This window comes from Antechinus flavipes, chromosome 1 (genome assembly GCF_016432865.1).
Source record: "Antechinus flavipes isolate AdamAnt ecotype Samford, QLD, Australia chromosome 1, AdamAnt_v2, whole genome shotgun sequence".
In the NCBI taxonomy this organism is placed as follows: Eukaryota; Metazoa; Chordata; class Mammalia; order Dasyuromorphia; family Dasyuridae; genus Antechinus; species Antechinus flavipes.
In genome coordinates, this window is record NC_067398.1 from 115,512,052 (window position 1) to 115,656,230 (window position 144,179).

At 37.0% G+C, this 144,179-nt stretch overlaps 1 protein-coding gene across 1 annotated transcript; it reads left to right on the forward strand.

Annotated features, from left to right (window-relative positions):
- Window positions 1-42,514: 42,514 nt before the first annotated feature.
- On the forward strand, window positions 42,515-95,384 carry IL4R (interleukin 4 receptor). The gene is made up of 10 exons (XM_051988265.1): window positions 42,515-42,680; window positions 67,990-68,093; window positions 71,724-71,865; window positions 77,472-77,644; window positions 78,899-79,053; window positions 86,163-86,328; window positions 87,491-87,590; window positions 89,019-89,097; window positions 91,355-91,404; window positions 91,904-95,384. Exons 2-10 carry the CDS (start codon window positions 68,024-68,026, stop codon window positions 93,750-93,752), a joined length of 2,784 nt encoding a protein of 927 aa, XP_051844225.1. The 5' UTR covers window positions 42,515-42,680; window positions 67,990-68,023; the 3' UTR covers window positions 93,753-95,384.
- Window positions 95,385-144,179: the final 48,795 nt, after the last annotated feature.

Sequence of the window (144,179 nt, forward strand, 5' to 3'; positions counted from 1 at the left end):
TATTCACTATTTTTGATGGTTTTCTATGTAACTGAAATTAGATGGAAGAGTCAAGTCCATCTTTGGTTACCTTCCCCTGTTTAGACATGATGGCCAGAGAAGTGTCTTGACCTTAAAGCTTTTGTCCCTAGACCAAGAATATTTTTGTGAACAAAAAGATATAATTCTGGTGTGGTATCCCTTTCTCAATAGAGAAATGAGCGAAATAACTGAAGAAAATAACATTTAAAAAGACATAATTTTACCAAATGGAAAAAGGATGCAAAACTTGACTGATGAAATTAACTCCTTAAAAAGCAGAACAGACCATATGGAAAAAGGAAAAAAATACAATGAATAAAATAATTCCTTTTAAAATTAGAATTGGGCAAGTGGAAACTAATGATTTCATGAGACATAAAGAAACAATAAAACAAAGTAAAAAAAATGAAAAAATACAAAATATCTCATTGGAAAAATGACTGATCTGGAAAATAGATAAAAGAAGATTAATTTAAGAATTATTAGTCTATAAGACAACTAAAGAAGACCCCAGGGCCTGAGGTTTGGCCAGAGTAAAGCACAAACACTTCCAGGCCAATTCCACTAAATCAATAAACAACAATCAGATCAGCTGTGTTGGAAGGCAGCCTCAACCTCAGGACAGTGTGGGAGTCAGTTGAGTAAGAGAAGATTGAAGGATCTTTCACTCTCAGGGGATGCCAAGCACTGCTGTGCTGACATGACATGATTGGGGATGGGGGACAGAAGAAGAGAGTGGAGAGGGGAAGTGAGGGAGAATAAGATGGTAGCACACACCTGATAAGTGCAGTAACCCGGGACAGGACCCTCCTGGCTGTGGGCATTTGCAGACCAACAGAGTCTCTGTTTTCAGTTCCAGGGCAAAGAGGACAGCTAAAGTTTGTGGCCATCAGGACTGCAGGGAGTAAGACTGTTTGCAGGATAGCATGGCTGAGGTGGAGGGCTAGCCATGGCTCAGGGGTAGTAAGGAGGGTCCAAGACGGGGCCTTAGGATAGAGCTCAGAAAATAACAGCAAGAAGAATCTCAGGCTTAAGGCATCATTGTCCAGACCTTAGGACTGCAAGCTGATTATAATAATAAGCTGCTGGAAATGATATAAATAAAAATAAAAAGGAGAAAGAACCAACCACAGATAACTAGCATGCTGATAAAGGTCTAGGTTCATAAAAGAAGATCGTGGAGTAGTTTAAAAACTTTTATAGTCTCAGATAAAGATCTCATTTCTCAAACATGTAAAGAATTTTGTCAAATTTATAAGAATACAAGTAATTCCAGTTGATAAATGATCAAGGGATATAAAAAAAATCAGCTTTTTGATGAAATCAAAACTATAAATAAGCACATAAAATGCTTTAAATTATTATTGATTAGAGAAATGCACATTAAAACAACTTTGAGATAATCATCTTACATCTATCAGATTGACTAAAATGATTGGTGCTTTTCATTTGGGGAATGGCTGAACAAGCTGGTATATGATTGTGATGGAATACAATTGTAATATAAAAAATGATGAGCTGTTGATTTGGAAAATCATGGGAAGACAGACCTATAAAGGATCATGCTGTTCACCTCCAGAGAAAGAACTGTCAAATAGAAATATGCATAGTATAGTCTTACTTATATGTATATATAAATGTACCTATAAGTAAGACCATGTGTGTATGCGTGTGTGTGTGTGTGTGTGTGTGTGTGTGTGTGTGTATAGAAGAAGGGACCCTGAAACTCTAAAAATCCTTGAAGGAGAAAATCTTCAACTCTACCTCAGTGAGGGGCCCTGCCCAAGAGAAAGCAAACAAGACAGTTTCTTTCTGTTATCTAGCAAAAGGAATTCCAATCTTATTAAATTGAAGGAACTCATTGAATTCAAATTCAGCTCAAGCTGAAACCCAGTTTGAGCTGAGCCAACTTGAGCTGTCCCAACCCACACTGGGTCTGACCTGCTCTGCTCAGGCTGTCTCACTCCCCACTAAGACACTCAATATAATAGCTTCCATCAACTAAAATCCTTTGCAGATGGACCTTGGCAGCTCCCTTTTCTGCCAGGACTTTCTGTTCACTGAGAACTGCATTCTCAGTGCAAAACTCCATTTTCCATAGATCTGCCCACCGGAATAATATTCTCTTTCAGTGTCATCCTCTTTTAATCCTCACCTGTTTCCCTAACCAGACTTTATGCCTCTTTGTCAGGATTTCTAACCTTACTTTCAATCCCCATAATAAACCTCTTTTATCAATCTAGGTTTTCAGGTATGTAAATTTCTTTACAGAGAATCTCTGCACCACCAGAAGGGAGTTCCCCAAAACTTCCTATCCTTTGGGCCAAATCCCAAGGGGGTGCAGGGGAGCCAAACCTCTCCATTTGGTTACCTGAGTCCCAAACCTGCCACTAGACCTTATCCTTTAACTCCCTGACCATCAGAAACCCTAATCTCATTTTGGTTCCCTAAATCTAGACCTTATCATCTATATGTACATATAGATGCATTTTATTGTAGCCTTCTATAGGTCAGGAGTGGGGGAAGAAGACAAATAAAAATGCACAGCACAGAACAAAAGAAAACCTAGAAGGGAGCACAGAAAAGCTTGGTAGCAATGAAAACAGTGGGTGGCATTTATTACAGGATTTTCTTGACATGGAAATATACTGTTTAGCATTGTATTCTCTCATATTTTACTGTGTATATATTTTTTCTTTTCTCATTTTGTATTTAAGCTTAAAATGAATAAAACATTTTTTAAAGAATTATTGTACTACCTGAAAGCCATGATCAAAGAAAGAGCCTCAACATCATAGTTCAAAAATTATAAAATTGTCCCAATATACTAGAACTAAAGGGTAAAATGGAAATTTAGATTAACCCACTAATCACCTCCTGAAAGAGATTCCCAAATTAAAACACCCAAGAATATTATAGCCAAATTCTAAAGCTTCAAGGTCAAAGATGTGTGGGACAATGCCCACTAGAATCAAAAGTTCAGAGTCTGAGTGAGAGATCAGAAAACATCTTTATTCTTTCTCATGAGAAAGAGGACAGCCACTCCTTTGTCCTAATCCTAACCCTTTCCCTAACCCTCTATCTCACCTCACCATTTGCTGGTAAATCAAGCTCACAGTCTTCTTACTAGTGTTAACTAATAAAGTCAAAGCAATATCAATCTTTCATTACCCTAATTATTCATAGCTAATCTATAATCTATCAGAACACTGCATTTTACAAGACCTCATTATGCATTTCCTTTCATCAGATTTGGAAGTATCCAATCAAAAGGGGCTAGTATGATTCCTCTAATATTATCTCATTTTGGATTGTAAAACTGAGTCTGTTTGTAGAATTAAGAGTAAAGCAATGAGGAAACTTCACTAAAGGTCATTTTTCACAAAGAAAAAAATATTACAAATAGCCAGAAAAAAATTCAAATACCATAAAGCTATGGTCAGGCAGCTACCATATTGAAGGAACAGAGGACTTGATCAAACATGCTATTTTAGAAGGGAAAGGAACTAACATTATTACCAAGAAGAACCTTTTTAGTAAAGATAGAAAAAAAATAGATTTATTGAAAAAGGAATTTTAAGCATTCTTGATGGAAAGACCAGAGAAAAATACAAAATTTGACTTTCCAACATAAGATTTAAGGGAAGCATAGAAAAGTAAACATGAAAGAGAAATCATAAGGGACTCATTATGAGATAATGAAACATGTAATTCCTAAGAATTTCATTACTGTGACAATTATAAGGACTCCACATAGACAAATGCATGGGAGTGAGTTAATTATATTGGAATGATCTTAGGAAAAAAGTTATTAGTAGCTTTGCCTTTGCCACTGGGGTCAGGGACTCTAGCAGATGGATGTCTCAAGGATGCGGGTGTACTTCCTAGGGAAAATGTAGCAATAACCCTAAGGCTACCTGATCTTGGGAGTGCAATAAACAATGATGGCTATCAGATAACAATCTATTGGTCAGTAATAAACTTTCTGAGAATTCAATAGTGAGGTGAAGCCTTAGAATTCAATACTCCTCAAAGACCACTCTGCAATTCTACCTCTAAACACATAGAATTCAATAATGGGTGCAACTCCATCTCTACCACTCCTCAGTTTTATCTCTATGTCATAAAATTAGCATATTAGTGACTTGAAGAACCTGATCTTTTCTTTTTCTTATAAAATTATTTTTTAAAAAAATAATAGCTTTTTGTTTTCAAAATACATGCAAAGATAGTCTTCAACATTCACCCTTGTAAAACCTTGTGCTCCAAATTTTTTCTCCCTTCCCCCCATTCCCTCCCCTAAATGGCAAGCAATTCAATATGTTAAACATGTACAATTTTTCTATACATATTTCCACATTTATCATGGTGCACAAGAAAAATCAAATCAAAAAGGAAAAAAATGAAAAATACAAAAAGTAAGCAAAGAATAAAAAAGTGAAAAACTGTGTTATGATCCACATTCTGTCCTCTTTCTGGATGCAAATGGCTTTCTCCACAAATCTTTTGGACTTGGCCTGAATTACCTCATTTTTGAAAAGAGACATATCCATCAAAATTGATCATATGTTGTAATGCCAGAGAAACTGAGCAAGATAGAGATTAGAGAGTATTTAATAAAGTATTTAAAAGGAGAAATTTACTGGTACCAAATGGATCCATGGTTTGGTCCCACAGCTGAATGAGACTATTGTCTCAAAGAATCCAGCAGTGAATGTCATACAACATTCTTTTATAGGGTAAACAAGAACAATGACATAATGGGGGTACGAGGTACTTGGATGGTGATGTCCTAATAGGGGGAAGCACCTAGGATGACATAATGGGAGGTACTGGAGAGGCTCCTGATATTCTAATGATGTTTAAAATGGATAAAGATCTTTATCTCATCAAACATTAAGAGGGAATAAGTATAACCTAAGGTCTAAGATATAAGACCTTTATCCTATCAAACATTAAGAGGGAATGGTTAGACCTGAGGCAGAGTAACTAAATAGGACAAATGGGTCAGGACATTAAAAGAACTGGCACAACATATAATCTTATCACTGTGTATAATGTTCTCTTGGTTTTACTCATTTCCTTTCTCATCAGTTCATGCAAGGCTCTCCAAGTCTTTCTGAAATTCTGCTGACCATTTCTTACAGAAGAATGATATTCTATAACATCCATATACCATAACTAAAATTATATTCTTGCTCCTGATTTTTTGCTAAAACTCCCTCAGAACTTAGCTTTGTCTGCAGCATAATAAATCTTTGCCCCATAACTTGGAGACAAACTAAATTTGCAGATTTTTTTTTTTTTTACCATACCCATGATACTGACTTGGGGACCCTAATGAAGAGGGGACCCTGAAACTCTGAAAATCCTTGAAGGAGAAAATCTCCTTCAACTCTGCCTCATAAGGGCACTGCCCCAAGCCTTTTTCCTTTAAATGAATTTAAGTTTTGACTGGTTGAGGAGGGAATGAAGAGAGAACCCCAAAACTCTGAAAAATCCTTAAAGGAGAAAATCCCCTCCCCCCCCACCCCCCAGTGAGGGGACTCCACCCCAAGCACAAACAGTTCCATCTTTGTTATCTGGGTAGGGATGGCTCAGTCCCAAAACCATTGAATTCAATTCAAATTCTAACCCTGGCTGCAACCCAGCCAGGAGCCAACCTGGGACTCCACCTATGAGCCCCCTTCAGCTTGTAGCCAAAGCCACATTATATTATATTATATATATTATAAAAGAGCCAAACTAAAACCCTCTCTTTGCAGGGAGTCTAAACATGCCAGCACCATGCCTGGCACCCCAAGGACTATCTGCCCATTGGAATGTTTCCAGTGTGCTCCTCTCTTTATCCTCACCTATTTTCTTAACTAGACTTTAACCTTACTTCCAATCCCCATAATAAACCTCTTTTATCAATCTAGGTTTTTGGGTCTGTAAATTCCTTTACACAGAACTGCTTGTGCCACCACTAGACCTCATTTTCATTTGGGTACCCCAAGTCTAGACCTCATCACTAACATTGTTATCTTTGTAATGCCGGAGAAACTGAGCAAGACAGAGATTAAATGGAGAGATTTTCTGGGACCAAATGATCCATGTTTGGTCCCAGGGCCGAATGAGACTATTGTCTCAAAGAATCCAGCCCTGAGAATCGGGACAGCAAGATTTTTTATAAGATAACAAGAACGATGACATAATGTGGGAGGATGGGGATAACCTAATGGGAGGAGGCACCTAGGATGACACACTGGAGGGAGTTACTGGAGAACCTACTGGAGAGGTTACTGATATTCTAATGATATCTAAAATGGATAGACCTTTACCCTGTCAAACATTAAGAAGGAATGATTATAGCCTAAAGATATAAAACTTTTATCTCATCAAACATTAAGAGGGAAAGGTTATAACCTGAGGCAGAGTAACTAAATGGAACAATTGGAGAAACTGGGTCAGGACATTAAAAGGGAACTGTGGCACAATATCTTCTGCCTCTACACCCTAATCAGTGATAATGAAGTGGTTTATGCAGAGATTAGATCAGACCTCCAATGTCCTTCCACCTTTAGGTTTTTATTATTCTATAACTTCTTACAATGTAAAATCCTGATATAAAAATGGAATAAATATTTCCCAAAAGTGCTAAACAAGGCATTTTTGACAAGTAAAGGACAGAAAATTGTAACTAATTTTCCTTTGAACAAGGTTTACTTTTTGTACTATGGTTATATATATATATCTATATATATATATATATGTATCACATTTTTCTATCAAATTTAAGTTCTGTGAACACAGGGACATTATCTTTTCTAAATTATTTTCTTCCCCAGAGCTTTGACAGTTCTTTGAACACAGAGTAAATAAATCCTGGAATATTTTGTCTCTTGATATCTACTTCCTGATCACCCTGGCTTCCTTCAACTTAAGTCTCAAAGTCACCTTGCTGAGGCCATTAGCAATTTCTAGTTCAAAATAAGCGTGACAAATTCACAATGACCATTCTTTTCGCTAAAATGTCAGTTTATTTAGAAGAGAATCCAGACAGAATAAAAGGTAAAATAGACCTCAGGAGTGACCAATATGAAGTCGATTTGGAAGAGCATATAGTTAACAAGGAAAAGACAAGTTCCCCTAGGGAACTTAATATTAACCAGGAGGAAGGAATTTGGAAAACTCCATAATGCCATTTACTGTGTTGGATCCATAGAGGAGTTTAGCAGACTAATGAGAGTTAGCTATAGTAAAGAAACTATTAAAATAAAGGACTAGGAGGGAGAGAGAGAATACCTCACAGTGGGCTTATTCTGGAAAAACTTAGCAAGGATCAACATGAGTATATCTTTTATAGGGAAAATACAGCCTTTGTGGTTTCTCAGGGAAATCAGGGAAGTAAAGGCTGGAACTCAGAGGGGAAATCAAAAAGGAACTAGATGGAACACCTGACAGACCAGATCCTAGACCTTTCTAAAGATATGCTATATCTCAAAAGTGGTTTAAAAATACCTAGAGGTTGGAAGGTAGACGATGGAGGTTAATAAAGAGTTCCTTCCTCACAATTACTCCATACAAACAAGATAGTCTGGGAATTGATTGTGTCTGATAATAGCTGATTGGACTTCTTTCTGAGAGGGAAAAAGAATAAATTCACATCAATATGAATTTGGAGAAGTCACAAGTTTACTACCTCCCCATCAAGAATCACTCATCTTAAAGAATGACACAAAACTATCCCTTTTCTTTCCTCTGTTTCCTTGTTGTTTCCCAATCCCCTCCAAAAAACCTTTATTGTCTACAAATCTCCTCTAATAAAAAACCCAAGTGTCTTAATCCTTTCATCTTGTTTTTTATTTCCTCCAAACTATATATTAATTGGTTAAAAACCAAAATTCTGAGTGCTTGGTTACCAAGTGCCCTGAGCCCGGTTTGTTCTGCAACCACACACACTGCTAAAAAAATTGTTTCTCTGAATGAACATCAGTTTTGGCAATTTTTATAGCCAGAAGGTGGCAGATATAAAAAGCCATAGGACATGGAAACCCTTAAAGAATACTCCAATAAATATTATTGTTTTGTAAGAAACGACCAACAGGATGATTTCAGAGAGGCCTGGAGAGGCTTATATGAACTGATGCTAAGTGAAATGAGCAGAACCAGGAGATCATTATATATGGCAACAACAAGATTATATGACCATCAGTTCTGATGGACATGGCTCTCTTCAACAATAAGGTTATTCATACCACTTCTGATGCTATTCTAGTGGCAGTGCAGAGAGTTGTGGGAATTCCCTTCTTTGATCGGGGGTGCAAGATCCAAAGTGAAAGAATTCATGAACCCAAAATATTAGTGGCAAAAAAGGAAGTTTTATTGACACTTGAGAAGTCAGTTTTGCTAGGAAGGCCACCTTCTGAGTGGCAAGAGGTCCTAGCAGAGAAATCCTGGCAGAGAAATAAAAAGGGTTATCACTGAGAAGAGAATGTCTTCACAGCAGGCAAGAGTCCTGGTAGGCAGCCATGCCAAAGGGAGAACTCCCTTGATGAAAGTATAATTCCTACTCCAGACTTCTGCAAAAATATGAAGTTTAGAATTGTCCTTTATAGAAGTCTGAAGCTAAAGCTCCCAACTGAAAAGAGACCAGCATCCCCAGACCTATACTTATCTTGGAGTTTCAGCCACTCAGTACCAGACCCAGATCTTCAATTGAATGAAAATCACTTTGAAGGCTTCCTGAATGGGAATCCAGCTACCCAAAAGATCAGTGGGGAAGGGGGGGGGGGGTGATTTGCCTTAGAAAAGGCCCAATCTGGAAAATATGCCTTCTCCTAGACTCTCTGGAGTCTGGGAAATCCCAAATCAAAGGGGACACAATTTCAAAGTGATTATTTTAATTAATTAATTAATTAATTTAACTGTCCTTGGATCTTCATCAAGCTGGGGAAGGTGGGGTAGAGGGAGAGTGAGAGACAGATGAAAACAGAAAGAGACAGAGACAGAGAATGAGAAAGGAGGGTGAAGGAAGAAGGGAAAATGGAAGGGATTAAAGGGGACACAGTTTCATCCCTATCACTTTTAATTGTTCATTCATGAAGAGAGCCATCTATACTCAGAGAGAGGACTGTGGGAACTAAGTGTGGTTCACAATGTAACATTTTTACTCTTTTTGTTGCTTTTTATTTTGCTTCTCTTTTTTTTTTCTTGTGCTGCACAATAATTGTATAAATATGTATGCATATATTGGATTTAACATATTTCTACCATGTTTAACATATATTGGGTTACTTGCCATGTAGGAGATAGGATGGGGGAAGGAAGAGGGAAATTGGAACACAAGGTTTTGCAAGGGCTAATGTTAAAGAATTGTCCATGTATATGTTATGAAAAAGAAAAAGCTTTAATTTAAAAAAAAAAAAGAAGAATACTCCAATAAAATTTTTAAAGAGACTTTCCAAGTGGAGGAAACCCATCCTCAGATCTCTACATTCCCCAAACTATATATAGATGAGGTGAATAGACCCTGAGGAAGGTATCATTGGGACAAGCTCTAGTAAACTGATGATTTTAATTCCCTTGGGGAAATATTTCTTATTTCTTAGCCTGAGAACAGGGAAAACTTCCTATTCACAAGGAGATAACTAAAAATAGAGCTCTCAATTTATGTGATGATTAGTCTGAAACATAAAAATCCAGATGGGTCCCCTCTCTGGCTCAAAGATCATGGCAAATTAAAAGAATTAAAATGCCTTAAGATCTGTGCATATAAGCAATTAAAATATTGGATGTGCTAGGCAACACTTTGTGACAAGCTGGGTCTCCCTGACTTTTGTCTGCAGTCTCTTTTTCAATACTTTCTCTCCTTGCCCCTCCTCCTCCCTCTCTTCCCTTCCCTTCCATTTTCCCTTTTTCCTTTACCCTCCTTTCTTACTCTCTGTCTCTGTCTCTTTCTGTTTCCATCTGTCTCTCACTCTCCCTCTACCACCCCACCCCCCAGCTTAATGAAGATCCAAGGACAGTTATTAGGCAGTGTTATCAAATAATATGAGGTCACAATCCCACTTGGAGGGATATGACTGACAGATACATTCTTTTCCTCAGGGGGGAAAAAAATAACTGTTACTGAGACTGCTATCTGATGTGTCTGATGTAGACACTAGATAATCATAAGCATTAAATGTGGAGGTCTGTTCATGGGAAGAATTCAAAATGGCCATTCTCTTTAGCAAAAGGCAGGTTTATTTAGAGAAGAGGTTACCAACAAAATGGTGAAAATACAATAGGCACCAGGAATGGTAAATATGAAATAGAATTGAGAGAGCATAGTAAGGGCTTTTAATAATTAATGATGGAAAGGACAAGTTATGCTAAGGAACCAAGAGAAAAGAAATACTCCAGGAGGTTGGGGCATTCCTTTAGCTAGCAGGCTGAATCCTGAAAGGGACTTAGCACCCTAAAAGTTAGTGGCCTATAAAGAGGAAAAGTTGGGTCTGGAGAGACACCACATGGCATGGGGAAAGGGCCAAGGCAGAGTGCTGGGGGGCACTGACCCAAAGGAGCGCAGTAGGTCTGCCATGGCCTAGATTTTATAGGTCAAATTTATGACTAGATTTCTGACAGGACATGGCAAGGTGAGACTGCCCAAGGCCCCTTTAGAGGTGGGCCTCATGGGTTTGACATAACTTGGATTTAGACCTCCCTAGAGCATAGGACCCTCGAGCTAAACTGATCTCTATTGGTGCCTTCTCCCTGCCGCTCCAGTCATCAATGCTTCAGTTTCTCTCTGCCCAATACACTTACCATTCAGAACCTCATCACTAACCATTTATCTCCTCCTAGAGGCCAGAACAAGACAAGCAACCCGATGCCCCCACCCCACCCCACTCCAAGGATGGAGCCCAAACGATGCTGCTGACTACATTGGCCTGAAGTAGACTCGAGAATATTTAATTAAGGGAGTGGAAGAGTATGCTAAAAGGCCTGAAAATTAGAGTAAATTCTAAGACACCACCCAAAGTAAGGATGAATCTTCAATTCAGTTTTTTGAAAGGTTATGTAACAATGTTAGATGCTTTGCAGATCTAGATCCTATAAATCCAAGAGATATCCACATAATCCCTAAAGTCTTTATAATCCAGTTTTCCCCAATCATCAGGGACTGCTTAAAGATATTTCTCAGGTAACATGGAAAGGATATCCATGAATTGCAGGCAATTACCCCCTATCTTTACATATGGTGCGGGAAAACTAATGAATCAAAACTCACTGTGGTGGTTCCTACTATTCTAAATGATACTCAAGAACTAAGAAGGGAAGCAGGGGGGATGCTTTTACTATGGAAAGAAGGGACTGCGTGAAATTGTAGGAAAAAAGCAAGATTTGAAAAAGAAGCTCACACAATCGCTTTAAACATGAGGGTATGAGGAAGAGAAAGGTGACTGGCAATAATAGAATGAGTTCTCTTTTATCCTTTAGAATATGATATTCTAAGCCCTCCAATCCTTTAACTGCTAAGTCTTATGTTATTCTGAGTGTGACTCAACAATATTTGAATTGTTTCTTTCTGGATGCTTAAAATATGTTCTTCACCTGGAATCTCTAGAATTTGGCTGTAATATGCTTTGCAGTTTTGATTTTGGGATTTCTTTCAAGAGAAAATTTGAAATTTCTGTTTTACCCTTTAGTTCTAGAGTATAAGGGTATCTTTTCCTTGAAAATTTCTTTCTTCCTTTCATTTTTGAAATACTATTTTATTTTTTCCAATTACATGTAAAAACAGTTTTCTGCATTCATTTTTAATAAAATTATTAACTCCAATTTTTCCCTATCCCTTCCTTTCTTCCTCCTTCCCCAGCAATCTGATACAAGTTATACATATGCAACTATATAAACGTATTTTCACATGAATCATGTTCTGAAAGAAACAGAATAAAAGGGAAATTCACCAAAAAAAAAAAAAAATGAAAATAGCATGCTTTAAAGTGCATTCATACTCCATATTTCTTTCTCTGGATGTGGATACCATTTTCCATCACAAGTATTTTGGAACTTCTTGAATCATTGTATTGCTGGGAAGAATTAAGTCAGTAATAGCTGATCATCACACGATGTTGCTATAATTGTTACTGTGTACAGTGTTCTCCTGGTACTGCTCACTTGACTCTGTATCAGTTCATGTTATTCTTTGCAAGTTTTTTTTGAAATCTGCCTGCTCATCATTTCTTATAGCACAACAGTATTCTATTACATTCATATACCACAATTTATTCAACCATTCCCCAATTGATGGACATTCTCTCAATTTCCAATTTTTTGCCACCACAGAAAGGAATACTATAAATATTTTTTAGTATGTGTGAGTCCTTTTCACTTTTTTAGGATCTCTTTGAGATACAGACCTAGTAGTGATTTTGCTGAGTCAAAGGTGTGCACAGTTTTATAATCTTTGGGCATAATTCCAAATTACTTTTCAGAATGCTTGGATCAATTGACAGCTCCACCAAGAATATATTAGTGTCCCCATTTTCCCATGTTTTCTCCCACAGGTATCACTTTCCTTTCCTGTCATCTTAGCTAATCTGATAGGTGTGAGGTGGTATCTCAGAGAGTTGTTTTATTATTATTATTATAGCTTTTTATTTACAAAACATATGCATGGGTAATTTTTCAACATTGACCCTGGCAAAACCTTCTGTTCCAACTTTTCCCCTCCTTCCTCCCACCCCCTCCCCTAGATGGCAGGTAGACTAATACATGTTAAATATGTTAAAGTATATGTTAAATCCAATATATGTGTATATATATATATATATATATTTATACAGTTATCTTGCTACACAAGAAAGAGCAGAACTAGAAAGGAAAAAAAAAAACCCGAGAAGGAAAACAAAAATGCAAGTAAACAATAACAGAAAAAGTGGAAATGATATATTGTTGTAATGGGCTGAGGCTTGAGTTGATGCACTGAGGTCCCAAGCACATGAGGCTAAATAGTAATTGGACTATACTCTATTAATATATATGCTTGGAGAAAGAATGGTCCCCACCCATTCTTTGTGCAAGTTCTGATGTGTTGTATAGGAAATGACGTTTTTGGTGGGTGGAGGCAAGGGAGTGGGAAAGGAAGGAAGGAGAGACTTCTGGCTGGTGTCTTGACATAGCTGTTCGCATTGCCATTGCAATGGCTCTTCATCTCCAATCCCCCTCTGCTAGCTGGTTTCCTATCGCAGCTGCCCATATTGCTATTGCAATCCTTTTTCACTTCTTCACTTCAATAAAGATTGAAGATTTTCCCCTTAACCTGAATTCCTGACTCCGGCTGATTTTAAATATGCAGTCATCACATTTGGCGCCCAACGTGGGGCCCAAGGACCCTAGATGTTGTGGTCCACATTCATTTCCCATAATTCTCTTTCTGGGTGTAGTTGACTCTCTTCATTACTAAACAATTGGAACTAGTTTGAATCATCAGAGAGTTGTTTTAATTTACATTTCTCTGCAAATTAAGACAACTCTGAGATACCACTACACACCTCTTAGATTGGCTAAGATTACAGGAAAAGATAATGACAAATGTTAGAGGGGATATGGGAAAACTGGAACACTAATATATTGTTGGTGGAGTTGTGAATGGATTCAGCCATTCTGGAGAGCAATTTGGAACTAAGCTATCAAATTGTGCATATCTTTTGATATAGCAGTGTTTCTACTAGGCTTATATCCCAAAGAGATACTAAAGAAGGGAAAGGGACCTGTATGTGCAAGAATGTTTGTGGCAGCCCTTTTGTAGTGGCAAAAAACTGGAAACTGAATGGATGCTCATCAGTTGGAGAATGGCTAAATAAATTAAGGTATATGAATGTGATAGAATATTATTGTTCTGTAAGAAACGATCAGCAAGATGATTTCAGAGAGGCCTAAAGAGACTTACATGAACTGATGTTAAGTGAAATGAGCAGAACCAGGAGATCATTATACACTTCAACAATAATACTATATGATGATCAATTCTGATGGATGTGACTCTCTTCAACAATGAGATGATTCAAATCAGTTCGAATTGTCCAGTAATGAAGAAAACCATCTACACCCATGGAGAGGACCATGGGAACTGAGTGTGCACCACAATATAGCATTTTCACTCTGTTGTTTGTATGCTTGCATTTTGTTTTCTTTCTTGGTTTTTTTCTTCCTTCTTGATCCGATTTTTCTTGTTCAGCAAGATAATTGTATAAATAGATACATACATATATTGGATTTAACATATACTTTAACATATTTAACATGTATTGGGCTACTTGCCATCTAGGTGAGGGGGTAGGGGGAAAGAGGGGATAATTTGGAACAGAAGACTTTTTGCAAAGATCAATGTTGAAAAATTACCCATGCATATGTTTTGTAAATAAAAAGCTTTAATAAAAAATTTATATTTCTCTAACTAATAGTGATTTAGAATATTTTTATATGACTATAAACAGCTATAATTTCTACATCTGAAAACTGCCTATTCATATCCATTTGACCATTTGTCAATTGGGAAATGTCTTGTAGTTTTGTGAATTTGATTCATTTCTCTTCGTATTTGTGAAATGAGACCTTTATAAGAAACATTGACTGTAAAATTGTTTCCCATCTTTCTACTTTCCTTCTAAGCTTGGTTGCATTGGTTTTGTTTGTGCAAAACCTTTTTAATTTAATGTATTCAAAATTTTAGAATGTTAAATATATTACAATTATTTCATTTCATAATGTTCTCTCTCTTATTTCTCTATAAATTTTTCCCTCCTCCATGGAGTTGACAGGTAAACTATTCCTTGTTCTTCTCATTTGCTTATGGTATCAACTTGTATGTCTAAATCATGTGCCCATTTTGACCTTGGTGTCTTTTGTACCTAATGTATTCCACTGATCCACCATTTCATTTATTAGTCAGTATATAGTTTTAATGATTGCTGCCATATGATGTAACTTTAAATCTGGTATTGCTGTCACTTTCCTTTGCATTTTTTTCATTAATTCCCTTGACCCTCACCCAATATGCCATCTCTATGAATGTCCTCCCCCCCATTCTTGTATTCCTTTCCCCTACAATTTTCTACAGGATAAGACAGATTGCTATACACATATTGAATGTATATGTTATTTTTTCTTTGAGCCAATTCAGATGAGAGTGAGCTTCCTTTTCCCTTTCCTTTTCCACTCCTCTCTTCTGTAAAAGCTTTTTTTTTTTTTTTTTTTTTACTCTTTTATGGCAAATAATATATCCTATTCTACCTCTTCTTTTTCCTTTCTTCTAATGCATTCCTCTTTTGCTCCTTTTTAGATATTATCCCTTCATATTCAACTCACACCCGTGCCCTCTGTGTGTGTGTGTGTGTGTGTGTGTGTGTGTGTGTATTTCTTCTAACTGTCCCAATAATGAAAAAGTTTGAGTTTGTGTTTTTCTCTTATCACCATAGTAACTTTCTATATTCAGAATCTTTTCCTGCTGTTTGCTCATTTTTCTAGCTATTTCTTAACTTTTAACTCTATACTAAAGTGGGACTCTGCTTCTGAAGTGGAGAGGACCCCATCCTAAACTTTAGGGTTTTTTGTGCAGCTGTTTTCAGAAGTTTTGGATTCTTTCAAGGTGATATGGTCTAGAGAGGTGTATTTTTACTGCTCTCCTGGTCTGTATTTTGTTCTGTGAGTGACTACAGGCATCCTTCCCACCTTAGAACTGTGAGCAGGGTTCCTGCCTCCCTGAAGAATTCTACAATCAAAGGGGGAATGTACAATTAAAAGAGCATTAGTGGTAGCATTTTGTCTTTATTCATCATTTTTGTGAAGTTAAGTCTCAAATTCACTTAAGTTTGGAGAAATAGCAAAGTTACTCCCCCCTTAAAAGTCACCTGATTTAAAGAATATCACAAAACTACTCCTTTTCCTTCTGTCCTCAGTGTCTTCTCAGTTGTTTCTCAATCCCAACCTTCATCCTACCTCATTTTCTCCATATCTTTTCCACCAAAAAAAAAAAAAAAAAACTTAACCTTTCATCCCATTTTTCATTCTCTTCAAACTATATTAATTGGATTAAAAACAAAAGTTGTGGATCCTTGTCCACTAAGAAGTTAAATAAATAAATCACTTTTGTGAATGGTACTCAGTTTTATTACTTAACTGTAACAAATATAGAATGTTATATCTTTAAGAGACCTCAAAGATTATTCAATCCAACTACTTTATGTTCTAGCTGAGGAAACTGAAATCTAAGGCTGTTCCTGTGATCACATGATAATTAAGTAATGGGGATTTAAACCTAGGTCTTCTGACTCCCATTTCAGTGTTTTTCTCATTATATCCTCCAAGCATAAAATTAAAATGGCTAGAAATCTTCTCTGAATGAGAAAAACAAAAGTCTATATTAATAAAAAGAGCAATTACTTTGTGAAACTAAGATAGCATGAGGAACTAGGAATGTTCATGAATAAAGGAAAGCATACTATAAATATTTCTCATTTAGTATTAACACTTAATAACAATGTTAGTTTATACTTAGAAGCAGTCCTGCAGTAAAGCATTCTTTAAAATTCAGTCAAGATGTTAGGTTGTATGTGGAATTAGAATTAGTTTGCTCAGAGTCTACCATTTTTTTTTTTTTTTAGCCTGTGTTTAAGTCATCAGAAATTCTCAGAAAATCATAGCATTTAGAATTAGAAGGCCTTAGAGATCACAGAATGACCTTGCACCTCAGCAATCATAGTACACCCTCTTCACTTAACATGTGAGAAAACTAATTGACTTCCTCAAGATTACACAAATCATAAATGGAACACAAGTACAAAGTGCAAATGGCCAGAGTGGAAAGCATGGCTGCCCATCAATGGTTACACAAACTGTATTACATGAATGTAAAAAAAGTATTATTACTACATTGGAAAAAACAATGAAAACACCAAATATTATAGAATTGTAATAGTATAAGGAACAATGAACACAACAAATACAAACAAGCAAACAAAACTATACAAAGAGAAGTGAGCAGAACCAAATAAATAGTATATACAACAACTAGAACAAAATAAATTGAAAAAAAAAAAAAACAGCTAAAACCTAAATCAGATGCTGTGAAATTATAATGATCAAACTTGACCCCCAAAGAAGATATGTGAGAGCCTTGTTTTTGCACTGAAATATGGGACTATTGGTTTAGAATATTACATGCAATATCAGGTTTGGTTGATATGTTGGTCAGTTTTGCTGATTTTTTTCCAAGTCTTCATTATCAAGAAAAGTTCTCGGGGAAAAGCAGAAAGAGGGTGAAAAGGAGGATAAGTTAGTAAATGTAGATGATGTAAAAACAAAAGATATCAATAAAACTTTTTTAAAAAGTTTCTAATTTCAAGCTCTGTATGGGAAAATGAGACAGATGAAATAGTTTATCACATTTGTTTGAACTCTAATCCCATTGAATTCATTTTCCCCAATTACATGTTAAAACAATTTTTTAACATTTTAAAAAAATGTTTTGAGTTCCATATTTTCTCTCTTCCTCTTTCTCTCCCCTGACCCCATCTTGAGACAGAAAGCAAAGCAATCAGATATTGGTTAAACATGTGCAATCATGTAAAATATTTATATTAGTGATTTTGTTCAAGAAGACTAGAATAAAAGAATGAATAAAAGAAACTAAAAAATAGTGTGCTTTAGTCTTAATTCAAACAATATCAGTTCTTTTTCTGGAGGTGGACAGCCTGGTTCATCATTAGGCCTTTGGGATTGTCTTAGATCATTATATTGCTGAGAATAGCCAAGTATTAGGTTAAGATTTATGATTTGCTCCTACAGAATGTCTCGCTCCCACAACAAGACCTAAGATACCAGGTTATATGAAAATGTTTAATAACAATGAATTATAAAAAAAGGAAAACAAGAATTGACAGTGTAAATTCATTTCATGTGTCACATTTCATGTGACAGTGTAAATTCATGACAGTAAAAATCATTTAAATTCATTTAGTTCTTGCAACAAAAGCACGTAATGCATCCTATGATTAATATAACTAGTACAATACAAAGAGATATATAGACTAGATGGGGAGAGAAGAAAGAATACATCACTGATTTGGGGAAGCACCAACTTTCCAGACTTTAGGCCGGGGGATCCCAGATCACAGCCCTGCTAGTTCCTGACCAGGAGAGTCCTAGGCAGAGCATCCTCTCCATAGGTGAGATTCCAATTTAGGTACTGACTTATCATGACTTAAATAGCCCAGGGAACAAAGGTGGGTAAATGCCAGCAATACTTACTTCATTTTCTTGATCAAATCTAGAAGAGGGGCAAGTCCTGACAGAGACTGTCAAGAATGAAGCTTTACTCCTGGAGTATCTAGTTCCATATATATATCACATGTCCTTGGCAGATTTGACCAGAATCCACCTAGGACAGTATTCTTTAAACTATATTTGTTCCCAGGGTTATTCAGCAGCTGCAAAACAGGGGTGAATAATAGTTCACTATACTGTAATTACCCCATGGACATGGAGGGAAACTGAGGGCCAAAGCCTACAGAATCTTATCTTTATACCTATATCTTTCACCATGGTTTTCACAATTCTTTATCAAACCATTATTGTATATAATGTTCTTCCAATTGTTCACTTCACTTTGAATCAGTTCATGTAAGTCTTTCCAAGTTTTTCTAAAATCATGCTACTTATCATTTATTATAGCACAACAATATAGTTACATTCATATATCATACACCATTCCCCAATTGATGGGCATCCTTTCAGTTTCCAATTCTTAGCTACTACAAAAAGAAATGCTACAAATATTTTGGTACATTTAAGTCTTTTTCCCTTTTTTAATGTCTTTGAAATATAGACTTAACAGTGGGTATTGCTGGCAAAGAGTACACACAGTTTTATAGCCCTTTGGGCTAATTTCTAAATTGTTCTCCAGAATAGTGTTCCAATTTTCCTACATCTTCTCCAACATTTATAATTTTCCTTTTTTGTTATATTAGCCAATCTGATGGATGTGAAGTAGTATTTTTATATGCCTATAGATAGCTTTGATTTCTTTGTTGGAAAACTGCCTGTTCATATCCTTTGATCATTTATTAATTGGGGAATGGCTAGGATTTTTATAAATTTGACTCTGTTCTCTGCATATTGAAGAAATTAGGCTTTTGTCAGAGATACTGTATTGCATGCTAATTCTTAGGCATCCTTTAAAACCTAATTCCCATGCCACTTTCTTTATTATTCCTTTTAACCTCACTATCAGTAATACTTTTCCCCTTGGAATTCACATAGTACTTTTTGGCATTCTTTAATGTAATTAATTATCATATATTATACACTATAGTTTTGTATTTTAATGTCATCTCTTTACTCATTAATAAACTGTGAGCAGGTATCTTTTATTTTTAAAACTCTTCTTTTTTTGTTTTTAATGTATACATATATATTTTTTATTTTGTTAAATACCTACTAGTTTCATGTAAAAAAAAATTCATTTTTTAAAATTTTGATTTCCCAAATTTTTTTCATCCTCCCAACACAACCCTCTCTTTAAGAAAGCAAGCAAACATGTATTGATTATACATGTGTGATCTTGTCATTCCATATTAGCCATGTTAAACTTTAAATAACCTGAGTTCTCTAAAAACATAAAAACAATAAATGTTTGTAGAATGTGAATTTTCATTGAAGCACAAGGGTATTCACTTGTTATTCCAGCAACATCCTGTACCTCTACAAGCAGGTAGTTACTGTGGTAAAAAATATGTTGTGAATCTGTCTTTCCCACGAAATTATTCTAGCCACAAAATTAACTAGAAAGTATGAGTCTTTGTTGTTTTGGCAATAGAGAGGGAAAAAATAGCATCAAGTAGAAAAGAGATCAAAACATAGATTTAAAGAGTATATGAAAACAATTCAGGTGATATATGATGACCTTCTCTAGGTAGCATTGAAAGAACTTGAATTCAGCGTAATGAAATTGCTCGGTCTATCTTTTTAAAATTAGGCCTGATCACACTGCCTCATGCTAGGTGGAAAGATGGATTGGGAGTCAGAAGACCTAGTTCTAACACCCAATTCAAACTTTAACTGTAACCCAAAGTCAATCACTCCATAACTTTGGGCCTCAGCTTTTTCCTCTGCAAAAAGAATGAGTTATACTAGGTGACCTCTGAGGTTCCTTCAGCTTAGAAATTCTATAATTAGTGATCTAGGAAACTCATTTCCATAGCACTTCCATAGCACTAAGTTTAACAACCTCTACAGATTCGTTAAGATATGTAGTAAAAGGGATGGGGGTAGTAATTTCAGCAACACTTCAGCAAAAATTACTAGACAAGAAGGAACCACCTGTTGCCCTAGATGAACATATTTTAACCCATGAATGCATTGTCCATATAGGATGTTGCCCATTAAATCACAAAAGGGACTTTCCCTTGGACAGTGCCTGTATATTATCCATCTTGATTCACCTTAGGGTGATCCTGAGCTCATTATAAAATCATCTTCATTACAATTTTGCCCCTCACAGGGAGCTTTTCTGTATGCATCATGGATGACCTCATGTGCAACTCCACTTTCTTCCATAACCAGGCAACCATGGTTTCGACTAGGTCCTGGGTGCTCTATATAAATTCCATGCTTCATTCCAGTGGTACACCTATTTCCCTATAGGACTAGAGATTCTTGGGGACATTATCCCCAAATAAATGTGCGTGTTGTCCTGAATTCTTTCCAGATAACATCACTACACACACCCATTACTTCAACAATATCAAACAGAAGATTTTATATTTGTTGCCAGATAAGGAGTCACTAGAGTTTATTGAATGGAAGGAGAAAACATAGTCAGACCTAAAGTTTAAGAAGATCAATTTGACAGCAGGGTGGAGGATGGATTGTAGTGGTCACAGTCATATTGTTGTTGTTTGTTGTTCAATCATATTTGACTCCCTTTCTGGGTAAAGATACTAGAATAGTTTTCCATTTCCTTCTCCAGCTCACTTTACAATGAGGGGCCATCAATAGTTGTCTAGACCAGTGATTTTCAAGGTATGGTCCAGAAAATCCTGGGAGTTTCTGAAATTCTTCCAGATGATCTACAAATTCAAAATTAGTTTTTATTTCTAATATTATAGATATTTATAAATATAACCAACACAAACAAAAACTCTTTGTTGAAATACCCAACAATTTAATAGTATAAAGATACTGAGAACAAAAGTTTGAGAACCACTCACTGGTCTAGACCTTTGTCTTGCCACTAGACTCTGACAACTAGAGGAATGAGCTAGGCTGAGAACTTTGTGTATCTCTGCTTCACTCAGATCCAACTTATGTGCAAGTCTAGACATCAAGCTAGTGATGTCACTGGTTCTCTTCAAGAACAAAGGACAAACAACAATAATAATAAGAGTTCTGCATGAGATCTCCACACAGATTTCTTACACCAGTTTCTTACTACTATCATGGTCTAAGTTTAAGGCTATTTCTCCTATGCATGCTGTATCTTATTTGGGGGAAAGAGTGAATCTGGTTCTTAGGAGAAGGTTTTGTATTATTTGTTTTTGGTATTTTATCTGAGAGTAATAGTAATTGCCTTCTGGATTGAGAAATGCGGGTATCTTTTCAAAAAGCTGAGACAATTTACTTTAGTTACACAGATTTCATTATTGATTTCTTGAAATATTGCTCTGAAAAGCAGATTTTTTTAATGTCTACTGTTTTAAATGAAGCTACTTTGATTAGCTTTTAAACCCAAATCACTTTGACTTTCACTGAATAGCTTAGTAATAGCCCCTGCCCAAGCCTTTATGGCATCTTGTTTAGGTATTGATGAGTTAGAATGAATGTAATAGCAATTGCTTTCTATTCTATTTAGAAACCTGAAAGTCTTCCCACTCCCAGACTACTATCTTTAGGATAGTAAATGGAGCTATCTTTTGCTTCAATTCTTAATTAGCTTTTAGTTATTGAATGGGTGTGGCTTCAGACAAACTGAGACCTGAGAAAGACCTTCATTTTAAAAGGCCAAGGTCACCCATTGCATCCTAGGCCATTAGTTGTCTTGACATTTTTGTCTTGCCACTGGTCTTTGATGACTCTTGAGGAAATATCAAAGCTGATGACTTTGTGCCATTGTATCTCATATAAATTCAATTCATTTGCAAGTCATCATGTACCTGATGTCCTCTAAGAAATAAAAGATGAACAACAGGTGAAGAACGAAGGCAGACAGGATTAAGTGACTTGCCCAGGCTCACATAGCTAGCAAGTGTCTGAGGTTGAATTTGAACTCAGGAAAACTCATCTTCCTGACTTCTTCTACTATAACACCTAATCATATTGTGGAGGCCTTTGAATGCCAGGCTGAAGATAATACATTTTGTCCTAGAATCAATAGGGAATCATTAAAGGTTTTTTTAAATAGGAGAGTGATATGGTCATATTGATGGAATGCAGCTTCCAGGGGGAAATGTTGTAATAATCCTGAGGCCCCGTGGCTTTAGGAATGCTATTGTTCTAACCTCTTTGTCAATAATCCTGAGGTTTCTGGCCTTAGGAGTACTATAGTAATATAATTATATATTTCTTTCTAGCTTTTAGGAAAGAAATAGTGATAATACTGTGCTACCTTTAGAAGTACTATAGTCATAGGAGTGTTTATAGTACTATAGACAATCAACTACAAAACAAACAATCTGTTGGTCAATGATAGCAAAGTTCCTGAAACAATAGTGAATAGACCACCCCCAAACCTATCTTTAAGCCACAAAATTAGCAAATAAGTAAATAAAATTTCTGGTCTCTAACTTTTTCCTATAAATTTGTGCTCCTGGTTTTTTGCTAAAATTTTTTTGGAACTTAGCCAGCTTCAATTGGCGTTATAATTATCATAAATTTTGCCCCTTAACTTGCAGATGGGTAGAGCCTGCAAATTCTTTTGAGACACCTTGCAACACTGGTCTGAAACTCCAGCCTTTTTGGGATCTCCTTTGAACCTTAACAATATCTATGTTTTAGAAATATCATTTTGGCATCTATAGAGAGGACAGATTGGAAAGGAAATTTCTTGGGACTCCTGAGTTTAAGTTCAGAGGATTTTTCACTATGTGTTACTGAGCTCATTGCAAAATAGTTGTCACCCATTAGGCAAATGAAGAATAGTCATGGCAAAGAACCATTATTTTTATATTTCCAAAGTTGCAACAGCAGTAATTTTGCTATAAATGATGTCAACTGATTGATACCACTCCACATGATAGGTTAGTGACATGTTGTTAACTTCAATTCATTTGATCATTTTCCTAGGTCTCAAATTAGATGATTGTCTCATGTTGACCTTTTTCTTTAATGAATGATTTCCTGAGTTTTCTTATCCAAATGATGGGATGTTCCTATGTTTGATCCCATAGCACTGCTGAGTGATGTAGGGATGGAGTCACACAAGCAATTAGCAATCACAAAAGTACACAGTTTGGGGCAAGGAAATAGCATGAAACAAACCTTCATGTTGCCAATGTATGTTCTAAAGATACCTGTCTACATGACATGTCTATAGCCCTATGGAGCCAGAAAAAAGTTTAGTAACCGTACTTGTATCAACAACAGAACATCAACATTAAGTTTGTAGTGGTAAACACAAGGAACCAGAAATAACAAACAAATTAAACCTTGGGGAATCAGGTTGAGTCAGTTAAACAATTAACTTCCTGGCATGCTCAGAACCCTCAGCCCGTGATCTCCCTGGCAAATATTCTTTTTTATCTCATTACAGAAAACCTGCTCTCATTAGCAGTTAGGATTAGGATTCCCCCATTTCCTTGCAACACAGATTACTTTTCCCTAAAATTCATTAAACTATATTTGGGACCTGATTGACTCTTAGCTCACTGGCTTCAGTTTCTTGGTCTCTTAAAGGCAAAAAAAAAAAAAAAAAGTCCCACCCACATCGATTTAGTGCCCCTCCTACTTGGTAAGAATGTCTGAAGACCATGTAAATCACTGCACTCTGCCCTGCAAACCAGATGAATTTCCACAGAGACAAGAGGGGCTGTATCTAGAGACACTAATGCTACTATATTCTTGTTGCATATCATTGCTGTATCAGGGCAAATTCAAACATTTTTGCTAACTGTTGGATGATTTTCAAGTACCTTAATTAATCCTAACATAGAATTTTATTTTGTAAATTTAAAAAATTCATTTTAAAGTTAAATACAAAACCAGAAAATATAACAAAAAAAGAATATTGTCATGTACACAGTAGAACATGAGAGTGTTAGGAGAAAGACACCCCAATAAGAAGTCAGTTTTATGGGTTTGGCAAAAGAATTCACACACTCAGTTTCCAATAAGGAGCAAAAATAGCCAAGAGTCAGAATCAAGAAAATAATTTTGTAGGAAAGAGAAACTAAGATTAGGTTGGTATGGTAATATATTATGATTTAGAGATACAACTGTGGAGTGACAGGTAGGATAGTAAGTTCTACAGTTTACTAACCAACCAATTGGCTGGCATTGTTTGTGGTGTTCCCAAGGTCAGGTAGTCTTAAGGTTTTTTAGGCCTTGCAATTTTCTCACATCTCATCAAGAGATTTCTATGTAAAACAAAAAATTTCCATTTCAAGAAAATCTGTATTATAAATACTACACAGTTTTCAAAATTAGCCAGCTTTTATTTGTTTCCTTGTAGATTTCTTTTGTTCTCTGCTAGCAATTTTTTTTCTCCCCCTTCTTTCTCCCATCTTAAAAAATATTACAATTCAATACACAGACATCATAGATATCTATAAACATATACATATATACACATACATGCACATATGGTAAAATCATACTGAGTGATTCCAGGTGAAGTTTTCTCAAAAAGTCTATGAGATGGAGTAGGTCAGACTAGATCTAAGTCTTATGATCCCTAGTCCCAGAAATCTGCAAAGTCAGAAGATCAGATCTTGGGCCCAAGTTCCAGGAAGTCACATGATCTCAAGGCCTAGAGGTCTCTAAAGATCAGACCCTAGGTCAGCTTTTGGAAATAACAGGAAGTGACATGACCCACAGGAAGCAGACAACATTGGAGACCATTGATCAATAATAGTTACTTCCTTTTTAGTCTATCCAGTAAAAAGACTTGGGCCTTTTGCTATTTAATCAGCTTTACTACTTCTTGCTTGTCAGGTCAGGCACATGGTGGGAGCTGAGATGCCTCTTGGGTGTGTTTGGACCTCTCCCTGCAGGGACTAAATAAATGCTTTCTCTTTGTACCTGAAGATGTCTCTAATTAGCTAATTTGGGGAAAGGGGTCTGGCATCCATCCCACACAATACTATGCATATTTCTATTTGTTATCTCTTTCTCTAAATTTGGGTCATATCTTCCATCATAAATCCAAGACTTTCTATGTTTTTCTAAATCAACCAGCTCAATATTTTCTACCACAGAAATGAACTTTCTTATTATTTTTTTCTAACTCAGTAAAATGATTTTTTAGTAATTTAATTAGAATGGCATTGAATAAATATATTAATTGGATTAAATTGTCATTTAAAAAATTATATTAGCTTTGCCTCCCATGAACAATAAATATTACTTCAGTTATTTACATCTGACTTTATTTGCATAAAAATGTTTTATATTTATGTTCATATACTTCCAGTGGTTGTTTTGGCAAGTATATTCTCAAATATTTTATGCTATCTAGTTATTTTAAATGGTCTAAAAGAGTATTTAATAATATTGCTGACACATAGTGTAGTTTTCGTATTTTTTTCTTTTGATTGAATCTATTTTAGCTTTAACTTTGTCTGAAATCATGATTACTACCCCTGCTTTTTTGACATGATAAATTATTCTCCTGCCATTTATTTAATCTTTGCATCTATTATTTTTATGATATTTCCTAAAATTTTTAATTTTTAATTTTTAATTCTGCTATTTCCATTTTATGGGTAAAGTCAGCCAATTCACTTTCTAAGCTATGATTACTTATTGTGTATTTTCCTTCTTCCTATTTTTTTTCAGTATCCTTCTCATCCTATTCCTTATCACACCTCTGCTTTCTTATAATGTCATTAGTTTCTCCTTGCCTAGTTCTGGCTTTCGGGAAATTATTTTCTTTCTTAAATTTTTGGTTCTCTATTTCCAGTTCGCTGACTTTATTCTCTACTTTTCTTGATTTTCTTGGTTTGCTTTACTTTTTAAAAATTTTTTCTTTAATCTCTCTTATTTGATTTTTAAAGTCCTTTTATAAGTTCTTCCAAGAGCTCTTTTTTATGCTTGTTACCATTTGACATTTCTTAATGAAAAGGAGTAGATTTTTTAAGCTCCATTATCTTCCTCTGATTATGAACAGAGCTCTTTTCTATCCCCATAGTTTTCTAAGGTTGATTTTCCAACATAGAACTTGAACTAAATGGTATTGGTGTTGGATCCACCTTTAACACCGACCTGATTTTTTGGTTCACACTTACCATGTTTCCCCGATAATAAGACCTACCCCGAAAATAAGCCCTCCCCTTACTGTGTAAGATTCCTCTAAAATAAGTGAAACGTACACCCCAAGCTGCATCCAATCAGAGCTGCAGCAGTGAGCGCGTCATCCTGTTCTTCCCCAGTGATTTTCTTGCTGGCGCCATTGAGAGCAGTGCCGTGGAGGAGAGCTGAGGCAGGACAACATAAAAACCCGGTATGTAAGCGGGAGTGAGGGGGCATGATGGAGGATAAAAGAAAAACTCAGGGGGCATCATGGAGGATAAAAGAAAAACTCAGGGGGCATCATGGAGGATAGAAGGAGCACTCAGGGAACATGATGGGGTTAAAACATTATTGAGGGGCATGATGGAGTGAAAAGAAGGACTGATGGTCATAATTTTATTATTCTGTCTGCATGGGTCACCTGTGTTTTAGCAGTTCGTTTGGATGGAAAGAAAGCCACACCTCTAATCATCAGTAAGGGCAAGAAAGATAAGATTGAACGTGTATCAGGCATTTACATTCTTAAAACCGAAAAAGCCTGGTGTACACAAGCCGTTATAAGAAAGTGGGTTGATTTAATGCTGCCACTTGTTATGGGAGGTAACCAAAGAGGTCTGATAATCTGGGATTCAGCCAGCACTCACCACACTAAAGAAATGAAGAACTTCCTTGCAGAGAGAAGAATAGATCAAGTAATGATTCCTGCAGGAATGACTGCCTATCTCCACACCCTTGATATTGCAATAAACAAGCCATTTAAGGACCATTTGCGCATGAAAGTCAATGACTACCTTGAAAATAGAATGGAAAGAAATCAGCGTGGAAACTTTGTGAAGCCCTGTCTGCAAGAAGTTGTGACTTGGGTGAAGAAGTCATGGGATAAAATTACTGACAGCTGTGTCGCCAAGGCACTACGAGCAGGTTACCTGGACAAGACATGTTCATTTAAGGAGAGCTATATTGCTGGACATGACAGATTGGGTCCACTTCTTCTGAAGGAAATAGAGGCGCAAGACATCCAGGACGGAATTCAGGGTATGGACACTTATGACAATGTTGTTGAAGAAGATGACATGATCATTATTGAATAAAGGTACTTTTTTTTGTTCACATTTACCTGTTTATTAAAATTGCTGTCAATGTTCATTAAAATAAGCCCTCCCCTGAAAATAAGCCCTCTGGTGTTTTTCTGTCCAAAAAAAATTAATAATAAGACAGTGTTTTATTATCGGGGAAACACGGTATTCTCTCTTCAGTGGGAACCTTGCATTCCTAGTCCTGGTCAGAGTTTACCCTTACCCCTATCCGGGGATTTTCCTCATGACTGGAATTTGCCAGACATGCTTAGAGTGAGATATGAAACTGTGCCTGGACAGTCTTCCTCAGTGATGTGGAATTAACCTCATTTGTGCAGAATCACAAGTGTGGCATTGAGGCAAAATATATCATCACTACTCAGTTGTACCCTTGAAAGAAATCTGTATCTTGACTCTGGAGCAACAAGGGGCACTTAGGAAATGTGCCAACCATTCATTTCTGATTACTTTCATCAGAATCACACACAGCCAAACCAAGGGAAATGATAGATAAAGGCATAGATGAGCTACCCACTGCAGGTTTTTTAGATTCTTGTCTGCTACTTACTTCCCCACTCTTCCCAGGCCTTGGTTGCAAACACACAAACAAAAGAATGCTAAGACAGTAGTACAAAAGATTGGAAGGGAATGAATAGCTTCATTTACAACTTATTGTTTCTATAACCCAGGGGGTGAATGGAACCCATCTCCATAGTGTCCCCACTGGGTTTACTAATGTAGAGATGGATGAAAAGAATTCTCTAAATTGGAACACTAATGTATTGTTGGTGGAGTTGTGATTTGAACCAACCATTCTAGAAAATAATTTGAAACCAAGGGACTATAAAGCTGTGCATACTCTTTGATCCAGCAATACCACTTAAAAAAAAAAAAAGAAGAAGAAGAAGAAGAAGAAGAAGAAAAGAAAAGAAAAAAAGGGAAAGGGCTCCACAAGTACAAAAATGTTTATAGCAGCTCTCTTTGTGGTGGCAAAGTATTGGAAATTGAGGGGATACCCCTTGATTGGGGAATATCTGAATAAATTATAGTGTATGAATGTAATTGAATACTATTGTTCTAAGAATGAGCAGGTGGATCTCAGAAAATCTAGAGTGACTGATGCTGAGTGAAGTGAGCAAAATCAGGAGAACATTGTACGTAGTAACAGCAATATTGTGCGATGATCAACTTTGATAAACTTAGCTCTTTTCAGCAATACAATGTTCCAAAATAATTCCAGAAGACTCATGATGGAAAATGCTATCCACATCCAGAGAAAGAACTATGGAGTCTGAATGTAGACTGAGCATACTATTTTCACTTTTTTTCTCATAGTTTTTCCCTGTTGTTCTAATTTCTGTTTCACAACATGAGTAATATGGAAATATGTTTAATATTAGTGTACATATATAACCTATACAACATTGCTTGTTGTCTTGGGGAGGAGGGAGAGTAGGAGTAGAGGAAAAAATATAAATCAAAGTCATATAAAAGTCAATGTTAGAAATTTTTAAAAATGTTTTTCAAATGTTAAAAAAGGGGAAAAAATTTTCTTAATTACCTTGTTAAGTATACAACTATGGAGATATGGGCATATTACTTTATATAGTGTAGATATTAGCTTTAACAAATAAATTTACTATGAAAAATGTTCTACATTTAATTGTCTTACCTCTAACTATTTATTTTACTTGTTTAGAAGTTTTAAAATAGATAATTAAGAAGCACTAGCTGATCTGTCCATCTTCCATCAACATTTTCTCCTATTTTCAGTTTCATCTATCAGTGTTCTTGAGATAATCTAAATTGGTTATCATGTCAAGTTTTGAATAGAATTAAGAATTTTGTCTCCACTATTTTTATTGTTTTATGTGATAAGACTACTCAGTCTTCTGCATTCTCCTCTGGATTGTTTTTTTTTTTTAAATGAGATTTTATTTATCTTCATATCCTAATAGCCCTTTCTTGCTATTCTCTACTTGGCAAAAAGAGCAAATGTTTATTAACAAAGGAGGTTTTTGGACTCTTTCTTCTTCTCCATAATGGAACCATGTTGCATCAATTAAATTTCTGGTGATATAGTGATGGTAAAATGGGACAAGCAAGGTCAATATCTTTACTTTTTCTATGTTTAATTTTTCAGTATCAACAACTTATTTAGATATGTAAGTGTATATCAAATTAAAGGGCAGCTAGGTGGCATAGGGGATAAAGTGCTGGGTGTGAGATTTCTTTCTGAGTTCAAATCTGACCTCAGATTTTTAATAGCTATATAATCTTTGGCAAGTCACTTAACCCTGTTTGTCTCAGTTCCTCATCTGTAAAATGAGTTGGAGAAGGAAATGACAAACCATTCCCATATATTTGCCAAGGAAACCCCAAATGGGGTCACAAAGAGTCAAACACAATTGAAATGAGCAAGCAACATCATCATCAGGTTAAAACTATTGTAATCTTCACTTTGCAGATGAGAAAACTAAGGCTCAGAAAAATTATGATGTACTCAAAATCATACAGAAAGTAAATATTAATTTACAGACTTGAAACCAAATGATATAGCCTCATTAGAGAGGGCCAATTCCTCCAAAGGGAGGAGTGGAATCTGGTAGATATAGGCAGACTTGACAGATGATAAAATAATTATAGATTTCTAATCCTTATCAAAGAAATTCTGTCAAGTATGTTTATCCATTTCTATCCTGCATATGTATAATTAAAGATCTATTCATTCTTCTAGGTTCTAGGAAATAGAAAAGGAAAAATAAAACAATCTATGCCCTCAAGGAGCTTACATTCTGTTGGGGAAGAATATATATACACAGTTTAATGACTTATGCAGCATAGTATTGCTTTCCAGAAACACTGAACCAATTCACAGTTCTACCAATAGTGCATTAGTTTATCTCCCGCAGTTCCTTCAATAATAGTCATTTTCTATTTTTGTCATTTTTACTTATCTGATGGGTGTGGAATAGAATCTTGATTCTATTGTTGTTTTAATTTTTGTTTCACTTGTTAATAATTTAAAGTATTTTGTCATCTGGTTGCTGACAGCTTGCTTTTGTTTATCTCCAGCAGTCTTTCAATAATAATCATTTTTCTATTTTTGTCATCTTTACTTATTTGATGGGTGTGGAATAGAATTTTAATTCTATTGTTTTAATTTTTGTTTCACTTGTTAGTAATTTAAAGTATTTTGTCATCTGATTGCTGACAGATTGCTTTTCTTCTCTTAAAAATTGCCTATTCATATCCTTTGACTAATTTTCTATTGGGGAATGATACTTATTCTTATGTAGTTCAATCAGTTCTTTATATATCTTAGATGTCAGGCCTCTATCAGAAAAATTTGCTGCAAAGTTTTTTTTAACCCCTTTTAACTGTTTTCCTCCAGATATTAGTTATATTGATTTTGTTTGTTCAAGTTTCTCAACTTTATGTAAGCAAATGTGTCTTAACTTATCTTTTGTGGTCCTTTCTATTCCTTATTTGATCATAGACTTTTTTTCTATCCACAGTTGAAAAGGCTATCTCCTTCCATTCTTCTCTAATTTGTTTATAATACAATATATCTATTTGGAGCATGTTGTGCTATATCGTGTTATAGCCTGGTCTAAATTTATTATCTGCTATTCTACTTAATGGTTTTGCTAGCAATTTCTGTTGAATAGTCCTTACCAAAGTAGTTGGAATCTTAAGGTTTATCAAACACTACTATGATATGTATGTTTCTTTTGTATTGTGTTCCTAACCTGTTCTACTGATCAATTGCTCTATTTTTTAAGCAGTGCCAAATAGTTTTGAGGATTACTGCTTTGTAGTATAATTGGACATTTGATACTGCTAGGTGTTATGGGCCAGAACTCTGAACTTGAAAAACAAAGGATTCTTACAAGATACTAAGTCAGTGGAATTGATGAGTCAATGGTTATCTAGTTTAGCATGGTTCAGTATGATTGATTTAATCTTACAACAAATAATGGTTTCCTAGTGAGGTAATGATTGAATTTATACTCAGTGTAGAGCATATTAGCTAAGAGCTTCAACTAGTTGCATTCAGAGAGAGCTAGAGAAGACAAGCACACTAGAAGCTCTCTGAGGCTGAGACAGATTCATTTCATTTTCCACCTTTGTGGTGGCTGGAGGCTGAAGCACAAACCTTTGGACTCAGAGAGATTCATTCATTTCATCTCACACCACCTGGGTGGCAGGCTCTCCTCCTTCACTTCTCCACTGAAACCAGGACTCTGGAAGGCCTCCAGAAAACTAGCCGAGCCCTAAGTGAAGGAGATAGAATTTTGAAGGAGACAATAAAGGATTTGGACCTTAATACCTGGCTGTTCATGTGGTGATTACTGAACTGAAAGGAAGGCTGCTCCCAGAGACTTCAAGAAAACCAAACAAGAGAACACTGCAGCTAGGTCCCCCCTTTTTTTTTTTTTCAAACTGTTTTTCATTATTTACCTTGAGATTCTTGCTATTTTATTTTCACTCATGAATTTTATTACTTTTTTTTTTACTAGGTCCATAAAATAATCCTTAGGTAGTTTGATTGGCAAGATACTGAATAAATTAGACAATAGAGATAGAATCGATGGGAGGACTCTGGGAAGATGCCAGAGTAGGTTGGTAAATTTCAAATTCTCCAGATTTTTCCTACAACTAGAACAAATTTACACCACAGGGAGAACATAGACTGGTGATAAAATCAAAAAGACTTGAGGTCTCCAGGTATACAAAAGAAAGACCCAGGGACCAGGATTAACCTGTGTGAAGTACAAACATCTTCAGGCTAACTCCCAAAAACACCAAGTGGGGAGCTCTGGGGCTAGCTGGTGTGGCTGGAGGTTCAGCAGGAACCATGGAGACTTTCACCTCCTAGACAGTGTATGGATTCAGGGTCTGAATCCCAGAACACTGAGTGAACCTTGGCTGATCAAGAATTCCAGGCCCAGCTGTGGGGCAGGAATGGTGTCCTGGGCAAGAAGGAACCAGCACACTCATGAGTGCAGAGGCAGTAGGGCAGGGTCACTGCTGGCTATGGATACTTGCTGGAGGGTGGAGCTCTTGGTTTACAATTTCAGGTTAGAGGGGAGAGCAGAAATGAAGCTTGAGGCACCATCCCCTTACCCCACAATTAGAGGTGCTTACACTAATACCTCTTATTTTTTTTAAAAAAAATGAACTAGTAAAGAAGAAAGAATTCCACCACTGAAATTTACTATGGGGACAGGGAAGATCGGGATTTATCTTCAAAAAAAGAATACTAAAGTAAAAAAAGGTTTTACCCCCAAATAGTAGCAGGAAATGCCTTCCTACCCAGAGGGAATTTATAAAAGAATTTAAATATCAAATGAGAGACATTGAGGGGAAAAAATAAAAATCATTCAAGAAAAATAAGATTATGAAAAAAAGTTAACTAAATAGAAAAGGAGACACAGAATCTAAAAGAATTCTTTGAAATTAGAATTGGGCAAGAGGAAGCTAGTGAAGTTATGAAAGACCCAAGAAATAACAAAACAGATTATAAAGAATGAAAATATAAAACAGAATTATGAAACATCTTAGAAGAAAAACAACGTATCTGGAGAGCATATCAGGAAGAGAAAATATAAGAATAATTGGACTACCTGAAAGTTGTGACCAAAATAAAAACCTTGACACAATAATACAAGAAATAATCCAAGAAAATTGTCCTAGAGTGATAGAACATGAGGGGAAAGTAGAAATAGAAAAAAAAAATCCACTTATCCTTATCTCAAAGAGCTCCTTTGTGGAAAACACTAAAGAATATTACTGCCAAATTTTGAAAAGAGAAAATTTTGCAAGAAACAAGAAAAAATAATTTAAATGCTTTGGAGCTACAATTAGAATTGTACAGGACTTATCAGCAGCCACAATAAAAGACCATATATCCTAGAATTATATCTACCAAATATCAAAAGAACTAGGTCTGCAATCAAAAATATATCCAGCAAAATTATCTATAATATTGAATGAGAAAAAAATGGACATTCAGTGAACTTGCAGATTTCCAGGACTTTTCTATTAACCAAACCTGGTTTTAACATATTAACATAATTTAACAAATTAACATAATTAAACCAAAATTTAACATATAAGAGCTAATATTAAAAATCAGTTTCAAAGAACTTAACATGGACAAATTGTTTATGTATACTATATGTTTAAGATTGATATCAACAATAGTCCAAAAGAAAGATTGGGGCAGAGTTAAGATAAAAAAGTAATTATTTTATATAAATGAGATTTAGAGGAAGAACAGACACAGAGACATTACAGAGAGAAGGGAAGCTCGTAGTTCTGAAAACTTACTCACATCAGGAATTGTTGGAATCTTTACAAACTGCTAACTAATTAGAGTTGATCTGATCTTACAAGAAGATGTTTTGGACAGAACCTGAAACAAGGTACTAAGTAGTTGGAATCCTTACAAACAGCTAACTAATTAGAGTTGATCTGATCTTACAAGAAGATGTTTTGGGCCAGAACCTGAAACAAGGTACTAAGTAGAACTAATTAGTACAATGCTTGTATTTACACCTTTACTCATGGGAGGTGTGAATTCACAAAGGTACAAGGTTTACTTTGTGAATCTGGCAAACTTGTGAACTCCGATGAGTAAAGGAATGGGTTAAATAGGCAACACTACCTATATGACATGAAAGGTACAGCACCCTTGACAATCTATAAAGAAATAAGGGGAGAGGGATGGGTGGACAGGAAAGCAAAGGATGAAGGATGAAGAAAGTGTGTGTGTGTGTAGGTGGAAGGAACAGTGTATGTGTGTGTGTGTGTATGTGTGCATAAACATATCCTCTCTTAACTATAGCTTGCTTGAGTGTGGTAAAGGGAATGAAAGGGGGAAAAAAGAATAAAGTAAAAAAGGTGCACAGCAGAGAACAAAAGAACAAATTCTGAGGAAGTAAAGATGGACACTCATGAATATAATATCTTCTACTAACATACACATACACACACACACACACACACTTTCTTGAACTGGTAATTTATTGTTACATATTTTGAATCCTCTATGATGTTCTGCTGGGCACTTGAAAATGTCCTGTTCTCATTTTAATTTGTTTTATATTCCTTGTCTGTTTTTCTTTTTTTATTATTCTGTTTCTTAAATAAATAAATCAATCAAAAAAATAATAATGAGATAGTATAGAAGGCCATTATTGAGTGGGTTCATCAATGGGAGGAGTCCAGTCCAAGTATGCTTGGGACCTGCTCAACTTGAGGCACTGGCTCATCATCTCCTTAACAATGAATGAAAGACATATTCTAGATAAATTTAGGATAATGCATGTGACAAGAACAAGGTATCACAACTGCTATTTGCAACTCTGTTTTGACAGATACCTTGTTATTGTTAATTTCTGCTATTTACAATTCTGTTTTGATTAGTTGCTAATAGTTATTAATAGTTACTGTTATTTACGACCCTGTTATGATAGATATCTTGTTATTGCTAGTTAGAATGGAACTAAAATGTCACAGTATGGTCCATGCATTAACCCTGGAAGATATATGGAGTCACCCGGAGGTAGCTAGTGTTAATGTTACACTAACTTAAAGAGTATATAAACCCTGGCTCTCAGATTAATAAATGGAGATTGCGAAGCATATCTTCTGCCTGACCTCGTATATTCATTTCAGTTTCACACTCTTGGTTTTCATTGGAGCTGGACTCTAACAATATAGAATTATTATTTGTCATTATACTGCAACAGCCTAACAGTGGTCAATTAATATCTCTCCAGTTACTTAATTCTGTCTTATTTCTTTAAATAATGTTTTCTACTTGTATTCTTATAATTTCTGTGGGTCTCTTGTTAGATGAACTCCCTAACATTTTATACATTTTGATTAGAATCTGTCAATCTCTTCTTACTGATGATATGTGAGAATCTATTTTATATCCTGGTTATTGAAGCTATCAATCATTTCAATTTTTTAGTTGAATGTCTAAGGCTTTCTAAATAAACTATCATATCATTTATGAAAGGGGTAATTTTATGTCCTTTCTTCCTATGTTATTCCTTCAATTTCTTTTTTTTGTCTTATTGATATAGCTAACAATAATTAGTTTTATATCAACTAATTAATAGTGACAATGGACATCATTGTTTTACCCCTGATCTTATTGGAAAGGCTTTTCCCCCTACTACATGTATTACTAGTTCTGCACATAATATATAATACTAGCTACATTAATATTAGCTCTTAGAGACTATTTATATTAAGGAAAGTTCCCTTTATTCCTAAGCTTTAAAATTTTCTTAAAACAATAATGACTATTATTATGTCAAAATCATCTGTATCTATTGACATATTTATATGATTTTTATTGTTTTCTTAATATAGGATGCATTATCATATTTATATAATAGATTAGTAAATTTGTAAAAAGATTCCATTCACATAAAAACCTGCACCGACCCTAACTCTCTTGGGTAACTCCGAATTGGTTTGTAGTTTTGGAAACAATTTCCTGCATTGTGGTTATATGTATGCACTTGCTTCATTTCCCAGAATCAGAACAAGACTTGGGCTCAAAGGTAGTGATGAGACAGAAGCACATTTCTCACTGTATCCTTTTTAAAGAGCAAATATTGAACAACAGATGTGTGTTGGGGGAAAGAAGAAAGGTTAGGCTATTAAGCTTTTGATTAGATCAGATTACAGCGGGGATAAAGTGTTTTTGTGAACCAGGACTGGCTTGGTAATCTATAGATTTCTCTGATTGGTTCACTTTCCAGTATATTAACTATCTGCCCTCATCAGCCTTATAGCTCTATACTTAGAAGCACAGAATTTGAAAGCTGGATGGGACATAAGAGATCATCTATCTAGCAAAGTGGTGTCAAACTCAAATAGAAAGAGAGAACATTAAATCATAATTTAGTATTATATGTATTTTTGTTTATTTTGTTAAATATTTCAGAATGACATTTTAATCAAGTTCAACCCCCAGTCTCACACTGAGTATATGACATCCCTGACTGAATAACCCCATCATTTCTCAGAATAGAAACTGTGGACTACAGAATTTAATCCGTGACTTGTCCAAGGTCACAAAGGTAAGTGGCAGAACCAAAATTCTCATTTAGATTGTCTGGGTACAAATTTAATCCTTTTATTTGTTAGACTTAATTCTGTCTTTTATCATTTTCCTTCATTGTTAGTAAAACTGTTAAAATCCACTTCTGTCTTGAGTGCCTTTAGACTTTCAAGGATATTAGACTTAGGCTGAAATTACCTAGATTTGAAAGGGAAAAACCATACAAGTAAGAGTTCCCTGGTAGTTTATGCCAAATTTTAATCTTTAGAGGGAGCTGGTGACTTTTGTTAGATTTGTTAGATTTTGTTAGATTTGTTAGATTCCTGGTGTCAGCACCCAGGGGCTGCTCAATAAGTATTAAAAAAAGTTTTGTTTTGTTTTTTTTTGTGGTATTTGCCCTTTCTTTCGCCATGTTCCTATGCCATATGCACACATTTTTCTTAATTTAATTTTTTTCCTTTAACAATCATTTATTTTTTCACATTGAATATAACCTTTTAAATAGTTTTAATGTTCATGTGACATCTGATAATACAATAGAAACAAAAACAGGTGTGAGGAACATAGGATCTTAGAGCTGGAACCTTTAAACATAGACTATCAGATGGGGAAGGAGAACGTATCTTAGAGAAAATTTAAGCCAATTCCTCATATTACAGATGATAGAACTGAGATTATCTAACTCTATCCTCATATTTTTGGGAAATTTTCTTATGTTTTGGACTTTTAACTTTTTTTCCCTAAGCTTTGTCACCCTCCTCATTTCCTCATATTTGTGGTTAGATGCTATTGTTACTATAAAAACACATCTACAATATCTACAACCTATTCCTATATGTGTGTATAAGATTTGCCTCAGAAGCTCCCACTATCATTTTGATGATAGAACATGAATTTTCAGCTGAAAGGGACTGAAAAGAAAATGAGGGGGAATCCTCCCTTATATGTTTCTAATAGTGGAAATACTTCTAAAGCATTTGAGCCCAAGCTGTAAATCATTCTTTTTCAAATTCAGGAAAGATGATGTGACACAATGGAAAGAGCAGTGGCCTTTGAGTCATCTAATCTGGGGTCAGGTCTTCCTTCTGACATTTTGTAGCTATGTGATTATAGGAGAATCATAGTCTAAGCTTGTCTCCTCATTATTTGAGGAGGTGTAGTAGATCAGGGAGGATACTAGAAAATGAGTTATATCAGGAGGATACTAGAATATCTGAATTAGAATCCTAGTCCTTAAATGCCATGAGCTAGATGAATCATTCTCTGAACCTTAGCTTTCTCTTCTGTAAAATGGAGCAACATAATATTTATATCACTTTCTTCACACATTATTATAAAGAATGTGCTTTTTAAACTTCAAAGTGCTATAGAAATTGGTTGGTTATTATTATCTGTCCCCAAATATCTTCAATGAATCTGTGATCTATGCAATGTGAATACTCCTTCCAAGGACACTGGTTACAAACCATCCATGCCAGTCCTTTCCTGAGGTACAGCTCTTGTTGGTATCATATTATTACAAAGAATTATGCAATGTCCTGAATTGAGGATCTTGTGAGCATTCATTTTATAATGTATTAATATAAATAAGAATTATATATATAGAAAGCCCTGGAGTCTGGAAGACTCATTTTCCTAAGTTCAAATATGACCTCAGACACTTCCTAGCTGTGTGACTCTGGGTAAGTCATTTAAACCTGTGTGCCTCAGTTTTCTCATCTGTAAAATGAGCTGAAGAAGGAAATGGCAAACCACTCCAGGATCTTTGACAACGTAAACCCAAAGGGACTCATGAAAATTGGATGTGATTGAAATGACTGAACAACAGCAGTAGCAAAACAAAAGAAAGTGATCAGGATTTAGGGGAAAATAATCAGATCACTTATTCTCCTCTTATTACTAGCATTTCCATTCACTAAAAAACACCAATTAAGAACTTAATAGAACTGAGCGACTTATAATTAATTCTTTTGCTGAATTTGGAATAAGAAGATGCTATTAGCAACAAGCTGGTCTGTGATCTTAAGTAAGTTATTGTCCCTCCCTGGGCTTCAGAGCACTCTACTAAAAAAATGGAGTATTAGTTCTACTCATGACCTAGAATATGCCCTGGTGTTTCTCAAATAAGTTATTTATTTATTGGTTTGTTTTTGATTAGGCAATTGGGGTTAAGTGACTTGCCCAGGGTTACACAGCTAGGAGGTGTAAAGTATCCAAGGCCAAATTTGAACTCAGTTCCTTCTGATTTCAGGGCCGGTGCTTTAGCCACTGCACTATCTAGCTACCTTCAAATAGGTTATTGAAAATAATCAAAAACATAAGAAATAGGAGATGCCCACATTCTATTTATTGCTGTATTTTTTCACTTTTAATATTGTGTCCCTACCTTGACAGCAAAAATTATCCTTGAAGACAGCCTAAAAGACAGCAATACCATATATATTAGAAGCACTGACCCTTGTGCCTGGAAAGGAAGGTTAAATCCTGGTCTGATCTGACTAGCTATGTAACTATGGCAAGTTACTGAAACTTTCTCTATATCTCATTTTTTTTATCTGTAAAATAGAGACAATCATACTTGTATTGCCTGTCAAACAGTTATAATTGTTTATAAACCAATTAAGATTCCATTAAGATGAATTAAGATTCATCAAGCTTGATGCAGATTGGAAGCTGGAAATAGGACTGCTTTTAGGGTCGTCTAAGCTGAAGACAAGGGAAGGAGACAAGTGAAGAGAAATATATCTAGATTAACGTCTCTGCTGTCAATCAGCAGCTATAGGAAGACAGCATCATCTTGAGGAGAGGTGAGCTGGGAAGAACAGCAGACAGAACTCTTCACATCTGGCCTGGCTGAGCATTCTTGACCCTGAGCACCTTCTTCTCTGCAGTAGAGGGAGTAGACTCCTTGAATGTTGGCAAATTAATTGAAATTTGTTGAATTTCATGAAACAATATTGGACCCTGATCTGAAGAGCATAATTCAAATTGGTAGGAAATGCCCACACTCTATTTATTGCTATATTTTTTCACTTTTAATATTGTATTATGCATTTTGTTTCTAATTATATTTTTGTTAAGGATCTCATATGAAATCCTAGGGGAGGGACAAGGAGATGAGTAAGGTGGGGAATGAGCCAAAAATCTGATTGGATAAGTCTACACAAAATTCCCAGAATAACAGAAAGAATCTGGGCTACTATCCATGAGGTCAAACCACAGAAGCCACAGGCAATATCTAAAACATGCCTCTTCAGTGCCTCATCTTCCCAAATGTTCTGATTCTTCAGATTTTTATAAACTGCCTATGGGCAACCAGAGAATAGAAGAAAGATTGTTGCTTCTCTGCACTACAAATGAATTGTCCTTCCTCCAAGCGTCTAACAACCAAGATAAACAATCAAGAATAATGAAGAAAAGCAAGTAGAATTAGATAAAGAGTTAGGAACCAGAATTCACTTGGCCTAGAAGCAAGTGATCACAAATAGAATTCAGACCAGGATGTGGAAATGAGATGAAGATTGAGATGAGATGAGATAACATACATCCTTGTGGTCAGTGTAACAAGAAAACATGATAAATACTTAGATAACAGTAACAGAAAATAATACATAATAAATGCATGAGAGGTATAAAATTCTATATAAATCTAAGGCTATCATTAAAACATTTAGAAACCAAGGAAAATTTAATGAAAGTGGTGAAATTTGAATTGTATTCTAGGTTTAAAGCTCAAAAGAATTTTAGAAATCATTCCTCCCAACCTTTTAATTTTACAAGTGAAGAAAAAGACACATAGAAGGTTAGGGTTTTCTGATTCCCAAGTTAGTGTCATTTTCATTATATCAGGTTGACCTTTAAAATATTAGTATTAATTCATTGTGAAGAGAGGGAAAGCAGAGGCTAGTCATGGAGTGTGGGTGGCTCTGACTCGATAAGGGAAGGCAGAAGGGATTTCCAGCTGGCATATTCAGGAATGAGTGCACAAGAGAGGAAGATACTTCCTGACATACATATTGTCATGTCCTGTGTCCATCCCTTGTTTCTCTGAGCTTTTCAGTGTGGATAGAAAGATTGGAGAGCTGGGATTTTGCATTTAGGATCAGGCTGAATTTGAAATGAGGGACACTTCGAGGGGAAAAGGAAACAAAGGAAGTTTTAAAAGATAGAGTAACCCTATAAACCTAATAATAGCTTATTAAAAAATTTTTCCTCATAAGACTCTGGAGTAAGGCAAAAGACAGAAGAATCATCCTTACTTTATAGATAGCGAAACCAAAGCTCCCAGGGGGACAGTAGTTTGCCTTGTGATCAAACATAGAAGCTATCTCAGCCAGGATTTTAATCTATGATGGTCTCCTTATTCTAAGTACAATGTCCTTTCCACTATATCAAACTACTTTTAAAAACTCTAGTTTAGGAGTCAGTAGTCCTTCCAGGACTACTTTTCAGTTTTACATTATTGGCTTCATGCACTCTCATTTTCAAAATGGTCAAACTGATTTTACATTTGATAAATGCTTTTTCAGTTGCTTGATTAATCCTTTTCTCTCACCCTTCATATCTAATTAGTTGCCATCTGTTGTTCCAGATGTTCTCCAAACTAGGAATGCCACATCTTAGATCTGTGTGCTTTGCACAGGTTTGTCTCCCATGTCTATGACGCTCTCACCTCCCACTTAGGCAGCTAGATGGAGCAATGGACATTTCCTAGCAGTGTAATCCTGGGCTAGGCACTTGACCTGCTTGTCTTTGTTTCCTCCTCTTTCAAATAAAAATAATAGGATAAAATGATATAATGTTTGTAAAGTGCTTTGTAAAACTTAAAGTGTTCCATAGATAGGAGCTATTATTATTAGCTTCCTCTAAATATTTCCTTGTTTTCTTCAAAGTTTAAGTCAAATTCTACTCCCTTTAGTTGTTCCCCCTCTCCCCCCTCCCCCCAATTATCTTGTTTCTATTTTGTGCCTACTTTTGTGTTTCTCTTCTTTCAGTATAACTCAGGAGGACAGGGGCTGTTTTGGGTTTTTGTATCTCCGGCATCCAGCATTGTTCCCACTTAATAAATCTTATGGATTTATTGTGGGAATGACTTCTTTAGTAAAATCTCAATTTCCTCATTTGTTTAAAAAAAAAACAAAACGGGAAGGAGAAGGAGGAGATGAAGGGTTAGCATTTAGCTTCAAGATTTGCAAAACGTTTTGCATATCTATTTTCTCTTTGACTCCCAACAATTTGCTATGAGGTGGTGGCTATTTTTATTCCAACTTTACAGGTGAGGAAACAGAGGCTGACAAAGATTAACTAGCTTGTTTAGGCTCGCCTAGTTTGCAAAGGGTTTGAGGCAGGGCGTGAACTCGAAATTCAGCATTCGGACCCTGGAGCCACCCAACTCTCTCTAGAACGAGCGTTCTCTCAAGGTCCATTCCAACTTTAAACCCCACTATCCCGAGGACCGTGTCGGAGAGAGGAGCACCTGTCGGGTGAAAGAAGAGGGTGGAAAGGCGGAGCCGCACCCACAAAGTTCTGCCCCGCCTCCTCCTCGATCCCACCCCCATCTCCCCAACCCCACCTCCGCCCCCGACCGTAATAGAGTCCAGAGATCTTTGGAAAAGAGGAAGAGAAAAGCGGAAAGCTAGTGTTCTCCGGTCCTTGGCTGGGGCTCGGAGCGGGGGAGGCAACGTCACTGCTGGGAAGCCGGATGAGCCGAGACCGGGAGGGGGTGGACTCGGCCAGTTCATTTGTCCGAGGTAACTGAGTAGGCTGGGCATGCAAATGTGCTCCCCGGGAGCTGCGGTGGAGTTGGGGGGAAGGAGGAAGCGCCGGCTTCTGTTGTTTTAAGAAGGGGGTGAAAAGGTATTTTATGGGGGGAAGGGAGCAGGGGACCGAAACGTAACAGATGAAGAAATTTTCCCAGCTCCTTGGGTTTCCCGCACCGGCTGTGCCCTGGCTGTTTGGAAGAGATCAATGGGCTGGCCGCAAAGTCCAGCTTTGGGGCTCCCGAGTGAGCTTTGATAGCGGTGAGTCCTGGGGAACCTTGGCCGTGGGGGAATGGGAGAGGAAGGGATGAGAATCGTTTTGCTTTTTGTTTTGTTTCTCCATAGGTCTTTAGAATTGTTGGGAAACAAGACTAGTCTTCTGTTGCCCCCTTGGAAGAAGGGCACAGGTTTCAATGCCCTATACGTAAGCCCTTATTCTAAAGGAGTTCCACGAAGGGTATTGGGCAGGGAGCAGTCCCAGGAAGGCGGGCTGGAGGGGAAGGAATTGGGAAGGGGATGATCAGCCCCAGAAAGTGTGATCGCGCTTGGCACCTGTGATTCTCCAGGGTGGATGGTAGGAGGTGTGCCCGACGAGTCCGAGGCACTTCTCTGACACGAGCCGTTGCGACCCCACAATCAGCCCTCTTCCCATTACCCCCACGGCATCCCTCTCTCTGGGAGTGCGTGTGGCACAGCCTTAATATCCTATTCCTAGGATCCACAGCATAGACCTAAGACGTCAACTGGGCATTTACCCGGGACTTTTTCTGAAGCGCTTACCGACGTGTGCTCAGTAGTGCTCCGAAAGGGACAAGCCTTCCAGGGACTGATCTATAAATAGTAATAAATAGTAATAACTGAGATAAAGGCTAGCACTGCCAGTAGCACAGACTCATGGACTGCTAAAGGAAGCCTTTGAGATCAAAAGAGAGGAAGTGATTTGCTCTGGATTGACCAATTTGTAAGCAACAAAATTAGGGTTGTCCCGGATTACCCAACCTGAAGTGAAAATGACTGACTTCAAGTTAAGGCACAGAATGTCATGCCTCAGCTGTGTAATCCATAATTTTCTAGAAAACCTTTAGAAAAAAGTGAGATGAAGGTTCCTAGATTCACAGAGCTTTCTCAAAGTGGTTTGGCATCATTTCTCCCCCCGTGTTAAAACATTAGTTTTTTTTTTTCAGTTAAACATTTTTTTCCCCACCTATCTCCTCTTGGAAAAAAAAAGGGGGAGGGAAAAAACCAAATCCTTTTAACTAATATATGTAGTTAAGCCAAACAGATTCACATATTGGCCATGTCCAAAAATATTTAGTCTGTCACCTCACTAGCAAGAGACAGGAGAATAGATAGTATTTTCTATCATTAGTCATTGGGAATCAGTCATATTTGAAATCATGATCAGAGTCCTTCAAAGTTTGTTCATTTTAGTTGTGTTGTTGTATTGTATAAATCCTTCTGGTTCTGCTTACCCCACTCCATATCAGTTCCCAGTTTCTTACATCACAATAGTATTCCATTACATCCATATGCCAAACTTTGTTCAGCTATTTCTCAGTTGACAAGCACCCCTTTACTTTCTTTTTCTTTGTCACCAAATAATAAGAGCGGGTATTTGGGGTATTTAGATCCTTTCTTTCTCTCTGATCTCCTTAACATATTGGCCTACTAATGGTTCACTTGATAATGTGTTCCCAGTTTGTTTTGTTTTTTGTCTTGCTATGATAATAGTTTAATTTCTGGGGAGTGATTTTGCAACACAAAAATGAACTAATATTGGCAACATGCTTCTCTTAATTTGCCTTAACTTCAGTGAGTTCTAAAGTCAAGACCCAATGCTTTTACTACTTTATACAAAGCTTCTCTCCAGAAGGCCCAATGCATTTTATAGCACAATTAAAATCATAGTAAATTGTAAAGTAGCAGACTAATCTAATTAACAAACTGAAACTCTGAATTTGGGACATACAACTAATTGGATTTCAGCAGGTAACAGAATTGTAAGTGCTCAACTAAAGACTCATTTTCTGTAAAAAGCCTTTCCTAATCCTCCAGTCTCTGTGCTTTTCCTGAGAACCTTCGTTTATCCTGTATGTGTCCTGTTTTTACATAATTATTTGCATATTGTCTCTCCCATTAGACTCTGAAGCTGTTGGAAGTAGGGGCTGTTTTTTTCTTTGTATCTCCGACTTTTGGATCAGTGTCTGAACTTAATAGGCACTTAATAAGTACTAGTTGATTGACTAGGACTGACTGGGTCCATCTCTTCTAAATAGAACATAAATTTTTTAAAGGCAGTAACTATTTTATTTTTGTCTTGGTATCTCCAAATGCCTAGCATGATACCTAGCACATAGATACCTAATAAATTCATATTGATTAATTGACTAAATTTGTGTAAAGTCACATTCCAAGTCAGAGGCTGCCATGACATGATGGAAAATGTTCTGGATTTGGAGTCAGAAAGTCCAGATCTGATTACTAGTTGTATTCTGAAGGTAAGGGTATGATATCTTATGTGGACAGAGGGAGAAAAAGAGGGAGAAAGGGAAGGAGAAAAGTAGGAAGGAAAGGAGAGAGGGAGAGAAAATAGAAAATAGAAAGAGGAAAGTGAAGGAAGAAAAAAAATGGAAAGGAAGGGATGAAGGAAGGAAGGAAAGGTCTTTTAACTGACCAATTCCAGGCTAGTTTTTCTCTTTTGCACCTCTGAACCTTTCCAAGATATCTTGATATTCTCTGGCTAGACTTCTTTCTTAAAGACCAGGTTTTAAACCAAAATCAATCTGATTTTAATTGGCCACCAATAGGTCCTAGGCCAAGCCCGGTTTGGTCATTATTAGTATCCTAATCCACTCAGATTGAATGTAAATAGCAGATGACCCAATGTAGCCTAAATCTTTATATTTAAGGTCCTCATTCTTATGAATGGAAGACATCTGTGTTATACTTAGTGCTGGACAAGTTGTACTGTTTTGACAGGACAACAGACATTGTGTCCTTTACAGGAAAACACCATGTTGCTTTGAAATCTGTGGAACTATCTCTAGAGAGCATAGATTCATAGAATTAGATGAATTTAAAGATCACCAAATCCAACCACCTCCCTCTTCCTTCCCCTCCCTCAACCCTGGGGTTTTTCCCCCCAGAGAGAAGTAACTCATTCTTAGTCATATTAAATTGTAGAATCACAATTCAAACTCAGGTCCCCTAATTCAACCTTCATGACAACCAATAAAATCCACTGGGTCTTCTAGAGAGAAGCTTTGTATAAAGTAGTGAAAGCACTTGGACTTGACCTCAGAATTCACTGAGGTTCTGGCAAATAAAGAGCATCGAGGCTTTTTGACTTCTACCATGTCACAGCAGCCTTTGACCTACAATTTGACTTCATACAAGTTTAGTCAGTGAATGGGAAGGATTCAAGTTTTTCTAAGTTTTCTTTTTAAAATGTTCTATTGTTGACCATCTAATGTAACAATGATAACCAGAGTAACTATAACATAATAAAACTTTGGTAAACCTGCTTCTTCAATAAAAAAGATGGAGTATAAATGAGTAAATTAATACTGATGTAACTTCTCTTATTTTTTGAAACTGTCCATTTCTAGGAAAGACTAGGATATGTTCACAGAAATAGTGAATTTCAAACTAGCAGTAGGAATGTGTGAAGGAAAATTGGGTCACAGCAGAGGAAGGTCTGTGAAAAATCACATCAACTTAATACTTACCTCACCAGGATAATGGACATCAAAGGGAACTGATGTTTTAAGCTCTCAGAAGTTTTTTTCTTTTCTTTTCTTTTTTTTTTTTTAACATTTTTATTAGCTCACATTTATCTATCTAGTGTTTTATTATTTTTAGTAGTATTTCATTTTTTCCCCAATTACACATCAAGATGATTTTTAGCATTCATTTTTACAAGATTTTGAATTCCAAATATTTCTTCCTCCTTTCCTCCCCTCTTTTTCTGAACATGGTAGACAATTTGATATAATTTATACATATGCTATCATGTAAAAGATATTTCCATATTAGTCATAGTTGTGAAAGAGGAAACAAATCACAAGGAAAAAAACATGAGAAAGGAAAAGTAAGTGAAAAAAAAAAAAAAACTTCAATCTGCATTCAGAGTCCATCAGTTCTTTATCTAGATATAGATAGTATTTTCCTTCCTGAATCCTTCATCCTTGTCTTGTATCATTGTGTTGCTGAGAAGAGCTGAATCATTCATGGTTGATCACACAATGTTGCTGATACCATGTACAATGTTTTCCTGGTTCTGTTCAACTTCACTTTGCATCCGTTGCAGATTTTTCTGAAATCTGTCTGTTCCATCATTTCTTATTACTATATATACTAATATATTATATGTATAATGTGTATATTATATATGTGTGTATATATGTACAATATATGTATATAATAATATATACATATATATTCTATATACTAATGGTATATATTATGAGCATCCCCCTAATTTCCAATATTTTGCCACCACAAAAAGAGCTGCTATAAATTTTTTTGTACATAGATCGTTTCCCCTTTTTTATGCTCTCTTTAGGATGCACATCTAGTAGTAGAAGGTATGCACAGTTTGGTTGCCTTTTGAGTATACTCTCAAATTGTTCTCCAGAATGGTTGTATCAGTTCACAAATCCGCCAAAAGTGTATTAGTGCCCCAATTTCCCCATGTCCTCTCCAACTTTTATCATTATCTTTTCTTGTCATCATAGCCAATCTGATAGGTATGAGGTTGTATCTCAGAGTTGTTTTAATTTTCAATCTTCTAATCAAAGGTGATTTAGAACCCTTCTTTATATGTCTATAGATAGCTTTCATTTCTTCATATGAAAACTGTCTGTTCATATCTTTTGATCATTTATCAACTGGGGTCTAGTGCTTTATTTATTTATTTTTCTTGCATATCTTTATTTTTTTTTAATTATAACTTTTTATTTACAAGTTATATGCACGTTTGTAATTTTACAGCATTGACAATTGCCAAATCTTTTGTTCCAATTTTTCCCCTCCTTCCCCCTATCCCCTCCCCCAATGGCAGGTTGACCAATACATGTTAAGTATGTTAAAGTATAAATTAAATACAATATAAGCATACATATCCTAACAGTTATTTTGCTGTATAAAAAGAATCAGAGTTTGAAATAGTATACTATTAGCTTGTGAAGGAAATAAAAAATGCAGGCGGACAAAAATCTAGGAATTGGGAATTCTATGTAGTAGTTCTTAGTCATCTCCCAGAGTTTTTTCGCTGGGTGTAGCTAGTTCAATTCATTACTGCTCTATTGGAGCTGCTTTGGTTCATCTCACTGTTGAAGAGGGCATCCATCAGAATTGATCATCATATAGTATTGTTGTTGAAGTATATAATGATCTCCTGGTCCTACTCATTTCACTCAGCATCAGTTCACGTAAGTCTCTCCAGGCCTTTCTGAAATCTCCTGCTGGTCATTTCTTACTGAACAATAATATTCCATAATATTCATATATGACAATTTATTCAGCTATTCTCTAATTGATGGGTACCCACTCAATTTCCAATTTCTGACTACTCCAAAAAGACCTGCCACAAACATTTGTAATGCTTTATTTAGCCACTAAACAGTCTGTGCATTAACTTATGAGATCCTGGAAGAAGCCTAGTAAGATTGGTATGTATTATTGTCTCCACTTTGTAGACTAGGGAGCTGAGTTTCAGAGAAGCTAAGTAACTTGCATAGTCAAAAAAACTGGTAGTTGAAAAGCTGAGATTAGATCCTAGGCAGCCAATATTCTTAATGAAGTTCTTTTGCTGCCTCTTTCAATTGTGTACAGGATAGGTCAGAATGAGGAATGCTGTTCTTCTTTCTGGCATTTTAAAAATGAATAAGAATGTAAATCATTATAAACTTACTTCAGAGAGTATTGTGAAGGCAGTGGCTTGTAAAAAGTGAAGCAGTCTATGAAAGGGGGCTCTAATATGCAATTAACCATGTTATGATAACAGGTCATCATAGGTTCAACAATTTAGAGGGAAAGGATCCCAGAAGTCAAAAAGTCCAGTCTCTTTATTTAACTGGAGAGGACAGTGGGGTCTGAAATTCTAAGTAAGTAACAGTGCTAGGATTTGAACCTAGAACTTCTGAATTGAAATTCAGCATTTTTTCTATACTGCTCCACACCATCTTTCCTTTATGATGTACTTTACAGTTTCCAAGACATTTTCCTTACAATAACCCATGTTAAGTTAGTTGTATAAATATTATTGCTCACATTTAACAAAAGGAAAATAGATTTCAGAGAGCTTAATTGATTCCGACAGGTACAAAATCTACTAATGGTTGTTGACCTTCGTTCCCAAAGAAGACCAAAATGACATTACCATTTTAGAGTCGAGTTACATTGTGACTCTGGCTGATTAGACCAATAGGAGCTTGGAATGCTCTGCCATAGGTTGGACACAAATAGTCCCTATGAACATTTGGAAGGGACTCTAAATTTGTGCATCTTGCATTTCTTCCGAGCTAATTTAATTCTGCTTTGCTCATGGAGTCCAGCACCTTCTTTGATGAGAACGCATCGTGCTGGGTAGTCCTGTGCCAGTGTCTTCCATGTCATGCAATCAATTCTAAAGTTCTTGAGACCTTGAAAGTATCCTTATATTGCTTTTTCTGACCACCATGTGAGCACTTACCCTATGTGAGTTCTCCAAAAAATAATCTTTTTTCTCTACCTCCAGTTTCCAAGGAAAGAGGAGTTTCATTTCAGTGCACTTTCAAGCTTCCTATTCTCATTCTCTGCTTTATCTTCCCCTTTTTCAACCCCCTTTTCTTCCAATCATCTTTATTTTCTGCTCCAATCTTCTCCATCAAAGTCAAAAAAGGTGGTGGAGAGTGTGTTGGGATTCAGGGGAACACTAGAATATTGGAATTCTAGTCACAGGTGTCTCAAAAGAATTTAAAGGCTTTGGCGGTGTTTAAGTCAAGAGGTGGAGTTTTATTATAATTAAAATGCTAATTCCAAAAGAGGAAGATAGCAAAGAGCAAGGAGCAAACAGGTAAATTTATAGAGAAAACTGTTAGAGGTGGAATTGGGAAGTACAGAACAAAGAACAGAGCAGGTTAAATGACATATTGCATTTAGGGTCAACATGATTGGTGAGAAGTATGGTATTGGGGGCTAACAATGACCTCCTTTCTTCTTTCATGAAAATAAGAAATGCTTATTGTTTGAGTACATGTGCAGAATAGCTTTTGAATGACAAATCAAACGTCCTTGAAGAATAGCTTGGTGGAATAAAGCCCAATTCCTTTTCTTTCACACTTATTCTTTAAGTTATATAAATCATTCCTAAAAGCCACATTCTTTTTTTTTTTTTTTGACAAAGTAGACAGTGCTCTTTATTTGAGACAATTTCCATGCCTCTATTCCCTTAGATTGACCATATCTATTGTTATATTGTTATTTCTTTTCTTTTTTTAATAGCTTTTTATTTACAAGTTATATGCATGGGTAATTTTACAGCATTGACAATTGCCAAATCTTTTGTTCCAATTTTCGCCTCCTTCCCCCCACCCCCTCCCCTAGATGGTAGGATGACCAGTATGTGTTAAATATATTAAAATATACATTAAATACAAAATAAGTTTACATGTCCAAACCGCTATTTTGCTATACAAAAAGAATCGGACTCTGAAATATTGTACAATTAGCTTGTGAAGGAAATTTTTAAAAAATATGCCTGCAGGCAAAAATATAGGGATTGGGAATTCAATGTAATGGTTCTTAGTCATCTCCCAGAGTTCTTTCCCTGAGTGTATCTGGTTCAGTTCATTACTGCTCCCTTGGAACTGATTTGGTTCATCTCATTGCTGAAGATGGCCAGGTCCATCAGAATTGATCATCATATAGTATTATTGTTGAAGTATATAATGATCCTGGTCCTAAAGCTACATTCTTAGGTAATGAAATCATTCCCAAGGTCAGATGGTCTGGAAAATTCCAGGTCTCTACTACTACTGGGGAGAAAATTTAGTCTTGTTTAAAGTTTTCTTTTGTTTAGTGCTTTTTTAGAGAGGCATGGCCATATGGAAAGTATGACCTAGGCTATCAAACCAAGCTGTGGTTAGGTCATTGAATTACTGGAAGGTTGTCCTGAGATCAGGAGCAGCTAAGACTGACCTATCTAATTGTACACTGTACACTGTAGCTAGGACAAAATTAAGGATGTAGGATAGAATTAAGATCCTCTCTTTGACTTGTAAAACCCTTCATTATCTTGCCCCCTGTCTACCTTTCCAGTCTTCTTACACCTCGTCTCCTAGATTCTGCAATCTAGTCACACTTATCACCTTGCTGCTCCTCTCACATGAAAGGCTTATCTTCCAATTCTGTGCATTTTCACTACTATGTCTCATTCCTGAAACTCTCACTCTCTTCATCTCTGCCTTCTGGCTTCCTTCAAGTTTCAGAGAAAGTTCTGCCTGCTAAAAGAAGCCTTTTTCTTCTGCCTTTACCTTAGTGCTTTCTCTCTGAGATCATCTCCAGTTTATCCTGTCTATATCTTGTTTGGGGTTGTTTTCATGTTGTCTTCCTGCCTCAGACTGTGAGCTCCTTGAGAATAGAGACTGATTTTTTGGCCTTTCTTTGTGTATCTAGTGCTTGACAAGAGTATCTGGTACATAGTAAATTCTTCTTGGTACATAGTAGATACCCAATAAGTGCTGGATGACTTGACTGGTCACTGGGTGATGGATTTTCTCCACCCCAGTAGCACACTAAGGCCCTCTCCTTTGATGCTTTGGAGAAATGAGAGGGAGCCTGTCAGTTGAATTTTCCTACCAAAGACATTTTTTTGTTGTCCATCAATAAGTAGACACTTTAATGGATGATCTATAATTTTTTTGATCATAGGTAGTTATTAGGTATCTTATGGTTCTAACGTTATGGGTTTTAGAGCTGAAAGGAATTTTGAGATTATTTAGTTTAGTTTTCCAGCCTTCTCTCTGTTTTCCCTCCCCTATAGAAAGGAAATATGCCTGTGATCACATTAGTACAGTATGGAGTCTTCACGAATATCCATTTTCATGCTGTTTATTTATTTATAAAACATTTGATAAATCCCTATTGTGTGTAAAGGACTATCTCAAGTTGTGAGAAATACTCAACATTTTGATAAGACATATCCCCTGCCTGTCCTTTAGGAACTTAGTCTGACTGGGAGATAAGATAAACACTGACAACTACAATTCAGGAAGTTTAGATTTATATTAATACAAGCTTAATTTTATAAATAGTGTCACCCAGTGAAGAATATGCTGAGCTTGAAGTCTCCAAGAACTAGGATCTAATCCAGTCTTTGACATTTAGCAGATTAATGATCCTGGCAAGTCACTTAACTTCTGGGGGCCTCAACAACTCTTCAGGATTTACCTGTTAAGTCATAGGGGGTATTCCTTACAAGGGGAGTCCCCTCAGTAGGAAAACATAGATCCTTTACAAACTTCCAATTTGGAGATCTCTTTTTTCCCCCTGAATACTATTTTATTTTTCTAAATACATGTAAAGATAATTTTCAACATTCTTTTTTTTTTTAGATTTTATGTTTCAATTTTTTTTCTCCTTCCCTTCTTTACCTCCTTCACCCAAGACAGCAAGTAATCTGATATAGGTTATATATGTATAATACTTTTAAATCATACAAAATAAGGAAAAAATAAGGAGAAAGAAACAGCAAACAAACAAAAAAAATTCTCTCCTATTAAAACCTTTACACTAATAAGGCCTATGAAAATTTGAGAAAAGTTCAGTTACTTTATTTAGAGAACCTTTTTTGGATCAGGGAGTTCTATTTGTACAGTTCTGAGGATGGAAGACTTCAAGGACAGAAAAAAATCAAAGGCCCTTCGGAAAATAACAGTCTCATATATGTTTGTAGCACTTTGTCATTTACAAAGCACATATGATTCCATGATATATCCTTTGACCATGATTAAAAAAAAAAAAAAAAAAAAACCTTATTACAGAGGTAGAGTAGGCATTATTGTACTGATTTGACAATTGATGAAACTGACACCCATAGAGGTAAAATAACTTATTCTGGATCATATAACAAGTTAGTGACTCAGCCAGGACTCCTCCTTAAGAGAAGGAACTATTTCATTGTTGTCTCTATATCTTTTAGCACAGTGCCTAACACATGGTAGGTGCTTTAGAATGTTTGTTGAAATGAGTTAAATTGCATTTTGGTTTTAAGTCTGATTTTCTTTCTGCTCTCATACCATGCTTCTCCCTTGTCAGGTTGTTCCTAATCTCAAGGAAGTTATGCTCTATTAGGAAGAAAAAATGCAAAGCAAAAGCAAATAAAACATGATCACATATAAAGCATTTATGTTGAACACACTAAATATTAGAAAGGTTTAAGGAAAAGGATATCCTTGAGAATTAGAACAATCCGAGAAGGCTTTATAGAAGAGGGAACTTTGAGCTGGTCCTGAAAGACCAACTATGCTTTTATGCTCCTTTAGAGAGTTAAGGAAGGATGTTCCAGGTTGAAAGGAATGCTAATAGTGAAAGTTAAGACAGAATAGGACAGCTATGCTGAGGACCAGACGCTATTCTAACTAAAACAGAGAGAACGCTTGTTTCAATGTAACTAACATTTCTTAAAGGAAGTGGTGGGTTGGTAAAAGTTTAACAACTAAAGTGGAAGTAAAGAGGGATCAGGAAAGTATATCTTAACTTAAAAATGTTGCAATCAGGAGGCAGACAATGCAGTTAAAGGGGAAAAAAAAAATCATTGAAGACTTTTTTTTCTTTAGCAAGACAGTGGAAATAAAAACTTTTTCCCCCCTGAAGCAATTGGGGTTAAGTGACTTGCCCAGGGTCCCACAACTGAGATCAGATTTGAACTCGGGTCTTCTTGACTCCAGGGCTGGTGCTCTATTCACTGAGCCACCTGGCTGTGTCTGAAAACATTTTTGAAAGAAAAGTGGAACAGCTAGTTGGTACTATAGATAGAGTGTCAACCCTGGAGTTCAAATATGGCCTCAAACACTTGACACTTGTTAGCTATATGGTCGTAGAGAAGTCACTTAACCTCAATTGAGAGAGAGAGAGAGAAAGAGAGAGAGAGAGAGAGAGAGAGAGAAATAAAGAGAGAGAGAGAGAGAGAGAGAGAGAGAGAGAGAAGAGAGAGAGAGAGAGAGAAGGAGGGAGGAAACGAAGAGGAAAGGAAGGAGGGAGGGAGAGAAGAAAGAAGGAAGGAAGGAAAGAAAGTGAAGTGAAGAGGGATCAGGAATGTATGCCAAATATTCCTGATTTCAATTTTCATTCTTACCATCTTCTCCATCACTTTTTAAAGCCTAAAACCCAAGAAAACAATCAATCCCTGATTTGTTGCCATGTGTTAGGGAGGGAAAGAAGGAGGAAAAAGAAGGAAGGAAGGAAAGAGAGAAAGAAAGAAAAAAAAAGAAAAAAGGCACGACCGTGATATGCAGTGTGGATGGGAAAAGGAAGCCTCTAAAGAGGACACCAGATTAAGAGACCTTTGCAATCATTCAGTTTTGAAGATGTATACTAACGTAGTAAAAGGGAAAAGATAGATACATACAAGAGATATTTCAAAATAAAAATCAGTAGAGTTTGGGGATTGAAAGAATGAAGTAATCAAAGTTAGCTTTACATATTTAAGCACATCACTGCAATGAAAGTGATAAGTAGACTGGGAACAGGGAGTGGGAGCTACCTGATGAGAATTTAAGAAAATGACATATTAAATCTAGGTTATCCATAGTACTGCTTCCATGAATTGTTCCCTTTTTTGCCTATTGGGACCAAACAAAGCAACTGACCAATTGTGACATGCTGTGGTTTTCCCTTTTTTTTGTATCTTCAGGATTTCATTCTAAGGCTTCTTTCATCCCATGGCAAACCAAAGTCCATCTCTCCGAAATCTGGGGTACATCAGACTATATTCATATTTCCTCTCCTTTATCACAAACTTTGAGGGAGTGGTCACCCGCCCACCCTTAGGGTTACCAACATTTCCACCCTCAGAAACCAGTTTTTCTAATTTTCTGAGAATCACACCCAAACTAGAATTCCTCCTTGCCTACTTCCTACCTTGTTTGCTACAAAAAGATATTAGTTGCTCTCCCTTTGAAAAGAACCCCAACAGATATCTGAATAACTGAAGTTGCCCATTATTCCTACATAATATCCCCTATGCTAGGCTTGGAATCCATACTTCATCTATTTCTTCTTTCTGCTCCAGTGACCCATAATATACTCTGATGACCAGATTTTCTTTGCCCCTCTTAATGTTTACTTTGTGCAAAGCATTGTGCTAGATGCTGGGAATACAAATAGAAGGTAAGATAACTTACTATTTAATATGGAAGGGTGGGGTGGACAACACAGATAGGAGACCAGTTCTAAGTCAGATGGAAAGACCTAGTGATCTTCAGAGGGCAGTAGCAAAGTAAAAAAATTTTTTTAATTTCATCTTCATTGATAAAACCATATTTGTTGAACTATTTGTACCAAGGCTTTTTAATTTGATGTAATCGAAATTTTCTATTCTGTGGTCAGTAATGGTCTCTAGTTCATCTTTGGTCACAAATTTCTTTCTCCTCCACAAGTCTGAGAGATAAACTATTCTATGTTCCTCTAATTTATTTATAGTCTCGTTCTTTATGCCTAGGTCATAGACCCATTTTGATCTTATCTTGGTATATGGTGTTAAGTGTGGGTCCATGCCTAATTTCTGCCATACTAATTTCCAATTATCCCAGCAGTTTTTATCAAATATTGAATTCTTTTCCCAGAAGTTAGGGGCTTTGGGTTTGTCAAACACTAGATTGCTATAGTTGACTATTCTGTCTTGTGAGCCTAGCCTTTTCCACTGATCCACTAATCTATTTCTTAGCCAATACCAAATGGTTTTGGTGACTGCTGCTTTATAATATAATTTTAGATCAGGTACAGCTAGGCCACCTTCATTTGATTTTTTTTTTCATTAATTCCCTTGAGATTCTTGACTTTTTATTGTTCCATATGAATTTTGTTGTTATTTTTTCTAGATCAATAAAATATTTTCTTGGAAGTCTGATTGGTATAGCACTAAATAAATAGATTAGTTTAGGGAGTATTGTCATCTTTATTATGTTCGCTCGGCCGATCCAAGAGCACTTAATATTTTTCCAATTATTTAAGTCTGACTTTATTTGTGTGGAGACTTTTTTATAATTTTGCTCATATAATTCCTGACTTTCCTTTGGTAGATAGATTCCCAAATATTTTATGGTATCAACAGTTATTCTGAATGGAATTTCTCTTTGTATCTCTTGCTGTTGGGTTTTGTTGGTGATGTATAAAAATGCTGAGGATTTATGGGGATTTATTTTGTAGCCAGCTACTTTGCTAAAATTATGAATTAATTCCAATAGCTTTTTGGTAGAATCTCTGGGGTTCTCTAGGTATACCATCATATCATCTGCAAAGAGTGATAGTTTGGTTTCCTCATTGCCTACTCTAATTCCTTTTATATCTTTCTCGACTCTTATTGCCGAGGCTAGTGTTTCTAATACGATATTAAATAATAATGGTGATAGTGGGCAACCTTGCTTCACTCCAGATCTTACTGGGAAAGGTTCCAGTTTTTCCCCATTGCATATGATGCTTACTGATGGTTTTAAATATATGCTCCTGACTATTTTAAGGAAAAGTCCATTTATTCCTATGCTCTCAAGTGTTTTTATTAGGAATGGATGTTGGATTTTATCAAATGCTTTTTCTGCATCTATTGAGATGATCATGTGGTTTTTGTTTGTTTGGTTATTGATATAGTCAATTATGTTAATAGTTTTCCTAATATTGAACCAGCCCTGCATTCCTGGTATAAATCCTACTTGGTCATAGTGTATTATCCTGGTGACAATTTTCTGTAATCTTTTTGCTAATATTTTATTTAAGATTTTAGCATCAATATTCATTAGGGAGATTGGTCTATAATTTTCTTTCTCTGTTTTCAGCCTACCTGGTTTAGGTATCAGTACCATATCTGTGTCATAAAAGGAGTTTGGTAGGACTCCTTCAATCCCTATTTTTTCAAATAGTTTATATAACATTGGAGTTAATTGTTCTTTAAATGTTTGGTAGAATTCACATGTAAATCCATCTGGTCCTGGGGATTTTTTCTTAGGGAGTTGATTGATAGTTTGTTCTATTTCTTTTTCTGAGATGGGACTGTTTAGGATATTTACTTCTTCCTCTGTTAGTTTGGGCAAGCTGTATTTTTGGAGGTATTTTTCTATTTCATTTAAGTTGTCGAATTTATTGGCATAAAGTTGGGCAAAGTAACTCCTAATTATTGCTCTAATTTCCTCTTCGTTAGTGGTGAGTTCTCCCTTTTCATTTTTAAGACTAACAATTTGATTTTCCTCTTTCCTTTTTTTAATCAGATTTACTAAGGGTTTGTCTATTTTGTTGGTTTTTTCATAGAACCAACTCTTAGTTTTATTAATCAATTCAATAGTTTTTTTACTTTCAATTTTATTGATCTCACCTTTTACTTTTAGAATTTCAAGTTTAGTGTTTGACTGGGGGTTTTTAATTTGTTCCTTTTCTAGCATTTTTAATTGCAAACCCAATTCATTGACCTTCTCTTTCTCTATTTTATACAAATAGGCCTCTAGAGATATGAAATTTCCCCTTATTACCGCTTTGGCTGCATCCCATACATTTTGGTATGATGTCTCATTATTATCGTTTTCTTGGGTGAAGTTATTAATTATGTCTATGATTTGCTGTTTTACCCAATCATTCTTTAGTATGAGATTATTTAGTTTCCAATTATTTTTTGGTCTACTTCCCCCTGCTTTTTTGTTGAATGTAATTTTCATTGCGTCGTGGTCTGAAAAGGATGCATTTACTATTTCTGCCTTACTACATTTGAGTTTGAGGTTTTTATGTCCTAATATATGGTCAATTTTTGTATAGGTTCCATGAACTGCTGAAAGGAAAGTGTATTCCTTTCTGTCTCCATTACATTTTCTCCAGAGATCTATCATATCTAGCTTTTCTAGTATTCTGTTTACCTCTTTGACTTCTTTCTTATTTATTTTCTGGTTTGATTTATCTAATTCTGAGAGTGCAAGGTTAAGATCTCCCACTATTATAGTTTTACTGTCTATTTCTTCTTGCAGCTCTCTTAGTTTCTCTTTTAAGAATTTAGATGCTACCCCACTTGGTGCATATATGTTTAATATAGATAGTGCTTCATTATCCATGCTACCCTTTAGCAAGATATAGTGTCCTTCCTTATCTCTTTTAATTAGGTCAATTTTTGCTTTAGCTTGATCTGAGATCAGGATGGCTACCCCTGCTTTTTTGACTTCACCTGAAGCATAGTAGATTTTGCTCCAACCTTTTACCTTTAACCTGCATGTATCTCCCCGCTTCAGGTGTGTTTCCTGTAAACAACATATTGTAGGATTCTGGCTTTTAATCCATTCTGCTAACCGCTTCCTCTTTATGGGGGAGTTTACCCCGTTCACGTTTATGGTTAGAATGACCAATTCTGTATTACTTGCCATCTTGTTAACCCCGGTTTATGCTTTCCTCCCTTCTTTCCCCTTTCCCCCCCTTCCAAGTATTAAGCTTGTGAGCACCCCTTGCTTCTCACAGCCCTCCCTTTTTAGTGTCCCTCCCCCCGCCTTAGAGTTCCTCCCCCTATCTTACCCCTTTCCCTCCCAGTTCCCGTATTCCCTTCCGCTTAGCTTATTCCTTCCCTTTCCACTTTTCCCTTCTCACTTTTCAATGAGATGGGAGAAGTTTCACCATAGATTGAATATGTCTTAAGATTTTTCACTTAAAGCCAATTCTGAAGGCAGTAAGATACCCACTATATTCATCCCCCTCCATTCTTTCTCTCAGATATAATAGGTTTCCTATGCCTCTTCATGAGATGTACTACCCCCACTTTACCCTTTTTCTGGTACAATGTCCTTTCCACATCAATTTCTAGAACAAGGTATACATGTATTCTTTATACATCTATATAGTCAAAATATAGTTCCCAAGATTAATCTTTACCTTTTTAGATTTCTCTTGAGTTCTATATTTGTAGATCAAACTTTTTGTTAAGTTCTGGTTTTTTCATCAGAAATAGATGAAATTCGCTTACTTCGTTGAATGTCCATCTTCTTCCTGGAAAAAGATGCTCATTCTCGCTGGGTAAGTTATTTTTGGTTGCATACCAAGTTCCTTAGCCTTTCGGAATATCATATTCCAGGCCCTTCGATCTTTTAATGTGGATGCTGCCAGATCCTGGGTGATCCTTATTGTGGCTCCTTGATACTTGAATTGGGTTTTTCTAGCCGCCCTGGCTGTGTCTGAAAACATTTTTGAAAGAAAAGTGGAACAGCTAGTTGGTACTATAGATAGAGTGTCAACCCTGGAGTTCAAATATGGCCTCAAACACTTGACACTTGTTAGCTATATGGTCGTAGAGAAGTCACTTAATCTCAATTGAGAGAGAGAGAGAGAAAGAGAGAGAGAGAAAGAGAGAGAGAGAAATAAAGAGAGAGAGAGAGAGAGAGAGAGAGAGAGAGAGAGAGAGAGAGAGAAGGAGGGAGGAAACGAAGAGGAAAGGAAGGAGGGAGGGAGAGAAGAAAGAAGGAAGGAAGGAAAGAAAGTGAAGTGAAGAGGGATCAGGAATGTATGCCAAACATTCCTGATTTCAATTTTCATTCTTACCATCTTCTCCATCACTTTTTAAAGCCTAAAACCCAAGAAAACAATCAATCCCTGATTTGTTGCCATGTGTTAGGGAGGGAAAGAAGGAGGAAAAAGAAGGAAGGAAGGAAAGAGAGAAAGAAAGAAAAAAAAAGAAAAAAGGCACAACCGTGATATGCAGTGTGGATGGGAAAAGGAAGCCTCTAAAGAGGACACCAGATTAAGAGACCTTTGCAATCATTCAGTTTTGAAGATGTATACTAACGTAGTAAAAGGGAAAAGATAGATACATACAAGAGATATTTCAAAATAAAAATCAGTAGAGTTTGGGGATTGAAAGAATGAAGTAATCAAAGTTAGCTTTACATATTTAAGCACATCACTGCAATGAAAGTGATAAGTAGACTGGGAACAGGGAGTGGGAGCTACCTGATGAGAATTTAAGAAAATGACATATTAAATCTAGGTTATCCATAGTACTGCTTCCATGAATTGTTCTCTTTTTTGCCTATTGGGACCAAACAAAGCAACTGACCAATTGTGACATGCTGTGGTTTTCCCTTTTTTTTGTATCTTCAGGATTTCATTCTAAGGCTTCTTTCATCCCATGGCAAACCAAAGTCCATCTCTCCGAAATCTGGGGTACATCAGACTATATTCATATTTCCTCTCCTTTATCACAAACTTTGAGGGAGTGGTCACCCGCCCACCCTTAGGGTTACCAACATTTCCACCCTCAGAAACCAGTTTTTCTAATTTTCTGAGAATCACACCCAAACTAGAATTCCTCCTTGCCTACTTCCTACCTTGTTTGCTACAAAAAGATATTAGTTGCTCTCCCTTTGAAAAGAACCCCAACAGATATCTGAATAACTGAAGTTGCCCATTATTCCTACATAATATCCCCTATGCTAGGCTTGGAATCCATACTTCATCTATTTCTTCTTTCTGCTCCAGTGACCCATAATATACTCTGATGACCAGATTTTCTTTGCCCCTCTTAATGTTTACTTTGTGCAAAGCATTGTGCTAGATGCTGGGAATACAAATAGAAGGTAAGATAACTTACTATTTAATATGGAAGGGTGGGGTGGACAACACAGATAGGAGACCAGTTCTAAGTCAGATGGAAAGACCTAGTGATCTTCAGAGGGCAGTAGCAAAGTAAAAAAATTTTTTTTAATTTCATCTTCATTGATAAAACCATATTTGTTGAACTATTTGTACCAAGAACTTTGGTGAGGATAATTTTGTTTTATGGTTAGTAAGGCATGTTTTATTGAGTTAATGCTCTATTATATCCCAACTCCTGCTGGCAACTCCTAAATCCTATGAAACAGTCCAGCTGTGATTTTAATTAAGTCTCTTATCTGAGGAGGAGTAATGTAAACAGAAAGCTATGCAGCCGATCCAGACTCCATTCAGTTCTTCATTCTCCTCACAAAAAGGGCTGAAGTTCACTTTGCAACTGATGACTGATGGTTGGAGCACTAAGAAGGCTTCTTTTAGCTATCAACTTGGGGATGTTATTTCCATCCAAGCTGATGTGAACTCTGGAAATTTTTTGGCTCTAACACTTTTCATTGACAGATGCATGACAATGTTAAAACCAAACCAAGATTTAATTTCTTGTTAATAATCAAAATTATTATTGATTCCATTGGTGTCTAGTTAATGGTCAGTTGGAAAATGTTGAATCAGCCTTCATCTCTCCAAAGTCCAAGCCAGAGACTCTTTAGCTTATAGTTGATGCTTTTAAGTTTTCAAAGGAAGCCATGGATTAGATCTATATTCCATGCTATCTGAAGGTCACTGAATCTGCTGACTTGCCAGATTCCTCAAAGCTTATTCCTTCAACAAATCATGCCAGGAATGATCTCTAGAAGGTACACATGTTATCTGTAGCTGTTGTGAAAGTGGTAGCTGCAGGAAAGCGCATTTTCCACACAGACTGATCAGAAGTTACTGGAAAAGAGTAAGTTGTATTGGAAAGATATTCCTAGAAAAGAAAATGAGGCTGATGTGATAGCTGGATCTCTGGTTATTTCTGATGTGATAGTGCATTCCAGCATCATTGTTAGCCAGGACAAAAGAGCTAGAATCAATTCACAAAGTCTGAAAAAAGCACATCAAACTGTGCTACTGATTGCTGAATTTGTAGCATTTTCCTATCTTTTATGCTATTCATTCAGGAAGATATGAAGTCTCATTATGGTAATATTAACTATTTTAAAATGAATTAGAGGATACCTTAAAATCTAAAAAGCCCCAATCCAAATATTCTCCATCAGATTGCTTCCCTCTCTGGTTACTGAATTTATCTTTATATAAGTAAACCTTATTTAGAATGCTATTTTTGCCTATAGTATTTCTTTTGAAAAAGGTATACATATTCAGTGTCATAATACAGTTATGGATTTGATCCCACTAAGTCTCAATGATATCAATAAAGTCAAATTTGCTTCCTTTAGATTAAGATTTCTAATTCTTCTTGTTTGTCTTTGATGCTTAGACTTATTTTTTTGCAGATCATACATACTTTTTTTCACTTTATTCTTTTTTTTTCTCAAACAAAGCAAAAGCAAAAACACACATAATTCAAAAAGATAAGGGAGGAAACTACATTTTGCCAAAAGGTTTCAGACGATGAAGTAATATAAATACTAAAGAAACATGCATCAAGTGGTATAGCATCTAAATTCTTTTTAAATTATTAAATTATTAAAATTATTATGATTAAATTAAATTATTAAAAATTATTCAAATTATTTTATTAAATTTAAATTATTTCATTTAAAGCTTTATATTTATAAAACATATGCATGATAATTTTTTAATATTGATCCTTGCATAGCCTTGTGTTCCAAATTTTCCTCTCCTTCCTCTCACCACCTCCCCTAGATGGCAAGTAATATGTTATACATGTTAAAATATATGTTAAATCCAATATATATATATACATATTTATAAAATTATTTTGCTGATGCATAGACATTTAAAGTCTTGGGTTTCAGTTTTCTCACCTCTAACATGGGGATAATAATTTTTATACTTCCTACCTCATAGTGCTTTGTAAACCTGAAAATTCTAGAGAAATGTGAAGTAGAATATCAACAATTCATTCACATATCTTTTTTTTCTTTTCCTATTTTATTGGAAGCTTGAAATCTGCCTCTTAGATAAATGCTTACTGGGATCTTTAAATATTTTCTTTCTGTGCACAAAGATTAGGTTTTTAAATAATTGTTATCATTTCTGATCTCAACTTTAAAATCAAGTGTTCACACTTTTAAAGTCAATAATCTTTTTTTTCAACTGAATTCCAAAACCCTTTATTAAGCACCTACTATGTGCAAGACTTGGACTAGGTCTTCTGCTTTTCCTCTATACATTACTTTACAAACTGTTTCCCTTCATTCCAGGCGCCTCCTGCTCATATTTCACCCTACTATTTGAATCTAAACAAATATGTGGAAAGGAAGTAGTTTCTAGCAACAAGATTAATGGGTCATTAGTAGCTTTAGAAGCCTGGTCCAGCCCAAGCTTCTCCTCAAAGATTACCATACATGGGGCTGTAAGTTTTGAGAACCAAAGGGTAAACTTCCTTTAGAGTAGACCTGAGATAGTCCCCAAAAGACTAAGACTGAAGAGGCATGGCCTTCCTTCCACAGGGATCAGGTTAATGGAAAGAGCTCAGAATTTGGAGGAATTTGCATCTTGATTCATGATATTTCTAGATCTCAAGTTCCCCCTTTGTGTAAAATAGTCACGTTGTATAAATCTACAAGATTCTTTTTCTAAAATCCCAACCTGTATCATTAGGTCAATCCATTGCCTGTTGTTAAATGCTTCTTAATTAATCCAATTCCATTGTTTCTAGTAGCAGCCTCTCCCAAGGGCTCATTTTTAGAAAGGAAATGATCCAAGATAAAATAAAATTTGCTTTGCTTTCTTCCCTGAAAGCATATGGTGCTGGGTGGGGGTTGGTTTCTCCTTCTCATTGCTTCATGAGTTTCTGTGGGTGGAGCCTTGCCAAATACTTTTGTGTTTCTTGGAATACCAATTACAAAGTACTGTTGCTCATCACAATTCTGGTAAGCCACCTTTTCCCCCTCCCCAGAATGAACTTTTGTAACCAAGCCATTCCTGCCTGCCTCCGAGGCAAAGATGATTCACTTTGGTCCCCAAACTAGCAACCTGATAAGTCAGTGAAATGTGTTGTTTCCAGTGACTTATCAGTCCTGCCACCATCTCTTTGAGCTGCTGTCTTCTTTGGCACCGCAGCTGCTACTGCTGCTGTCCTTCCTACCTCTCTCACTTTTACTTTAATGTGGAAAGTTACAAGTGCTGCTGTTTCTCACCTGAAAAACACACACACACACACACACACACACACACACACACACACACACACACACACACACATTCTTAGGGCTAGTAAGGCTTACAAACTTAAATCTAAGTTCTGAAGCAGATGCTGCATCTGCTGGTTTTCTTACTGTATACTTCAGAGCCTTAAAGAAGCCCTCCACAATCATCAATTTCATTAGGATGTACTCCCGAGGAATTTTTAAAAAGCATATATTAAGACACTATTTTCATTGATCATATTAGAGAAACTAAAACAATTTTTAAAATATAAAAACTTAATTTTTAAAAAATTAAAAGCTTTAGTTCAAGAATATAGCCTTAAAAATAAGATTCAAAAACCAAATTTTGAGGAAACATTAAAGCAGGTGTCCTTAGCTTCTTTGTATGTCCTGGACCCTTTGACCAATCTGGGGAAGCCTAGCAACCTCTTCTCAGAATAATATTTTAAATGCATAAAATAAAATACAGAGGATTACAAATGAAACCTGTTATATTATCAAAATGTTTACTAAAAACAAATAGATTTATAGAGCTTAGTTTTAGAACGTCTGTATCAGGATGTAGGTGGACAACATGCTATGGAATATCATTTCTATATACAAACTTCTGTTCATTCACTTATTCTGCAGTTATTTATGAAATGCTTACTGCCAGGTATTCTATTAGAAAACAGCTACAAAGAAAAAAGCTACAAAAATAACATAACAATCCCTGCCCTCTTTAGAATTTATTAGGGGAAATAACACAGAAAATTAAATATAAAATATATACAAAGTAGAAAAAAAGATGGGGTGCTGCACAATGGATAGAGCACTGGGCCTCAAGCCAGGAACTCAGCTTCTGGATTCAAATCCAGCCTCAGGCACTTACTGTTATGTGACCCTGGACAGGTCACTTAACCGTGTCTACCTCAGTTTCTTTGTCTGTAAAATGAGCTGTAGAAGGAAATGGCAAACCACTCTAGTATCTTTGCCAAGAAAACCCCAGTGTTGTCACGAAGAGTTGGACAAGTCTGAAAAACAACTGAACAACAAAAAAAGAAAAGTTACTTCTAGAGTAAGGGCACTAAGAACTGGAAGTGGGGTGGGAAATCACAATAGGCTCCCTGTAGGCTGCAACAGCTGAACTGAATTTTGAAGGAAATTAAACATTCTGTGAGTTGAGGTAGAGAGAATGCATTCCAGGAGTGATAGATGAAACAGTTTGTAGATGGGAGAATGAATGTTATTTATCTAAGCAGGATGAGGAGGAGGCCAAGTTGACTGGAAGGCAGAGGGCATAAAAGGGAGCAATGTGTCATAATCCTTAAAAGGTAGGTTGGAGGCAGATTTGAAAAGCCGAGAAAAAGATTGAGAGAGTCACTGGGATTTATCAAGTGAGGGTGTTACATGATCAGACTTGTGCTTTAAGAAGATTAATTTGACAAACTGCATGAAGGATAGAGTAAAGTAGAGAGAAGCTTGAGACAGAACACAAAATTTAGCAAAGGATTGACTATGAAAAGAAAAGGAGAATTAGAAGTTGAGGCAATTACCAAAACCTAAACTATCTTTCCTCCCCCTTTCAATTCTGAGGTATCCTTTGAAGTTGAAACCACATGCCTTTTCTTTCAGGAAGCCCTCTCCCTCCTTCTAACCCAATGATCTTATCCTGTAATAGTAACTACTATAGTTATCTCAGTTTCTATCACCCTTCTAGATTACCTTCCTTGATTGTAGAGACCATGATTTATCTAATCTTTGTGTCTGCTGCAAGCACAGAAATCATTCAATAAATATTTGTTGTTATACTGTATTGTGAATGGTAATGAGGTCAAATTTTTGGTAGTTCTTTAGATTCTTTGAGCCATTTTAAAAAAAACGAGTCCTATCTTTCTCCCCCTTAATCAAAGCTTCATTGCATCTGATTATTCCTCAGTGGGAGCCAAGATGGATAGTCAGCTAGTAATGGAAGGCAGAGAATTATCCATCAAATTATTCATCAACCAGTAGGCTTTGGCCCTTTGTAGCCTCTGAATGGACAAAGTAATGGAGGATATAAGAGCTGGTTCCATTCTATTAACAAGCATTTATTAAGTGTCTCTTGTGTACCAGAAGCTGAAGAAAAAAGCGTGAGAGTAATCCAAGAATACTAGAGTTGTAAATGGGCCTAACTAGTCCTAGTAAAGAAAAATTGGCTCTCTCTTAAGATCAGCATTTTGGAATCCCAACTTCTAAGAAACATTATGTTTTGGGCTGGAGCAAGTGCTGAGAACTGTGAGGGGTTGATTCATAAGTTCACAAATGTTGAGCTGGAGGGAAACTTAGAAGCAATTAGGTCCACCAAGCCTCATTTTTCAAATGAGGAAATCAAGACCTCAGAATGTTAAAGTGAGTTATTTTGAAGGTTACAAAGCTAGTAAGCTTATGAGGCAGAATTCAGTCAGTTCTTAGTGATTCTAATTCCAGTATACTATCTATGACACCACCTAGCTGCCCCAATGCAACTTGGTATAAAAAATAGTCTAATATGGGTACAGTTGAGTCATCTCAGCTTATGCCCCTTAAAGAATCATGAGAGTGAGGGTATATCCCATTCCTTCCAACTACTGGTGAGGAATCCATCCACTCCCCAACCAATCTGTAGGATTGTATTCCTCACTTTTGTCCCCCAATTCTCAATTTCCATGCCCTAATAAAACTCCTTCCTCCCTCTACTGTTTGCTCAGTAAGGGTTTTTAACTTTGAGTCCTTGAGTGGTTTTATTTACTTTCTCCCAATTATATGTAAAATAATTAACATTTTTTAAAATTTTGAGTTCTAAATTCTCTCCCTCCCTTCTGCTTTCAAGAAGGGAAGCAATTTGATATACTCATGTAGTCATGTAATACATTTCCATAATTAACTATCCTGAACTTTTTTAAGAAAAAGTTTTATTAACTATTTTCAACATAATTAATTTTCTTTGTATTCTTAAGTATTTTATTTTATGCATTTAAGAACATTCTGATAAAAAGGTCCATTGATTTCACCAGGTAGCTAAAAGAGTCTGTGAAATAAAAAAGGCTAATAATCCTGGATAATGTGTGAACTTCTTTGGAAAAATGACACTTAAGCTAATGTTAGATGCAGAACAACAACAACAACAACAACAAAATAAGTCCAAAAAAACTAATAAATAGGAGAGATAAAGGGAAGAAAATAAGTATATGTGCTAAATGCTTTAAACACACACACACACACACACACACACACACACACACACACACACACACATTATCTCACTTGATTCTTACAACAACTCTGCAATTTTTATCCCACTTTACAGTCAAGGAATTTGAAGCAATTGCCCAGAGTCACACAGCTAGTAAGTATCTGAGGTAGAATTTTGCTCATGTCCTCCTGACTGCAGGTACAGCACTGTATCCATTGCACCACCTAGTTGCCTCAGGACTAGGTAAATAGATACCTTATGAAAGAATTGACTACAGTCAAGGAAATTTCTTATCTTATTTACTGAAAGAGGAGGAGCCCTGTCTAAGGCATACCTGGGCGGCAGCCCTGCCAGATCTGTAGCTGATAATCATTGAGTGCTGGGAAACTTATAAAGCATTTCCTTCTATCAAACTCACTTCTGCCTCCCTGTAACTTTCAACTCATTGGTCCAGGGTCTCCCCTAAGAGACTAAGCAGCAAATAGTCTAATCACTCTTCTAAATATTTGAAGACAAAGATCACATCTCCAGTTAATCTTCCCTTAGTGTAGCCAGAGATGTTCAAGTGAAGTTTGTGTTCATTAGCTAGGCCTAGAGGGAGAAGGATATCCAGATTGAGAGTTAGGGAGCCTGGAAACTAGCCCCAACCCTATCACTACTACTAAAATGAACTCTTTGGGTTTCTGTTTCTTCATCTGTAAAAGTGAGCAGTTAAATTAACTGGCTTTCTTCCCTCCTCCTCTTCCCCCTTCCCAAGTTCTCTTTCACTTTTAGGATTTAATGATTCTAAATATTTCACAGACTGTCTACATGGATGTTAATGGACTTTCTGAACAGAGAACAAACAGTTTTTTAAATTCCTCTAATGCAACCTTGTGTTCTTTGTAAAATATACCATAAACTTTCTAATCTATCTGCTTTTTTTTACTGATATTTACCACCCATCCCTTCAAAATGTAGCTGTGTTCATTGTCAATTTAGTCAGAGAATAGTGATTTTATGCATGCTACCCCTCACTTGTCTAAAATGTGATGAGAGAAAAAAGGTGAAGAGCTTGGGTATTTATTCCTCACATTTCATCACGTTTTAGAAAACTGAAATGTCACTCTGCATGATGCCTTTAATAATGTTCTCCGCTTTCTTCTTCCTCTCTCTTCTCATTCACACAGCTCCGCACTCCGCTCTATTTGCTTTGTCCTTTTGATTATCCTTTTGATAAACTGTCCTGAACAGTTTAGGTGTTAATAGGAGTATTGTTTTATCTTGACAGGTGAAGATCTGATAGTCACCTAAAGGAACATCCCATGGGACTGCCCTTCTCTGCTCTGGTGTTTGCCTGGTGGTGCCTCTTCCTGTTGTGGGCAGGATGGCCCAGTAAGTTGTTAATGTTACTTAATCCAAGCTGACATATCTATAACTAAAAGTGACAATTTCATTAAACTCTTTCATTTGCAAATTAGGAAATTAAAACCCAGAAAAGTTCACAGGATAATGGACCTAGCACTAGAAGGGATTTTGGAACCATTTAGCCCAATCCCACTTATTTTAATGATGAAGAAACTAAAGGCCCATAAAATTAAGTGATTTGAACTGAATCCCATAGGTAAAAAGTGTCTAAGGCAGAATTCAGAGCTAGGTTTTGTTGTCTAGCTCTAAATTGGGCATCAATGCCTTACACCACCTAACTGCCTCTGGGTACCAGGACAGAAAAAACAATTCTACATGGGTTCATGGACTACATCCAGGTAAGAAGTGATAGAGGCATCTGAGGTGCCCACCTGTGTGAGGCATTATGGCTTCAACACAGTTTTACAGGCATTCAGTAAAGTTTGAACCTCTTCTAGGGGATATCACTCTTCCCTCAAAAAAAAAAAAAGTTTTTATTTCACAAAATCAAAGAATTTGAGAGTTGGAATGGACCTCCGTGGCCATCTTATTCAACCCATATCTCACACTTACATTCTTTTTTTTTTATTAAAGTTTTTTTATTTTCAAAACATATGGACAGATAATTTTTCAACACTGGCCCTTACATAATCTTGTGTCCCAATTTTCCCTCCCTCCCCCCATCCCTCCCCTACATGGCAAGTAATCCAATATATGTTATACCTGTTAAAATATATGTTAAATTCAATATAGATAAACATATTTATACAATTATCTTGCTGCATAAGAAAAATCAGATCAAAAAGAAAAGAAAATGAGTAAGAAAGCCAAAAGCAAGCTAACAACAACAAAAAGAGTGAAAATGCTGTTGTGATCCACATTCAGTTACCACAGTTCTCTCTCTGGGTGTAGATGGTTCTCTTTATCACAAGATCATTGGAACGAGCCTTAATCATCTCATTGTTGAAAAGAGTCATGTCCTTCAGAACTGATAATCACATAATATTGCTGTTGCCATCTTAACATTTATATTCTAACACATTCATGAACTACAATTTATTTTAACAGTTCCAAATTTATTGGCATCTACTTTATTGTCAATTCTTTGGTATCATAAAAAGACCTGCTATAAATATTCTGGGACCTGTGGGAACATTATTCTTATCAATGGCCTCCTTGGAGTATAAGTCTCATAATGAAATCTCCAGGTTAAAGCATAAGGACATTTTAGTTACCTTATTTGTATAATTCCAAGTTGTCTTGGAAAATGATTGTACTGATTCACAACTCCATCAGAAATGCAACAGTGTATCTATCTTCCTACAACTTTTCCCACATTAACAATTCTCATCTTTTGTCATCTTTGCCGATTTACAGGGTATGAAATGAAACATCAGAGTTGTTTTGATTCTCATTTTTATTATTAGATACTCATTTCTGTTCAGAATAAGACAAAGCCCCTGTCCTATTAGTGATTTGGAGCATTCTTTCATAGTAACTTAAAATTTGCAGTTCTTTTGAAAACTATTTGTTTATACCATTTGACTATTTATTAAAGAATGAATTTTAAACTTATACAGGGTATCCTAAAATTTTTTTTGAGACACCATGTATATTCATATGTTAATATTTCTTGAACACTAAACTTATATCAGAAAACTTGATGCAAAGATTTTTTCCCCCATTTGTGCTCTTTTCTTATACTAAGTACATTAACTTTGTCTGCAGAAGTTTTTCAGTTTCATGTTATTAGTTATCTGTTTTATCTTCTGTAATTCCCTCTATCTCTTGTTCAGAATAATGTTTTTAAACACATAGAACAATGCATAAAATTCCAAAGGAGACCAATTACAGTTAGCTCCCTATTAGTGCGAATGATGTTTCCTATGATGTGGTTGAATAATTTGAATTCACACTGTATATTTCCATTGCATAGCAAAATACAAAATTTCATTCCTGATATCAAGTCTCAATTTGTCATCTTCCGGTCATTGTTCTCATTTAGTAGAACAAATTGGGTGCCTTATTTTGAAGCAGCTTGGTGTGGTTGGGAAGAGTTCTGGACTTGAGATATCCAGGATCATGTCCTGGTCCCAACTTAATAGTCATTTAATCTTGAGCAAGCTTCTGAGTCTTTTGGCATCCACTAAATGAAGAAGGCAGTTTTTGCAATGCTAACTAGGATAGTTCTGAAAGAAGCACTTTGTAAACCTTACAGTGACATGCATGTATCATGTTTTTGTTCATGAACATCTGTCAAGAAAAGATCCACTTTTGATGGGTCTCAGTCACTTTTCTTTATTTTCATGAGTTTTGCAGAGGAGACCACAGCCTGATTTCTTTCAGTAGGTGTTCTTTGGCATCCTTGTCGATGGGTTCTCAAAGAGAGCTGGCCACCTCCGTGGGATACTGATCAATCCCAAAGTTGTGGTTTAGGAGTCTTAAAAGTGGAAATGCCAAAAGTCAGAACTGGGGTATAGATTGTATCTTCAATGTGGGGGCAGTGTAGTCTGATAGGAACAGAGGCAGGAAGGCCCAAGCTCTAACTCCGTCCTGCTACCAACTGGTTATGTTGCCAATTGGGCAAATTGGGCAGGTCTCATCCTCTCTCTGAGCTTCAGTATTCTTGCCTGTGAAATGAGTGGGTTGGATTAGATAAGGGATTCTTAATTTTATTTTTCTTTTTAATTATGCATCCCATTGGCATCCTGGAGAAACCTAGGGAGCCTTTTCAAAAGTAATATTTCTATAATGCATAAGGTAAAATATGTTGGGACTACAAAGGAAGCTAATTATACTGAATTATGGTTACCAAAGTCTTAAGGAAAAAAAAAAGAATTCAGAGGTCCTAGGTTAAGAGATCCTAGCTAAATAATTTTGACTATATATATATTTTTTACATTTTATATTCATTTTTCATTAAAATTCCTATTTGCCTATAAACCAGTTTTTCTTTGATCTAGTCCAACTTTCTTCCCCTTTCCCTAGGTGCAGGCTTGTGGGCTTCTGCTAATTTACATAGATGTCTTAAGGGATCTAAAAATGGATTCTGGTTTCTCATCATTAGGGTTTTTGGGGCTTTTTTTTTACTTTGTTTATTTCTTTGGTCTAAGACTTTGTTTAATTTAAGAAATAACTGAAAGAGTCTGACCAGGATTTCCTAAATTAGAAGAATTGCATCTCTTCATGTACTAGGAAAAACACTGGTTTGGTTGTCAAAAAACATTCTTTTCCTGGCTCTGACATTGGTCAGCTGGGTTTTCTTGGGTGACTTATTTTCCCTCTCTCAACCTCAGTTTCTCCATCTGTAACATGAGAGGGTTGGAATGGGTAGCTCTAAAATCTCTTCCAATTCTAACAATTTCTGTTTTAGGTTCCAAAGACCTGTTTAGCTCTTCATTTAGTATTTGAAGCTTTCTTCTAACTTCCCATACTATTAGGATAATTGTAGATGGCATATTCCTTATTCTAAGTTCTTTTTCTAGCCTCTGACATTTTATAGAATTTGCTCTAGAAGACAAATTGTCTGTTTGGATAAATCCCTGGCAGGTCCTCAAAGATATATCTTTCTTTTGTTCAAGTCTCTCAGTTAATGGAGATTTTTCTTATTCTTTTTAGCAAGGGCAGACTTGAAGGTCTTGAGTGTCAACTGCTCCTGTGACTATGACACATTGATTAGCTGTGAATGGAAGATGAACAGACCCACCAATTGCAGTTCTGAAATCTGGCTGTATTATGAACGGAAGAACGACAATTCAATGTAAGTGAACCCAGGCAGGTACAGACAGTTCAACAACATTCAACATTCAGCATTTATTAATGTTGTTATGTTTTTGACCCTTTGCTAGGAGCTAAGACAGTAAGAATTTAAGACAAGGCCCCTGCCCCAGTCTAGTAGGAGTGATTGAAGTAATACCAATCCAAATACAAAAAAAGGTGTGATACATTTCTATCAGTTACTCCTTCTGTGACTCTGGAAAAGTCTCTTTTCTTGTCAGTTTCCTAATTTGGGGTCAGCAAACTATGACTGTTTTCCTATGGATTCAGAGCTAAAGATGGTTTTCATATTTTAAGATAAAGTTTATTATATTTTATATTTTATTTATATTTATTTATTTTTATGTTTTAAAATGTAAAATCTATTCTTAGCTGGAGGCCTACAAAAATGAGTAGGGAGCCAGATTTGTAGTTTGCTGACAGCCCCTACAGACCAAATCCATGAAATGAAAGAGTTAGGCTTGATGTCCTTTGAAGGCCAGTTCATCTCTAAGTCTATGACCTTTAAAGAGCTTTAAATTTGACAGAATCCCGTGCTGTCCTCCTTCATACTGTTCCTTACCTCTACTCCCACACTTCTCTATGAGATACAGCTTACACAAAGCTCATTCGGTACCTGCTCAGACCCCTCTTCCCTGCTTTGCATTATGCAGAATGATGTTGCTCTGCACAAACTCATCTCTGAAAGCCTTTGGCTTTGAACATTTAGTCCTAGCTTACTCCCACTATGTGAAGTCTGCATTGTTCCAAAGGAGAGGAAGAAGAGGGGGACAGCACAACCTCAACAGCTAATGACCCTCAGTGAGATGATAAGCAGAGCTGTCAGGGACCTTGGAGACCATCTCGTCTAATCCATAACTAAACAAGAATTCCCTTTATGAGGGGGAAGCCTCTTCTTTTTGAGACATTCCATTTTTGGACAACAGTTTGGGGAAAGGGATGAAGGAAGCACTGATTTAGTATTTACTGTGTCAAGCATCATGCTAAGAATTGGGAATAGTACCTGTCCTTAAGGAGCTAATATAGGGGAAGGTAGCTATACTATGGAGTGGGGAGAGAGAAAGAGAAATGAATTAGGAGTCCTAAGATGGTTCTAAGGGCAAAGTTCTAGTGAGAGAACAAATTGTGGATCAAGAGGCTGGCCAGAGGGAAGTCATGGTTTAGAAATGGTGACCCAAAGTGAGATAGAAGCCTAGTTCTGGGAAAGAGACGCCAAAAGCTCACTTTTGCTAAGCCCGAGATGGTTCCAGGGACAAATTCAAGATGGAGTCCTCCCTGACTGCAGGAAGGTAGCTAGTACAAATTGAAAATGATGGCCAGGAAGTTCTAATCCTTAGAGAGGTTTTCCTATCCAGTCTAAATCTGGCTCTTCACACCTTCCCTCTGTTTCTCTTACTTCTGTTCTTTGCCCCTACCTAAGAAGAAATCACTCAATTCCTTCCTTTTGAACCTGAGAGCCCTTTAAATATGTGACAATAACTGTCATGTCTCCCCCTAGCTCATTTAACCAATAGTCAAACGGCATGATCTTGTTATTATAATTTTTCCGGTGAAAATTTTAATGGATTGTTGATTTTTTAAGATAGTTCAGTTCTTTATTTTTTTAGTCATGTCTGACTCTTCATGATCTGATTTGGGGTTTTCTCAGCAGAGATACTAGAGAGTGTTGCCATTTTAATATAGCCATTTCTCAATAAATTTATACCCCATAAAATCCCCTGCCCCATTTATAATAATAGAAAAAAGTTAAACAAAACCAGGTGATACAGCTACCCCATTGGATAGTGTATGAAAGAGTATACAGCATGACTTTTAGGTCATTGACCATCTATGTCACCCCCTTCCTGAATGCTCTTCAACTTGTTATATCCTCCAGTGCCCAGAAAGTGGGCAGATTGCAGTGGGACTCTCATCTCCTTAATGGTAAGAGTGTTTACAGCTACTTTATTACATGATTTTTTTGATGGGACAATAACAACAATAATAATAGTTCACATTTTTGTAGTGCTTCAAAGCTTACAAAATACTTTTCTTACAATAGTCCTGTCAGGTAATATAAGAAGTATTCTCATTTTTAGGGCTGCAAGGGTAACTTAAGTGCAGTAGATAAAACACCTGGGCCTAGAGTCAGAAAGATTCATTTCTCTGAGTTCAAATCTAGCCTCAGACACTTAACTAGTGGTGTGACCCTGTGCAAGCCACTTAACCCTGTTTGCCTCAGTTTCCTCATCTGTAAAAGGAGTTAGAGAAAGAAATAGCAAACCACTCCAGTATTTTTGCCAAGAAAATCCCAAATAGGGTCACAAAGAGTCAGATAAGACTTAATAACAACATTCCCATTTTTAGAAGATTATTGTGTATCAGACACATAGTAATAGATGTAAGCTGAGTAAAATTTATGCATTTATATAGGACCTGTGGGAATCACAGAACTATAGCTCTAGAGTTGAAAGGGAACTCATATACCATCTAATCCAACCTCTTTATTTCCTGGAGAGGTGAACATTTCCCAAGGTCAAGAATCTGAGATGTAAGGGAACTGAATGTCATAATGCTTTTCAATTCAAAGTTTATTAAATGTCTGTATTGTTTTCCGTAAAGCTACCAAAGACTAAAACCCAAATATTTGGATTCCATGACTATCAATGGCAACAACACCATGAAATGCATTGGTCCAATTCCTGCCAACAACTTTTCAACCTTATTTCATCCTAATCCCTTATTGGACCATTCTCCTTTTCCCATTCTCATTCGGTCCTCTCTGGTTGCTGTGTCTTTGTTCATACCAGCCTCAGTCTGAGAATATGTTCCTTTCCCCTATTACCACTTTTTTGAAGTCCCTTCTTCCTTCAATGAAGGAAGTGAGATGCCACCTGTGTATGGAGTCTTTTATGATCTACACATACTTACACACACATGTGTCAGTTTGAAATGTCTCTCTCTATCTTTGAATTTTTATAAGGCTTTACTTGGCTTTTCTTTCTTTTTTTTTTTTTTTTCTTTTTTTTCTTTTTGCTGAGGCATTTGGGGTTAAGTAACTTGCCCAGGGTCACACAGCCAGGATGTGCTAAGTGCCTGAGGTCAAATTTGAACTCAGGTCCTCCTGACTTCAGGGCTGGTGCTCTATCCACTGCGCCACCTAGCTGCCCCACCTGGCTTTTGTTTACACCTGTCACATTCTGTCTCATCTTGTTTATTTGTGCACATGCCACATCTCTCCATTACACTGTAAGTAGGGATTCTGCTGTCTGAATTCCAAGTGCCTCATAAGGTGCAGCCTTCTCTATGTTTGTGCTTAATAAATGTTGAATTGAATTAAAAGGAAACTTATCAATCATTTAGTCAAGAACAGTGCTTTGAAAGTATTTAAGGGTGACCTCCTTAATTTTTACACATTAGGGACCTGTGGCCCAGAAGAGTTAAATCATTTGCTCAAGATCATATAACCAGATTTATGTAGTTCTGTTGAGACTCAAACACATGTCTTCTGCCTCCCAATGTAGATTCATTCTACTAATGGTGATATAGCCTGTGGCAGTGATTGCAATAATAACTGCAACAAGAACAGACATCCACATTCTGGCAAAGGCAGATAGGCACATGTTTTCTGGGCCAAAAATCTGTTTGTTCAGAACGTGTTGGTGTGTTGAGTATTGCTTCTGAAACAGAGAGTAGTATTTTCTCAGGGATGACATCATCGCCTTTTTGTGTATGAGTGCCATAAAGCTAGGTTGGAAGGGGCCTCCAAGGCAATCTGGTCCAATCCCATCTTTTAATAGATGGGGAAATTGAGGTCACACAAATAGTAAGCATCCAATGTGGAATTTGAATTCAAGTCCGTTGGGTCTTTTCACAGAGCTAATACTCTTTAACTGAACAACCCTGCTTCAGTTAGAAAGAGTTCTTAGTGGAAAGATTTTATATTGGGAAGATTACATATGTGTTTTTATGCAAGCTATATAAAGCTTTCTTTATTTACTCTCCAAACACAGGTGTTGACCATCAGACACACCTGGGATTATTGTGTAGCTCAATTAAAGGTTAATTGTCACTAATGTAATATCCTGCCCTATATCATTCCAAGTCTTTAGGGACTGAGAGAGCTTTCACTAAAGGGATTAGGAATAAGATTTATTAAGCCTCTACGGTATACAAGGCTCGATGCAAAGTGCACTACAAATATTATATCATATTATCTTTACAATAACTTTGTGAGGTACCTAGTGTTATTATTCTCATTTTACAGTTGAGGAAACTTAAGGCAGTCAAAGGTCTTAAGGGTCTTGCCCAGAGTAACTCTGCTGGTTTCTGATATCACATTAGAACTTGGGCTTCCTGACTCTAGGCCAGCTCTGTCTATTGTGCCATCTGGCTGCCCCCAAAACAGACCAATAATGTAGAAAGCAGTCTTTTATCATGGCACATTTTATCAGAGAAGACAAAAGTCTTAATTGAAAACACCCAAAGGCTAAGGGCTTGAGGGAACCAGAATGAAGGAAGAAGTGAAGGATGCTATCAGCTTTCAGTTAACAGTTACTCAAGTTATGTCAAACTCTGATAAATTCTTTTAGTTACTGAATAAGAATGCCTCAGTCTTTGTCATTTCCACAAGGCAGCCCAAATGACATAGATGGAAGACACAGACATCCTAAATAAACTCTAATCTACTTTTTATTTTCAGTATGTGGGAAATAGCCAGAGTGAGTGAATGAATAAATAAATGAGATAACATTTATTAAGGACTTATGGTGTCCCAAGCACTGTGCTAAGTACTAGTAATACACATACAAAAGCAAGACTGTACCTATTTTAAAGGAATTTGGATTCTAATATGAGAAGACAATATACATTGAAGAGTGATGACCAGAGAAGGGGATGCCGTGAGTTGGGGAGTCAAAGGAACACCTTGAGGGAGTGGATTAACAGGCCCTTTCTGTTGGCTGTGACAAGTATAGATTTGGTTATGGTACCAGAGCTGGAAAGCAGTGGGAGGAACGAGTACAAAAGGAGGAAAGACAGGGAGTAAACTCACAGTGGCGAAGCGGATGAGAAGAAGATGGCCCAGGTGGAATGTGAAGTGCAGCTAGAGTTGACTAAATAGATTCACCCTCCTTTTTGACTTCCTAAGCAGGAAACTGCTTTAAATAGCTTAGCATAAGTAACTGGTGGGATTATGGACATAGGAATGTGACTCACATTAGGGAAACACATATGAGGTCCTGGATTTTATTCCTGAATGCCATTTGCAAATTGTTTGTTCTTGGGAACAAACAGGAAGCATTGGTTTCTTTTTTTAACTTTCCATAAAACAAGAGGGTTATAGATCACAGGACCATAGAATCAGAACCACCAAAAAAACTTACTCTCTTATTTGACAGATGAAGAAACTAAGACTCAGGGAAGTCAAGGAATTTGTCCAAGCTCATACAGGTTATAAGCATCATCAGCAGGATCTGAACTTGGCCCCTACTCTTCCCACTGAGCCACACTGTCTTCCTTCCTTCAGGGAGGAGGCTGATTCTCTACCTTGCAGCAGTCTGGACTCAGATGATTTAAGATGACCTGACTACTTTATCATGTGATTTACAGATTTCCGAGATGTACTCCTAAGAGCAAGAAAGAGAGCAAAGCCACCTTATCCCTGGAGTGTGTATGTCAAAGCAAGGTGGACAGCTTTGTAAATGCGGATGAGTATCTCCTGCAGATTCAGTCTGATACACAGGTCCTGTGGGAAGAACAAAACTTCTTACCTTCTCAAAATGGTGATTATAGGTGGGGAGGGAGGTGAGGGCAGGCCCTGGATAATTCTCTTCCTTCCTTTTATTCTTTAAATCACCCACTTTGGCCTAGACACCTTTCCTAGGCAAGGTGAAAAATGTGCTCTGATTTCGGCCTGTAGCCACGCTAATCTGGTGGGGGGGGGGGGAGGGTGGAGAATGGATGATGGTCAAGATGATCTCTAAATTTGCTTTCTTTGAATGATTGATGATATGATGGAAAAGATTTAAAAAGAGGACCCAGAGCCATTGAGTCAAAAACTGTTCTCTGGACCACGAGGAAAACCAGCCCAAATATGAATTCCTAGTGAGTGTTCTTGAAATGCTTGGTGTTTTTGCATGCTCTTATTTTCTAACTAAATTTGGAGATTATTAGGCAAAGATTCTATTTATAAAGAAATATGACTATGGACAAAGGACTACATTTTGGAGCAGGTGTGAAAAAATGGTTGATTCACATAGTTTTCCCATTTTGATACAAACAGCTCCTTTCTGTTTCTTTGTGGTTAAAGGGATACAGGTAGATTTGGGCCTGGGTTTTAATCCCAGCTAACATCTCCAGTCCTCATTTTCCTGATCTGTAAAATGAAGTAGCTAGACAAAATGGCATTTAAGATCTTTTACAATACTATGATTCTAAGTCCTCTAAGAGAAGGAAAAGAACACTAGATTTGGTGACAAATCCCAGCTCTTTGGTTACTAAATGGATCATTTGCTTCCCTTGTTAAGGCATCAGCTTCCTCATCCATAAAATTAGGGAGTTAGGGCAAGTGATTTCCAAGGACCTTCCAACTTATGAATTTTAGAATCAAAAATTCTAGTCTTTAATGGTACTTTTTCTCCAAGGTACTTCTAGCTGTAGAGTATGTGAATGAGGAAACAGACAAATGGAAGTATTAGGGCACTTCTCTGCAATCTCTGAAAATCTCCAGCAATATAATTAAGGAACTGGTAACCAGCTGAAGCATGATTGATAATGAGCCGTTCAGTCAGAGAGGTTAAGGGGAGAGTTTAAAATACAGAATGGAGGAGATTTCTGACCCACATTTGTGGAGATTTGTGAAGCTTCTCAGTGACAATGTGGCCAGTAACATTTTACTGAATCCAGCTTAATGCCCAGAGCCCTTGGGAAGGCAGAATCCCTGATGCTCTTTCTGGCTATGCCCTCTTGGGGCTCCTGTCCCTCTTCTTACTGATTTAGTGAATAGAGTTAACTAATGAGCATCATTTTCCTGACAGTAAAACCAAGAGCGCCAAGAAATCTCATCTACTCTCAAGGAACTTCAAAAGATGTCTTCTTCCTGACTTGGGACAACAATTACCCTCCAGATCACTTCCTGATTGAGGAACTCCGATATATGGTTGAGATTCAGAAAAAAAAAGATACTATAGCGGTAAGTTACCCTGAAACTTTAGGCATTATTTCTTCCCAGATACGTTTTTTGGACAAGTGGCATATAACACCTCAAGGGCTTCCAGAGGAATCCATATTGGGTCAGCTTTTCAGAATCAAGGTCATCTTTAGGATAGTGGGGAAAGTACTGGCCTAAGAATCAGAAGACTTAAGTTCAAGTCTAGCTACAAGATCTGGGACAAATCCATTGTCAAAGCATTCTTCGGTTTTGCCATCAATAAAATGAAGACATTAGTAAAATGAAGTTTTATTAGATGTATTATAAAATGTGGGTGTTAAGTTGTTGATAAAAGAAAATGTGTTAATAATTTTAACATAGATTTCATTTACCTAGTATATGTAGTGTGGTACAAATTAGGAAGAACTTGCCTATTACACATAGTCATTCATCTTAAAACTTGTCAGACCAAAACACTGGTCAGAGATAGCTAAGTGATTTAATAGAAAAAGAGCATCAAACCTGGATCAGGAAGACCTGGGTTCCTGAGACTCTTTCCAATTATGGGACCCTAGAAAAGTGACTTAACCCTGTTTGCCTCAGTTTCCTCAATTGTAAAATGAAGATAACACTAGCATTTATGCCACAGGGTTCTTCTGAGATTTATAAAGTGCTTAACATGATGCCATGTACATAAAAGGCTCTGTATAAATAGGCTCTTCCCTTCCCATCTCTCCTTGAACTTGCAAAGAACTCAACAAAAAGCAACTACTATTAGTGAAAAGAAAGTGCACATATGCAAGTCCCCATAGGTTACATGTGCTGATTCAGTTCCACTAATGAAAAGTATTGTGTTAAACAAGGGAAAAAAAGTCATTGGGCCTAAATGATCCCCAATATCCTTTCTGGCACCAAATTCTACGATCCATTTTCTGTCCCTGTATTTAGAACTTCTAGGATCTTAGAATTCAAGATATCATTTAACAGAAATAATACTGACTATAGTCCTGCACTTCAGGGATTGCAGTGTGCTTGTAAGTCTTCACTAGACAAAGAATGATGGAAAACATGGCCTGTTCTTTGCCTGGAGTCTCTTTGACTGGTCAGGGGTTAGCTGAGCTCAGGTGAGATGCCTGTTTAGTCTATTCTGCAAAGACCCTAAAGCATTCTTAGCTCTTCAGATGGGTTCTCCCCAAAAGAAGATAGGAAACCAGGCAAGGAGATGGGCTTCTATTTTCCACAGGAAGTGTGAAAAATACATACAGCCCTTCATTGTCCATTTACACTGGTTTTTCATCTTTTTTCTTTTTTTTCCTTATCTGACCTGGATGTCCACATCCACCTTAATATGTGAAACCCAATTCACCATTTCTTTTTCTTCTTTCCTTCCTTCCTTCCTTCTTTTCTCCCTTCCTCCCAACCTCCTTCCCTCCCTCCTCCCCTCCCTCCATTCCTTCCTTCCTCTCTTCCTCCATTCCTTCCTTCCTTCCTTTCTTTCTTTTTTCTTTTCTTTTCTTTCTTCCTTTTTTTGGCAGGCAATTGGAGTTAAGTTACTTATATAGGTTCATACTGCTAGAATGTTAAAGTGTCTTTTGAATTCAGGTCTTCCTGACTTCAGGGCCAGTGTTCTATACAATGTGCCATCTAGCTGCCCTGACCCACATTTATTTAAATCTATAAGGTTTAAGGAATGTTTTCTTCACAATCCAGAGAAGTAGTCCATAAGATTATCTGAGCTCTACATCCTTCTTCAAATTTTGCTAAAATACTTTACAGACAGTCCTGTGAGGTTGAGTGTGTGTGTATATGTCTGAGAGGGAGGTTGGATACAGGGTGGATGGAGATGATGTGAGAGGATGATAAGTACTGTTGCCTGATTTTACAAATAAGGAAACTGAGGTTTATAGAGGGGAAGCAAAGTGCTCAGTTACACAATTAGTGTCAGAGGTTGAATTTATTGTGTGTGTTTTTCATATTAAGTATTTTATTTTGTCTTTCTTTTTTAACAATTTGAATAGCTTTTTATTTTTCTAAATACATGCAGATAATTTGCAACATTCACCTTTGCAACACCTTGTGTTCCAAATTTTTCTCCCTCTTTCCCCTCTTTCCCCCTTCCCTACAGAGCAAATAATCCCATATTGGTTAAATATGTACAATTCAGAGGTTAAATTCAAACTCAGGTTTTCATGGCTCCAAATCCAACGCTTTATCTGTTATGCCATGTCCTCTACTGCAAATATTAGTTCTGTTTTATGTATAAAGAAATGGATGTTCAGAGAGAACTGACTTGGCCAGAGATATACAGTGAATAAGATTTGAAGTCAGGATCTGATTTCTTTTTCTAGTGCTTTTTTCTGTCACTAAGGATCTCATATATATTACGAATCATATTGGTGTCTATTCAATGAAAAGAGCATTAGACTAAATGTCAGAAAATATATTCTGGTTTTGACACAAGCACTGGCTAATTATCAATCAATAAGCATTTTTTAAAGCACCTATTATACACCAGAAATTATGCTAGGCATTGGGAATACAAATACAAAGAATGAAACAATCTTTACTCACAAGATGCTTCAACCCTGGCCAAATCACTTTCCCTTTTGGTCTTCATTTTCCCCTGGAATACCTTCATATCCTTTACAGCCCTAACATTTCTGTGAAACCAGTTTTTCCAAACTGCCACTTGCCACGTTCCTTAGAAATGGCTGTCTTCTGAGCACCTAGGTGCTATAGTGAATAAAGTACTAGCCTTGGAGTTAAGAAGAAATGAGTTCAAGCTAAATCTCAGACACAAACTTATTAGCGGTGTATCCTTGGTCATGTCATTTAACCCCAAATGCCTCCAAAAACCAAAAAGATAGTTATCTTATGAGTAGATACTTCTCATATTCTCAAGGTTCTTTAAGAGACTAAAAAGATTAAAAAAAAAAAAAACCTAAATAGTTCCTGCCCTTAAGATGTTTACATTTGCTGAAAGGGAATTTGTTTTTTGTGGAAAATATAACTGATTCCATCTTGTTCTATCTCAGCCATTTTGCTGAATGTGACCCCTCATAAACATCAGATATGTCCTTCAGTGTCTTCTTTCTTCCTTTTATTGGTACAAAAAAGACTTAGTTGCTAAAGTAAGATTTCAGCATCCTTGGATTGTCCTCCCTTGTCAGGTCTGGCAGGCAGCTCTCTTTGATTTAGTGAATCTAGTTCTACTCAGAAGATAACTCCCTTATCTATTTCCTGTAGCAAGTAAGAGACATTTTCCTTTAACAACTATTTAGTTTTTCTTTGTATGAATATCTCTGTTTTAATGAATAGCCTTTTTTTGGTTTTGTTTTATATAATGCATAAATATTGCTTGGTTGTTTGGTTGTCTTTCATTCTCAGAGGACCAAAATGACATCATTGTGGGATCATGATATAGTGTGTCTGACTATGGCTGATCAGACCAGTATGAGCTCAGAAGGCTCTACTAGAAGGCCATGTCTTGAAATTTGCATATCTCACATTTTTTCTGAGCTACTTTGATTCTACTTTGAGTAGGGTGCTTTTGATGGGAGCACACCAAATACTGCTTACTAAATTGTGACATATTTCCTATCAATGGCTAATTGAGAACACTGCACTCTGAGAAAGATCATCTTCTGACTCATGGTGTTTTTTATTTATTTTAGTATCAAATTTATAATAAATATTTGTAATAAAAATAATAAATATCAAATTTGTAGCAAAATTCATGAGACATTTTCTTCACTGATATTGCAAAATATATGAGGAGTAATTGTAGATGAGGATCAAAAAAGTACTTAAGGGAGCTTTAAAGGAAACTTGGAGTTTCAAGAGACTGGAAGGAGGGAGAATATTCCAGGCATGGAGGACATTCTGGACAAAAGCATGGCTTATAAGATTAAGAATTAGAAGGGCACCTTAGAAATTACCTAATCCTACCCCTTCATTTTGCAAATGGAGAAAGTTAGACTTGGAAAAGGGAATTGGCCAGAAAATAAAGTAGTGGAATAGGGAATGGAACCCAGATCTTTTCACAAAGGTACTATCCTCATCTCTGAGTTAACTCATTTCTACTCTGATTTTTCTTTTTCTTCTTCTCTACTTCTCTACATATCAGTGCACATTCATGGAGAAATAAAAGTTAGAGCATCCGTGAGTCAGATTGGGCAGATGATCAGGTTTCAGAAGGATGCAAATGATGAGAAGTGTAGGAATCAAGACAAACTGTTATCAGGGCACCAAGTGGGTGATTTATAGGGACTGAGGAATGCAGAGCAAAGCAATAGGAAATGGGTAACAAGGAAAAACCCTTCAATCTGTTGCCTCTACTGCAGGCAGCTTAGAGCCAGTCCTTTGGGACTTGGGCCTGCGTGCTTGTAAGCATGTAAGAGATGGTCCAAAAAAGTAGATTGGAGTTAGTGTGTGAAGGGGAAGCAGACAGAGTTCCTTTGCTGCAGTATATCCCTGACACGCAATCCCTGACACAAAAATAGCCCCCTTAATCTTGTTCCATTTTAAAAAAATATCCTTCAATAAAAAGTAACAGAAAAGAAAAAATCCCTGATTTTCCCAGCCTTATTGCCATTTACAAGATAAATAAAGTTTGTTTTAGTTTCCTCTTATTTTAAGTGGATGATTCTTTTTTACTCTCATTTCGTTATTTTTTTATATAGAAGGCTTCCTACTCCTTTATGTGGATTGTGGCAGCAGGATCCCCAAATCTCATTATTCTGTTCTTCTGTCACTAGTGATCTCTCTTCACTGTGATGTTATTAAGCCCTACCAATCACTCCCTGTAGGAAAAGACCTGATCTCAGAAATAGTGCCCTGAAAGAACAAACTCCTTTGAGCCTGAGGTCCTAAGTCATCACAGAAATTAGGAATTTAGGACAGAGTGACAGCACTGTCACAGGCACAAAAGGTGCCCTGAAGGGTGGGCATACCCCTCAGGAGGAGAACCCAGACCCACACCCACACCCCAGGTCCCTGGAGCTTAGCTCTCTTATTGAGGGAGGGAAGCTCCAAATCTCCTGACACTTGTGTGACTGCTTTATAGGCATTTATACAAACATCTACTCTGCTCCTCTCTCTCTTTACATCTGTTTACTTAAGACAGCGTCAGGGTGGGTGGGAATGGTGCTGGCTCTGGCTGCAGAGTGAGTGGCCACAGCTGTTGCCTTCTCATTTCAGTTGCATTGTCTCTCTGCTTTGCTAAGATTCACTCCCCACCATACATTGGTCACACTCTGTGAACCATAGGTACCTCGGCTGTCTGTAGCAACAAACAGGAACTTTATGCAAAGGAGGTCCTTTAGTAATATTCTGAAATAATTCAGGAAAGAAGACTCTGAAAAATCTTAAGTTTAAATTTTAATCAAAATACAAGCAGAATCCCAAGACAGTACTGAGGTCATTAGATGGCATAGGGTTTATAACGCTGGATCTGCAGCCAGGAAGGCCCAACTTCAAATATGATCTCAGACCCAGATGTGTGGCCATGGGCCAGTCACTTAACCCCTGCCTCAGTTTCTTCATCTATAAAAATGATAAATAGCATCTTTTCCCCAAGATTGTTATAATAATTAAATGAGATTTTGCAGACCGTATAAATGTTAAGATGATGGTTAGCTTACAAAGAGTGTATAAAAAATCAAAATGATATAATAATACCATCACAAATCATGATGAAATCTAGAGAAAGAAAAGCAAATTATACATATTGCATTTTTTTCTCCCTTTCTGGTCTTAAAATACCTTTACTTTACTGTTCTTTGCCACTAGGGAGCAACGCATTATCCTATAGTCTGGAATTGTGATTTCTAACTTGCAGAAATACAAAAAAAGTTAACAGAATTGCAGTATAAACAAGCAGTATACAAATGATAAGGTCAGAAGATTTAGAACTGGGGGGGATCTTAAAGGTTTAGGAAAAAATCATTGAACACAGTGACCTGAATGGAATCCTGGTTTTGCTACTTTCTACTTATCTTAGGCTAGTTACTTCTTAAAATCACAGCTTCCTCGTAAAGAAATCATAATGCCATCTAACTTCCCGTGTCCTCCAGCTCCAAATCAATGATCCTGTGATCCAAGATTAGTCTTCTAAATTTACAGATGAGGAAATTGAGGTCCAAGTGATTTGTACATAGATCACATTGAAACTGCACAGCAATCTGGGGTTCAAGCCCTGGTCTCCTAACTCTAAACCTACTGTTCTTTCTACAACATCCATGTTCATGAAGATTTTTAATGGAAGTTTGCCAACAAATCTATAATGCACAGTACTCTATGAATCTACAATTTATCATGTTTACTGAAGAAAACTCTGCTAAGTGCTTGGAGATACAAATGTGGGGGGAGGGAAGAAGTCCCTGCTCCTGAGAAGCTTATAACTTAGTGGGGAAAGACAATCTACATAAGGTACTTGGGAGGTATCTGATTCAAGAGCATTGTCAAAGAATTCCCAAAAGAAGTTTTTTCCACAGCTAAGTAGAAAATGAAGAAATATCTGTCCTTTTCCCTCACCTTACATGGAGGAAACAGCTATCTAAGACAAAGCTAAGTGGCACAGTAGAGAGAGTAATGAAATTAGAGAGAGGAAGAACTGAGTTCTAATCCTTTGCTTTGGGTATTTATTAGCTATGGAACTCTAGGGCCAGGCTTGGAATCAAGAAGACTCATCTTCCTGAGTTCAAATCCAGCCTCAAACACTTACAAGCTATGTAGCTGTGAGCAAATCGCAAAACCTTTTTGTCTCAGTTTCCTTATCTGTAAAATGAAATGGAAAAGGAAATGGCAAACCTCTCTAGTATCTTCGTCATGAAAATCCCAAATGAGGTCACATAGAGTCAGATAACTGTAGGGACTCTAACAAAAATGAAAGGATTTGAGTAGATGAATACTAAGTTCCCTTTCAGCTTTAACCATGTAATCCTTTGATCTTTTTTTTCTGTATCTTTCTCCAACCACTTAGTAATGTTTCCTCCATATCCCTCAATCAGGGATTGCTGCTACACACAAGTCCCTTGTATCCATAGAAGGAATCATTTTCCTTGACTCTGATCATAGAATGAGTATAGTTGTTCTCTGCAGGAGTAAGACAAAACCAAGATAGTGTTCTGATGGCTTATGTTTACTTCCAGCCTTCCAAAACATTAGACAACCTTACAGAACTCAACCTGACCTTCCTTGCTTACCACCTGGAAAATAAAAGCACCTACACTGCTCGAGTAAGGTCAAAGGTTTCAGACCAGCAAACCTACGCTGGACAGTGGAGTGACTGGAGCCCCTCGGTCGAGTGGTTTAATGGTGAGTAGTTAAAATCCAGGTATTAGGTGACTTTGAGGGTGCTAATGTTCTGTAATCGGTTGAGGTGATATAAAGGGCCAAGAGGCTCCCACAGTTGCCCAATGATTTTTTAAAAGAGCACCTTCAGGGAAATCCTTCTGAACTTCCCAAGGCACCGTGTTGGTTGTTGTGCTAAAAGAGACCTTAGAAGTCATCATCTGGTTCCATTCTCTGATTTTACATAGAAAGAAATTCTGACCCAGAGCTGAAGTGACTTGCCTTTAACATTATGCAGATACAAAATAGCAAAGCCACTGATTCTCACTTTAAAGTTCTTCTCATAATACCACCCAGGAACTTTTATTTTGTGGTCTAGTAAAAGTGGACCATTTGCTATCCCTAGTACATGGTATTCTCACTCACTCGTTCTTTGTCTCCCATGTCTTCAGTGTTCTCCTTCTTTATTTCTACATTATGAATTTCCTGTTTCCTTCAAAGCACAGCAGGTTCCCCATCACCACTACCATCACTACCACCACACAGAGAAGGATTTTCCTGACCTTTTCAGTTCCTTTTCCCTCCACCAAGATTATTTTATGTTGCTTGTTCATATTTTGTTTATGTCTATCTATGGAAATGCTCTCTTTACCCAGGACAAGGACTTTCTTGTTTTTGTCTTTGTACTTATCATGGTGCTTGGCACATAATAGGGATAGGGATTGGACCTGTGATTTCATTGGATAGGGGAATCCTGGGTAAAGAAATTCCCTCCACTCATAATTTGACACATTTTCTGCAATTTATGATCTAAGAGAAGGGTTAAATGACTTTCCCAGAGTCAAACAACCCAGGTCCTTCTGGTTTTGAGACAAGTTCTTAATCCATTATACCACATTTCCTCTAGCCACATATTAAGCACTTATATTTTTTCTTTTAAATACATTCATCCATCCATTCTTTCATTCACATGAGTAAGCACTCAAAAAATTAGTTGATGAATTAGAGATGATAGATCGTAAAATCATTAAAGGTAGGAATGCTTTTTTGCCTGTTTTGTATTCCCAGTGCTTAAGCCCATCACTTGGCATTTAATAAATGTTTGTTGAATTGAACTATTTCAAAAGATTCCCAGTTGAATATCTATAGCAAAATGTAACTTTGTGCTGGTCTCTTTGCTTCCTAGAGTATGAACAATCTTTTCTGCATCGCTTGGAATTGGGGGTGCCCGTTTTCTGCATCCTGATCCTGCTTGTCAATTTGCTGTGCTATTTCGGTGTCATCAAGTAAGTAAGAGAAAAAGTTCTCTTTTATGGGAGAAGTGGTCTTTTTATTAGTTTAGTCAGAAGACATTCTAGTAAAGCAAATAGGCACCATATTAGGATAAGGGATGTGATGATGGTTACTTAGGTTGTGCATTCTGCCTCTGTCATCTCTTTCTTGTCTCTCCCCACTACAGTCTCTAGCCTCTTAGGTTAGGTTTAAAGTAGCCTTCTAACTCATCTCTTTATCTCTACTCTCTGTCCTGCTGTACATCCTTCACAAAGAGACTGAAGTAATTTCCTAAGGTCTGTTTCATGTTTGACCATGTCACTTCCCTGCTCAAAAATCTTCAGTGGCTAGAGTTAATTTAATTTTAATTTAAATAAGAATTTAATTCCTCTAGAATTAAAAATGATCTCCTTAGAACATTATAATTAAGGCCTTCCTCTGTCAAGGTTCAACTTATTTTTAGTTCATTAGGATCCATACTAATATCTCCAGCACTTATTTGTGGGTTTGAATTGTATAATGTGCAAAGTTGAATTTATACTCAGTCAAGACAATCCCTTTCTACTCTGGCAAATGAATGACCTAGAAAAGTTGTATCTAAGATCAATTGTAGCTAGGGTTATGATGATAATAGAAAAAAAAAGTCTTGTTGAAGTCTACAGTCTTGGATTCTAGTTCCAACTCCAATTTTTAATAGACAGGTGATATTGGTCAGGTCATATCACTTCCTTTAGCCTCAGTTTTCTTATCTGCGAAAAATGGAGAGAATGATCTCTGCTTTGTTGGCTACAAGTTGTTTTGGGGAAAGTGTTTAAACCTTAAAACACTGTATAAATAGGAGTTATTACTATGCAAAAATTTTTATACTTATTTGATCAGAACTGAACTCTTTTGGAGCAACTGAGTCTCTGTCAAATGTCCTGCTGTTTCTCCTTAAATTAAATATTTCTTTAACTTAGAAAAATACAAAGAACATGAGATTAAACTTCAGGGGACCCAAGTTCTAGTCATAACCCTGCCTACGTTATTTCCTCCTGATTTTCTATTTCTTCTGTGGTAAAATGAGTGAGTATTTTATAAGATTGGAACTGGATGATCTCCAAAGTGCTTTATGTGGCATGGCATAGTAGAAAAAGTGCTGAGTTGGAACTTCAATTGGGTTCATATTTGGCTTTGTGATTTTGTGATCTTAGGCAAGTCCATCTTTAAATCCCATAAACCTGTAGTGCCCCCACCTATGATTACAAAGTTTGTCATTTGAGGACTTACTGTGGAAAGAATGCCCAGATGAGAAGGGATCAAAGTCCTTCTCTCCTTGATTCCTTATGTCTTTCTCTGCCCTAACTGCATCAGTTTTTCTTGGAGATTTTCCCCTCCTCTCATGTCAGACTATCTGAATCACATGACCAACAAACCAACACTTGAAACTTCTTGTCTTACAGAATTAAGAAAGTTTGGTGGGATCAGATCCCCAACCCAGCCCACAGTCACTTAACTGCCATCATTATTCAGAACCAACAGGTAAGTGACTCTGAAGACATTCCATCACTGCCCACATCACCTCAGTCTTAATTCTCTGTAAAAGTGTTTTGAGTAGTAATTCAAAGATAGTGATATTTTGGAATATGTTTATAACTTAATTTCTTCTTCAATAGATTTATTTTACCTTCCTCTTAGTGTGTTTTGTTTAAGCCAGTACTAAAATACATCAGTAATTACTGATCCATGTACCTACTTTCTTATTTCCATAAAGTCTTTATGAGAATGATCTATATACATCTGGAAATACAAGAAGGGAACAGCAAGCAGGTTTTTTCATAAATACCCTTTTATGATAGATCACTTATTTGTACTTCCATAACTGATTGAAAAAGATAGAGGCTAAAAAATATCACTGTAATAGTTGTTTGTTGGTTATCTTTTTATGAAGTACTGACTTGGGGAGAGCTTAGTTGGTTAGGAGGAGGCTATAGTTCTGAAGTTGCTGACAAGGGCACTCATGATCTTCGAGGGAAGTAGAGGTAAGGCCCATGGTGGGTTGACCTAAGTAGCTTAGAGGATTGCTAAAATGAATTTAGGAAATCAAATTCCCAGGGAAATTACTAACATAGGCCACAGAGAGAGCTATTAAAGTTAAATTTTAGAGTATAAATCCAAGATGTCCTGGCTTGTTTGGATGGTTACTTGAATATAACTGAAGTAAACAGAAGAGTATATAAATAGACAATTAAGAATAAGGTTAGGGATGTATTTATTTGAGGAAAAAGAAATTAAATTGGATTATTGACTTTAAGTCAAATACTGAAGCTGAAATTTCAAAAGATCGTAGAGGACAAAAGATCATGCTTCATCCATAGGGTCATGAAGTGTAATGGGCTGAAGCTCGAGTTGATGCACTGAGGTCCCAAGTACGTGAGGCTAAATAGTATTGGACCATACTCTATTAATATATGCTTGGAGAAAGAATGGCCCCCGCCCACTCTTTGTGCAAGTTCTGATGTATTGTATAGGAAATGACGTAGGGATGATTTTGGTGGGTGGAGAGAGAGGGGTGGAGAGAGAGGCAGAGAGACTGCTGGCCAGGTTCTTGTTGTGGCCACTCACATTCCTATTGCCATCCCCCCAAAGATCAAAGATTTTCCCTTAACCTGAATTCCTGACTCCGGCTGATTTTAAAATACGCGTTCATCACAATGAAGAGTCAGACAATACTAAGCAATTGAATTAAAACTAAAACAATGAGTTGTGTTCTGATATTTCATAATTGTGTGGAGGTGATTCAGGATTCTTGAAAGGTAGTCCAATGCTTTAACCTTTTATCCATGGCCTTCATATGCTAGTTCACCATCATTTGAGCTGGGTGTGGGATCCAAATCAGGATTCAAAAAGAGTGTGAGTCAAAATCTAGGCAAGCTGTGAAACTTGGATTTTTACTAAATGCCAAAACCCAAGGGATTGACATGGAGCAGGAAGCCAGATTCAGGAGCATAGATTTCAAACTATGTCATAGAAAATCAGAAGGGAAGGTTCTTGAACTGAGTTTCTGTCCGAAGCAACCTAATTCTCTAAGAATTTTAGGATCAGCCTTGTATATACACTGATATGTCAGCCTGGGATGGTCATAGACTACCTCCTGCTGATAAGGCCATGGGCTTAGACACATGGGAACACAAACCCCAGCAGGTCCTACCAAGCTAAAAAAGCTTTGAAAACATGCTTAGCACCTAACTATGTACCTGCCATTGGAGAATAAGCTTACTGCAGCTCAGAAGAGTTCATCAGAAGGTTGGCCAGCAGATGATAAACTGGCTTAGTCACAGACCATCTACTAAAGTGTGAATGGTTTGTAATATTCATTAGGAAGAGAGGACCCACACTCAGAAAATTAAGCTATTGCACTAGTCTAGATGAGAAGTAATTAGGACTAGAACTGGACTGGTGGCTGTATAGTAAAGAAAGAGAACTATAAGTAAAAGGTGTCATGGAAGCTGAATGACAAGATTTGGCAATTGAATATATAGATGAAATGAGAGAGGGTAAGGAGTCAAGAACGACAGGGAGGCTATGAATCTGGGAGACTGGAAAGGTGGCGTTGCCCTTGAGAGTAAGAGAAAAATACATATGAGGTTTCTAATCCAGGGAAGCATGAAAAAGAAAGATCTTAAAAATTGTTATGGACACCTTCAATTCACTGAATTTGTTTATAAATGAACAGGAAATATTGGTCCTGGCTTTGCCAAGATTGACTGTGTCTCTTCTGTTGTTCCTTCTCTTTTAGCTTTCAACATGGAGGAAACTGCCTAAAACAAAAGAAAAGAAAAATTTCCTGTAAGTATATTAGCTCAACTACAGGTGATAATGAACTGAGGAGCAGATCTAATAGTAATCAGACAGCAAGCCCAGTCAAACAAACTTCTTTTGGGAAAATTAAAACCCAGGGCTTTTGACTCCAAATTCAGCCATCTCATGCTGCTCAGAACTCCTGTCCAGCCTTAAATCACCAGGTTATGAGAAATGCACTTTGTAAAATCTATAGGGACAGCTAGGTGACACAGTGGATAGATCACCAGCCCTGAAGTCACAAGGACCTGAGTTCAAATCTGGCCTCAGATACTTAATACTTCCTAGCTGTGTGACCCTGGGCAAGTCACTTAACCCCAAATGCCTCAGCAAAAAAATAAATAAAATTCAAAATAAATCTATAGTACTTTACAAAGACATTTACAAATGTGACATAGTTGCAGACATATACAGTGACTAGAAGTGGGCAAGTCCCCATTAACTCATCTTTTTTTTTTTTTTTTAATTTCCTCTCTAAAAAAATTAGGCATTGGAAGACATGCCTTTCCAAGTTGTTTCCCTGTTTGTTCAGCCACAACTCAGCAGGGAAAGAAGAGGACCCCCACCCCCCTCTCCCCAGCAAACGAGAAGGCTGGCCAATGGAAGCCTGCAGAGCTGTCTTACTGCCAGAGCAGATCAGCGTGGTGCAGTCCTTAGAGCTTTTTGAGGCTGAGGTGGAAAGTGAGAAGGCGGACGCTGATGATGGTTCCTTCTGCCCGTCTGCAGAGAACAGTGCGAGCAGTTTCATACAGAACAGAGAAGCACTCGCAGCCAGGTTTGTCCACACGCTGTTCCTTGATCTCCTAGGAGAGGAGACTTTTATGCCTTCTTTTGATGAGCCATCTAGGAAATACAAGGACTTGGCAGATGCAACTGAGTCACCACCCAAGGAAAGCAAAGATCCAGGCCACTGCTGGGACAGCCCTACCAGGCTGGGTTCACCCCTTTTCCAGAACGGTTCCCTGAGTGGTCCCCACACTTCTGAGAGATCTGGAACTGCCTGCCAGAATCCTCGCATGGAGACCGCTTCTCCTGAGGCCGGACAGGCTCCTGAGCCCCGGCAAGAGCAGTGGCAGTTTCCGTCAGCTTCTCAAACTCAGGGCCCTGGGTCAGCCTCGGACTTAGCAAACACATCCATTTCAGAGGCACTCCAAGTCGTTGATGACAACCCTGCCTATCGAAGCTTCAGCAGCCTCCTGGCCCAGTCCTTGCCCAGGACTGAGGAAGAGCCGAGCCTTCCCTTGGTCTCATCCGACCGCTCACAGGAACAGACAACTTCAGGAGACCCTGAGCAGCAGCGTGAGGGAAGCTGCTCAGAGGGCCCTAAAATCCCTTCCTCCTGTGACAATGAGCCATCTTCTTTGCTTCAGTCAGACGGAGAGAGCTGGGAAGAAATTCTAAGACAGAGGGTTCTCAGACAAGAAGGAGCTGTCCCTTGCCCAGCCGTTTTAGTTACATCAGGTTACCGGTGTTTTGACAATGCTGTAAAGCAAGGCAGTGACCAGAATTATAAGGCAGCTAGCTTTAATCTTCCCAAAGAATCTGGCTATCGGTCCTTCGTGAGTCTCCTAAATGATTCTAGGAAAGAAGCCTCTGCAGAGACCTTTAGTGTTGAGTCTGAATCTGGAAAAGAGAAAGAGGGGTCTAGGCCATCAGAAAACACTTGTTGCCAAGAGGCAGAGAAAGTGCCCCCACTTCCATTGTTCACCTTTGGCCTGGATTTAGGAGAAGCTCCTTCTCAGAAAAGCCAGCGCTGTCCCGTGCCCTCCAGCCTCCGCAAGACCGACAGACCCCAGGAGACCATAGAGAAAGAGACCCTGGGCGCCAAAAAGCATGGGGACCCCCCTACAGAGTCCTCACTCTGTTCCAAATTAGACTTCAGCAGTGGTATAGTCTATTCCACCTTGACATGTCATCTCTGTGGACACCTAAAGAGATGTTCAAGTATAGATGGGAGTTACACACCCTTGGGCAATTCCCAGCACACAGAATGCAACTGTGTGGTTGAGGTCCTAGAAACATTGCCTCATCCTCTTACAAAAGCCACAAGTTTTTGCCCTTCCAAAATGATGGAGAGTCCAGAGAGTGGGGTGCCGAGGACCCCTTGTGTGGAGTTTCTAGGGGAGAGCCATTTGGAGGAAGAATCTTCCCCAGAAATCTGTATGCCCCGATGTCCTCAGGACTGTAAAGATCCATCTGGCTTTACCGCAGAGAAACAGAAAGGTTCCCTTCATTTAAAGCCTAGCCCTGGGGGTGACCTAAAGCCAAACCAGCCCTTCATCCCTAACATGGCAGACTGTCAACGTGAGGGCAACACCTACATAAAAGTTTCTTAGATGAGGTTTGGAGAGGTATCAAATCAACAGTGATACACATTTGGTTTAGATTGGAATCTTTGAATTTCCTTTGATTGTGAAATGTTTCTTCCATGTAGACCATTACTGAATAGAAGCCCAAACAGCCTTTTGATCATAGAATGTCCAAGGAAAAGGGGACCTTAGAACATAGAATATTGGAGTAGAAAGGAGCATTACAGATCTGATCAAATCCCATCATTTTAGAGAGGAATTGAAGGCCTGATCGGGAAGGTGAAGCCCCTTGTCTTAGTTTGCTCACAGCTGAGTAAATGACAGAACTAATTCAAACCCAGGGCTTCTTAGTCCTCTGCACTAGCCCCATAGTGAGAAGGTACCCGTTTTCCAGATGAGATATAATAGGAAGCACCTTAACAATTACTTCTTATAATAGCTAGCATTTATGGAGTGCTCTGAAGTACACAAATTATCTCATTTGTTCTTCACAACAACTTGTAAGTTAGCTGCTATTATTCTTCTCGTTTTGTAGAGAAGGAAACTGAAGTGTAGGAGAATTAAGTGACTTTCCAGTACAAATAATCCAGTTCTAATATCAGTTATGAAGATTTTTAGGACTTCCCACTAGGTTTCGGCTGTATTTGGGAATACTAACTAGAAAAAGCTACTCCCTATGTACAATGAAAACAGCAATAAGTATAAGACTTATTATTACTTATAGATAATGAGGACATGTAATCAACTCCCAGTTATCTATTTTATAGATAATCGATTTTGTTCTTCTTCTTTTGAATTTTGCCAGCTCCCTCAGCTGGAGGCTGAAATGAGAGAGACTAGACTTGGCCTCTTAGAGTAACTGGTGAATTCAGTTCTATGGAAGAAAACATTTATGAAAGTTGTGCTCAGCTAGGCAGCTAGATGGCTCGGGGGATAGAGCACCGGGCCTGGAGTCAAGAAGATCTGAGGTTAAATATGGCCTCGGATATGCTGGGGAATGAAATGGCAAACCACTCCAGTGTCTCTGTCCAGAAGACCTCACGGGCAGTAAGGTGCCCTGGGTCACGAAGAGCTGCATACAGCTGAATCGACCAAGCTGCAGAGATGTGGTGACAAAAAAATCAGTCCTTGCCCTCAAGGAGCTTACATTCTGCCAGGGGTGGATGGGAGGAAGAGAGTTGGTCAGTGTATCAGCTAGCACCAGTTCAGTCTGCAGCCATGCCTGCACCAGGACAGATTCCAGAGCCAGCAGTGGTTGTTCCCAGAACTTCCTCCTCCAGCAGTTAAATACCTCAGCGTTTTGGCTAGTGTGGAAATTGTTGTGACTGGAGGCAGGGGAGATGCTTCTTGATGCAGTCATTCTCACATTGACCTCTGGGGTGTTCTGACTACATGGTCTCGGAGCCAAGGTTAGCAGAAGATTGAAAAGGAGGGAGGAGTATTCTGGAACTTCCAGAGATATTGTACTATGGAAATATTTGTATTTGCTATAAGATTTGTTTTTTAAACTGAAAGGGGTGTGTGTGTGTGTGTGTGTGTGTGTGTGTGTGTGTGTGCGCGCGTGTGCTCAGTATGCAGATCAAAGCTGGGAGGTGGGGAAGGGACAGTGATGTTATATGTCTGCTATTTACTTTAAATAAATTCATTTCAATTCAACAAGTCTAGGTTGGATAACTACTAAGTTCAATGAGGAAAACTTTATTAAGCACCTTCTCTATTTGAGGACTAGTGCTAGGTTCCCTGAGGGTAGAAGTGGGTGGTTTCCAAGAATAAATAAATAAGACAGTTTCTCCCTTCAAAAAGTCATAGTCCTTATAGGATTTAGATCTGGAAGTATTAGCCGATTCAAACCCCTAATTTTACAGAGAAAAAAAAGTGAGAATGCTCAGAGTTTAAATGACTTGCCTAAGATAAAAGAGCAGAGATGAAATCTGAACCCAGGATCTCTGACTACAAAGTCAGTACTATTTCCAGTGTGATATGCCATCCCACCCCCAAAGTACTACATAGACTTGTTACTCCCATATAAAATAATAATAGCTACATTTAGGGTTTGCAAAGTAGATATGTCATCTCATTTGATCCTCACAACAACCATATACAAGGGTAGTGCTATTATCATATTCCTGTTTTATAAAAGAAGAAACTGGACTTCAGAGAAATTGGGTGATTTGTTCAAGTTCACATTTACAAGTGTCCAAGGACATTTAAGCTCTGGTCTAACTGACAGTCCAGCAGGCAATCAGCCAATTAATAAATATTTATTCAATGTCTTAAGGCTCTTTGCCAGACCCAGAATTAAACTCTGAGGGTACAAAGAAAGGCAAAAGGATAGTTCCGGCCCATAAAGGAACTCACAATCTAAAGGGGAAGAGTCACACACACATGTATAAGTAGGTTAGATACAGTTAAATAGGAAATAATAGAGGGGAAGGACCAGAATTAAGGAGCATCAGGAAAGGCTTATTCTGCAAGGCAGGATTCCAAGGAGATAGTTCCTCATCAAATATGTTAAAGTGCTTGCATGAACAAACAAAGCACCATGGTGGGGCGGAGCAAAGTTTGCTCTCTGAATTGTAGAGAAGATAAAGACACATAAGATAGTCCCTAACCTCAGATGGCCACAGCACCAGGCAGAATGTGTCCAGTGCAGCAGAGTGTGCACTAAGTGTCCTAAAAGGTGCAACCAGAATTCTGGAATTTCAAAACAGAGAGAGCACTGCTGATGGTGGAGATGAAGGAGCTGGTGACAGTTGAGGTCAACCTTGAAGGATCCATAGGATTCCAATGGGCAGAGATGGGGCATGGAGCATCGTTGTACAGATCATTAGAACTTGTTTTAAGGAGGCACTGATCGTCCCAGCCCTGGGAAAATTCCCTGTACTTGAATTTAGTTCAAGCAGGGCTGAAACACGACCTGGACCAGACCACAACTAGGAAACATGCTAAATTGGATAGAAAGGAGCCCTAAACCCTTACCCTGCTAAGGTATCTCAAGCTAAGGCTCCCGTTTTCATGATCCTTGGTCTGTTCAGTCCATGAGCTGAGCCCCCTTTGATCCCCACACAGAGTCAGGTCCATTGGCCCTAATGACACCCCCCCCCAAATGTAAGGCAGATTCCATGTACCAGGAATAGCGACCCTAGGTTTATGGACAGACTGGGATAGGAGTCTATGGGAGAACAAGTGATACTTCTTAGGGCCATTTACAGACAGTAAACTTGTCTCCTTCAATAAATCCCTGAATGAGGAATGTCTGTGCACCAAGTCGCTGGGATGCTCTGCATCCAACAGGTCCCAAGGACATTTAGGGTGGCTGGGCAGCACAGTTTGGCTAAGGCGAACAACAGGAGATAAAATTGGAAAGGCAGATTTTCACTGGAGTGTGAAAAGCCTTGAATGCCAGGCTGACTTTCGACTTCATGACAAATAGTCTTGCAGATAAGCACAGCAGAAACACTGAAAGGAAGAGATGCAAAAGGACTGACTCCAATTCAGCAGATAAGTATTTACTAAGTGCAAAGCACTTATAACAGATTATAGACACTCTGTTAATTCCAAAAATCTAGGTCCGGATAATCCCCCAGATAATTCAATCAGTGAATATGCATTTGCATACTTATGTGGCAGGTACCATTAGCTTTTGGGGATACAGAGATAAATCAGATAGTCCTAGACCTCAACGAACTTATATTCTATCAGAGCAGACATTGTAGATAGAAATATTTATAGACTACATTCAAAATTAATACAAGGCAGCTTGGGGAGGGCGAACACTAGCAGTAGTAAAAAATATAGAAAGTTGTGTGTCAGACTCCCAGGCTGCTGACAGAAGTGCTCCACTATCCTTCCCTCAGATGTACAGAACAAAAAAGAACTACCGTGGGTCCTATGACATGGGTTATATTTGCTGTATTTTTAAGGTATGATTTTCTAACAACCCAGAGGAATAAATAGCACAGGTATCATTATTCCCATCTTATCCCCAGAAGATGAGGGGTTAAGCCCTCACTAATGCTCCAGCTGGTTCCCAAAAGGTTAAAACCTAAATGGGTGAATTGTTTTTCCTGTGAAATACAGATGGAACTTATTTTCTTGCCCTGTAAGGAGATGGAGATACTAGACTGCTGCCAGGAGAAGCTAGGGGCAGAAAGCTGACTGACAAGATTAGCAGCATTTGGTTTTGGCAACCAGACGTTGGACCGTGGCGGGTAATGAGGTCACAGCTTGAAAGAGATTTCCCAACAACCATTTGGTACAGATACAAGGGAGGAGAAAGCTACAACACAAGCCTGGAGTAGAGATGCAATCTGCCATCAGAGACTGTGGGAAAGTCCTGCTCCTGAGGCAAATTCCAGAGTTCCAGAGGCTGCCAGCTATATTGAAATGTGGAACAGGAGGTGGGGAAATAGGCTTATTTTTCATGCTATTTCTGTCTTACTTTTTAGACTGCAAGCTCCCATACCTGACATAAATTCTAGTTTTAAGAACCACTGCCTTAGATCAACATTGTGCTGGTAAATGTTTAACAACTGTCTCTCCAAAAGAAAAAAAAAAAAAAGCACAAAACACTGTTAAGGTTCCTTGAACATAAATGTTCATTATTAACATTTTCTCCATCAGTTTCTTAGACAATAAAACCAATATATTGTTAAAAAGAAATTTTGGTTTGGCTTATCCAGGTCAATAAGGCAGCAAATTAAAAAAAAAAATTATCAGTACAGCAAGACATCAAAAAGTTGGAGTGCAGCTGTCTCTGTATCCAAATTGTATTGTTTTTATAGATAAAAATAAAACAATTTCCATGTAAGGATAAAATAATCCTGATTGATTCACATCTTTCAATGAGGAAATGGGATTATTTCAACTCAGCTCCTTCCCCTTTTACAGTATCTTTGGAAGGTGGAATTAGAACTAAAGAGATGGGATTAGTGCTCCTGCAGACCATCCTTTCCACAGACTAGCTCCTCATATATTCAAAGGTCAGACAAGTTTAAAACACAGGATCACTAAGACTTAGTCTCTGCACCAATGGCTGGCTTTGCACAAAATCAATCTCTGATTTGTAGCTTTTGATATTTTGGTGATCACTGAAAATTTGTTAAATTTTCAACATATTGTTAATTTTGCTCTTGAGCTGGCTCTACCATACTCCTGGTTAAAATCCACCAAAGACAAACCAAAATCCTTAGGGGTGGGAGAAAAGAAAAAGAAGCTTCTATGTTAGGCTAGCTGAGGATGGATTCACAAAATCGTAAAAAAAGATAGAAAAAGTAGAAAATGACTAGACACCAAGTCAAGAACAGGAAGCTCAAAAGTCTGGGGTTTCCGAAATCATCAGCTTTTGAAGACCATCCTCTGCTCTTGCCTTCCTTCCTTCAGCCTGATGGGCAGCAACAGCTGATTCAGCCAAAGGCATTTGTGTGTTTGGGGTGGAGAATTGTGATCAGTTTCCACAATATTTTAGGGTGCCCATCTATGAATCTGCTGAAAGGTCAGAATAAAAGGAAACCTTCAGATGAGATCTCCCCACCTTGTTCTGAATAATTTCAGTGTATATTTTGAATGTGATTACCTTCTTCCTTGGACTAGTGATCCAAATGTCTGCAATGTCTTAAAATTTACCAAAAAATGGGGCAGCTAGGTGGTGTAATGGATAAAGCACCAGCCCTGAAGTCAGGAGGACCTGAGACACTTAACACTTCCTAGCTGTGTGGCCCTGGGCAAGTCACTTAACCCCAATTGTCTCAGGAAAAAAAATTACAAAAATGGATAATACAAATATTGCTATAATCATTTCATAGATGAGACACAGAGGGGAAAGACAGGCAGAGACAACGAAAGAGAGACAATGAAATTTCTTTCTAGCTGACCCCTTATCTTTTCAGCCAATTAAAATTTTCCTATTCTGTGACACTATCTTCTAAAGCCCAGTTCTCTTACTAGGTTCACCTAAAATAGAAATTTAAGACAAGGCATTAAGTGCCTAATGATTATGTAAGCCATTCCTTATCATTCATATATATATATATATATATAATTATTATTATTACAACCAAAGCCTTCAATGACATTGTACAGATTTGTAAATTTCTCATGTCAGCTGCCTTCCATCCTCCTTCTCTTAGGAAATGGCTCCATAAATTACTGTGACCAAAAAATAAAAAATCATCAGGTGATTAACCTGCCAGTGATGCTCCCCTTCAAACAGAACCAGGTCAGTCTTTGAGAAAAAGACAGAGATTTCATTACCAGACCCAGACTCAAAGCCACTTCAGTTTGGGAAACACTGACTTTTATTTATACTTTGCTAGCTCTTCTTTGAAGGTCCAAGGTCACTTCCATTAAAAAAAAGAGAGAGAGAGAGAGAGGAGGAGGAATTTAGTAGAAGAGAGCTGATGAACACTTTGGGAATTTCAGGTAGTTTACAGAGGAAAAAATTTCATTTGGGCCTTTTTGGGAAACCCCAACACATCCATGAGTAAAGAAGTTCATTCTGGAACATAACACCTTTCTCTGGGGAATTGAGGCTGGAAGGACTTGGATGGTGGGAGGGGCACATGTGAATTTAGGAAAGTGTTCAGTTTTAGGATCCTATAAAGAGCTTAATTCATGACATGTTCATGAGTGTTGGAAGGTCCCATTCTTTCTTTCTACTCAGGGCTGTTTTATTTTTAAAACCTGTGGTTTTAACTGCCAACAACAGTTGAATGAGTACATTTGCGTCACAGAAAATTGTCCTTGGTTTTAAAGGTATCTGTTCCAGATTTGATTCTCCTCTTGTGATACTAGACTAGTTCTTGAGGGTCCCTGAGATTGATTATTTCTATTTCTCCCAGGCCATATCTCCTGGGTTACCCCTAGCTTTCCTAGGAAGGTGAATCCATGAGTTTAGTTCTTAACTTCCTTTCCCTTAAGTCTCTTAGGGCCCTCATCCACATTAGGTTTTGGTAGGGACCATGAGATCTGAATGCAGAGAAGGAGTCCTCCTCATAAGAAAAGCAGCAAGAAGACCTACTTCCATAAACATGGTCTTTTAGTTCTAATTTCCCCAAGTCACTGCCCCATTGCTCAACAAACCTGCATCTGTTTGTCCTTGGAAATCACAACATTTAAAACTGTTTTTTAAAAAATGCAGTCCCACGGGAGGATATGCATTGGTCCACAGCAGATGCAACTGGACATATCTATGGGACATGTACAAATTCACATGCCTCTTCTTGCCCCATAATATGGTCCATGTGATCCCAGAGCAGGAGTCCCTTAGTGGAAGAGGATGTTCCAGTCCAAGCTGAACTGCACCAATCTATTGTTACATTACTTGTGGCTCAGAAGAAAGTGCTTTGGAAAATCTTAAAGTGGAACATTCAAAGGCATTTCTTGTGGCCAGAAATCTTGAGGGTCTTTCCCTCCCAGATTCATTCATTTATTTTTTAATTTGGATTTTTTTTTTAACTGGTGAAAGGAAAGATTTTTTGCTTCAATTGCTACCTAGCCTTAATCACTGAATGGATGTAACTTCAATCAAACTGAGACCTGTTGAAGACATTAGTTCAAAAAGGCCAAGGTCTCTCATTTTATCCAGGCCTTCTCCAATTATCTTGATCTACATCTGGCCATTGGACCCAAATGGCTCTGGAGGGGAAAGGGAGGAGGCTACTTTGCCCAGTCCTCCCTCACTTTAATCCAATTCACATGAATGTCATGGTATCATCTCCCTGATGTCATGGTCCTCTTCAAGAACAAAGCACAAACAACAAATATGTATTGTATCTAGGATATACTGCAACATATTTAACATATAAAGGACTGCTTGCCATCTGGGGGGGGGGTGGAGGGAGGGAGGGGAAAAAATGAAACATAAGCGAGTGCAAGGGATAATGTTGTAAAAAATTACCCTGGCATGGATTCTGTCAATACAAAGTTATTATTAACTAAAATAAAATTTAAATTAAAAAAAAGCACAAACAACAACCACAACTATCATTATTATTATTAATCATTGATTTTTTGCAGCCCAATTCATTCATTCTACTTCATCCCTGACAAGTGGTCACTCACCCTATTTAAAAACCTTCCAAACTCCTTTTAGATTGTTTTAATTCTTGAAAAGGTTCTTTTTCTTTCTGTTGATCTCAGCATCTATTTCCCAACACTAGTTTCACTTAAGTCATAGCTCCATCACTAACTTGCTATGCTATCTTGGACAATTCACTTCCCCTCTTAAGGCCTCAGTTCCAACCTCTCTAAAAAGAGAGGGTTAGATTAGATCAGAGATTAAAAACCTTTTTTGTTTCATCCTTAGGCCTTTTGACTGTGTAATGAAGCCTGTGGTGTTTTTCTTAAAAATAAGGTTTTTAAGTTCATAGAATAAAAATGCCCAGGATTACAAGGGAAACAAAATATGTTAAGATATTGTTATCCATTCAATTAATGAGAAAGTAGGAGAGGACTTGTGCTTCAGCATAAGAAATAAAATGCTGTCTTTTAGAGTTTCAAAGGTATATATATATATATAAGCACCCATTCTTGCAAGAAAGTAAAATATGGAAAGGGGAGCCAAGATAGAACTTGCCAAACCTCTCCCCAAAACTGCTCTAAATTCCTTTAAATAATGACTCTAAACAAATTTGGGGGCATCAGGACACCCCCAAAAGGGAGTAGAATATTTTCCAGCCGCAGGTAACTTAGAAGCTCAGCAGAAAAGGTCTGTGACATCACGGTGGAAGTCCCAGCCTGGCTTGGGCTGACCTCTGAATCAGTGGCAGATCTCTCAGCCCAGAGGCACCAAAGAGGAGCTGCAAGATCAGCAGAAAAGAGCTGTGGCACCAGGGTGGGAACCTACCGGGCAAACTCAGCACAGGCTCAGTCCTGGCCCCAGCTCTGACCTGGACCCCAACGCCAGTGAGGAGGGACCTCTGAATTAGCTGCAGTGCTGGAGGTTCTGGACCTCTCCGTTCAGGGACACCAGGGAAGACTCAGAAGGTCAGTAGAGAGGAGTCTGTGACATTGAGATGGAGTGCAGTCCCGGTGCAGCCCTGACCAACAGAGCCCCAGCTGCTGGCCAGCACACCAGATCTTACAGCTGCAGTGGGACGGAGACCTTCCTAACAGCTCCAGGGCAGAAAAGAGGGCTTCTGGTCAGATTCCAAGAAGATCTCTGAAACAGCTGCACACAAAACCCCTGAAACTTGGGACAGTGTACCCTCCACCCTGGAAATAGAGCCTCACTTTAACAAAGAGTTAAAAGTAGAATAATAGGCTAGGAAAACTGAGTAGGAAACAAAAAAGTTTTTGACCATTGAAAATTATGTTGACAAGGAAGATCAAAACACACAAAACATAAAACATAAAGCTCCTATATCCTATATCCAAAGCCTCCAAGAAAAATAAGAATTGGCTCAGGCCATGGAAGAGCTAAAAAGGACTTTGAAAATCAAGTAAGAAATAGAGAAAAAATTAGGGAAAAAATTGAGAGAGGTGCAAAAGGAAATACAAAAAGCTAATGAGGAGAAGAATGCCTTAAAAAGCAAAATTGGCTAATTGGGAAAGGAGGTACAAAAGCTCACTGAGGAAAATAAATCCTTAAAAAATAGAATTGAGCAAATGGAAGCTAATGACTTTGTGAAAAATTAATATACAATAAAACAAATGAAAAAAATGTGAAATATCTCATTGCAAAAACAACTGACCTGGAAAATTGATCCAGAAGAAATAATTTAAAAATTATTGGTCTACCTGAAAGTCATGATCAAAAAAAGAGCCTGGACAACATCTTTCAAGAAATTATCAAAGAAAACTGTTCTGATATTCTAAAACTAAAGAGCAAAATAGAAATGCAAAGAATCTACCAATAACCCTCAGAAAGGGATCTCAAAATAAAAACTCCCAGGAATATTATTTCCAGAAATTCCAGAACTCCCAGCCAGGTCAAGGAGTATTGTAAGTATCCAGAAAGAAACAATTCAAGTATAGTGGAGCCACAGTCAGAATAACACAAGATTTAGGAGCTTCTATGTTAAAAAACCAGAGGGTTTAGAAAATGATATTCCAGAGAGCAATGGAGCTAGGATTGCAATTAAGAATAACCTACCCAGAAAAACTGGTTTAATCTTTCAAAGGAAAAGGTGGCTATTCAATAAAACAGAGGACTTTTCAAGCATTTGTGATTAAAATATCCAAGCTGAATGAAAATTTGATTTTCAGAAACAGGACTCTGGAGAAGCATAAGGAAGTAATCTGAAAAATATTATCATAAGGGACTTAATATGATTTATTTGTTTACATTCCTACACGGGAGGATGATGCTTGTAACTCATTAGAATGTTCTCATTATTATGGCAGAAGGACTATATATAGACAGAGGGCATGGATGTGAGTTGAATATGAAGGGATATCTTTTTTTAAAAATATGAAATTAAAAGGTGAGAGAGGAATGTTCTGGGAGAAAAGGAAAGGGAGAAATGGAATGGTGCAAATTATCTACCATTAAAAAAAGAAGCAAGAAAAAGCTTTTACAGTGGAAGGGAAGAGGGGGAGAGGAAAGAGCGAATGAGTGAACTTTATTGTCATCAGAATTGGCTCAAATAAGAAATAACATACACACACAATAGGGATATAGAAATCCATATTAGCCTACAGAAAAATAGGAGGGGAATGAAATATGGGAGGGGGGGTGATAAAAGAGAGGGCATATGGAGAGAGTGGTCAGTAGCAAAAACACTTTTGAGTAGGGACAGGGTGAAAGGAGAAAGAATAAACGAGGGGAAATACAATTAGCAATAGTAATTGTAAAAAAAAAATTCCAAGCAACTTTCTCTGGTGGAATATTATTGTTATCTGAGAAATGATGAGCAGGATGCTCTCAGGGAAAAAAAAATCTGTAAAGTTCTCCATGAACAAAGTGAAATATACTATATAAAAAGTAATAGCAATGTGCTAGAATGACCAACTGTAAATGACTTTGTCATTCTCAGTCGTACAATCATCCACAACTCCTCTGAAGAGCTTATGATGAAAAATCCTGTCCATACCCAGAGAAGGAACTGATTGTGTCTGAATACAGATTGAAGAATTCTCTATTTCTCTTTCTTTATTTTTAACTTAATTTTTCTTGAGGGTTTTTATTTTCGTTAGGGTGAGAGAGCTATGTTTTCTTTTTTAATTTGACTTTTATGGAAATGCTTTTCATAACTTCATATGTGGTTTCTTAATTGTGGGATGGGGATAAGGGAGAGAACCTAGAATTCAAAAATCTTAAAAACAAATGTAAAAAAAAAAAATTGTTTTGAATGTAACTGGAGGAAAATATTAAATAAATAAATACATTTAAAGAATGTAAAATAAATCTTTCCTGCATTAAAAAGGTATAGTTATCAAACTATTTAAAATTTTAAAATCATTTCCCCCTAGGTCTGGGAATTCTCCTGAGGGCCCCCAAATCTTTTGCTTCAAAGATAAGCCAGTCTCCTGGGGAAAAGTAACAAACCTCAGCCCAATCCTTGGTGTATAGAACAGTAGTGACCACTAAAACAATCAGAGACTCGAGGTAAGAAAGAGCAAAAAGAGATTCATTATGATCTCATGAGAAAGGGTGACTCCCTGAAAGCTATCCACAATCCTCTTTGAAGTCCATGGATCGCAAGTTTATAAACTTTGAATGGAATCACCTCTAGATTACTTTCCAGTTCTGACATATATCTTCTAAGGTCCTGTCCATCTATAGCATTCTCAGTTCACACCAGCTTGTGAAAAACAACTAAAACAATTAGGCCCCAGATTAGAAAGGCAACTCACTGGCATCTTCCCCCCAGGATCAAAACAATTGTTTGAAAAGAGGAAACTTTTTGTCCTCAAAATAGTATGTGTCTGTGTTACTGTAAATTAGAAGTGTTTTCACTTAGTTGACCACTCTGTGGAACCGAAAGTAGAATTTTAATATTTTGTTTTATTTCTGCCACCTGTGCTCCATATTATACTTCCATTCCAAACATTTTACTAAGTGCCTGTTGCAGATTCTTCAACTCTATAGTTATTTGATTTTGTAGGTAATTTTTGGTACACAGCAAGGCACTATGTTGAAAGAGGTGATGTTCCCCAGTTTTCAGGTCCCTTAAAAATTCTGAGAATCCACTGGGAGAGTTAAAATGTGAAATTTGCTAACAGGATAGTAGTACCTGACTATCAATGTGTTTTTGTAATTAAGAAGAAACTAATGAACCAGCTCAGGCTGGTAATCCCCACTTGTTTTTTTTTTTTTTTTTCTGAAATGTTTAAATAGAAACATAAAAATATTCTCAAAATTATTCTTGAACTGAATTCATGTTTTGTATGATTTGAGTCCATGCCTAAAAGCATCATTTCCCCTTAGGTCTGAGGAGCCTCCTGAGGGCCCCCAAATCTTTTGCCTTAAAGATAAGCAGGTCTCTAAGGGAAAAGTAACAAACCTCAGATCAGGAGCCCAGTCCTTGGTGTGTGGGACAGTAATGACCACTAAAACAATCAGAGACTCTTGAAGTAAGAAAAAGCAAAATGGGATTCAGTATGATCTCACAAGAAAGGGGAACTCTGACAGACAAGTTATCAGTCGATGAGTGCAAAGTGCAAACTGCCCAACACAAGATTATATAGACCAGAAGTCTCCCACCTTGACCTTTTTTCCCACTGTCTAGCAAGTTCTAATTTACCCAGAGACTAAATATTCACCCTCAACACAGTTTACCTATTAGACACTTAAATGCTAATGAAAAGGTGGCAGGAAACAAGAGGGGAAATATTTATTTAAGATAACCTTATGCTTACAGTTTTTTAAGTATACCTCAATTTGTTACTGCAAAGTCCCAATTCACAATTAGGGTGCAGTTCAAAGCCACATTCCCATGGAAGGTTTTCACTCACTTTATCCCATTCAGTCCCTTCTCTTTATTTACTAACCTTTGAAGACTTCTCACACAATTCTTGATATGTTTCCTCAACCATCTTGTTCTTAATCTCCAATTCCTCTGGATCTGGTTTGTCCTTTTTCTCTATGGGGGTCCATCCTCACCAGGAACCAAAGACCCTGTTTTCAGTTTGATTCCTTGGTCCAACCCTCTAAAGGTCCAAGTCTAAATGGATGTCCCCCTCCAGGTTGTTCAATCTTTCCTCTGTGGAAATTCCAGTCATGTCCCTAAGGTTATATTTACCTATAAAATCTATTTGTGGGCCATCTCATGGCTGCCTTGTGATGTCTTCCTCCTTCTCCCATGCTTCGTGTTTGCCAACCCCACCTCTCCTCCTTATAGCTAATTAACCTTTTAGGGTGCTAGGTCCCTTTCAGGACTTAGCCTGCCAGCTAACGGCATGCCCCACCTTCACAGGGTACTCCCTTTCTACTGGGAAATTGTGAATTCCACTGAGGAACTTGTTCTTCATATGCTCTCGCAACTTTATTTCATGTTTACCATCTCTTCATTTTGTCTGTAACCTATTCCCCCAAATAAATCTATCTTTTGCCAAAGAGAATGGCCACTGTGAATTCTTCACATGATCGAACCCCAACTTTTAGTGCCTGCCATCATTTGGTGACAAACCCCATACCATAGATCACATCAATGAGGACCAAGTCTAGAATGAGACATGGGCCAGTTTTCTGGTGTCTTTGGCAGTTTCATGTCCATTATCATCAATTTTCACACAGCAAAAATTTAATTTTCTATGAACTCTACCTTCTTCAGCCAACAAGTCTGATACTAATCTATGCTGAGTATTGCTTTTCTAGTCTGAGTGGAGTGATCTGTTAACAAATACAGTGTCTTTGTTGTCTGATTAGTAATTATGTTAATCATGGCCTGGACTCTAATGAACCTGTTCAGCACACAAATTGGGGTTCTGTAACCCCCAACTCCCATCTGGATCCATCTATCATTCCAACCATTTGTGTCTCCAGTAATTAGAGTACATAACTCTTCACAAATAAAGATGCCCTATCAGAGACTGCAACATACCTAACATATATAAAACTGCTTGCCATCTAGGGGAGGGGGTGAAGGGAGGGAGGGGAAAAATTGGAACAGAAACAAGTGCAAGGGATAATGTTGTAAAAAAATTGCCCTGGCATGGATTCTGTCAATATAAAGTAATTATTAAATAAAATTTAAAAAAAGATGCCCTATCAGGAAAGTTGTTGCTACAACAGAAATGCTAAAAGAAACAGATATATGCATCTAGCAACAGATAGGTGACTAAGCCAAATATTCACTTATTTAGGATATATTCTTAAGAAACTGCAGGATCTTACATACTTGAATTGTGCTTATAACTTTTACTGGACACTTGCCCTGATTATAGAAAAAAGAGGAAAAAGCAGGGAGATGATTATAATAGCATCAAAACTGGTCCTTCAGCCCTCAGCTGAAAACACATATATAACATCCTTAGCTAATTGTATGCAATAATAATTCCATCTTATAGCCAAACTCAGGAATAATCAGTTGGTGGGTTCTTATGCAAAGGAACATTGCTGGGAAAGTGAGTTAGAAGGATCCCACCTTAAGCAGAGGCCAAGATTGTCCTCCCAACTCTTGCCCAGATACTAACTTCCACCTAACAATTCAGGATCACATTCCTCTGAACAACTTGTGGCATATGACTTTTAGATAGTGGATTACTGGCATGATGATCCATCAGACAATCATATCTGAATTCAAAACTCCAAATAATATCAACTACCCAAGTTCCAAGAGATTTTATCTCAAATAGAAAGTCTCATTATTCAAAGCTTCAGGTGAATTTAGCTCTCAAGGATTACATAGCCTAAATAAGAATTGACTATAACAGTAAGAGATTCATCCCAGAAAGTTCACAGATTATCTTCACATCTAAGTAGATGGGTTTTAAATTCAACATTACACAAATCATTTTTCTTTAAGCAAAATGCTTAATAACTGCTCAATAACTGAGGCAGCTAGTTGGTGTAATGCATAGAGCATCAGTCCTAAAGTCAGAAGGACCTGAGTTCAAATCTGGCCTCAGACACTTAACACTTCCTAGCTGTGTGATCCTGGGCAAGTCATTTAACCCCAATTGCCTCAGCAAGCAAGAAAGAAACAAAGAAACAAAGAAAAAGATGATGCTCAATAACCAATAAATATCATAACATGTTCAGGTATTATCCATGTTCAAAGAGACAAAGACATAGACCACTATTTTCAGACTTTCCCTAAACTATGAGAACAGCTTTAAAATGACTCAATACAACCAATTACAATTCACATAGAATATACTGTCCTAATTTTACATTAAAGAACTCAGAATTAACATTAATAATTTCCTCATCCTAAAAAATGTTAATTCAACTTCCTCTAATTGAGAAGACTATAAACTATTTCTGGAAACATAAATAAAATAACAGATACAACACCAATATTGTTTTTTAAAAATTCCTCTAAGCTCAATTAATCTCCCCTCCCAATAAAACATTTCCAATTGCAAAGTCAATTTTAGAGATCATAAATTGTCCTTAACAATCCATTCTTGAGATTCTTCCACAGGTCCTTTAAGCTCAGTATTCTCGGACTTCAGACTGCAGTCTCAGTCATTTATGATGTCTGGTAAAGTCACTCCTGCTTCTTCCAGGACTTAATAAGCACCCACTTTCCTGGAACTGCAAACTCAAAGGTGTTGTCTGGATCAGAATTCCTTGAATCCTAAGGGCTATAAGGGATGAGAACACTGCCAGGATTTAGTTGTTTCATTAGAGAGTCTTTCCCTTTTTTATTTCCAAATAAAATAAACCAATCTCATTGGGGGAAATTCCAGCTCACTTCTGGGGATAGTTCTAATTCTTTAACAAAGCAATAGGCAAACATTTGGTCCAGGGCTATTTAGTCTCTAATATCAGTTTAGTAATCTGTTTCTTAAGAATCTGGTTCATTCTTTCCACTTTCCTGATGAGTGCAGATGTTCAAGTGTATGGAATTGCCACTCAATTTGCAATCCTTCCTCATTATTTCTTATAAAACCTTAGAAGTAAAATATGTTTCTTTATCTAGAATCAATAGTCTCTACTAATCCATACTTAGGTACAATTTATAATTTAAGATGGGAGAAAATTGCCCTTTCAAGTCCATCTATAGAACTTTAAGAAGTAGGTTGACTTTAGGACCCTGGGGGAGAGGGTCAGAGAAACTTGGACCCAGGTGGCTCGCTGCAGGTCTGTGGCCTAGTGATTAGCCCACCCTCCATGCCAAAAATGCCCAGGCAGGTAGGGCGGGTGGGGGGAGTCCCAGAAACCATGTTGAAGATGTTGGGGCACCTGCATAAATCCCCAAAAATTTAGTCTCAAAAATCCCAGAATCCGCTAAAATGCTTTAGCAGTTCTATAACTTTTAACTATTTCTGCAGACCCAAATTGTCCACTTCTAGGTCCACAGAAATGTCAGGTTTTTTTTTTTTTTTATTTCCTTTTGGTGTGGCAGTTAAAAACTTTCCCCATCTCAGTCCTTCCTTTCTCCAGCTGAAATCCATTTGCATAATTCTGTACAAAACAAGCACTTTTAAATTCCAAATAGCCAGAGCTTTTCCTTTGTAATTTGACTGAAACACAGAAGACAAAACAGAGGCTCACACTCACAAAAAATGAACTGCTTTTCTAAATCAATCAAGCTCCTGTTCTTGGCCCCACCTTGGGATGGAAGAGAGGAAGCTGACTGGCAGGGTGTTGAAGGCTCCTTGGAATTTACAGGCAGCCCTCAGAGACAGACAGTTCCTCCTAAGGAAAGGACACCTACCCAAACAAAACATCAATCTTTAATCCCTGTATATTTTGGTACTTTATTCCAATTCTTCCTAAAGAGCTATCTTCTCAGGACATTAGATAGGGTTTTTTTTAGAGTCAGCTAGATTGTTCCGTTCCTAAGATTCACAGTATCTTGTCTTCTTTTTGGAGGATTCATCTAATCTTACCAAAGAAAAATAGAAGAATCCTTACTGATTCAAACAGTTTAGAATTTTCCCAATATCAAAAGGAAATAGAGTCCTTTTAAGGATCTAACCGCTTAAATTCTCCCAATTTCAATCTTAGTCACCCAGGCAGCTCACCAGTTCCTGGCAAAAGAAAAGTGGGGAGGACTCAACTGAATATACCAAAAAAAATGGCTCTTTCCTAAGGTTCACAGCATCTTATCCTCTTTTTTGGTCTCTGTCCCCCTCACCAGTTGCTTGCCCTCCTGGGTTGTGCACAACTTATGTGACCAATTGCAGACTTTTTCCACTGGCTTGTCTCCTGAGTGGAATTAATCCTCTATCTTTGTTAGTCCACTTCTGTTTTTGTTTTCTCTGAGTGTCTCTCTGGAAGTTTACCGAACAGGAGTTCCTGAGTCAAGTCTAAGGACCACCAGAGAACTCTCTGGAGAGTGTTGCTCAAGGATTCAATATAGGAGAGACCTCTTCCAAACAGGAAATATCCTGGATGAGCCCTCAAATTGTGTGGGACAATAGCAACCTCTAAAACAATCAGAGACTCTTGAGGTAAGAAAAAGCAAAAAGGGATTTATTACAATCTCACAAGAAAGGTCAATTCCCAACAGACAAAGTGTCAGTAGAAGAATTCAAAACGCAAACTGCAAAACACAATATTATATAGACCAGAAGGCCCCCATCCTTGACCTTTTCTCTCATTGACTAGTGAATTCTAATTTATCCAGAGACTAAATATTGACCCCCAGAAAACACTTTACCTATTAGGCACTTAAATACTAATGAAAAGATGGAGAAAAGTGCAGCGCGCATTTAGGGACTAAATTTAGGGACGCGCATTTAGGGTGACTCACTGTCTCTTGCCCTCTTATCTTGACCCCCATTCTGTCAGGATTAAGCTATGATCCTTTCCTGGAATTATGGCTTGTCCACTCACCCAGTGTTCTCCCCCCTCTTGCCTTTTGTTTCCCTGACAGCTGGAGCCCTATAAAAGTCTCTGGAATTAATTGCTCAGAGCTGAATGCTTTGAGACAAGAGTCTCATGCAGCTGACTGGGGTATCAGAAGTCTTTTGGACATGAATTCTGTCTGACTGGCTAGCTCATTTTCCACTATTAAAATATTAAAAACTAATCTCTAGAGGCAGCTAGGTGATGCAGTGGATAGAGCACCAGCCCTGAAATCAGGTGGACCTGAGTTCAAATCTGACCTCAGGCTCTTAATACTTCCTAGTTGTGTGGCGCTGACAAGTCACATGACCCCAATTGCCTCAGCAACAAAAAAATTAATCTCTGTCTTGCTTTAGTTTTTCCAGTATTACAAAACCTCAAGACACAATTAGAACATAGTTCAAAACTAAATTCCCATGAGAGATCTTCATCCCATATACTAGCCTGAGAAAGTTTTCTTTTTCTGCAGAATCAGAGAATTACAGAGTTAAAATGACCTCTCAAGATCATCTTGTCTCATGTTTAGAATACCCTCTATAATGATAATAATAATAGCATTTATATACTGTTTTACAAAAAATTATCTAATTTGATGTTCACAACAATCCTGAGAGGTAATTGCTATCATTATCCACATTTTACCGATGAAGAAATTAACCAGATAAAAGTTAAGGGATTTCCCCAGAATCAATCACCTGGTAAGTATCTGAACCCAGAATTTGAATCCAGGTTTTCCTTACCCTAAGTCTATCACTCTATCTACTGTACCACCTAGCTGCTTATCTAGTAATGGGGTCATTTGGTTGTCACTTGGAGATTTCCAGTAAGGGAGAAACTACTATCTCCAGAAATGTCCCATTCTATTTTGGTACAGCTAGAAATATCAAGAAATTTTTCCTTATGTCTAACCCAAACTTGCCTGTAATAGGTTTAGCCCAGATATATTTACATAACATAGTTAATTTACATAAAATTTAGTGGAGAAAGTAATAATGAATGTAACAGAAAGCTAAGAGGAGAAGAGAATCTTTTCTTCCTTCCCATTTTGAGAGAAGATTCATGTACTTCTAGATTCTTCAGGGAAATTCCTGTAGAGAGAATTCCTTTCTTTGGAAGGCAGACATGTAGGGGAGAGCTGGCTCCTTAATATGTCCTTGATTTCCAAAGTCTTTTCTCTTTCTCTAGGGATCTCTCCCTGACAAGAGTCTAGAACTAAATATATCCTATCTCAAAAAAGCAAAAAATCAGAATGTCCTAACTACGGGTACTGAAAAGTTCAAAGAAATCATGAATATAAATAATTTTATAAATTAGTTATAATAATTATTGGTTATTATAAATCAGTTATTATTGTTGTTGCTGTTATTGTTAACATTGTTACTAGTTAATGATCACAGAGTCTCCAGTCTGGTGATAAGTTAATTTCCTGAGCCTTCTACTTCACTGTTGAGTTCAAGCAATGTTTATAAAGCATTACAGAGGTGTACTGATAAATGGTTAAGCCCTAGGCTGGGATGGGGGGTAAGAGAGAGGCTGATGTATACATACTTTTAAGTTTAGTCTTAATTTTAGGTTTAATTAAGCTTTAAGTTTAAAATGATTATTAAAAATTTCTTAAGTTTAGACATCAGCAAAACAATAAATCAAGCCTTGATATTTCTAAAGTATAAATGCTTACATTAAAAATTTAACAATTGGCTCTGCAAGCCAGTTAAAGATAACTCCAGCACATCCTAAGTCACTTCTTTCCCAAGCTCTTATATTAACTCTTTTTTTCATGCAATATTGTCATCATTCACCAGTGAGGTAAGAAATATCTGAAAATTAAACTATATCTATAGTAATCCCCTGATTTAATAGTCTAGTATCTCTGTGTGAATCTGTATCAATCTCTATGAATTGGTGATTTCATAAAATATGGGTATTCCCTTTTCAGAAACATATGAAAACCCTTTCACATCTTCTTATCCTAGAGAATTTTGCCCATCTTTTTATTTTTGATCATATGTGCTGCCCAATGTGCTGAAAGCATGCTTCTGGATCTTTTTTTTTTTTTTTTTTTAATATTTTATGAACTCCAATACAATACTTATACTTACTATCTGTTATATAGGCATATGACAAACTTTCCTATTTATCTTAAGTCACCTATCCTTGTTCACATTTCATCACATCATTCGGAAATCTGAATTAGTTGGCAAATTCCTTGAGCAATCACAAATGTCTCATTGGATAGCACCTTCTTTTCTTCCTTATTGGAATTGTTCTTTTTTGAGACCAGAATTTCATTCTTGAGAATTTCCTTTCTTTAAGATGACTTTTCTTGTGGAATTTTAGGTCATGGGCTCTTAATAATTTTTTCTCCAAACCCTTTGAAATCTGTTTTTCCTGAATCAAAGGAAAATCACATGAATCTCTTGTCAAACCTGGTTTTCTTTCTCTTCTCCATCAAAAACAGAATGGTCACTACCATTCAAGTTTTCAATCATGTCTGCTTCAGCAGTTAGTTCCTCCTTGTTGGTCAGAAGCAACTCTTCTCATCAATATAGCCGTTAGTCAGTCAACAAGTATTTATTAATTACCTACTTAATATAGTAGCAGGCATTGTGCTAAGCTGAGGATTCAAAGAAAGGAAAAATAATCCTGGTCCTTAAGGAACTCACAGTCTAGACAGACAATATGCAAACAATTATGTATAAGCAAGATACAAACATCATAAACTGGATCTCTAGTTTACCTTGCAAATAAATATCTGAAGTCACAGATTGCCATTTCCTTTCTTCCAATTTGTCTACTTTGAATTACTAGACAATTCTACTACTATTTTTTCTTCCTATTTTGTAGTTTTTATTTTATCAAGTTTGGTTCTTGGATTATATTCTACTTTCTCTTTCTTTTCAGTTTAAAAAACTAGATTCAGTTTGAGGATTAGATTAACAAAATTCCAGATAAATATGATTTAAAGTTAAAATGTTATTGATATCTTCTTTTTTCCTCTCTAATCTTTCTCTTCCCTTCTAGAGAGTCATCCCAATCAACAAAGATTTTTTTTTTTTTTTTTTTTTTTTTTTTTTGCTGAGGCAATTGGGGTTAAGTGACTTGACCAGGGTTACACACCTAAGAAGGGAAGTTATTTTTTTTTCAAAGAAAAAAAGGAAGAGAAAAAAGTCAATAAAACTGATTAATATAGTCAAAAAAAAATCAGAAAACATATGTAATATTCCACATCCATGGTCTCCTCATTTCTGCAAAGTAGGGGAAAATGTCTTCTAATAGCATATATATATATATATATATATATATATATATATATATATTATATATATATATATATATATATATATGAAATGGCGCCTGAACAGGGACAAGAAGAATCAGCAGCGTTTGAGAGCTTTTCATGAGTAGGACCCTCCCAGAGTTTCTTTGGTAACCCTCGGGGAAGGAAAGAGAGAAGAGATCCGGTAAAAGTCAGAGTAATTAAATGGGCCAATACATCAAAGGTCTGAGCCAGGAGACTGATGAGAGACTTAAATGTTTGTTCTGACTATATCCTCATCTCCATTTGAAAGTTTGTCTCAATGACATTTCACAAGATTCAACACCTGCTATAGTGCTGTTTGCACTACCTAGCATGCGGAAACTCACTGACCATGCTGTGGGGGAAAACAATCATGTTTAAAACAAAAAAAACAGGGAATTATTAAGGACCATGCCTGGGTGAAGGGGCGGGTCAATTCTCCGAGAGCCTCCCCAGCTGTGGGTTGTGACACTTGAGGGAGCTTCAGGGCAGTCTTTACTGACACAGGTGTTGCTTGTGGACTGGGAATGAAATAAATTGGGAGCAGAGGGAAGAGGAGAGAGAGGTCAGACAATGCAACTACCTCCAGGCTCCTTGTATCATCATCCTCTTACAGGAAGAGATCCATTCTACAGGTCTGAGTTAGATCACCAGCAGCCACTGGTGGGTGGCTTCTGTATCACAACAGTGAAACACACATACATACACACACACACACACACACACACACACACACACGGTATTAGGAGATATGTGTATATGTATATGTATGTATATGAATGTGTATAGACACATACAATCCTTGTTTGGTGCATTTTATCCCTGGTCAAGAGCATTTCATTCTTATCCTTTTAATTTTTGTTGCTAAAATCGATATCCCATTTTCAGACATTTTGGGCAGTCAACTATGTTTCAAATCTACCTTTCTCTTTTGAATGAATAACAGTCTTGGAGATATCTATATCCCAGAAATCTTCAGTGTCTTCTCCAGAACTTCATAATCCCTAGCAATTTATTCAAGGTTCCTTTTAGTATTAGTATTATCTATCTCCACATGAATTACCAGACTTTTCAACAGACTTGATAAATCTTGGGAGAATACCCCTAACATCCTTTATGCATTTCTCATGAAGAAAGGAGACACTTCTCTACGGATACTGTTTTGTACTATTTGTTGTAATAGTTACATTGTATACCTAATCAGACAGGTCAACTACTACAATTAATAATAATAAATAATAGGTAAAAAGCATTTTAAGGTTTAGAAAATACTTTGAAATGTTATCTTATTTGATTAATCCTCACAATAATTCTGTTAGATACTATTATTTACTGATTATATACTCATATACATTTTATATATACATATATATGTATGTGTTGTGTTTGTATTACATATTTTATACACACATGATACAAATTTTTAAAATGAGGCTAAAAGATTGAGTGACTTGTCCAGTGTCACAGCCTAATAAGAGTCTGAGGGAAGATTTGAACTCATTCCTTCCTGATTCAAGATTCAACACTATCCACCTGGTTGCCTCTAGTCTGCTATCTCTTCTTCCTTAATTGACACTGGTTGATCTCTCTCTCTCTTTTTCTAAGGACATGTGCATTTCCCTCTTTATTCCTTGGAGTCCAAGCATCTGCTTCCATTTCAGAGGGTCCAAACTTCACTCTTCAGGAAAACTTCATAGCCTCTACAAAAGCTTTGTTCTTTTTTCTCTTTTATGTCATATTTTCCTGCTATGCAATATCCTCATGCAGGACAGCATTCTCTTCTGCTGCTTTGGATCCTCTTCATCTTCCTTGTCTTTACCTTAAAAATCTTTCGAGTTTTGCAAGTAATTTGCAAACTTTGCAATTCCCTGAAATTCTGAAAAATGGAGAGATATGCCTGGAAGTCCTTTAATTTTCACAATTTGCATCTTTCACATCAGCTCTCCCAGTTATGCACTGGTTCAAGGTTGAGCAAGTCTAACCTTGTAACCATCACATGACAAACCTCAATCTTTACCTCACTGAATGCCTCTTTTCCTTCAAGACATAGCTCAAGCATTTCTTTCTAGCTCTCCCTCTTATTCCCTATCTGCTAGTCTTATCTTTTTTATGTTCTTTTTGTAATAACTGACTCTTCATGACCCAATTTTGGGGTTTTCTTGGCAAAAATACCAGCGTGGTTTTCCATTTCCTTCTCCCACTCATTTTACAGATGAAGAACTGAGGCCCACAGAGTTAGGTGATACAGCTAATAAGTGTCTGAAACTGGATTTGAACAAAAGGAAGATGTCTTTCCTGATTCAAAGCCCAGGGCTGCCTAATGCCCTCCTCATATTTAGTTATCTTATGTTTACTTTACATTTATTTGTTTTACATTTATACCTTATTTTAAAATATGACTTTCTATGTCCTCTAATAAAAAGTATGCTCCTTGAGAGTCGTGATTGTTTTATTTTTAATGTTTGGATTTATAGAGCCTTGTATAGCATTTTAAATGCTTATTGATTGATTGACTCATTAATAAATGTATAAACAGAATTATCATATATTTTTGTAAAATTAAAAAAAAATCCAACCTTTTTTGTTTTGTTTGTTTTCTTTTTTTGCAAGGCAATTGGGGTTAAATGGCTTGCCCAGAGTCACACAGCTAATAATGTTAAATGCCTGAGGTCCTCCTGACTCCAAGACTGGCTCTATATTCCTGTACCATCTAGTTGTCCCTTCCAACTATTTTCTTTTTGTTTGTTTGTTTTGCTGATGCAATTGGGGTTAAGTGACTTGTCCAGGGTCACACAGCCAGGCAGTATTAAGTGTCTTGAGACTGAATTTGAACTCAGGTCCTCCTGACTTCAGGGCCAGGACTCTACTGATTGTGCTATCTAGCATTCTTTCCAACTATTTTCTTGATGCCTGTTGGTTCTATATTACAGTCATTTCCTGATGTACATGCCTCATCTCAATGACAGAGAACAGTTAAACAGTCTGAGAGCATCTATGATATTCTGTATCTATAATCCCGCATCTCTCCAAGGAAAAGAGGATGCATGTCTCCCTGGCCAAGACTGGTCACTGTTGTCCCTTCATCTTCCTTTCACCAAACCAAGCACTCCCAGGACATTCACCAGTCTATACTTTGAGGGATCTGCCCCCAATTTGGCAAAGGGACAATTTTCCTTAACCAGCTCCAGGATTCGAGCTGTGGATCTTTGTGGCAGCTAGATGGCCCAGTGGATAGAGCACTAGCTGTGGAGTCAGGAGAATCTGAGTTTAAAGCCAGTTTTTGACATTTAACACTTATAAGCTGTGTGATCCTTTGCAAGTCACTTAATCCTGATTGCAAGTCACTTGATCTCAATTGCCTTGCCAAAAAAAAAAAAAAAAATGAGTATCTTCTCAGGCTCTTTGGGAAACAGTACACAGTATGCTAGAATATAAATAGTATGCGGTAAAATCAGACCTAATTTCCTTCTATCTTCTCCCTCTTTCTTCCTTCTCATTCTTTTTTTCTTTTTACTTCTCTTTTCCTTCTTTCTCTTTCTCTTTTGTATCCTTCCCTTTCCTCTTCCCTTAATTCTACGTTCTATTTTCTCTCACATTTGAAGAAAAAAAAAAACTTCAGGGGTTTTAGTAGATTGCAAACTCAGTTTTTATCAATTTTAACTTTACGATGCAAAGAACTGGATTTAGAGTTCAGAGTTTGAGATTCAGATCAGCAACATTGACAAGAAGCAGCAGAAATGGGAAACAGTTTCCTCATCTATAAAAAAAAAATTTAGAGAGGGGTAGTGTTTAGAGCAAGTGCTTTCTATGATTTCTTCCAGGTACAAATCTATGATCCTATGACGACATAACTTCTGAATCCCTCTAACTCTGAAATTCTAAAATTTTATGAATAAACCCTAGATAATAAGGGTATATTTATGTATTATCTGTAGTGGGGTGGGGACATACTTTTATAGTGGAAAGAAAACTTGGCTTGGCATCAAGACCTGGATTTGAATCATAATTCTGCTCCTTAAAACTCGAGTGAGCTCAAGTAGCTCAATTTATCTTTCAGGTCAGTTTCTTCAATTATAAAATCAGCTTGTTGAGATCTTCAGTCTAAGATTCTGAAATCCTAAGGAGCTTAGGCTGGATGAGTTCCCTCAACTCCCTTCCAGCTCTAAATTCTGCTGAAATACCTAATGTTCTTCCAGCATTTTTATGATTCATATCTTGGAAGTCAGTACTACTCCAGATGCAGTAAAAGATGGTTGTCCCTTTCCTGCTAAAACTCTGAAACCTTTGGGAGGTAGGGAGCCCTTATGGGGAAGGCACCTCCCTAGGACTGGGGTAGTGGAGAGACATACAGAGGCCAAAGTCTCTTCTCAGAACTCTGGCTGGGATTTTCCTATACTCGGGTGCAGTTTCATCTCTCAAGTAGAAGAGGAGAGAGAGAAGGGAAGGGTGGGAGAGCTATGGGAAGAATGAACAGGAAATGAGAAAAGGGCAGAACTTAGGTTTCTTCAGCATTTTGATATAGTTTAGGTATCTGCTCGTAGCTAGGGCCCCTATCTTAGCAGAATTTTAAAAGCCCTGAAAATCATAGCACCTAAAATGTCAGAACATGAAAGGATCTTAAAATATCTAGATCTAAGTCTCTATACAGAAACCCAGAGAAGAAAGGAATCACACCCAAGATTACATAGCTAGGTATCTCTTTGAGATGTAGGCTCTGCTAGATCAAAGGGTATACACAGTATTATAGGCCTTTGGGCATTGTTTCAAATTGTTCTCCAGAAAGGCTGGATGTGTTCACAACTCCACCAACAATGCATCAGTGTCCCAGTTTCCCCACGTCCCCTCTAACATTCATCATTATCTTTTCCTGTCATCTTAGCCAATCTGACAGGTGTGTGGTGGTACCTCAGAGTTGTCTTAATTTGCATCTCTCCAATCAATAGTGTTTGAGAACATTTTTTCATATGACTAGAAATGGCTCTAAACTTTTTAAAATTTGTCATCTATTCTCTTGAAATCAACAATATTTCACTGTCAACAGCTTCCAAATCTCCAGGCATTATCCTTCCCCAGAGCCTTTCAGGCTCACATGTCCTTTTGGGCAATTCTACCTAGCTCCCTGTTATCTGAAATTCAGCATGTCACAAGATTGAAATCATTAGGAAACAGATCATGTTTTCTTTTCAGGCCTCAAAGCAAGAGGTTGGTTCTATTGTTCTAAGACGCTATGAGTCCTCAGCTGGGTTGGGCTATATATTTGATTTTAGTACTCTGTAGTGTAAAAAGATCACTAGATCTTATGGAGACTTTCTAATCACAATATTGCCAACAGATAGTTGTGTGACCTTACATAAGTGATTTCCTTTCTATGAACCTCAGACTAGATGATTTCTGAAGTCCTTTTAAGCTCTGATATTCTATAATCAACTTTTAAATTTTATGATTTGATAACCTGTATGTCATTGCCTTTTACTAATCTACTCAGATAACTCAGCATGGCATAGAAGTAATGTATGGTTCTTTAAAAAAAAGAAAAAAAAAGAAAAGAAAATCCATGCCCTTTTCTAAAAAATCAATTTTATATATATATATATATATATATATACCTTCCTTCTCACTCTCTATATCTCAACTTTCTCTAGCCTTTCTTTGAAAAAACAAAAAGGAAAAGAGTTAAGTCAAACCAACACAATAACTGTGCCTTAAATTGTATGTTATATTCCACAATAATAGTCTCTTACCTCCTCGACCTACCCTACTAAAATGACAAAATTTCATTTCTTCCTCTCTTCTCCAGAGCTGAAATGTGACTCCATATTCTTTTTTTTTTAATAACTTTTTATTGATAGAACCCATGTCAGGGTAATTTTTTATAGCATTATCCCTTGCATTCACTTCTGTTCCGATTTTTTCCCTCCCTCCCTCCACCCCTTCCCCCAGATGGCAAGAGTCCTTTACATGTTGAATGGGTTGCAGTATATCCTAGATACAATATATGTGTGCAGAACCGAACAGTTTTCTTGTTGCACAGGGAGAATTGAATTCAGAAGGTATAAATAACCGGGAAGAAAAACAAAAATGCAAGCAGTTTATATTCATTTCCCATTGTTCTTTCTCTGGGTGTAGCTGCTTCTGTCCATCTTTGATCAATTAAGGCTCTCTTTATCGAAGAAATCCACTTCCATCAGAATACATCCTCAAACAGTATCGTTGTTGAGGTATATAATGATCTCCTGGTTCTGCTCATTTCACTCAGCATCAGTTCATGTAAGTCTCGCCAGTCCTCTCTGTATTCATCCTGCTGGTCATTTCTTACAGAACAATAATATTCCATAACGTTCATATACCACAATTTACTCAACCATTCTCCAATTGATGGACATCCTTTCATTTTCCAGCTTCTAGCCACTACAAACAGGGCTGCCACAAACATTTTGGCACATACAGGTCCCTTTCCCATTTTTAGTATCTCTTTGGGGTATAAGCCCAGTAGAAACACTGCTGGATCAAAAGGTATGCACAGCTTGATAACTTTTTGAGCATAGTTCCAAATTCCTCTCCAGAATGGCTGGATGTGTTCACAATTCCACCAACAATGCATCAGTGTCCCCGTTTTCCCGCATCCCCTCCAACATTCCCCATTATCTTTTCCTGTCATTCTAGCCAATCTGACAGGTGTGTAGTGGTATCTCAGAGTTGTCTTAATTTGCATTTCTCTGATTAATGATGATTTGGAGAATATTTTCATATGCCTATAAATAGTTTCAATTTCTTCGTCTGAAAATTGTCTGTTCGTATCCTTTGACCATTTATCAATTGGAGAATGGTTTGATTTCTTATAGATTAGAGTCAATTCTCTATATGTTTTGGAAATGAGGCCTTTATCAGAACCTTTGATTGTAAAAAGTGACTCCATATTCTTGAAAGTTACCTAGCAGAGAGAAATCTTTAGTGGATCCTATCAAGTCAGAAGGGCTCCGAGGATGACCAGACAACAGATAATATGTCCTGGATGTTTGAGCTGTAGCCTAGCCAGAACCTAGAGGACCATGGAGACTCATCATCAGCTCGGCCACAAGGTCAACAGTAGTTTCTCAAGGTCATGCATAGTTTCTTCAGTACTTCAAATAATGATAATCACTTTTTACTTATGCTATCTCCTTTCCTCAAAACTGCCTTAAAAGGTAGGTGCTAATATTATTCTCATTTTCCAAATGTGGCTGATTGAGGATAATTGATTTGCCTCAGAATCAAATGGTTAAAAACCTAGGATTTGAATTCAAGTTTTCCTCACTCAACTCCAGAATTGTATCTATGTTCTCACCTGATAGTCTAGAATCTGTAATGAGTAGATATGAGTGAGACAGATGGAAACTTTGCTACACTGCATTATAAGAACCATGGATCCCACTATTTGCTGGGACCTTTCTAATGCAGTTATCATATCGTATCATGCCCAATAGTTAATTGTGTGGCAGCTATTACATTGTTAGTGTCATGCAGGCAAGGGTTATACCACAACTGAATTTTACATTTTCTCTAGAACCTAAGATAGTCTTCTGCAGAGTGGAAAGTTAGGAACTATTTATTGAATTGAATTGAACCTGATTTTCATTTCTTCAAGCATCTGTGCACATGGGATACCATTCCTATCCTCATGGACACAATTGTGCAGTTTACATAAACACTGTTAAACCTTACATGCTTTCTATAACTGCTTTAGAAAGGTACTTAGCAAAGAGCACTATGAAGTTGGGGAGGGAGATCACAAGTAACAGAGGAGATCCTAGAAGGCTTTTTAGAGAAAGCTGCATTTGAATTGGACTTTAAAGGGTGAGTAGAATTTCAATAGATAGGGAAAGGGAGGGAGGGCACCCCTGGTAGAGGGAGCAGAATGAGCAAAGACAAGAGATAGTCTAGAGCATCTTCAGCAGATGGCAAATGGTTCAATATGGCTGAGTGAGAAGTACATAGTTTGTAGTTGTATCAGATAAGGCTGGTAAGGTAGCACAGCCCCAGACCCTGAAAGGATTTGAATGTCAGCAGGATAATTTGTGCTCTACTGGCCTGGGAATCAGTAAACAAGTAAGATGCTTGATTTCAATGCTCTTTCCCAGTCATCTGACCTCTTTGTACTTTTTTCTACAAAGATGGTAATTAATAATTACATTGGTTTTTTTCAACTCACCTCTAACCTACTTAAACAAGTTACATTATTGAAATGTAAGTTTATTCAGTCATGTCTAACCCTTTATGGCCCTCTTTTGGGTTTTCTTGGAAAAGATTCTGGAGCGATTTGCCATATCTTTCTTCTTCTTTTCATTTTATAGATGAGAAAATTGCCCAAGGTTACACAGCTAGAAAGTGTCTGAAGTCAGATTTGAACTCATGAAGATGAGACTTCCTGATTCTAAGGATCTATTCAAAATATTACCTACCTGCCCCTGAAATTTAAGTAGAAACCCCATTATTTCCAATTTGCTTTGTCTTCCAGATAGTGTTAATCAGTTAATCATAATAAAGTCTGCTATGTGCACTTTGATCCTATATCTTACCAATTAGTCATGGTTAGTCAGCATAGATAATCTTACCCCATATGCTCACTCAGATTTCTCCTTGTTTGAAATGTCAATTAAGACACAATGACCCATTCCTTTTTATAGCTGGAAGGCCATTATAAATATTACAAAATTGTCAATAAAAGTAGCCTTCTTCTTTAATCCCTAGTTGGCTTTATAGCCATCCTACCTACATATATGTTTCTTGGTGGATATATATATATATATATGTATATATATATACATATATTATAAACTCCTCTTTATTTTCTCAACCTGAATTTTGCCTCTTTAATCAGGACAAAGGCCCAAACATAGAATATTCCCTTTAGCAACAATTCCCTCTTAGGACCTATTTCTTCAACTGTAAAACGAGAGGACTAACTCTTGTTGTTCCTATCCCATAGTGTTGTTATAAGGATAAAGATCATAATTATGAAAGTCTAAAGTCTCACATCAACAGAATTGTGGCCTGACAATTCCTGGCCTGGCTTTCTCTTCTAGAGGAGAGAGAATCTTTCTTGAACAATCTCTTGCCTTGTTCCCCTCAATCTGTCCAGCACACTACTGCCAAAATTATCTTTCTTATGTATGGCTCTGATCCTGTCATTTCTTATGTTAAAACCTTGCATAGTTTGCTCTTGCCTGGTTAAAATTCATCTGTTCTTCCCAGTACTCAACGAGTCTATCTCCAATAGTCCTTTCAGAATATTTTCCATCACTCCTTTCACCATACCAACTGTCCCAAACAATCTCTACTCCTCGACCTCTCCACCCCATTCTTAATATAGCTTCCAATTTCCCAAGTCTTTGCTCACACCGTTTTTACTGCTTAGAATGTCCCTATTTTTAATTGTCAGATACAGATCCTTTAAAATCACACTGAAATACCATTTTCTCCAAGAAGCCTTCCATGCTAGAACTTACTAATAGCATATTGGTATTTCTTAACACACATCTCAAATTGTATATTGTAGTTATTTATGCAAACCCCATCTTATCTAAACTGTTTATCTCACTCTGCTGCCTAGTACAGACAGATCTGTTTACTCTGGATACTTGATATGTCTATTCAATAAATATAATAAATGAATGTAAATAAGCATCTGTCCAATGAACAAATACCTTTCTTGTCTGGAAATTCCTTTCCTTCTCCAGTTTTCTTGATTATATGATCAAAGGATCATAGAATGAAAGCTAAAATGGATCGTAGAGGCCATTTAGTTCAATCCTCTCTTTTGCTAGATGAAGCAACTGAGATCCAAAGACCCAATGTCACATGATAGAGCCAAGTTTTGGACTCAGTTCTTCTGAGCAAATTCTGAGTGATCTTGCACTACATACAACATTTCACCTTATTCCTAATGTGGTTTCCAAACCCCAGTCAAGGTTTCAATGACTGAGACTGTGCTAGTGGGTCCTTGGTTGGAGAAAAAGATGAGATACAAGAAGGAGAAAGATAAAGGTGGAAAAGTTGGGAAGAAGAAGGAAGAGAAGAAGAAAAGAAAGATGAACAGAGGATGAGACAGAAGGAATAAAAGAAGAAGAGAAAGAAAGAAAAAAGGGAGGGAGAAAGGAAGGAAGGAAGGAAGGAAGGAAGGAAGGAAGGAAGGAAGGAAGGAAGGAGAGAGAGGGAGGGAGGAAGGGAGGGAGAGAGGGAAGAAGGGAGGGAGGAAGGGAAAGAGGAAGGGAGGGAGGGAGGGAGAGAGGAAGGAAGGGAGAGTGGAAAAGAGGAAGGGATGGAGGGAAAGAGGGAAGAAGGGAGGGAGGAAGAGGGGAAAGTTCATAGTTCTTTTCCAACCTCATCTAAATGGCCAATGCTGCCCTCTGGTGGCTCTCTTCATCATGTGGCTTCTCTTTGCTTTGTCCCCAAAGTGCACACACCCATTCCTGTCCTAGATCCTCAAAGAGAGATCAGAGTCCAGCATGTGGAAGCAAAGGTCTATTCTGAGCCTGAGAGTATCTTCTGAAAGAATCATCAGGCACCGAAAGGATCATTTCAAAAAGTAGTAAATAGCTGCCAGTGTCTTTTGTGGAATAATTATATTTGTTTGCTTAATAAGGGAGAAACAAGACATCTCTATTTAAAAGTTGAGGCTTAAAAAGACAGATTTGGGAACTTGAACCCTGATCTCCTGGCTCTCTTAAATTTTAACAATTTAAAAAATATCCGAAATATTTTGGATTTGATATTCAGCTATGTGATCTTGGACAAGTCATTCCTTCTGAGTCTGAGTTTCCCATCTGTAAGAGGGAGGGAGGGAAGGAAGAACTGATGATGTCCTAGGTATCTTCTGACTCTGATACTGTTTATTCTAAGGTGCCTTCCAACTCTAACATTCTATCATAATATCGTGCCCATTTTTAATACCTTCAATTCTAAAGTCTCTTCTGACTAAGATTCTAAGGTTTAGTGGAAAAGGTGGAATGAGGGTTCTATGATTAAAGTTTGCAAAATGTTTTACAAATAGTTCTCTTGATCCTTTTACAAGTGAGCAAATCAAGGCAACTAGACTTGAGGCAAGTGACATGTCCAGGGTCACAGACATGAAGCTGGATTTGAACTCAGCCTGAGTCTAGAATCAGCATCTTTTGCTGCTTTTATCAGTAAAACCCAGGATTTGGTCTAGATGATCTATAGGATCCTTTTCAATTCTATATCCATGATCTCATGAGATCCTTAGGTAGAGATTGCAAGATGAAACATCTTGAATTGATGCATCCTTAGCATACTAAGGCAGTCCTGAGAAGACTTTTATGTTAGGCTACAGCGGTCCAGTTGCTCAAGAAGGGACAAGCCTTTGTCAGCCTGCTGTGGTGAAAAAAAGTATCAAATCAGGAGATTGAAGACATGTGTTCAATAGTATCTCTGCCACTTACTAGATAAATGATAAGATGACCTTAGATATGTCACTAAATCTCTATAAAATGGGATAAATATCTCTATGATCTTCTCCGAGGATTCTAATTCAGAATTCAGGAGACTAGAAGGATGGGATTGAAAGGGAAGTAGCCCCAAACTCTTTCTCCTTCAGATCAGCCAAGGCTCTACCAAACCAGGGAGAAAGGAACAACAATCCAAGTCTCGCTTTCTTCTTAGAGGTATTTTCTCCTTATCACCTCACAGGGGCACCAGAGACACAGCTGAAAAGAGAAATATTGAGATGAAGAAAATGGGGAAAATAAGCTCAGCCCAGCCTTCAAAAGATGACCTTCCTCTGACTTTTGAATATAGTCAGAGCTAAAGCTGGTTAGGGTAGAAGCTTGACAAACAAAACAAACATGAAAACAAGGAAGACCTAAATCACAGAATTTAGAAAAGGTCTTAAAGATTATCGAATGACTAGGTTAACCCTTTCATCTTACAGATAAGGAAACTGAGTCCAGAGAGAAATAATCTGTTCAAAGTCACACAAATAACACAGCTGGAATCCTCACAGGACTTCTGACATTATATGCAAGCTCAAGGATCCTAAGTAGGAGAGCCTTTCTAAGGCTCAGTTTTCTAATCTGTTACATGAGAGAGTTGAATTAGCTGATTTCTGAGGTCTCTTCCAACTCTAGACACATGATCTAAAGTCTTTATGAGAAGTGATGTGGGAGAAGTGTGAGTGTAATGTTTTGTAAATCAAGAGCAGATTTGTACCTTGGTTAGTTATAGAGGAAGGTTGGGGTGACTGGGACTTTCTGATATATTTCTTGACCTTTTCTTTTCTCTGCAATGTAGTACAGTGAGAAGGGGAGGGAAACAACCATGACATTTGGGACCTGGATTTGAAAACAGGTAAATAATATACTTACCACTGGTATGACCTTGTATCAGACATATCCACTCTCTGGACCTCAGTTGTGCAATATATAGACCCCTCCCAACTATGAACCAATCATCCATGAGCTTATGAAAAAAGATTCAGACTCATGTCCTCTGATCCCAAGTCCAAGTTCTTTCTTAACTCAGGACAGTAAGCTTTAATATTGTGATCATGGGTCTCGTCCTATCCTTTGGAGGAATAAATGGTAGGCTGCTAGATATAACTGGAGGAAACTTTCCCTCATGATCAAAGACACTTCTTTGACATAGAAAATAAAAATAGATATAGTCTCCAGAAGACTCCTGATAAAAATGACATATAATAATAACTAATACTAGCTATAGAGCAGTTTATAGCTTCTACTTTCCAGTTTCCAGATTGCTTTTATATTGATTATCTCATTTATCTTCACAACTGTCCTGATGCAGATAGAACAGAAATTATCATTTCCATTTAATAGAGGAGGAAATCAAGATCCATTTTAGCATTTTAATAGCTTATTTTTATTGATGTCTTTTGTTTTTATTCCTTTTCATTTTCATGTAGGTATATATGAATTTGTAGGTATACATACCTAAACAAGCATTTACTAAGTACCTACTATGTGCTTGGCACTATGCCCTGGGTATTAGACACACAAAGACAAAAGCAAAAAAATCCTTGCCCTCCAGGAATCTCATATTCTACAGGAGTCAAAAAACATGTACCCAAGAAAGTGCATTTATTTTTTTTCCTTTTCCTTTTCTTTTTTTTTTTTATTATAGCTTTTTATTTACAAGTAATATGCATGGGTAATTTTATAGCATTGACAATTGCCAAATCTTTTGTTCCAATTTTTCCCCTCCTTCGCCCTGCCCCCTCCCCCAGATGGCAGGTTGACCAATACATGTTAAATATGTTAAAGTATAAATTAAATACAAAATAAGTATACATGTCCAAACCGTTATTTTGCTGTACAAAAAGAATTGGACTTTGAAATAGTGTACAATTAGCCTGTGAAGGAAATCCAAAATGCAGGCGGACAAAAATATAGGGATTGGGAATTCTATGTAGTATTTCTTGGTCATCTCCCAGAGTTCAGAAAGTGCATTTATAAGGAAAACTGAGGAGGGCAAAAGCATCAGCAACTGGAGGAAGCAAGGAAGACTTCACAGAGGAAGTGTTAGTTGAGCTCCCCAATTGAAGACAAAGATTTTGAGGTAAAGGGAGGAGAAAGGATATTTCAGGCATGGAAAACAACTTGTTTTTTTAAACTATATTTTACCAAATTCATGCAAAGCTAGTTTTCAGCATTTACTTTTGCAAAACCTTGTGTTGCAAAAATTTTCTCTCTCTCCCCCTTTCTCTCCACTAGACAACAAGCAATCCAATATTGATTTAACATGTGCAATTCTTCTAAATATTCTTCTGAACATATTCATCATGTTGCACAAGAAAAATCAGATCAAAAAGGAAAAAACACAAAAAGGGAGGAAAACAAGCAAACAAACAATAACAATAACAACAACAAAGGTGCAAGTATTATGTTGTGATCCATATTCAGTTTCCATCTTTCTCTCTCTGTATGTGAATGGCGCTTTCCATTACAAGTCTATTGAAATTACCTTGAATCACCTCATTGTTGAAAAGATCCAAATCACAATTGATCATCCCTTAATTTCACTGTTACTGTGTACAATGTTCTCTTGGTTACGCTGGCTTCTCGCAGCATAAGTTCAGGTAAGTTTTTCCAGGTCCTTCTGAAATCAGCTTGTTGATCATTTCTTACAGAACATTACATTCATATACAGTAACTTATTCAGCCATTCCCCAACTGAGGGGCATCCACTCAATTTGTGGGAAACAATTTATGTGGAAGAAGAGACAGGAGATGTGTCCTATTTAAGAAACAGACGTTCAGTTGGGCTAGGACATAGAGAGAAGTCATATGCACAGAAACCTGTAACAAAAATTAGGATTTAAGAAAGACAAGAATGAATACAAAAGTGCTTTGTGATCAGTTGACAGAGAGCCCACTTCCAGCTGAAATGATTAAAAAAGGCTTTAGAAGTTTGGATAAGTAGGATGTCAGCAGGCAGAGCAGGGGAGGGATGCAAAAGTGAATAGGGGTTCAGGAAAGATGGAACAACACAGGACTTAGTTTAAGTTAAGGCTGGAAAGGTCACATGGAACCAGATTGTGGAGGACCTTCAATAATGACAGACTGAGGAGCTGAGATTTTATCCTGTAAGCAACAAGGAGCCACTGAAGATTGTGGATCAGGTGAGTGATTTCAATTGAGTTCAAGATCAATTATTCTAGAAATAGTATGGATTGGAGAAGGAAGAAAAGAAAATTTGTAAGACCAGTTAGGAGACAATGATAATTGTGCAGATGGGAAGTGCCAAAGTCCTAGACTGAAGATAGAAATACAGGATCATTCATATATTAATTCATTCATGCCCCAAAATGTTTTTGAGCTGAAGATAACACTTTCTCTGGTGGAGATGAGAAAGCCAGTAACAAAAAAAAGAAGGTAAATAAAGGAACTAGGCTGTGAGACTATTGGGCTCAGAATATTGTAAGGTGGAACGGGCTGCCTCCAGAGATAATGGAACTCACCTTGCTGGGAGTCTCCCAGTGATAAATACTTGCCAAGTATGTTCAAGTATGAGTTAAATTAGATAGTCTCTGAATTCTTTTCCCACTCTGAAGTTTTAATTATGTTTTTATTTATTTTTAGACTTTTAAAAATTATTTTTAGACTTAAATCTGAATATAGCTATTCCTAATATGGGAAATCATGCCCCGTAAAAAAAAAAAAAGTCAAAATATGACTTAGGAAGAGACAGAGGCCCTCCCAGATCAGCTCTCTCTCTGCTGGGGAAAAGCCACTTGACCTTACATCATACTGAGTAAAAGCTCAGTCTAGGGTGGATCTGTTCTAAAGCAGAACTAACTTGTTTCTATAAGGTCCTCAGCTTTTTTAGGGAACAAGGGGAAAAAATAACACTGTGTTTGGATTAGAAAGGCTCCCTCTTTTGTTTTTGGTTTTGGGTTTGTTTGTTTTGCTGGGCTTAGAGATTCAATATGCTACCCATAGATATAAATTAGCTAGAACAAGGGGGGTGGGAGGAGAGAGAGGATACTTCTGTAATATCAGAAGTACTATCAGAGTTTTCCTACATGAATGTGAATAATTGAAAATTAGCTTCAGTTTCTTCAGCTCTAAAATGAAAGAGTAAAATTGAAGAACTCTGAAATATTTTCTGGTTCAAAATCTCTTATACTTTTGTGATCTGATGTTCTCTCTGTCCTTGTCTCTGTCTTTCTTTGTCTGTCTCTCTCCCTCCCCCTCTCACTCCCTCCCCTTTCTCTCTTCCCCCTGTTTCTCTTTCTCAATCTCTCTCTTACTCTCATTGTCTTTCTCTCTGTCTCTCTATCCCTGTCTATTTCTGTTTCTCTTTTTTTATCTTTGTTTCTCTTTCTCTATCTTGTCTCTCTCTGTGTATATCTCTGTTTCTCCCTAAATTCCCCAAGCCAGGACATAGGATTTTTGAACACAGAGATGTGGGCTCAACTACAGTCCCACAGCCCAGTTCTTTTATCCATCTTTTCCCCTGTTACTAACTTCCCCTTCTCTATCAGAGAATATAGTACTTGATATAAGTGATACATGACAATAAATGTAAAGCTTTTTACCAGCTTTAGAAAGATATAAAAATACTAGTCAATATTATTATTATCATTATTACCATGTATAGTCTCTGTTGAATGGTTTTGCCTAACTATTTTCTTTGTTTAATGGGAAGGTAGAGCATGGTGGGGGTAGGAAGGGGGAACTAGTATGTACAGAAATTACTATAATGTTAAAGAAATGAGAAATAGGGTGACTGAGTAGTTAGAGAGTCTGCCGCAGAGAGAGACCTGAGTTCAAGTTTTATCTCTCACACATACTTGTGTGACTCTGGGCAAGTGACTTGACCTTCAGTGTTCTAAACTAGTCAGGACTCTAAATTGAAGGAAGGCGACAACCTACCTTAGTAGGATTTCCTTATTTGGGAGTTTCCTCATGAGACAAATCCTAGTTCCAATTCTTCTCCCTGTTCTGAAAAACAAAGGAGTCAATGAAACTTATTTTTTAAAGAAGAAACATGTGATAACACAAAATGAATGTATTATTCTAAGTATGATCTTTACTGTGATAGCATACCGTGTTTCCCCAATAATAAGACATTGTCTTATTATTTTTTTGGACAGAAAAACACCAGAGGGCTTATTTTCAGCGGAGGGCTTATTTTAATGAACATTGACAGCAATTTTAATAAACATGTAAATGTGAACCAAAAAAGTACTTTTATTCAATAATGATCATGTCATCTTCTTCAACAACATCATCATAAGTGTCCATACCCTGACTTCCATCCTGGATGTCTTGTGCCTCTATTTCCTTCAGAAGAAGTGGACCCAATCAATCTGTCATGTCCAGCAATGTAGCTCTCTTTAAATGAACATGTCTTGTCCAGGTAACCTGCTCGTAGTGCCTTGGTGACACAGCTGTCAGTCATTTGATCCCATGACTTCTTCACCCAAGTCACGACTTCTTGCAGACAGGGCTTCACAAAGTTTCCACGCTGATTTCTTTCCATTCTATTTTCAATGTAGTCATTGACTTCCATGCGCAAATGGTTCTTGAATGGCTTGTTTATTGCAATATCAAGGGTCTGGAGATAGGCAGTCATTCCTGCAGGAATCATTACTTGATCTATTCTTCTCTCTGCAAAGAAGTTCTTCATTTCTTTAGCATGGTGAGTGCTGGCTGAGTTCTTCTTTTATCCTCCGTCATGCCCCTTCTATCCTCCATCGTGCCCCCTCACTCCCGCTTATATACTGGGTTTTTATGTTGTCCTGCCTCAGCTCTCCTCCGTGGCACTGCTCTCAATGGCGCCAGCAAGCAAATCACTGGGGAAGAACAGGATGACGCGCTCACTGCTGCAGCTGTGATTGGATGCAGCTCGGGGAGTGTGGCGTGTGTTTCACCCGGGGAGGGGGGGAGGGAAGACGGTGCATACAGAGGGAACCGTAATGTAGCATGTAGCACAGGGGATCACCTTCACACAGTAGCAATCTCAATAGGGCTTATTTTCAGGGGAGGGCTTATTTTAGAAGAATCTTACACAGTAAGGGGAGGGCTTATTTTCGGGATAGGTCTTATTATCGGGAAAACACGGTAGCAGGAGGATCAGTACTTACATCCTAAAGACTTGTTTTTGCTAACATTGACCAATTAAATTGCATTAGCTTTTTTTTTGACTGTCATATCACTGCTGACTCATAATGAGTTTGTAGTATAGTAAAATCCCCCAATCCTTTTTAGAAAACTACTATCTGTTTATACCTCTCCCGTCTCATCCTCAGAAAACTGATTTTTTAAATCCAGATGTAGGTTTTTTCATTTGTCCTCATTAAATTTCATTCTATTAGATTCAATCCCCAAAAACCAATTTCAAATGCAATTTTTGTTGTTATGGAGTCACTTCAGTCATGTCTGACTCTTTGTGACTTTATTTGGGAATTTTTTGGCAAAGATACTGGAGTGACTTGCCATTTCCAGTTTATTTTATGGAAGAGGTAAACTGAAGCAAACAGGGTTAAGCAATTTGCTCAGGGTCACAAAACTAGAATAACTATCTCAGATCTGATTTGAATTCAGGAATATGAGTTTCTCTGACTCTGTCTCTCAGTCTCTTTTTGTCTTTGTCTCTCTTTTTCTCTGTCTCTGTCTCTGTCTTTGTCTCTTTATTTCTCTAGCTGGCTGTCTCTCTCCTTTTCCTTCCCTTTCTCTCCCTTCTTCCCTCCCCCCTCTCTTTCTTTCTCTTTCTCCCTCTGCCTCTTTCTCTGTCAGTTTCTTTCTGTCTCTGACTCTATCTCTCTTTTCTGTTACTTCTTCCTAGGAGTTGAAAGATGGTTTATATAATCAAGGAAGTTGAGGTTACTGATATCATAGAACATACAACATTAGAGCGGTAAGGGACATCATGCCCCTCAATAATGTTTTAACCCCATCATGCTCCCTGAGTGCTCCTTCTATCCTCCATGATGCCCCCTGAGTGATAAATGATAAAGCTGGAAAAGATTTAAGACATATAACATAATATAACATCAGAGCTTGAAGAGAACCTAGAGTTCATTTATTTGATCCAACTCTTTCAGTTTACAGATGAGGAAACCATGATCCAGGAACAGAGATGGGACCAGACAGTTAACTTCTCTTCAATCTCCCTTCTTCATGGAAGAGGGTAAAGAAGGAGCATTTTATCCCACTGAACCCATTCTTCTCTCTATCCCAGAGTTTTCTGTCCCTGGATAATGGCTTCATCATCTGAAGTTTTTTTTTTTGTGTGTGTGTGTGATGTAGTCTATGAAATTAGATATTAGAAGAAGGGCATTGCAGTGCCTTAAAGTTATGAAGTGAAGGCTAGTCAGTGGGGGCAAAGGTAATCTTAGCTTGACCCCAGGGAATGTAATACAATATGGACAACCCAGCTTTGGATAATGGAGAACTTACTTCTGGGAGTAGGTTTCACTCAGGGGGAAAGTGCACTGAGATTCAGGGTCCCTTAGTGTTCCACACCTGGCTGATCCATACATCTCCCCCTGCCCTATTCTCTCCTCCTTCCTGCTCCCCCTCAGTATCAGAGTGGGCCTCAGACATCTGTGAGGGAAAGTCCCAGTCTAAGCCACAAAGTCTCTGTTTCAGACACCTCGACCTCCAGAGAGAGTAGCAACCCAATGACTTCTGGGTGTAAGGAGCTTCATACCATGAAACAAATATGTGTGGGGCCTGATGAAGTCATGATTGAGCAGACACATGCGTGTGTTGAGTTGTGTGTGTGAGTATTCTGGCATGAACCTGCTGAAAGGGGAGTGTACTGATCATTGAGGACTATATGCAGTCAATTTTCAATTATCTATATTCACAAAGGGGAGTATGATCCTCACTCCCAAGCAGAATTTCAGCAATCAGCTAAGCATTTATGAATGAATGAAAAATGAAAAAGTATTTATTAAGAAGGATACTGTTTTTTTCTTTAAAGAGATCACATTATAATTTAAAGAGAGAGAATTTAAAGAAAGTTCATTTTCAGAGCCCATGGAAAAGTTTGGAAATCTTAAAAGTGCAGCAGCTAGAAAAGTGGTAAAGCCTGAATCCTAAGACTATGCCAGTAAAACAGATAATAATGCAGGAGTCTGGAAGGCATAGAGTCGGGGCAAACAGTAGGACCTGGAAGACCTAAGGAGATAGTAGCAGGGCAAATAGTAAAGTCTGATTTCTTTCCGTTTTTTTCTTTTTTGTTGTTTTTTGGTTGTTTTTAAAAAATTTTTATAAAACTTTTTATTTTTAAAACACAAGCATAGTCTTCAATATTCATCTTTGTTAAATTTTGTGTTCCAAATTTTTTCACCCTCCCTTTCCCCCATCCTCTCCCCTAAATAGCAAGTAATCCAATACATATGTACAATTCTTCTATACATATTTCCACAATTATCACACTGCACAAGAAAAATCAGATCAAAAAGGAAAACAAAATACAAGCCAACAACAACAAAAAAGTTAAAATACTATGTTGTGATCCATATTCAAGCCCCACAGTTCTCTCCCTGGGTGCAGATGGCTCTCTCCATCACAACACCATTAGAACTGGCCTAAATCACCTTGCCATTGAAAAGAGCACATACATCATAACTGATCATCACATATTCTTGTTGTTGATGTGTACAATGGTTCTACTCACTTCACTCAGCATCAGTTCCTATAAGTCTCTCCAGGACACTCTGAAATCATCCTGCTAATTATTTCTTATAGAACAATAATATTCATATACCAATGACTTATTCAGCCATTCTCCAACTAATGGGCATCCATTTAGTTTCCAGTTCCTTGCCCCTAATACAAACATTTTTGTCCATGTGGGTCCTTTTCCCATTTTTATGATCTCTCTGAGATACAGGCCCAGTAGAGACACTGTTGGATCAAATGGTACACATAGTTTCATAGGCCTTTGGGCATAGTTCCAAAATGTTTTCCAGAATGGTTGGATCAGTTCTCAACTCTACCAAAAATGCATTAGTATCCCAGTTTTCCCACATCCCCTCCAACATTCATCATTATCTTTTTCTGTCATCTTAGCCAATCTGAGAGGTAAGTAGCAATACCTAAGAGTTGTCTTAATTTGTATTTCTCTGATCAATAGTGATTTAGAGCATTTTTTCATACGACTAAAAATGGTTTTAATTTCTTCATCTGAAAATTATCTGTGATGGTCCTCCATTTCTATGGAGGGAATAAAATTGGAAATTCCCATCTTACCCAAGCCATGTGAGCAGTCAAGCAACCCAGGATACATGTTTTGGGTTCTGTGCTGCCTGGATAGGGGGCAGAAGGGAAGTTAGTCCTGTGATCTTTCTATTAAATAACACTGCTTCTCTATACAACCTTTTTCTGGGCAACTCAGCTAAAAGATACAGGAATCTTCTTATGCCAGAATGTCTCTATTTATGCAGTGTCTGAAACCTCCTAGAGAAGCACCAATAATTTAATCTGCTATTGGGAATTGGCTGTTTTGGGGTCAAAAGTTTATGTGAAAAAAAGATGAAAAATATAATACTTTTTAAAACTGTGAAATAACCCTACCAGTGCTTTTGAGAGACTGGAATCAATTTATCAAATTAATTTTTTTGATATGTGACCAGATTTAGATATAGAACAAATGAGGGAATGTTCTACTCAGCAGAGTAGAACAGTAACTTTGAATGTGGAAAATGAGGAAAAGTGGGCAAGGCATAACTTACTTGTATTCTCCAGTCACTCATCTGCATTAATATTTTAATAGGCAACACATTCTTTGAACATGAGACAGATTTAGGGATGGATGGTGAACCCAGTGAAAGGAAATGTAAGTGGGCTAGTTTAGTAGGTGTGACTGAGAACCATAGCAATGAGGAAAACTGGACAAAGGACTTCTAGTAACCAAGGTCTAATTTTGCAGAGAAGTAACTGTGTAGATTGTGCTATTTTATGTGGTGAGTGAATCTTCTCATATTCCAGTGGCACTCATACCTTTCCAAACATGCTTAGAGAATTAGGTGGAATGAGTCAACTTTGGTTGGGAAAGTAATATTTGTAGTTGTGGTGAATGGAGGATTGAGATTTGATGTTGGTTTTTATTGGACTTTCATCTATTTTGCTATGGTTTTATTAATTCAATTAATTTTTAACAGTACCTAAAAGCTTGAGTTATTAAGAAACACACTAGGGATTAGGTCAAGGGAGAGCTTTCCAAGAGTAAGGTAAGAACAAATGAACACAATATGACTGTATAATCTACATGAGAGAAAAGTAATAATACTCAAAAAGGGCTAAGATCGAGAATTCCCATCAATTGAGGAGCAGTTGAACAAATTCAATTTATTAAAATACTATTGTGCTATAAAACAATAATGAAAGAGATGAAAGATTTGTATGAATAGATGCAGAGTGATCAAAGACAGAGGGAGAGAATTATGCAGTGACTACTACATTGTAAAGACACCTTTGAAAGACTTCAGAACTTAGATCAGTTCAATGGTTTACAAGGACTCCAACAGGAGTGAATCTCTTGGCAGAGAAGTGATGGATTAGAGATACAGTATAACACATATATTTATAGACATCACCAATGTGTAAATTTGTTTTGCTTGACTATTTTTACAAAGACAAGTTTTAAATTTGGGGAGTGGGAAGTTGGAGGAACAAGGAAGATAGTGATAGTGATTTCCTAAAAAAAAAGAAGAAATAAAGAGAATAGATTAAACATTTTTGTTTACAAAAGCACAGAAGAAAATAGAAAAAAGTTAAGAGGTGAATACAGATAAGCAGGATATTGAAGCTTTGAAATTATGTTGAATTTATTTTACACTAGGCCAATGAGGGCTCAGTTCTGAGAACATAGGCACAGAACACACTTGCCTTTTCTGATGAATCACACAGAACATGCATGATATTATCTGCCTAAAACCAATCCAACACATAGAACTTTAAAAACTCAGTTTCATTTATGATTGACTGAAAGAGTGACTTCTAGTTGAACCTAGACTGTAAGTCGCTTTGGGATATAGTCCATGCTATATGAAGGAGAAGTTGGTAAAAAGGAGAAATATGATGCAAGAAGAATTATGAGACTATTTACTGTAATAGTCCAGGCAAGAGGTAATAAAGGTCTCAAGTAGGGTAGCAACTGTGTGAGTGGAGAGAGAAAGAGAAAAATGCAAGAGCTTTCACAGAATTAAAATCGTCATTACTCGAAGCCAATTGGATATGTAGAATGAGCGAAAGTAAAGAGCTCAATATTAAATATATTCAATATTGAATATAGATGATATGTAATATTAACTATGAATATTGAGTCTGAAATGCCTCTAGTTTATATAGTCTAATTAGGTAGTTGGCGTGGGACTGGAGTTGAGGAAAGACGATATGTAATATTAACTATGAATATATTAAATCTGAAATGCCTGTAGTTTATATAGTCTAATTAGGTAGTTGGCATGGGACTGGAGTTGAGGAACTGGAAAAAATATATGTATATGTATCCAAATACATACATTTATGTGTATATATACAAATACATGTATATGTATAAAGTATGTGTATGTGGGGGAAGAGACACACAGAGGATATAACCTAAGAGATTCATATGTATTTGGGGTGGGGTGAGATATGGATGTTTGGGGTGGTTAGGTGATACAGTGAATAGAGTGCCAGGTTTGAGACAGGAAGACCTTAAATTCAAATTGGTTCTGAAACACTAGTTGTGTGACTCTGGGAAATCACTTAATTCTGTTTGATTCAGCCTCCTAATCTATAAAATAAACCGGAAAAGAAAATGGCAAGCCATTCCAGTATCTTTGCCAAGAAAACCCCAAATGAGCTCATAAAGAGTTAGACACAACTGAAAAATGACTGAACAACAACAACAACATATGGATGGTTATCTAGCAAAGCAAACTGAGAAGAAACAGTCAGACAGGTCAGAGGAAAACTAAGAATGAACAGTATAACAAAATTAGGAAAGAGGAGAAAACATCAAAGAGAATCAAATGCTATAGAAAGGGAAGGGGGGAGAAATAAAGCCAGGAAATCAATTAGTCAACCAAGAAACATTTATTAAGTGCTTACTATGGTAGCATTACATATATGTAATGCTACATTACTTAGAAAACAATCAAGAAAATGGTAATATAGAACACTCACAACTCATCTATCCCATCCCTCCAATTCCCTTCAACATTTGTTGTGCAAGGACCACATGACAAGCTTTCTGCTCAGAAACCCTTTGTTTTTAATTACGGGAAGAAAGGAAGGAAGTATCTCAAACAGGCCCATCTAGGGGAGGCAGAAGGGAGGAAGAGGGTGCTTTTGGAAGGATAGGCTTAAAGAGCTGATCCATCTCTGTGATGTGTCTGCCCACTTCCTGATTTTCAAATAGTAAATTTAGCTTGGAGTCTGCAAATGTGCATTTTACTTCCTTATTGTAATCTGGCTACATGATCTGTCAGGAGTTTTCTACACACTACTTCTTTACAAATTTATTAAGATTATATAAAGTGGAAAGAATATATTGTCTGGCTGGGAAGAACAGTAAATATTTTCCAGTGTCATTTTGATTATTTATTTTGTCCTGACCTGTCATATCATGGATAAAGAATTCCCTCCATTAATGCATGGAGGAATCTTGTTGCACAACTTAAAATTTTTATGGAGTTATATAAGGCATGGGACACCAAGGCAACTTATTCAACATCACACAATAACTCTCCTTATTTATCCCAAACCATTCTTGGGAGCATATAGGGTGTTGTTCCATTTTGAAGTGCATATCCGTCAATAGTAAGCCAGAGGACATGGCCAGCTCTGAGGATCATAGAATCATAGCTTGAGTTGGAAAGAATTTTAGAGGTCACTAAGTTCAAACCCATAGGAAATATTCCTTTTTGACAAAAGTCCACACCCTGTAATTTCATTAAGTGCATGAAGGACTCTGTCTATAAGAGGTCAATTGATCAGCTTCCCCAACCCCACATACCTTCCACCTCCACTATATTTGAATGAAAACCAAGTTTATATGATGGGATTATAGCATATGACGTGATCTTAGAGCTACTAGTCCAATCTTTTTGTTTTACAAATAAGGAAACTGAGCCAAGGTTACACAGTATTATTAGAATAAGTATAAGTATCAGAAATGGTATTTGAACCTGAATTTTATGTTTTTTTTTTTTTTAATTTTAGAGGCAGTATTCTCTCTACTGTACTATCTCCTATATCCATGTTAACAAAAGTGAAACAAATATAATGAATTTGCTGCAAATGATCAGGAATGCAACTCAGTGATTATTCAATACTGTATGTACAAATAAAGACAAATTTGAGTCAGCACATTTTGATTCTCAACTTGTGCTTGATCTGCCATCACTTTCATCAATTGGCATAAGCTCATGAAATAGATGAATTGTATCATCATCCTACTGGTTGCATCTGAATATGACATATATAACTTTGAAATTAATTTTTGTATGTGGAAGTAGAAATTATTATAATCTATATTTCTTAATGTTATTCATTTTGGTAAGTGCAAAATCACAAGGGATTTTTTTTCCAGCACAGAAGCTGAAAACTGAAATAACTTAAGAATGGCAATCAATAGATGACCATTTAAAATTTTCAATAATCGAATTTTAATTTAATATTAAACGTTTTTATTATCTGTTTTTAAACAAGTGGAATAATATCCCTTTGATTTGAAAAGAAAATCACTGGAGCAGCTGAAGCTAGTGCAAACAATAACAATAGGGAAATTTTAAGTAAGGAAAACACAGAAATATAAAGTAAATATGTTCCTCTATATTTATCATTAAAATTCACCAATACTATTATTAGTAAAAAGACAGCTGTGTTTTCTTCATAGATAGATGTTTTAGCTAAAGCAATCATGGAACCTAATGAATTAAATTATCTTGAAAGTATATATGCAGACTACATTACTAAACCTATAGTGTTCCAGAAAAAGAATGCTTTTATAATAAATAAAAAATTTAAAAACATAAAATTATATTTAAAAAATCTCTAAGTATAAAAATACCTCATTGAATAGATGAAACCAGTTCCAGATCAACTACTGATATTGTAAAATGACTTTTGGAAAATTATAGATGAAGGAGCGTCAAATAATTCCACTTGCAGAATGGTCCATGTGTCTGAACCACTTCAGAAAGAAACATTGTTATCTTTCATTGTGAGAATGAAGCAACAGATATAGTTAAATGTGCCCATTTGGATATAAGTAGGATGTATTGAAAAAAATGATGTTAGGGAAAGTTTGTTTCTTTGCAAACCTATTTAATACAGTGCTACATCAAAGGGAATTTTTAGTATCATTGTTATTTTTTAAAAATGAAAATGATACAATGTGAGAAAATTGTACTAAACTTTGTACTGGTAAGGCTTAAGTCACATTGGAACAAAAGGTGGGGTCTAAAAGAATTAATTTAAAATATAATCCCTCCTGCAATTTACACACATTGCAAGTTTCACAGACAATCATGTATACTGAGAAATATGTCTAACGCTACTTTTGAGTTTTTTTCAAGGGTAATCAATTTTTATAGAAAGGGTCCATTCAAAGAAAAGCTTGACAAACTGTGATGATAGGAAGGTAGAGCATAGGACACATTTATATTGCAAAACATACTAGCTTTCTCATACTAAGTAGTTTTAAAGATCTTTGAGTTAAACGAAGATTTTGCCCTTATTCTAAATGATAAAAATAAATATGAAACAAATTCATTTTCTAATATTTCCTCCTGGAACTCACTTATTTAGTGCATGTGTTTGAAAAACTGACTAAATAAATCAATGCAAGGTCCTCAATTCATACTCTGACACAAAAAGACAGTGACTGTATGAAAAAAGTTAGAATTAAGAAAAACATGTACAAAAATGATATTTTGATGTTTCCCAATTAAAAAATACCTGCTCTTGAAAAAAAATCGAAGAAAGAAAAGACCTATGCTACAAAAATCATTCTTATTTTAAAGACCTAGATATATCTAAATATAATTGATAAGGAATTCATTTGCCACAGACAAATATACCTTTGTTTTTATTCCATTTCCACAAGGATGTTTAGTAGACTTTTCTTGAGATAGTATATCAAAACAAGCATTTGAATTGGAATAATCTGTTTTGGCCACAGGTAAATTAAGAATTCTTTCTTTTACCAAACAAAGCAATGTAAATTCAACATCACATGATATATAATGTTTTCTGATATTGTCATAAAGACAAAATATCATTATCAATTAATGGTTGAAAAAGAATTATTATAAAGTAGCAATTGTAATAGCATATTTTGAAGCATGTACTAAAAATAATAAAAAATAACAGTAATATTACTACTATAATTATTATTTTGTAATAAATAGAAAAAATAATAGAGGATTTTTATCAAGAAATAAATATTTCTATATATAATTTTATTGCATTGTCATTTATGTGTTGATATAAAACTTATACTAGATTGCTAATTTTGTCTAAATACAATATGAATCAAGAAAAGTGTTTGGATAGATTGTTTTATGAAAAGTCTGGTGGAGGGGAAGGGGGATGTGGAACACTTTTTGTAAAAAAAAAAAAAGTCTACATCATTTGGAAACCACCACATTCATGACTCAGAATCATAGGGTCAGAGATGTTAAGTGGAACCTCACAGGCCATCTAGTGCAACTATCACTTTTTAAAAATTAAAGCCTTTTATTTTCAAAGCATATGCAAAGATAATTTTCACCACTCACCCTTGCAAAACCTTGTGTTCCAAATTTTTTCTCCCTCCTTTCTCCCCTCACCTTCCCTAGTTGGCAAGTAATCCAATATATGTTAAACATGTGCAATTCTTCTATACATATTTCCATAATTATAATGCTGTGTAAGAAAAATCAGATGAAAAAGGGAAAAAATGAGAAAGAAAACAAAATGCAAGCAAACAACAACAAAGGTGAAAATACTATGTTGTGATCCGCACTCAATCCCCACAGTCCTCCCTCTGGGTATAGATGACTCTCTTCATCACAGTTCCATTGGAACTGGTCTGAATCATTTCATTGTTGAAAAGAGCCACATCCCTCAGAATTGACCTTTTTGTAATTTTGCTCCAACTATCATATTTTGCAGGTGAGGAAACTGAAAGAACAACTTGGCCAAAGTTGTACAGTTAGTAAGGGTTTGGGGCAGAATTTGAATTCAAATCTTCCTGATTACAAGTCCCATACTCTTTGCCACTTTGCCGCTCTGCCTTGGAGGGAGAGTGTACCAAAGCGCTCTTCTTGTTTGTGCTTTTAATCAACTTTGGCAAGGACTCAGGGAAAGGCAAAGATGGCCTGCTTATCTAATTTGTAGATTACTGGAAGTTGGGAAGGAGAGCTAGCAGGCAAAATGAGCTAATCAGAATACAAAAGTTCTTGACAGCCTAGAATAATGGGCCAAACCTAAAGAGATAAGTATTAATAGGAATAAAGTTAAAGACTTTTTAACCTCAATTTAAAAAAATAATTCACGAGTGTAAGATGGGGAAGGTATAAGTAAACAATGGTTTATGTGTAAAATGATTTGGGGTTTTTTGTGGATTGCACCTTCAATATGAGTCAACACTGTGACTCGCATTCAAAAAAGCCAACTCAACCTTAAGCCACTTTTAAAGAGGGACAAAATTTACAAAAGGGGCTGTATCTTCTATTACATCCTGATACCATCAATAATAATAGCTGACATTTATATAACACTTAACATGTGGCAGGCACTATCCTAAGACCTTTACAATTATATCATTTGATTCTCACAACCATTCTGGGAGCCTACTACCTCCTGCTATTATTTTGCAGATGAGGAAACTGAGACAGGAAGTATCATGTTCAGTTTGGGGCATCACATAGAAATGTTATTGACATGCTGAAACATGTCCAAAGGTCAAATGCAGATCATGTCATGTGAGGATTAGTTAGAAAAAAAATCAGGGAAATTTTAGTCAGGGGATGGGGATCTGAGATAAGGAGGAATAAAGATGAAAAGGGGCAGATAATGGGTTTTCATTGCGGCAGAAGGATTAGATGTAATCTGCTTGACTCCAGAGAATAGAATCAAACTCAAGGAAAACTCATGATAAAGAAATAGGTTTTTGTTTTGATGTAGGTCTTACCTGTAAAAAAGTGGATGGGTATCTATTTTTGTCCACTTGCATTTTTTATTTCCTTCACAGGTTAATTGTACACTATTTTAATTCTTTTTGTAAGCAAAATAACTGTATGGACATGTATACATATATTGTACTTAACTTATACTTGAACATATTTAACAGGTATTGGTCAACCTGCCATTTGGGGGAAGGAGTGGGGAGAAGGAAGGAAAAAGTTGGAATAAAAGATTTGGCAATTGTCAATGCTGAAAAATTACCCATGCATATATCTTGTAAATAAAAAGCTATAATAAAAAAAAGTGGATGAATATTCTGAAGTGATAGTGGCTTCATATCCACTGGAGACCTTCGAGTTCATGAACTACTTGGTGAGGACACTTTAAATGGGATTATTATTCTGATACAGGTTAAACTAAAGAGCCTGGAGGTCTCCCAACTATGATGCTGTATTTCTTTTCTTTTTTTTTTTCTTTTTAATTTTTTTAAAATAATTGTTTATTGACAGAACCCATGCCAGTGTAATTTTTTACATTATCCCTTGCACTCACTTCTGTTCCGATTTTTCCCCTCCCTCCCTCTCTCCATCCCCTCCCCTAGATGGCAAGCAAACTTATAC

What these genes read in the sequence shown, in the direction of transcription:
- IL4R (XM_051988265.1), top strand. Translation starts at nt 68,024, where the DNA reads ATGGGACTGCCCTTCTCTGCTCTGGTGTTTGCCTGGTGGTGCCTCTTC. An exon ending in GTTGTGGGCAGGATGGCCCA is followed by an intron (nt 68,094 to 71,723) that starts GTAAGTTGTTAA and finishes TATTCTTTTTAG; the next exon opens with CAAGGGCAGACTTGAAGGTC. An exon ending in CTTCTTACCTTCTCAAAATG is followed by an intron (nt 77,645 to 78,898) that starts GTGATTATAGGT and finishes TTTTCCTGACAG; the next exon opens with TAAAACCAAGAGCGCCAAGA.